The sequence below is a fragment of the Alosa sapidissima genome, chromosome 13 (assembly GCF_018492685.1).
Source record: "Alosa sapidissima isolate fAloSap1 chromosome 13, fAloSap1.pri, whole genome shotgun sequence".
NCBI lineage: Eukaryota > Metazoa > Chordata > Actinopteri > Clupeiformes > Clupeidae > Alosa > Alosa sapidissima.
In genome coordinates this window covers 27,412,464-27,556,642 of record NC_055969.1, presented here as the reverse complement: position 1 = coordinate 27,556,642, position 144,179 = coordinate 27,412,464, and the positions used below count along the sequence as shown (strand labels likewise).

Here is a 144,179-nt window from a genome sequence, read left to right as displayed (position 1 = left end):
CGACTTGTTCTCTGCCAACCAGGTATGACCTCACCCACTGAAAACCCAGAGCTCTGAGTTTGATCAAAAGGATGTCATACTGAACTGTATCAAAGGCCTTTTGAAGGTCTATTAACGTCATGCCACAAAAGTTCCCCTTTTCCACCTCTTTCCTAATAAAGTCTATAAGATAAAGCAGACAGGTATCAGTGGAATGGGCTTTTCTATGTAGTGTGTTTGTGTGTGTGTGTGACCACTGAGAAAGTATGTAGTGTGTGTGTATGCATGTGAATGTTAGTGTGTGTTCGTATGTGTGCATGTGTGTAGTGCTGGGACGGTATGTTTTTTTTCTTACCACGGTTGAAAAGCAAGACATTACTGTCATCAAGTTTGAATGGAGAGAATGGAAAAGTGTTACGATTGTGCCAGTTCTCCTCGCATAGTAGATACAAAAAAGAATGTTGGAACACTGCGCTCCCCAACACACACACGAAAGGTCGGATTGCTTCATCTTTTGATGAGTTTTGAATTTTTGTTTAGAAAACCTTGCGGTAACAGTCCTACGTGCATGTGCATGTGTTAGTGTGTGTGTAGTGTGATTGGACCACTGAGAAAGCATGTGTGGTTAGTAGACTAGGAGAGACTGGACTAAGTGAGCAATGCTGAGCAGATGCAGGGCACTGTGTGTGGAGGCGACACATATCCTGTGTGTGTGTGTGTGTGTGTGTGTGTGTGTGTGTGTGTGTGTGTGTGTGTGTGTGTGTGTGTGTGTGTGTGTGTGTGTGTGTGTGTGTGTCTGCTCCACCCCACAAGCCTACGGTAATCAAAGCCATGTGTGGCTCTCTGGGAGGCTGTTGAGCCCGCAATGTTAGGACCTCGTCAGCACCACTGCACTGCTGGGGCTGCAGCTAAAGCACAGAAAAGATTGTCTGTGTGTGTGAGAATAGTCCTGCTTGCATATTAGAGGGAGTGTGTTTGTGTGTTTTGGAATAGGTATACTTTCTGTGTATTTCTGTGAGTAGGTTTGTCAGTATGTGTGTGTTTGTGTGTGTGTGTGTGTGTGTGTGTGTGAGTGAGTGAGCGTCTATGTGTGTGTGTGTGTGTGTTTGTACGTGTGTGTGTGTGTGTGTGTGTGTGTGTTGTATGTGTGTGTGTACAGTATGTGTGTGTGAATGAGTGAGAGAGTCTGTGTGTATGTGTGTGTGTGTGTGTGTGTGTGTGTGAGTGAGTGAGTGAGAGAGTCTGTGTGTGTGTGTGTGTGTTTGTACATGTGTGTGTGTGTGTTGACGCTGACAAGAGTGTGTTTGTATGTGGGGGGGGGGTTCCTGCTGAATCTGGGGCAGAGCCATCTCTGAGATCAGTTAAGAAATGGTATCCAGACCCCCACCCTACTGGGACTCTCTCGGCAACAGAGCATGCTCCGCTCCCACCACCTCCCCAGCAGTATGCACCACCCATGGAGAACAGTCACGAAGGAGGGGGGAGTGAGCAGGGTGGAGGTGCTCCAAACTAAAGCCTCATTTCCATTTGCTCGCGCAACATGACACGGTAGTTTTTGGTATGGTAATCCCTGGTCTGCTTTGCGTCTCCACTGGTAGCAGCACCCTTACTTGGTAGGCGGGGTGTATGTTGAGTCACATTGCATATTAATAGTTCAGTCAGAGCCTATTTACTCATATTAGAAATTCTCTGGTTCTGTGGTTTCTGTTGTTAGTTTGCTGCTAGTGATTTGCTTCAGCTGGCCAACCGAGGAGTTCATTAAACAATTTAGTAACACGTAAACTTGTTAATGTCAATGAATACATACATTCATGTCATATTTTGCTAATATAACGAGACAACAGCTTTCATAAGTATTACAAATATGTATTCAGTTCTGCCATTTTGGTTAGTTAATGTTAGCTGCTAGTAAAAAACACATTGGAAACAATAGGTTTCTATTACCTATTGGCAGATAATGGGATTCCCGCTAACATGCCTATGCTAAGCTAGGCAAACATACAAACTAACAGCTTCTGTGAAACTCGGCTTCCCTAAATGTCATATGACGATTTTCTGTCGCCCAATCAACAACTGCATACCCATACCAAGACCAAATAATCTTGGTACCCCAACGTTCAGGTGCCAAAAAGGAGCTCGTCCCGGCTTGGTTATTTTGGTTGCAAATTTTAACAATGGAGACAAATAACTGCGTGCCATGCAGAACCGAACTGAGCCACGCCACTCAATGGAAACAAGGTGGGCAATTTCACATGCTTGGCTGAGTGACAGACCAGAGTGAGTTGGGCTACCTCAGAGATAATGGTGAGCCTCCTGACAGAGGACGCGAATGGAGCCACAGGGCTATTTGATGAGGAGATTTACCGATTACATTACCAATTACTTTACATTGACACAGCCAGGTTAGTCACGACACCACATGCTTAAAACACCCCACAGGGATTGCGCTAATGTGTGTGTGTAAACCAAATGTGGCACAACATGTCGACTCAGCCACTTTGACACTGAATCACCACAACACAGAAGGGCCCATCTGGACCGACAAGGATGCACTTCTAGAATCACGCCAGAAACAGGACTCTAGAATCATGCTAGGATCAGAAATCTAGAATCACACCAGAACCAGGAACAGTCTCAACAGTCCATTCTCCTGGTAAAGGAAGTTTCAGTTCCTCAGAAGCGGTAGTGTGCAGACACTAGTCAAATAGACTAGACCCATTAAACCAAAAAAACTAATCTCAAAGCCTTTACTATGGAATCAGTAACAAGAGGGTTGCCTCCACCCTGCTTGGGAATCCTCACACAGATTTCATATTCTAGCACAAATGGTGACAACGCACCGTTCAATCAGCAACGGCCCGCTCACACACACGCCACGGATTTTCAAAAAGGATTTATCACTTTAATCTGCTATGCTTGCTGACAATATAAAGCTGTTGGACAAGACGCCTCACTTGACCCTGCCGTTCACTTGGGCTTACTGTGTTTTGCATGCCTGCCAATCAACTCTATTAGCCCATGGCCATTTAACATTGTTATGCATATTGTTTCACCCTCAGCCTGTTGAGGTTAAACATATTCTTTCACACAAACATACGGGCATTTGAGGGCGTTTTTGGGCAGTAACCAGGTATGCCATGCTGTTGGAGGTGCAAACGAAGGCTGCATCACCATTGAGATCACATATAAGGAGCTGGCTCAAGGGTTATAAAAGTATGTTGTGTTTAGTTGTAGGCCTATAATGAAAGCAAAGTTTTTATAGCCATCCATGTGTGTTCACTTCTGGCTCATTGGCTATCAACTATAACAGACTATTTGACGTCTTTAGGACACTAAACATATCTTTGTTTAGTGTCCTAAATTATTTGCACCACATTCAGTGAAAGAGCGCACATAATCCGTTACGCAGCGTTCATAAAACAGCGATGTACGTATTGCTATCTGAGATCAAGCAAGATCACTACTAGTTGGTGTCAATAATAACAGACTATTTGACGTCTTTAGGACACTAAACATATCGGAAGTGTCAAATGTTGAATTACTCCAGTCTATTTTTAGACGTTAATCACTCCTATGATGTATTACTATTGTCTATCCAAAGTAAAGTGCCTGTTTCGAAGTTAACTGATGGTCAAATCAACCAAAAATCCAATATTATTTGCACCTCCAAGTGGTCTGTGACATATGTTTGTGTGAAAGAATTGATGGGAATCAAAGTAGAGAGAACTCATGTTAGAATATAATAATAAGTGTGACAGCGTTGATCAGTTACAGTCGGTGGTTAAGGGAACTTGGACATAAAGGCTGGGGTCTTTCATATCTGTATAATTCTGAGGAAAACAAATTGTTATTTGGGAAAAAGTTGCTAACTATTATAGCAACTACCTTGGTAGTGTCACTGGCAACTAAGTCCGTAGATTTCAGTTACACATGCACAAACACTTCAGCTTCATATTGTCACATATCATGTTTTTAATTTTGGAAAATGAAAAAATATTTAACAGCATATTTACTACTCTTACTAAAATGTGACCGAAATACGTCCGAATATCAACACCGTATTTATGTATCGTTAACGTATCTGCAACGTGTGACGTTGAGAGCGTGATGAACTTATGGCATAAGAATCACCGAGAACAACTCACCTTCAGCTAGTGTTTCGTCGACTGTGACTTGATGACGTCCGATGGTAAACATGCGTCCGATGAAGTTGCCACCAGCGCTGCTGGATCCACCACCACCACCACCCGAGCCAGGCCCAGAACTAACCAGCTCTCGACGAGAGTCAAAGAACTTCTTCATGATTATAAATTCTTAGCAAGTGGTTTCGTAAAGCTTTGGTTTCCAGGCCACCAGAATGGCTTTGATTTAATAAGATATGAGCCCGGGGCAGTTGACTGGTGGGAGGAACGTTCGTTTATGTGTTATATAGCTGACTACCTACAGGCTACTGATCAGTTAATGTTAGTTAAAAACAAGGGCAATATTAACAAGTTACTCGTTGTAATTTACTCTGCCATATGGTGCCACTTTGCTTGCTTACTCATCAGTTTAGCTTAGTCTGACATCCAAGATGAATGATCGGCAACATACATTAACATGCAGCTGCCAAAGATGACAACATTGACAGCCAGGCAATTTCGGTAACGTTAGATATTAAGTGGTACTATGTAGTTTGTGCGCTAAACCGAATGTTCGCCGGATTTGCATTTCTATTTCAAAACAGCTGGATACATAGAGTGCGGTATTTAGAATAGCAAGTTAATAGTCAACATCCTACCCTATGGAAAAAAAGCTATCAAGCAAGCCACAGAGTGGTAGCTCATCAGCTACAAGGATATCAAAATAAACATCTTAGGCGGCCCCTAGCATTCGCTCTTAGCTAGCTAGTAGGTTGCGCTCAGATTCCCTAACATAAATCACTTCTCACTGAGGCAACACATTCAGTAAAATAGCGCTGCCTCACATTCAGTGAAAGAGCGCACATAATCCGTTACGCAGCGTTCATAAAACAGCGATGTACGTATTGCTATCTGAGATCAAGCAAGATCACTACTAGTTGGTGTCAATAATAACCGAGAAACAACCCAATGATGTTGGATAAACCAGAGCACAGTACCGTTAGCTTAATTTGTTAGCTAACGGTTAACGCTGGACGTAAATGTTCCCTATCACTACCGAGGGCTATGTAAACCCAATTACTGCAATGTTAGCTATGCGATATGTTAGCTAGTTAGACTTGCAAGCTGTGCAACGTTAATTACGCATGCATGAGTTGCTCATACCACAGAATAAAGTCATTTGACCTTACATATGACTTATGTTATTAACGTTACTGTAAACGGTCAGATCCGTGTAGCTGTTATCCACATCTATTAGCTGGCTAGCTAGCTATCCTATATAAAGTAGCCCAAATCACAGCTGGATAAGCTAATGTTTGCTAACGTTAGCGCGCATCCAAATCACTGTCAAAATATTGCATGTCAATAATCCATACAGCCAAGGCCGTCCTGCAGAAATTCTACCACTTGTGACTCTTCTTCGGAGCATCAAGTCCGATGCCACCCGAGAGTTCCTCTGCCATACAATTTCAACGCACTGTCAAGGCCATTTCCATTGAAAACCGTTACAGATTTCTGATGATGAAGATATCTGGTAACACAGGAAATTCTTGACCTTCTTCGTTTTCATTCGCTGAGGACAAATAAGGTTTTTTTTTGTATACCGCCACCTAGAGAACTGAGCTAGTATCACACTTTCCTCCCAAATCAAATCTGTAGCCTATACTCACAAGCGAAAACACTCACACAGAGAAGCACACATATAAGGCAAACACACCCAGTGGCACACACACACACAATGGCAGTGTGGAATTCCGCAGGGCTCTTAGGACCACTACTCTTTAGTCCATGAGCCACAGGGGGTCGTCACTACCACTTGGGGGAGGCAAATTCTCACTATATTTTTCTGAAAGCTATATCTCTGGAGTATAAAATGGTATGATAGCAAGTTAGATCTTGTAGCTTTGTGGCTGTACAGGCCTTCAAAGTTGACCTCTGATTTGAAAAAGAAGGAAATTCCGCCTATTGGCTTTTTTTGTTAAAACACTCATAAGAGCCCAGAAAATAATCCAAATCTTATTATTACTGATGCATATGTGGTGTTTGATGTTGGCATACATATTTTTTCAGAGCAACATATGGCAATACCTGAATGCAGACCTTATTGATCATTACTATTCTACCTTCCTTACTTTCAATTGCGAAACGAGTACATCTTTAATCTATTCATTGAATTCATCGTCAGAACAGGAGCACAGAGGATGCCATCTCTATGGCACAGGTAGATCTATAGGCTAAACTCATTTTTCAGGCACCTGACCGACCGGGTTGACACTTCAGCGTGAGAAATCGTGGGTGTGGCGTGTGAGTGTGTGAAACTAATCAAATGCGTGTGTCTCACGGTCAATGCGTGAGAGTTGGCAGCTATGAGCAAAGGTAGGCTATGCCTAAATAGCCTATATTGTTTCCTGACTGCAGTTTCGTTTTGTAAATGTTTAGGTGAAGAAGGAAGTTGTGTTAGGGATCCCTGAACAATGTGATTGGTTAGGCTGGACCAATGATTTTAAAAGTTAATGCAAAGTCTATGCCATTTACGATAATATTTGAAACGTTTTCCAATCCTGAGGTTAAACCAAGTTACTTATAGGGGGCCCTGATACAACATGCTAACAAACATCAACATTGTTGTTGTTGTGGGGAAGGACATATTGCATTGTTATATATGAAATCATATAGGGCTTAACATTTCTACCTGTTGAATGTTGTATGGCTGATGTAACTATACATACAGTCGGTTAAGACATTCGGAAAGGTTTACCGCTCCCTATGAGGGGGAAAGCATGCTAACATCACACAATGGAAGTCAATGGGCGAACTCACTAGCATTTAGACTTTATACATTCGTTTTACATTCAGGTGGAGTTCTGCTTGTTTCTGAACACAATAATTTAAAGGAATTGTGTTTACTTAACTGCCCAGTGTATGCTAACAACCTAATTTACCCTCGATTGCCCAATGTTGACGACACATTTCTCTGGAAGCTATATTAGTATCATTAGGTTGCTAACTGGCTAACTTTATATCGTCAGTGTAACATAACCAACTGGTACGCATTACTTGTTAAAACTATTCCCACAGACATTGTAGGGAATGTGCATTCATGTGAGAATAGATTAAGATGCAACTTATGAGTATGTGGTGTTACGGCAAAAGGCTTGGCTTGCTAAACCGAGCTACACAGTCCGGCCATTGAATGCAGTTCTACAATGAGTACACTCGAGACAGTTCTGGCCGTTTAACTGGAATTAGCAAAATGAGGGAACTTAATGTTACCCTTAACCTCGTTGACACACAGATAACTCTCAGTTCAAACGTATTTGTGCCGTTTATTGATGTTTGCTAAAAGATTTAATATTTTTATAGGTGTTTTCTGTACTCAAGCCGGTGCACCTCCATTAGATTACATGCAATTGAAACTAATATTTTCCCCCTTTGGGGGCGTTTTAGCCACGGTAACCACGGCAACTAGGGAGCGGTAACGACGATAATGACTAGATGCCGACTGTATGTATTACCCAGGGGGCAAAGGGGGTTTAGATGACATGGGCTGCTGTAAAAGGTTGTTATATAAAAATGAAATCTATGATGTCTGAGGATCACAACCTGGGTGGACAACCCGGTCAACAAGCTGCTGGAAACTTGCAATTAGGGTCAAAACAATGCTACCTCAAATTCTGCTTTAACTCCCCGGAATCACCCAATCATGCTAAAAAGGTTTAATTATATCCATGAATCCTGGGCCATATCTCCCTGATACTTTATGATAGAAACAAACTGAGCACACCTTTCAAAAGAGTGGAAGATAGGCTTTCATCTGAAGCCTTGATTGTACATGTAATTAGAATGTAAGAGTTAACAATGCCTCTTAATTCATAGGTATACAAAGATATTTATAAATATTTCAAGAACATTCCATTATATTCGGTAGCATTCTTTTCCCTTTGTTGTTAAAATAAACAAAATACCATGTGAAGTTAACTTTTACAGATGAAATAATATTTTGATCATTTTACTAACCAGACTTCAGACCCATTAACACATTTAGAGGGAATTCAATTTCAAGCCTATGATTGCCTATCAAGTCAAACAAGATCCAAGAAAGGTTTACTGTTAATCTGTTAACTGATGTGAATTGTAGTACAGCTCTGTTTCTATACAGTAGGCCTACATAGTTTGCATATTTATGCAAGATCTGTTATTTGTATTATAATGTCTAGTATTTCTAATATTCTTTCACAAGTGGGATAGCTTTATTTATTATATCGAAATTAAAAAAAAGGATTTCAGGATTTGGGGTTAGGCGGGTTATTCTGGAGTTCAATCCAGGTGTTTGGAGTGTAAGATAGACAACTAAATGTTGAAAGACTAAAACACACAGGAGTCATGTGTGGAGTAGTTTTTTTAAAAAAATACTGATTAAAACAGTTACATTAAGCAGCAATTTGTAAAACAAAACAAAAAACAATTAATGAAACAGGCAAACAGATTACAATTCAGGGTGATAACTAATTTCTGTAATAATGTTTTTACCATTTGTTTAGCTGTTTTCAGAGTCACTGCTGCTGTTGCTGCTCTCTAGTGTTTCAGCAGATAGATAGATAGATAGATCCCCAGGGGAAATTCAAGGTCTCAGTAGCATACAGACATCACACACACATTCACTAACAGCAGAAAAAAGAAATTAATGGTATATAATATAAAAAAACAACTAAGCAATAAGGACAGTAGAAGATAAAGAATATACTAAAATACAAATTATACTTAATAACAGTTAATCTAAATCAATTCTAAAAACAGTGATTTATCAACAGGCGCTTGCAATGACTGAGGCAGGGACTGAGCCTGTGATTCTCTGTGCATAGAAAGGTAAGGTGCTCTGTGTGAGTGAGTGTCATGGTGATGGTGCAAATGAATAAGTCCAACAGTGCAACAGTGCAAGAATAAAGTCTAGAGACCAGCATAAAATAAGTATGGACATATCAGCGAGTATAGGCAAGGCAATAGAAAAAACTATAGAAAAAACTATATCTATCTATCTATCTATATTAGGACTTGAGAAATGAAGTGATGTCTTGATGTCTTTCACAGTGTTGGAACTTGTCCGAGGCGTAGACTCAAGTTAAAGATGTGCTTCAGTGGCTTCCCCAGTTCAGCAGCACAGGCCTTGAGTAGCCTTGGACACAGTCTGTCAGGCCTTCTTGGGGTTTCTTTAGTTGAACTCTTACTTTATCTGGTGTGATGATGGGGGGTGTGGGGAGGGGGAGGGGTGCATCTGGGATCTGTGTGCGATTGCTGTTGACTGAAGTCATTGTCACCTCATTGTTCGTGATCGCTATGTGGGGGAGGGGTGCAATATCCAGTGATGGTGGGGGTACGATAGCCTGTGATGTGGAGGTGAGTGTTGCACTGGTATTGAGGGGGTGTGGGGGTGCATGATGGCTGGGGAATGACCACCTCCTTGATGTCCCTGTCAAGGATGCCAGAGTCGTGGACACCTCAACAGGCACAGGCAAGGAGGCGTCAGGTGGGGGCAGGGTGTGAGGTGATGGTGGCTTAGGTTGTTGGGTGTCACTGGGATGCAGAGCTGGAGAGACTGGGAGGTGGGGGTAGGGCAGGCACGCAAACAAGAGCAATGTCTGAGTCAGCAGGGGGTGGTGGACAGACCACTGCCATTGGAGCTGGAGCAGGGCAGTCAAACCTGTTGTAGAAGTGGTTCAGCTGGTTCACCCTGTCCAGGTCCCCCTCAACAGAGCTGTTGCTCTTCTTCAGGCCCCTGGCAAAGGCATCCTATGTAGCATGGAATTGCCCTCTTTGCACAGGAGCAGCTCTTCTGACAACCCTTAACACAACCACATGATATTGCCATGGCCATTAACACAGGCCAGGCAGGCTGTGTAGATGGAATTGAAAATGCTTGGCCCTCATCCAGAGACCATCCAAAATTTCTGATTTTTTACTGCCCAAGCGATTCATCATTATTATAGTGTTCATATTAATAGCGACTTGAAATACAACCCCAAAACAGAAAAAGTTGGGACGTTGTGCAAAATGCAAATAAAAACTAAATGTGATAATATACAAGTCTCGTAAACCCATATTTAGCAGCAAAAAGGACACAAACAACATAATGTTGAAAATGAAAATTTGGACTATTTCATGGAAAATATATGTTCATTTTGATGCCAGCAACATGTTTCAAAAAAAGTTGGGACGGGAGCATGTTTATCACTGTACTGCTTCACCTCTTCATCTAACAAAATTCTGTAAATGTTTAGGAACTATTTGCTAGAGTTTTGAGAATGAACTCTAGCAAATAGTCATTACTACACGATTTCAGTTGCTCAACAGTATGGGGTATTCTTAGTCATGCTTTCCATTCCATTATGCACCTAATTTGACAAATCTGAACTGCAGACAGGCCATTTTAGCACCTGGACTCTTTCTAAATACTATTTAAATATGTGCAGAATTCATTTGGCCATTGTTTTCCTGAAATATTCAAGGTCTTCTCTAGAATAGATATGGCAGTATATGTTGCTCAAAACCTGTATACATCTTTCAGAATTGATTGTGCTTTGCCAAATGTGCAAGATGCCCATGCTGTAGGCACTAATGCTCCTCCACACAGTCATAGATGTTGGGTTTCGAACTGAGCACTAAAACAAGTTGGATAGGTTGGATACATGGATAGGCCCTCTCCTCTTTAGCCCAGATGAGTCCATGATTTCCAAAAACAATGGCAAATGTTGATTGGTCTAACCACAGGACCCTTTTCCATGTTACCTCAGTTCATTTTAAACAAGCTTTTGGTTATTAGAATTTTACAATGACAGGTGTAGAAACAGGTCTGGTGTTGATGCAGTGCCATCTGAGGTCCAGAAGACCACGACCATCCAATGTGTTTTTCAGCTCCTTCCCTTGTCCTGTAGATGATGGACCCCCCAAATACTTCACAATTTCATCTTAAGAAGCATTAAAATGGCATTGTTTCATCATTTGTGTGATGAATACCCGTACATCTTTACTTCTAAGAGACCCTGCTGGGATGCTCTTTTTCATACCCAATCATGTTGCCAGTTACCCTAATTAGTTTTCTTTATCATTACACACCTTTTCCAGCATTTCGTTATCCCTGTCGCAACTTTTTTTGAAACATGTTGCTGGTATCAAATTCAAAATTAAAATATATATTTCATGAAATAGTCAAATTTGTCATTTTCAACATTTGATATGCTGTCTGTGTCCTTTTTTCAAGTAAATATGAGTTTAAGAGATTTGCAGATTATTACATTCTGTTTTTATTCACATTTTACACAACATCCCAAGGTTTTCTGTTTTGGGTTGTAATTGTTTTATAATGAAAATTGAAAAGCACTTAGGCTACCATGAAATTTCTCAACCTTGATTTCGCCAGCTTCTCGATATTTTATCGCTGCCGATGTCTTTGCAGTCCACAGCAGCAATAAGTGGTTATTTATTGCCTTCTAGTGGTGAAATGAAAATCCAAGTAGCCTAGCCTATTTTACATGGGATTTTCAACAATAGGGAGTAGCGTTAACATAATCGTGCACCACTGCAGAAAAAGACCTTGTGTTTTTGACGTGTTTGTGGACTAAGTTTGTGCATAGTAAAAGTGCAAGGATACAAAGACAGAACCGACTGATATCTTATTTATGGACTGTTTTACAAGATCACCTTTTCGGTAAGTAGTATACGTAAAACTATTTGATCAATCAAAACTATTTTCTTTGCAGCAGGCTAAGCTAGAACTAGTGCTAGTGGAGAAACATGGATAATTAGCAACAGAAGTTCAAAGTCTTTCAATGTAACGTTACATAATCACAACTATATTTCATACTGCTTGTACAATCAAGATATCGTTTGAAAGCTGTATTCCCGTTGTGTTGGTAGGGCTGTAGATTTCACAACTAAAATGATATATAGCAGAGATATGAAAGCAGTTATGGATGATGGCATTTGATCGCGGCTGCTAGCTGCCATAGGGAACTGCAAAGAGCTTCAAAAGCGTATTTTTTTGCGGGGGGACATGCATACTTTGAACACATCCTACAAGTTTCCAGCAGCTTGTTGACCGGGTTGTCCACCTAGGTTGTGATCCTCAGACATCATAGATTTCATTTTTATATGACAACCTTTTACAGCAGCCCATGTCTGATTTCGTAAAAAACGGGTGTTTTGCCCCCTGGGTATATGGACCCTTTCAAGAGAGTTCCATTATCAGCATCATAGTTGGCCCCACAAGGCTTCCGTTTTAACATTCCATATGTTATCTTAATGCAGAGGAAGTAGATTGGGAACCAAATAGAACGTTCAAGCATTGTTTTTGTTTTTATTGTTGAAAGGGTCTATAGGGTGTGACTGGCTGATGGTGATTTGCCAACCATTCAGTTGCGGTCACAAGGACTGGAGAAAATGGGCCCTCTAGTGGAGACTGTGATTGACAGTTGCTCAAGAGGTGGCCTATGGCCGTTTTTCTTCACTGTCCCCTAAAAACTATCACACACACACACTCTCACACACACACGGCTACTCATATTTGTCTAATAAATTAGTTGCACACACACACAGGCCTATAAATTCCAACTATACACAGAAATCTCAAATGAAATTTTGAACATTGCAGCATCGCTGCTTATCTGCAGAGAAGGACACGTACTATATAATTTTGGCAGACGAATGCAAAGGCTTGTCCTGAAAAGAGCTTGTGGCAGTAAAAGAGCTTGTGGCAGTGTGCATCAGGTATATTCATGCGGGGCAATTAAAGGAGAGGGCTAGGGGCTTCGTCTAGACGGAGGAGATGAGTGCGAATATCAGTGAATATCTTTTCTATATCAGCAAAGATCCTCCAAGTATTGGAGCCATTGCCGCTTGTTCCCAGTTTGTGCATGGAGCTTGGCTTCGACGGTGCGTCTGTTATGTCCGGCCATAAAGGAGGGGTGCAAATGATCTTAAAGGACAATTCCAGCGCAAAATGAACCAAGGGGTTAATAGTTTAGAAACAGTACCGTTCACTACAAGCGGGACGTGTCGTGCAACGTGAGTTGAATTGTCACTTGACTGTTTTCCAAGATGGCTCCAGCCTGTATACGTGAACGGTATGGTTTCTAAACTATCTTTTTAATAAACTGTCTGTACATTTACAAAGTTCTCAATGCTTCGGTTTACATGTAGGGCCCCTCATTATGCTACCGTGGAAGTGTGGTGCTATTTTGAGCCTTGTTAGTGGTAGAGAAATAGCAATTTCTTTTTTACTTTGCGTGTGCCCCGAAGACCAGCATTAAACGCTTCTTAGCGGTTTGTGGTAAAACTGGTCACGTTCGATTACCATGAAAACATATCCCAGAGAACGGACGAACTCGGTACACATGTGTTATTAACCCCTAGGTTCATTTTGTGCCGGATTTGTCCTTTAAAGAACACCTTCCCCAAAGCAATATATGTACACTGCACCTTGCATCACCTCAACCTCGTCCTGTGCACTGCGCCTAGAATGTCCCCTGCTGTTTCAACCTCGTCCTGTGCACTGCGTCTAGAGTGTCCCCTGCTGTTTTCTACATTTTTCGAAGTGATCAATAGCTTACACACTTCATGACGGGGTCACACAGGGATGCCACATGGACATACAGCATCAGATGCGACCAGAGAGGCCAGCCATGGAATTGGAGAGATTGTACGATGTCCGGTGGAGTTCTTGGGTCAGGTGCAGTAAGCAAAGCCCTGACTCTCCTTGGCCCTGTTTTGGAGACCCTCCCTGAATACTCCCAGACATCTGGGCACACTAAAGTCGAGCCCGACTCACTGCTTCAACGAATGCAAACAATTCCTCTTTCTCCTTGTTATGTTTAACAAATTGTTTGAAGCGAGTGATTTCGCAACGAAAGGCTTACAATCGGTCTCCATAACAACAGCAGAATGTATAGACCTGATTGAGGGGCTTAAAGGATAATTCCGGTATTTAGCACTTTGAGTCCCTATTCTGGTTTGTTTTGGATTAACTAGAGTGGTGGACACAGAAATTGAATTTCCCCTTGGGGATCAATAAAGTATCTATCTATCTATCTATCTGAAATGTTGACGATGGGTCCTGTCGACTTTTTGACTCGTTTAGAATCGCCTTTGACTGCGTCAGAGTGGCTGGATACAGGCATGCACAAACATGTCTTAAAAGCACGAAGCACAATGCCACTCATTTCTCCATCCCACTGCAGGATTACGATCTTCATGTTTTTCTTCAGCAGCTGAACAGAAAGGTTGCCCAGGGACAGACATTTTCATCCCTCATCAAGGTCCTCGATGCTTGCCCCAAAGACATCTTTCCCCTGAATGGACTGTCTTCTTCGAGCACTAATCACAATGCCAATTACGACCTGCACCGTTGAACAACTATTTAATTTCTACTGACCGTCAGAGGCGGTGCTTTAAGCACCTGGATGTCCATCACACGTACGTGCAGGTGGAGTGTTTGTATCAACAAAGTCACCTGTGACCTGGGTGACGTATGCCCTCCTGTACCCCGGCACAAAAGGCAGGTCAAGCCAGGAAGTGACCTCTTGCATCTTCTTGGGTGAGTAAGCAGGTTAGGTGTGTTACAAACATTTTTGGCATCGCTGGAAGTCTTGCTACCCAGATGGGTTGGAGCTGTGAATTTCGCCCTCCGAAAGACTGCAAATAGCCACAATCAAATTATTACTATTTCTGCTCAAACTCCCGCAAACTTTTTGTTTTATTATTACGATACACAGTAGTGTCTCGCTCTAACACGTTCGTTTAAGTGAAAGACTCCTGGTGAGTCTGTGAAACTTCCTTTGAAGGGTATACCTTGAGTTTGAGTTAAGTATTACGCTGATAAGCTAATTAGGTGGTAAGTATTGTTTTCTGTTTAATGTTAACGTGATCGTTGGCTCAATTTAGCCAACGATCACGTTGACCATTTAGGCTCAAGAGGGATTCCCTGTTTTTGTTTAGGAGGTGAGCTGGTAAACTGAGCCGCCCATTAATTGACCCATGTGCAAAGGCATAAAGACTGTTACCAGGAGTGATAGTAAAAAAAAATCCTGAGCCTGAACTTTTCTCTCTGGGAGGCCCCTAAGCCAAGATATATGCCCTGATTGATGTAATGTCAAGCTGGATCCAGGGGTGTGCTCCCCTGGGAGAACATTTTAATAAATACAGTAGTCCATTACATTAAAGATTCTGACTTTTGTGGATATAAATGGACATTATTCAGACATGAGGCGAACAAACCCAATACAAACCTATATTACTGTATCTTTTTCGGGGCCTGTTGACCAGAGGAGGTGGTGGCTTGTGTAGTGAGGTAGAGACTGGCACAGAGGAGGATTTTGCTGGCCTTTTGATTTTTCGGGCCTGTTGAACCAGTTTGTTTGCCTCCTTTGAGGACTGCATCCTTGCTGCCTCACTCAGCCTTTTCTGCTTTAAAGCTGCAGTTGGCAAGATTTGTTTGATCATATTCACTGAAACCGACACTATGCTCCGACAGAACAACTTAAATCAGCCGGTTTTAGAAAAATACCCGCACTTCTACCTCCACCTAGAGACTGTTATTTTGTTTGCAAAAATTCACAGCTTCCGGTTCTTCTGGTCCAATCAGAGCAGGGCTGTGTGAGATCTGACTGTCAATCACATTCTGGTGCAGTCTGGTGCGCACTGACGAACTCCATGAGAGGGTGCTCGGTGGTAGTTGGGGAGGGACAGGAGAGTTGTAAACATTCAAAACTTTGGCTATCCCCTTAATCTGTCAGAATTGCCAACTGCAGCTTTAATGCCTGTTCAGTCTCTTTCTTTTTATGTAAATGCAATTGGTAGTTTTGAAATGATGAAAGGCTGGCTCACCTCAGAGGCTGGTCAATGGTCATAGTTGAGGCTGTCCGGCCCCTGGCTTTAAGTGTGGACTTGAATACTGCAAGGCTCTCATTGGTTTCCACATTCATGGAGCACCTGTCATCTTCAAGGATATCATCCATCAAATTAAATAATCCTTCCACCAAGGGGCCTGTGAAAATGGACAGAAGAGCTTTAACTAGCTTGCATAGGGTCGGATATCTCACATCTCTCTCTGCCTTTTTCAAGGAAGCAACATGGTTCCACCAGTCTACATCCACTCGACAGTCGCCTTCATTGTAGATCTGTACACGAAGAAGCATGTCCCCATCCAGCTGGTACAGTAAGCCCGGCATTCCTGTACCAGCTGACCAATCTCTTCTGGAGGGACAACATTTGGCAAGGCTTCTCCTAATGCAGTCAAAGCTCCAATGACCCCATCAGATTGCATTAGAGCTGGAGTAAGAGCAGAGAGTGATGATAATACTGTATGGTGTTGTCCAGGAGAAGATTTTTAAGCAGAAACTCTGCTGACCTCATATGCCCTTCTCATAGATATGATCAGACACGGGCAGTATTTTAATTATATGTATTTTAAATACGTATTTAATTACTTTAGCGTATTTTGTAATTTGTATTTTGCAGGATTGGAACAAATCTAATGTAGTTTGTAACAAAATACTTTGAGGGATTGTATTTAGAGTATAAATACTTAAGTATAACTACTTAAGACAAATCTGTCATTTTTTCTCTAATAAGCCAACATTTCATCACTCAGTTAAATATACTAACCATTACAATAAGCTATCCTTATCATAGTCCGGGAGCCAAAGACCAGAATCATGGTGAACCTGTTTTTTTTTTCTTTGTTGTTTCTTGTTTCTTGTTGTAGGGGTTACTCCATAAGAACAGGGTGGGTGCCCAATGATATCCCTTGGGTAATTCCCTATCAGCTCTAAAGTTGACTTAAGTAGCGATTTGTCCATACAAATACTAACTAATTTCATTACCCTTTTGGAAGGACAGCGTAAAATGTAAACCCATTTTTCCTCTTTCTTGCAGTATTGCCACATTGTGACCAACGTAAGTGTTAGATACAACTTTTCTCCTTTACGATCCCCTCTGGGGATAATAGAAAAGTCAACTGAGGGAGCCAAAATGATCAACATGGGTTGTAAACCCATTTTATTTGCACCTGTCTTTTCTGTTTCATCATCCCCTTAGGCTTAGAACATTAAAAGTAAAAAAAAAACACAAAGACCTCCCTGATGCAGAAAGAGTTAATTAATTCTGTAAATCAACCTTGCAGGATGTTATTCTGTTTGTCCCCCATGTTGCCAGTCATTTATGTAGGCAATAGGCATGCATTTATAGCACAAAAAGGGAAATGCAGTTCAGTTTAAAAAGAGGCCGACCTGTTAAATTTGTCGTTCTACATTCATTGGTTACGGAAATGATGGTGGGTAGTATGCCATGTCAGTGGTTCTCAACTGGTCTGACTTTGGGACCCACAATTTCCCATGTTCATCAAGTCGCGACCCATATATATATATTTTTAGCGTTCAAGCCATGGATATGGTGAGCTACATGGTAAGACAAGCGAAGTGCCTGTAGGCCTACTTGTTTGGCATTAGCCTACATTTGTGAAGTCTTCAACTCTTGATGTCACCTTTCAAAGTACTCTACAGGTATGACTTTGACAGGGGTGCCTTGTTTATATGTGGCATTTTAGTTTTTATGGTTTCATGCTCTCATGTGCCAGCCATCTACTGCACACCACACAATGGGGTTTCTATCCTATTTTGTCCTCAGTTTAAGCGAATCCATATCTGAGCCTACTGTAGGCTACTTATTCAGAGTAGCAGCCTGCTTCTGTTTACCACTAAAATGATCTCTAACATGACCTATTTCATAGGAGCACCAATGTACAGAATTAATAGCCCTCTGCCAGCCAAACAGAAAATAGTATTTCTTGTCTCTTGGGGATACGTTTTCAATAATATGCCTTGTAGTTTCTTTTTTAAAAGTTGGTATACCATGATTATTGTGTGGATATTTTTGTATTTTCAAATGACTAATTACTTTCATTTTAATTAAATACATTTTTCACATCATTGTAACAAAATATTTTTGATGTATTTGTGCTCACCTCTGGATATGATCAACCCATACCTTTCCCTCCACACTGGCACCTTAACGCAGGGGCTCTGGAGTGAACGCAGAACATGGGCTGTTGCGCAAAGAAATGAATTAGTGATCTGCATCTCTGTTTGTGCTAACCCATTCGCACAAATAATATCCTATGTTATGTTTTCTCCATTGTTAACGTGAGATATGTCTCCATGTAGGGTAGTGTAGTGATAATGCATAAGGTAGCCAATGTTCACATCACATGAGCCAGCTGCTTGTTCTGTAGGCTAGAAAAGTATTTCTGTCCCTCCCAAACTGCGTTAAAATGGTGTGTTAAGCTGCCTAGATATAACACAATTATATTTCCTTTACAAAAATGCTGTATTGAGGCAAGATTCAAAAGTCCAGTGAACATGGGCCTCACATAGGCTACTCGAAATTAGGCTGTTGTAATGGACGGATTATGAGCCATGGGCCCCTGGGTACAGACATGAAAAGGGCCCTCCTGCCCACTTCAAAAATGTAGTACATTTACATTTATTCATTACAGTACATTCATTTATTTATTCAGTACACTTTTCATCCAAAATGACTTGCATATGTCAACTATATTTATATTATACAATTATTATACAAGAGAGTTGTCCCCAGAGCAACTTTGGGTTAAGTGCTTTGCTCAACTGGGGAAACGGGAATTGAACCCACAACTCAGCAATTCTAGACATTTTTAAACGAGCACCCGACAGAAAGGAGGACCCCCAAACCCCCCCTCCCACATCTACGACAATAAGTGGGGGGCTATAATACATCTGGGCCCAGGGGCTCGAAAGTTCATAATCCGCCCATGGTTAGGGGCTCCTCTACGAGGATATTTCTAGTCCACGGAGCAGCGAAGTTACAGGCTATGCCCGTGCTGTCACGTCGCACGAAAAAAGGTATCGCCCTTCAATAAGGCCACCTGTTACAATGCAACAGAATAAAGGAAATCATATTTAGCCTACTCAGTAAAAAAAATCCTGGGGGAGAACCCCCTGACCCCCGCTACTTTGTCCCACCCAGGTTTGAAATGGCCTCCGACGCCCTTGTACCTGCCGTTGGTCTAAAAACCCTATTTATGCCTTAAACTCGTCTCCTGTCATTTAGAAATGATCTGCTATATCTGCTATATTATCTGTCTATTATCTGCAGCGTTTGGCATAGTCCGCGGAGCAGCGAAGTTACAGGCAGGGATGGGCACAAATACATCAAAATGTATTTACAAATAAAATACCAAATACCCAGATTAAAAATGTATCAAAATAAGCTACAAAATACAGCAGCCAAAAAATGTAGCCTATTAAAATAAATACTTTTTGTTTTTCAAAATACTACAAAATACTTTTTTCTAAAAGCGTTTTATCGTCTATCCCTTCACCTGTACACTACCTGGAAAAACATCTGAAAGCAAGACTCCTTCCATAATCAGTCAACAGATAGGCTACTGACCCCTCATGTCAGACATTCCAATATAAACCTGAGAAATGTTCTGTAACTCAAGGAACCCTTCCTTAAGTATACTTGTTTGCCCACTATGGATCACTGACAATAACTCAAAGACAAACAATCCAAATGGATGATTTATTTAGAAATGTAAACCTTTTAAGTTATTTAACTGCATGACTTATGGTGAGTTTCATCACAGTTGAATAATTGTGTATACAGCTGAAACTGGTGTGTGCACAACCTCTATCAATGTAAATACAAAAAAAGAAAAAATCAATCCAATTTGCTGCACCGGCCGTTTTGTGTTGTGATGACTAGTGCAATATACATGCCCATAGCAAGTGTGAAAATTCCCTAGTAGCTGAGAGCTGTAGCACAGGGGCTTGACCATGCGAGGGTGCCACAGACAGACAGAGACTGAGATGTGCTTTATAGATAGTTAGATAGGCCTACTGTAGATGTCATCACAGTGTTTCACACTGTGAAGTATTTCACAGTATTTTGAAAATACAAAAATACACAACACTAAAGTATTTTGATACAAAATACGAAGGCATTTTCATCATCTCAATAAAATACAAATTACAAAAAAGTATTTTGTATTTGAAATACATATTTTAAATAGGCCTAGCAATAGGCTATACCCATCCTTGGTTACAGGCTATGCCTGCGTGCTTCTGTCACGTTGCACGAAAAAAGGTCCCTTATAGGCCACCTGTTAGAATGCACCAGAATAAAGGAAATCATGTCTAGCCTATTCAGTAAACCCACCGACCCCCGCTATATGTCCCACCCATATATGTCCACGGAGCAGCGAAGTTACAGGCTATGCCCGTGCTTCTGTCACACGTAGGATGATTTAGCACAAAAATATATGTCCCTCTGGCCAAAAAAAAAAAAAGATCAATACCAATGCCCCAGTGCCGTGACGGGGACACTGCACTGTAGGAGATGCCGTCCTTCGGATGAGACGTTAAACCGAGGTCCTGACTCACTGTGGTCATTAAAGATCCCATGGCACTTATCGCAAAGAGTAGGGGGTTCCCCGGTGTCCTGGCTAAATTCCCAACCTGGCTCATTCAATCTGGCCCCCTAATCATCCTCCACTGTAATTGGCTCATTCACTCCCTCACTCTCCACCTCAAGCTGGTGTGTGGTGAGCGTTCTGGCGCATAATGGCTGCCGTGCATCACCCAGGTGGGTGCTACACATTGGTGGTGGTTACTAGTGAGGTCCCCCCATCCATGTGATGCGCTTTGAGTATCGAGAAAAGCGCTATATAAATGTAATGTGTTGGTGTTGTTGTTGTTGTTGTTGTTGAATGGTAGCCTAGATAGCCTGGAACCACTGGCCGAAAGAAAAAGAAAAGTTACAAGCTATGTCCGTGCTTCTGTCACACGTGGATAACTTGCGGCACAATTTAATGATATTATGGAACCGCTGGCCGAAAGAAAAATAAACTAAAAATTTTCCAGATTATGAAATATTTGTCATTTTATTGCGATCAAATAAAGAGGCATAGCCTACAACTGGGGGTAGTGATGTGCGCTCATTTAATGCGTGTGCGCGATAGGCCTATGTGTGTGAGGACCGTAGGCCTATTCATGGGTTTCATCAGGTCCCTTTACACAGGTGTATTAATCAAGCACCATGCAGTCTGCATTTATAATCAAGGTGCATGTTTGTATACACCTGTGGAAAGGGACCTGATGAAACCCATGAATATGCGAGGACCTTTGGGGTATACTACGAAGCACGTTAGACATATCTAGGCTATGTAGACATATCGAGGCTTGACAAAGCCTTGACTCAGGGGTATACGTTAAGTGATACTACGATTGCAGTTATGTGATATATTTGTCAAACTAGGCTTTCAGCTCAGATTTGTGCGCGTTCTCTGTGTTGGGATGACTTTGGCCAATCGTGTAACGTGGAGACGCACAAGACCGCCTCTATTTAAAAACAATTACTTCCGCATTCATGAGCGATAGCTTAATCTACACTGCGGTCATTTTTTGTGTCTAACCTTTAACATCAAATAAATCAATTGTCATCAGTTGTTGTATGGTATGCACGTCCATAGTGGGATATTTGCACGCACAGCACTATGAAAGCGCATTCGAGATCCAAAATGTTACTAGAGGCGGAGCTCCACCTGTAAGATATATGACAGAATCCTTCAAAAACTTAGTTTTTAAGACAATTGATTGGTCAGTGTGCGGTAGATTACACGATTTGAGCTATAACTTAGCACATAACCTCCTCCCGACCAGGTTTGGTTGACAGCATAAGATACCATGGTGATATAGCGACACTAAAACAGATCCACTTTCGTGTCACAGCATAGCCTGGCTTTGAGCGCAACATACCTCGCTAACCCACTAATCGAGATTCGTAGTACACCCCACTTGTATGCGCTCCGCTTCCGTTGTTGTTTAAATTATGTAATTGAATGGGACAGGGATTTGGAGCCAGAGTCTAAAATTTAACCCAGCTACAATTTGTAAGGTAGGCTTTCAGCAACGGCAAGTCAATGTTACAGATGTAGGCTATGATCTACAATTATATCTAATAAACATTTCACAATGGAGGATGTTTTAGCGTGATCTTCAGGCGACTTGTTGACTACAGTATTTGTGAAAATGACCTCGGCAAAGTATGTAGAGTTTCTGACTGACCACTTTCTTCCGTGGTACAAAAAGAAGAACCGTGCCTTCCGTAGCAAAATCATTTTTATGCATGACAATGCACCCTCTCATGCTGCAAAGAATACCTCTGCTATGGGCATAAATATGGGCCCCCATCTTCCCCTGACCTCAACCCTATTGAGAACCTTTGGAGCATCATCAAGCAAAAGATCTGAGGGTGGGAGGCAGTTCACATCCAAGCAGCAGCTTTGGGAGGCTATTCAGACATTCTGGTAGCTCTGGGAGGCTATTCTGCAAAGACATTAAAGCAGAAACTCTCCAAGAACTCACAAGTTCAATGGATGCAAGAATTGTGAAGGTGATATCAATGAAGGGGTCCTATGTTAACATGTAACTTGGCCTGTTAAGATGTTTTTGATTGAAATAACTTTTGAGCCTATCAGCTCCTCATGCTGCAAATTCAACAAATGACAATTTTTAGTTCTTTACAACCTATAAAATGTCTTGAAACTCTGTTTAGAACAGTGCATTTAGATTTTTTTATTTTTGAAAGAAATACTGTTATCATTGGTTGGTTTGTTCAATACAATTTGAATTATACTCTTAACGGTTGAAAATTATACTGACTGTCATTTGCATCAACTATTTAGGAAAATCTGAGAAAAATGTAATTTGCATAATAATTTGGAACGCAGTGTAGCTTGTTTTCCAAAGATTGGACATTAGCTAGCAGGACACCCGGCAGTGGTGTGCGGTGGCCCTTTGCTCTGAGCCTGTTCGTAGTGGACGGCAAGAAGACAAATCGAATCAATGGGTTGTAATAGGACATATCGCACAGCTAGGAGATAGTGAAATTTTACCTTATGCCCTTTCATGACTGTTGGCTTATTGTTTGGAATAAAACATCAATTTTTTAATATATTTTGTTTAGTTTTCTTTGTGTTTCGGGAGTATTTCAACTATTGCATGGTTAGCCTATGTGTGTGTGTGTGTGTGCTTGCCTACATGTGTGTGTTTTATGTGTCTGTGCATGTGCGTAGATAGATAGATAGATAGATAGATAGATACTTTATTGTGAGTTTGTGTGTGTGGCAGGGTTTCCGTAATTACCGGACATTGGCCGGAAAAAAAATGAAATGTCCGACAAAATTAAATCTCTCCGGTCAAATTGTCCGATTGAAATTGGCTAATAATCCCGTCCCCTAATGCAATCTGAATTTGAGAATAAGCCTTAATATGTAAGCCTAGATTATACAGTACGTCCTCATGCGCGGATCTACAGGGTGGCAAAGGGTGGCAGCTGCCACCCCTTGGACACAGTCTTGCCACCTCTGTTGCCACCCCATTTATAAATCAGAATATATTTTGTTAAAGTATATTTTATGTTCATTGAAGGTCAATGAGACCCGTACCACACTCCTCTCAAACAGAAATCGCCGATTTAGAATTCCCCTCGCAATGGTTTCGCCCATCACCTTCAGCGCAGCGACCCCCGCGAAATTTCACAATAAACAGCTGGCTGCACAGTGAGTGAATGCAACCAGGTCAGCTGTCTGTACAACGAAGCAGGCGCGCCGTTGGCACGGGGGATGGCACCCGCAGTTTTGAAGAGACGGCTATCCTCCCCCTCCCTTTTGATAAGGAAAAAAGCTACACGTCTAAAAAAAAAAAAAAAAAAACCTACACGCTAAATTATAGCCTATACACATTAACAGCCGTAGCCTAGGCTACTACTAACCACAACAACCATCTCTAGACTGCACAAGCTCACTTTCACTCTGCTAGTAGCCTAACAGTTGGATATCTGAAATGTTTGATCAGTTGTCTTAACAACCATCATAAATCAAACAGCTACTTGCTTCTATATCCTGCTCGTACTTTGTAGGCTAGGCCTACTTCTATCTGAAATGTTTGATCAGTTTGCTTTAACAACCATCATAAACTAAACGGCTATCAAGTAGGCTATAGGCCTACTTGCTATATCCTGCTCCTCCCGACGTTAGCTATTATTTTTGCTAGCCCTAGCCTAGCTACTGCTTATTAACTCGTTTTCACTAATCAGTATACTGTAGCTCATTTAAGCCACATTTAAGTTCTAAAACATTTATTTCAGACATCATTTACAAGACACAATGAATTTACTTTGGTGCATAAACCCCTCATAGACAGTAGGCAAAAGGTATCACAGTATCGGATAGATAGCCTAGCTCCTCTCCAATGTAGATATAAAGGGGAAAAAAATAATTATTTGATAAATCATGTCTTTATTACTGTTTCTTAATGTCCATTACAATGTAAAATGACATGAGGACTTAGGGAAAAAACACTATGTTTTTTACATATAGTATTGAAAGTAATAATCACATATGACTTAAACATTTGGAACTGGATGTTTGCATGTGTCTAAATGTTTTTATATGTCTATGAGCAGGTCAAAACATGCACATTAACTAATGTGCCAGATTGCGTCCACACAATACCTGTGGTGCTAGTACAAAATGTTTAGCAGTTTTCAATATACACACACAGTTTGCGTTGTTTTTTGCATTTTGCACTGTTGTTTTCACACAGTCTTGTGAACTGAACTGTTAAATTGATTTTTTTAATTACATGTTCTAATACGGAACACCGGGGGTATGTTTGCAACATATTTGCTTGTGTATATGGAGGAAATGTGCTTTACTAAAGTGTGTGTGCTCATTTTACTAAATTGTGCGCTCAATTTTGTAAATCGTGTGCTTGTTTTACTAAACAGTGTGTTTATTTTACTACATTGTGGGCTCATTTGCTAAATTGCACTTATTTTATTTCATCACATTCTCATTTTAATTTTTGGAAAAAGAGCACAAAATGTAGTAAAATAAGTGTACTTTTTAATAAAACGAGAGCACGATTTAGTAAAATGAACACACTATGTACTGTAGTTAAACGAGCGCACAATACACAAAAATGTGTGCACAATCTAGTATAACGAGCGCACAATTTGGTAAAGCGAGCACATGATTTAGTAAAACGAGTGTATGATTTCTCAATACATAGAAAATCTTGCAATGACACCCCCCAGGAGATGTCATTGCAAGATTGTTTTTGTATATCAAGATAATATACGCTCGTTTTACTGAATTATGCACTTATTTTACTAAGAGTGCGTTTGTAAATGGCCACTCCAAGCGCTCTGAGCCAACTCTAAAACTTTTAACCGTTCGTAAATTTGGACCGTGGGTGGAATTATGGTTTGTTTATTCAGTGTCACACTCAGAGCATCCAGAGTGTACTCTGGGTACTGTTATACTAACAAGAATAGATTGTAATATGGTTAATACGGAACCCTAGAGCAGTCATTGCAAGATATTTTTTTTGTATATATCCAGAAAACGTATACTCATTTTACTAAATTGTCTGCACATATTGCTAAATCATGCGCTTGTTATACTAAATAGTGCACTCGTTTTACTAAATTTAGTAAAATGTGCACACAATATATTAAAATGTTATGTAAAATGTAATAAACTAGTTTTTTGAACTTCAGAGAGCTATTCTATTTTCAGTGTCAGATTGAATTTACGAACGCACCCTAAATTGTGCACTCGTTTTACTACATAGTGTGCTCGTCTACTAAATCACTCTTTTTAGTAAATAGTGCACTCATTGTACTAAAATGTGCACTCATTGTACAAAAAAATAGCACAATTTGACTAAATGAGCCCACCATTTAGCCAAATGAGAGCACGATTTAGTAAAAATGACGACACATTTTAGTAAAATGAGTGCACATTCATCCAAAATAGCTGAAATAAATAAAAAATGCATTCAAAATTATAGCTTGGGTCTTGAGGATATGTCAGAATATTGCCTGGTGAGTGCCTAAATGAGTGCTGGCTAACATCTCCCAACACCTGATGTCCATTGGGATGGACATTAAACTTTGAAAAAATCCTGTACTACACTGTTATGAAATATATTCAAACTAACTTCAAATATCATCACCTGCAATGGTTAGAATTATACTGAGTGCAAATTGGTTAGGCGATCATACATACACATTCACTACTGTTTTACTGCTACACTGTTTTTCATGCTATATTAGCACACATGATCAATGGCTGCGGTCAGGCTTCTGCTACAATACTGAATGAATGAATGGCTATAACCCTATTACCTCAACCTGTTCTTGCACTGACATAGTTTTTTATATTACCTTGTCTACATTATACTTTACTCTCCTATTTGTCCATATTATTTATGCGGGTCTCTAGACCTTATTCTTGCACTGTTGCACTACTGTTGGACTACTTTTTGCACCTTCACCATGACACTCACTCTCTTTAGCACCTTACCATGCACACATAACTAAAGGACTATGGTTAGACTACTTTTTGCACCTTCACCATGACACTCACTCCCTTGAGCACCTTACCATGGTATGTAGTATATTTAGTATTTAGTTTTGTTAGTTTTCCTATCTTCTACTGTCTTTATTGTACAGTGGAGTTTAGTTATATGTTTATACTTATACTTATGTTTACCATTTCTGCTGTAAGTGCATGTTGTGTGTGATGTCTGTATGCTACTGAGACCCTTGAATTTCCCCTTGGGGATCAATAAAGTATCTATCTATCTATCTATCTATTAAACAACACGCATAGCCGATGCTGCATTTCAAAGACCAGACGCGATGGATGATGATAAATCTGAAGCCTCAGATGTCCGGTCAACTCCACCACCACCAGATAAAAAGCAGAAGTGTCGGGCGTATCTTTCGGAATCAGTGACATTGGAAGTGGAGTTGCGGCCGCTCCAGGACACTATCATTCTCCGTGTAGCCTACACATGCAAAGTGTTCTTTACCCAAAGCATACAGTAGGTAGCCCTGGAAGCAAATGCAATTTGCTGCCGCTAGGGTGCGTCTAGATTTCTAGGCTATACAGTAGGCCTATGCGTCCTCTGTCTATGATCTGCAGGGTTAGGGACTCCTCGACGAGAAGATTGCTCCGCGGATAATTTCTGGCACAATGGTATCATTGAACCGCGGCCGAAAGAAAAAGAAACTAAACATTTCCCAGAATTGGAAACATTTCTTAATTTATTGTTATCAAATAAAGAGGCATAGCATTAGGGGGTAGTGGTGTGAGCGCTCATTCTTGTGTGTGCGCATCTGTGTAAGTTAAACAGTCACCACTGGAGATAACGTGGGTAGCAGCAACAAACAACGTAGCCTTTTTAAAACGAAGCGGACTCTTGCTGTCCATAAAAAGGATACTAGATCTTGTTAGGCATGTTTAAGTTAGGCTAATGAACATGTTGCATTCTATACAGCCTGATTATGTAATTCTTTAAGCTACATAGCTGTCTCCAGTTTTCCTCAATTTGACTAATTAAGAAGCGATAATAGGATATTTGACCGGCATATCATCAAAATGTCCGGAAAACGAAACCTCTGCCGGTGACCGGCATTTTTTTCTAGCGGAAACTCCGGTGTGTGGGTGTGTGTGTATTCGTGTTTGTGTTTATGTGTGTGTGTGTGTGCGTGTGAGTCTGTGCGTCAAAAGCTAGCCTATCCTCTGGTTCAGTGTTTCTCAAACTTTTTCAGACCAAGGACCACTTAACCAATAAAAAAAAAAATCACGGACCACCTAGCTAAAATAAAAAACAGTAGACCTACTTCAACAGTATTTAACACAATAGGCCTACTCACTGAACCACCTTGCTTATTGACTTTGCACCTTGCTTATTGTGTCAGGGGATTCATATAATTAAAACTGGCAAAGTTTAGGCTACAGTGTTGCAGAACGGTTTGGATTTACAATACAAGTTTGTTCAATATTGCAAACAACTCATCAACATTATATTTTACCACGTCTGCTCGCGGACCACACTTTGAGAAACACTGGTTAACTGTTTTCTGCTCAACAAATTTGACAGTCTACAAAGGGTGTTCATGGATGAGGAAATGAAATCTGATCCCTCATGCAACACACCCACCCACTCGTTTACATAAAACCCAGCGGTGCCGTGCGTTTTCTCTGCCGTGCCATCTTCATTTTTCAGCAGTGGTAGTCTCTGGGACCAAAAAAGAACACATTTCAGGGTAAGCATCTAAATTCAATCTAACATGAGGTTGTAGCGTGAATGATGTGGTGTTTTCCCCTGTAGGGCGGCTAACTTTGGCTACTGTAACATTGTGAATAAGTGGAATTGAACGGAATGTGACATTTCCTGCAAGTGCGGGCAGTTTGTCAACAGCAGTCTATTAGTAACATAATGTCTATATTTTGACGGAGTCTAACTTGGTTAACCTTTTAGTGTTACCAGAAAAGCTTTATCGAGTAGCCTACATGACTATTACGAAATACTAGGCTGTTCCGAATCCGCCCTGATCAGCGCCTTGTCATATGAACACAACGTAATAGGGAATGCCTACCAGGTCATTTCACAACGCATTCCCCCGTAAAGTTTAAGTGACGCGTCGGCGAGATTTCCGTCCATTTCAGTCAAATGTGACCCTTAGCAGCAGGCGATGCTGTCCCCACACCCACCCTTTCAACTTGTAACTTGTTGAATGACAGATTGGAACAGACCAGCTGCAACGCGCTGCTAGCCTACAGTGTAACCGTTTGTAGTGGATTAGAATCACATTTTCCTTCTTGTAGGCTATTGAATCAGTCTTGTAAACTGATAATAGCCTACTAAAGGAGGATGCAAGGGGGTTGTTAGAAACCTGAGTAATCACAGGTCAGTCTCCAAGCTGATTGAGATAATTCTGTAAGGACAATTAAGCTTAGGAAACTTGATCATTTATTAATAATAAGGGAAGGCACAAAACATCTCAAGTACCATAGCACACGCTCCGATAGTCACAAAGCCCCCACTTAGGGGGTTTGAGATTCAGGTAATTATAGGTCTCCCAGCAACCACCTGCTGTCATCCCAGCGCATGGTTGCTACGGTAAACAAGAAGGGCTTTGTGCCAACACATAGGTAATTTCTTGCATTAAATGAGCCTCAATGGACTATCCGCTAGTTGTGTGTTTGGCATTTTGATAAACTACATGTACTGTACCTATTAGTGATGTCTTAAATATATTAAATATACTGTATATGTGAAATATATGTTTTTCTGATCCCAATATATTTTAATATATTTCTTCTTCTCTCCAGCTTTATTGCTTTGTTTCCAAACATCAGCTTCATACCACAATGGCAGGAGTAAGTACATATCGGCATGACACCGTGTAGAGATGAATCTTTGTGTGTTTGCCACATGCTTTTGCATAGTATTTGCTTAACAGCCTAAGTTTTTTTTTTTATTGCTGTTCTGATTTTCATACCCCATACACTCCTGTGTGTTCTGTATAATAGGCTACATGGGTATGTGTGTGTGGGTATGTGTATTCCTAGAGTGTTATCTCATTATTATCTATATTGCCCGGGAGCATACTACCCCCACTTATCATCTCCTCCAGATACTGATGCGGTCCAAATGGGTCAGGCTTGGTCCTGGCCCAGATCCATTTCACTAGCTGTTTATTTTAAGGGCCATAATCTAGTTAATGGTTACACTGTTAATGAGTTTATACTGTTAGTCTGGGGAATATTCTCGATCATCCAAACACTGTGTAGTACCAAAGTCCTTTTAGGCAAGTCCCTCCACTCGGCGGCCATATTGCAACGCTTTTGGGGCACTCATCGGTCATCCTATTCGGCAGAAATGCGCGTGCGCAAGGCTTCACGACACCAATCATGCTCCAGCGGCGAGTTCACAAAACATGATTGGCAAGATGTCTTCATAACACACCATATGATTGGCTCAATTTATTCACATCACACCACATGATTGGCTCAATGTATTCACATGTCGACATCTTGCAGAGGAAGGGGTGGGAAATGTGTAGACAACGGCCATTGGCGTTACAAACTAGCCCCATGCATTTCTATGGAGGATTTTTTGAGTGCTGTGTCTCCTCCATTAAAAAGTCTCTGGTAGTACTGATGCTCGTGGGTAATTGGTCCAGAGCTGATGCTCGTGGGTAACTGGTCCATCCAGAGCTAATGCTCGTGGGTAACTGGTCCAGAGCTGATGCTCGTGGGTAACTGGTCCAAGTCCAGATGCTTGTGGGTAACTGGTCCAGAGCTGGTGCTCGTGGATAACTGGTCCAAGTCTCAGCTGGATTCACAAGTCAGATAGAAGGAAAAGCAAACACACAAAACAGTGCAGAAGAAGTGAAATCAGAAATGATTAAAACAAACTGTTTACTAGCCTTCACATCTAAGAAATTAGACATAGGAGAACACACACACCAGGGGCGGACCAAGCTGCTTGCCACAAAGGGGGCTAGGCATTCTCAATGGACCCCCCTGCAGATTATTTGATATAAAATAGACACAAAAACCCATCAATAGACGTCCCCAGTATTTGCAGCTATTTTTCTTGGCATACTGTCCTGATGATAATTGTGTGAAATCTCTCTTTTGAGCCATTCCTCACTCGATAATCACAATATGTTTGAGAGTGCGAAAGATGGCGACGAATCAGGAGGCAAATACCAGTGTGTCCGTTCTGTATCCTTAATCTGCTGTTCTCTAGTGTCCGTTCTGTGTCCTCAATCTGCTGTTCTTCAGTGTGTCCTTAATCTGCTGTTCTCCAATGTCCGTTCCGTGTCCTTAATCTGCTGTTCTTCAGTGTATCCTTAATCTGCTGTTCTTGTTCTCTTAGCGCGGAACCATTACTGCAGCCTCCCCCTTCAGCGCTGAAGATGATGTTCAGAAGCTCAGGGCTGCCATGAAAGGAGCAGGTGTGTTAAACGCACACGTACATGCACACGCACACATACACACACACGCACACACTCACATACACACACACGCACACACTCACATACACACACACACACACACACACACACACACACACACACAAGCCCGACCGATAAATCGGTGTGCCGATATTATCGTCCGATATTAGGTATTTTAAAAATATAATTATTTTAAAATGAAGTAAAGGAAAGCCAATTACTGATCCTTCATCGAACTTTCCAGTATTATCTCTCCATTGCCGCCCTGCAAATATGTGCCAGCTAGAAATTGGAACAGCGCCTATTTTTCCATGACAGGCAAGCGTGTTGGAAGCGTTTCCTGCCAAAAGAGACAGTGAAGAGATTTTTAATAGCCAGACTGGCCACAGCAGCGCCGCATCAGAGATGCTTTAATAGCCAGACTAGCTGCAGAAGTGCCGCATCAGAGACATCTGAGGTGCGGATGTGATTGAGGCAGTGTGGCTGCTGTAGCCTGTTACCACAGGCGCCGAAATGACAAACAACACGCAATGGAGCTGTTCGGCAGACACAGCACAGGCAACGTGTTCAAGCCACTAGTCATGTGCTCAAGTCCTCAAATATCAAAATCTCTGTTTTTAAAACCCCATATTGGTCGGGCTCTAATACACGCGCACACACACACACACACACACTTCTCTGACCTCATGTGACTGGCCTCTAAATAAATGAGTTTTCCATCTGAAGGGTGCTAACATGTGTGTAATGTATGTTGTCCACCAGAAGGGTGCTAACAGTTGGAGATCACTTTCATTTTCTCTACAGCTTTAGGTGCCATTTCTTTTTTTTTTATTGTAGAGAGGAGATCTTGGACTGAGGATTAGAGAGGAGTTATTTTAACTGTAAACAGTGCGGTTGAAATCTTTAGTCCGATTCAGGTGGTGGTTGCTAGTGAAGTCCCACCTTCTATGTGACACGCTTTGAGTGTCGAGAAAAGCGCTATATAAATGTAATGTGCTGTTTTTGTTGTTGTTGTTATTTCAATCTGATTGAAAAAAAAAAAAAAAGTCTGTGTAAACACGACTAGTGATGTGGCCCGCTTGGTTAGATTTTGGTCTGACCACACACTGTTTCCACAAACTACATGTGTATTCACACATTTTTGCATCTGGGACTTCCACTTTCCCCACAGTAGGCCTAGATTACCACATGAACTAGATCAAATCGAGATGACTGCATGAGCTAAATTCAATCAAGATCAAGAGCCACTTGATCTTGATTGAATTTCACTCTATCATATTAGGGGAGAACCATGTGAGAGTGTGTCTTCTAGACTGCTGTATGTCACACTAGTTGGAGAGGTGTGGTGGATCAGTGGCCGACTTGCCACGCATGAAACAATTTTAGATTCTGAGAGTCCCTGTGCCATTGCAGTTTGAAGTCGCATACTGAGGTTTTGATTGGTCGATCTAAAGCAGAAATCCTTCATTCATGACACTGACTGCTTATTTCGCTTATGATATGACTGGTAAAACATAGCAGACATAATACAATGATTCGACGGTCAAGAGTCGAGATTCTAAATGTCAGTTCGGGTATATTTTTGGTTACTTTCCCCTAGCAGTAGGGAACAGTGGGTTGAGTCTTGCTCTTGAGAGTGGGGTTTTGGCCTCGGTGTTGGGACCCTGGGAGTGAGATGGAGGATGCGGCGGGGTGTAATGTGTGTGTAATGGGCATCAGCTGATGGTGGCCTGAGCTCCATTACTGACTCATAGCCACCCTGCTCTGGACAGGCGCCGCCCCAAGTGAAGATGTGGCATGTGTGGACGAGGGGTCAAACTTGGTGCTCACATGGTCGCAGGCTTCATTCCTCACAAACTTTCCAATTATGTCGTTTACTTCCAGACACCACACTAATGCCTATATAACTTGCTAAACCACCTCAACATTGGTGTTGTTTACCTCCAGACTCCACACTAATGCAGCTTGGCCTGTACGGCTTGCTAAACCACCTCAGTGTTGCCGCTGCAGCTTGACTGACCGTGCTATGTTGAATTTTTTTACCAGGCACCAATGAGGCCACCATTATTGAGGTCCTGGCCCATCGCACTATTGAACAGAGGCAAAGAATCAAGGACGCTTACAAGCAGTCTGTTGGAAAGGTACAGATGCACCAGAATTACACAGCTCCTCTTTACTCTCTCTTTCTCTTTCACTCTTTCTCTCCCCCTCTCTCTCTCCCTCTCTCCCTCTCTCCTCTCTCTCTCTCTCTCTCCCCCCCTCTCTCTCTGTGACTCCTTCTGTGACTCTCTTCTCCTCATTCTCCATTTCCATCTGTATCTCTCCTTCATCATTCTCTGTTTTATATGATCTTACGATCCAAGTTATGTGCGTTCCTTCCTCTCATTACACACACACATAAGCACAAACACAAACACAACACTTCCTGGTTACATTACCATTTTTGTTAATTTGTTAAGGGTGTTTTTTTTTCCATTGCTTTTCTGCATAGATAGCAGTGGACCATTTTCGATCCGGTGGTTAAAGTTTCGGGTCAGATGTCCCCGCTATTGCGGAAGTTGTGTGAGAAGCTAACCGACCCCAGTGCTGACCAAGGACACTAGTCATAAAGCCACAGGCGTCCCTTTATGAGCGTGCAGATGAGATGCATCACCTAATAGATGAGGCATTTAACTTCATCGACTGAACCTGTCACTGTCCGATTGGCCTTGCGGAGCAGACCATGAGCTAGCACCGTTGCTGTGGCATTTTGCGGAACTGCCCCTCTCTGAGAGAGGCCTTGAGTGCTGAGGGCTGAAGACTGAGCTAACATTGTCCACAAACTTATCTGAGGGAACTGATTGGATCTGTCTGGGCTATAAAATAACAGACTTCCTAGTTCCCATCGCCAATAATGAGGATGTTCTCTTAATGGTTAATGTATTAAAGTGCCATTTATCAACCGAGCAGTGGTCCCTACTAGTTTTGAGGAGAGAAACTGTCAGAGGGTTCAGGGTTGTCCTGATAGTGTAAGTAGTATTCAAACAGCTAATGGATGATTGATAATTTAGTGATCATCGGCATAAATATTTACTCACATTTTCACTCGGTTTGAAGCAAGTACGTATGTAAAACACACATATAACTATACTCATGCAACTGTATCATCAATATCATAATACAACAGTGTGGTTTCAATTATTCTTATTATGTGGAGGACTTTTCACAGTAGAGAATATGATCTGGCACAGTACTGGGTATGATGTTGGAGTCTGTCTCCTATCTGAGGGCAGTACTGGGTATGATATTTGAGTCTTTCTCCGAGCTGAGGTCAGGGCTGAAGCATGGGGAGGTTCTTGCATACCAGGTAGCCCCTCATGAATGCTGTTTGTGGGCTTTCTCAACAATGGCTGTCAGATCCTGTGTTGTGCAGTGAAGTTTCTGTATAGGTTCTGCTGATCCTGTGTGTGTGTGTGTGTGTGTGTGTGTGTGTGTGGAAAGATTGACTCATACTTGAGCGCAGGCAGTTGAGGTTGAGGCGGCCTTAAAGAGGAGCTTGTCTGGGGACTGAAGTTCACTGAGTGTGTCCCAACCCCACCCTGGCGGAGTCTGCAGTGGAGTCAGCACTCTTTCCACTGGCCCTAGGTCAGCACACACACATCCTTAAAGCTACAGTACAACAGCTCATCTGAGCACTACATAGCACACTGCTGTTAGGATACATATTTTTCATGGCTACACTTTTATGAACACATTTCAGATTTTCACTCAAGCATTGTAAAGCTAGATAGCCCTACATGAATGATTTCCCCTTGGGGATCAATAAAGTATCTATCTATCTATCTATCTATCTATCTATCTATCTATGAACACTTCCTCCACTTCTACTTCCTAAAGCTACAACAACCCATCTAAACACTACATACAGTACACTACATTAGTAAGCTACGTTTGGCATTCTTTTAGCTCTGCGATTTCCACTGTCTTGGTACACAGATGTCTTTAAAGCGACAACAGCCTGTTTAAACATATCAAAGCCTAAATAAGCTCTGTTACTGCTCCTCCAGCTGTTTCATGAACTATTCCCTGTCTCTGAATTTAAAAAACTAAACAAGCATCGCAGAGCTAGATCAGTAAACTGCCCAGTGTGTATGAATATCTCTAAAGCAATGCCTTCCTCTTCTGAACAGAAGACTGTCCATCTCCGCACCGTTACTGTTCTTTAAGCCGTTTCATCAGATCTCTCTCCACTGTCCTTGGAACAGTACACAAACCGCGTGAAAGCTACAGCAGTCTCTAAACACATTATACCTGTAGCTCCTCCCTCCAGCACTGCCTGCTGCTGTTACGTAAGTTTGTGCGTGGCCAGCCGTGGGTCAGTGTTTCCACACCTGGAGACGAGCAGTGTTGGTTGTCAAAACATTGTCTCGCTTTACAACAATGACCAACAGTAATTAGAATGGAAACTGAAGGACTCTTATTGTTCATAATGTATCTATGTCCTCTCTGGCTTTCAGGGTTTTGATTGCATTTTTACTTTTACTTTCTAGGACACTGAAATTACATAAATGTCATGATGTAAGATATAAAATATTATTTGTTCTATCTTAGTTCAGATAGTTCAGAGTTGCATTGTTATGGCGAATCCAGAATCATTTTATTCAGTGAATAGAAACTAAACAAGACATCCACAAGCAGCAGATTCTCTAGTCACTACAGTAGCCTCTGCAGTAAACGCTTCACCAAACACTAAGCAACACACACACACACACACACACTGTGTTCAGATGACTCTGGAGAGGTTCTGGCCCTCAGCTGGTGTGGTTCCAGTGGAACAGTTCTAGAGTTAGCAGTTGCGTGGTATTTTCCAGCAGCACTGCCTAGAACACATCCAGCAGTGTGTAATTTTCTTTTTCCCCCTACATATTTTACAGCACATTTCCATAGCAACACGCCTTTGTTTATGTGTGAGCCAGGTCTGTTGTACAGTATGTTGCCGAGTCAGAGCAAAAGCAAAAGCATAACTATTATAGCCTATGTGACTGCCCTGATTAAATAAAGGATAAATAAAATAAAATAAAAATGTAAATATCATGTGGGTGTAATATCACAACATTGTCTCTGCGTCTGACTTTCTCTTTGCTTCTCTGTCTCCCTGTCTGTCTCTTATGCTCTCGCTCTCTCTCTCTCTCAGGACCTGGTAGAAGACTTGACATCAGAGCTAACTGGGAACTTTGAGAAGGTGGTGGTTGGGCTTATGATGACAGCACCAGAGTATGATGCCTATGAGCTTCACAACGCCATGAAGGTCAGTCACAAGCTCACCGTGTCATTAAGGTCATTGGGCCGGCAGGCTGGGCTACTGAGGTAGTCCCGCTGAATGGCGCTACAATGTTATATTCACATGCACTCTAAAGAAACAGTAAGCACGTAGTCAGAGCAAATAATAATGAGATACAAGTGATACAGTTCTTACAAATGAGATGCAGATGCAGCTAGCATGCAGCAAGATCTCTTCTCAATGACATACACAGGCAGCTAGCATTTAGCAAGACCCAATGAGATACACAGGCAGCTAGCATGTAGCCAAACCTCTCCCCAATGAGTTACACAGGGAGCTAGCATGTAGCCAGATCTCTCCCCAATGAGATACATGGGGAACTAGCATATAGCCAGAACTCTCCCAAATACTGTAAGATACAAAGGAGAGGCACCATTTTAACAAACATCATAGAGTTTGTGCAAAGATAAACGGCACCATGTTTATTCAGCAAATGTGTTTCTGCTGACTGGTCTGTCATGTCTGCCACATGTTAATCTAGGCCTTTTAAATCATAGGGCAGTTCCATGGAAAATTATGTTTTTGTAACATCCATAACAGCTATAAAATGTGATGGTATGATATGATGTGAAAGATTACATGACATTTGAGCATTTGCTTTTTTTGGCTGAAGAATGTACATGAGAAAAAATGCACAAAAAATGAATGTAATCATTCACATCATACAAATGCCAAGGCATTTCACTGGCGTTATGGATGTGACAAAAAGTAAATTTTCCGTGGAATTGCCCCATAATGTTATTATCGTTTCACTTGTGTTGTTGACAAATAATAGCAATGCAGACATACGTGGCTGCAGTCCTGTAAGACTGAACAAAGCTCATGTCTCTCCTCCATCCTCCAGGGAGCAGGGACTGAAGAGGCTTGTCTTATCGACATCTTGGCCTCCAGAACAAGCGAGGAAGTGCAGGCCATCAACGCGGCTTACAAGAAGAGTATGTGGCTTTGTGTTTGTGCATCTATACGGAATAGAGTGTTTAATGTGTTTTATACCTTAATGAATGTATACCATCATTGAGACAGTGGTCATTGCTGGTACCTGGTAGTGTGGCATGCGTGTAAAAGCCATAGGACGGACATTTGGAAAGACAGAAAGGACATTGTAATATGAACTGTTCTCTCCATGTGGGGTTTGCAAGCCTATGCACCTACCATTTTCAGAGCAGGCTTAGGGGTAGGTACAACAAGCCCCAGATACACATGGGTAGTTTCATAAGTGCAAGCGCTTGACATTATCTACAAACATGTCTGCGTACTTCAAAATATGGGATTATGTTGGATAATTATTATTATTATTATTATTATTATTATTATTATTGACTAAACCTACCCTATTTTAAAAAAGAAGGGCAAAAATACCATTTGTTGATGAGTTTTCATCCTAAAATTGAGGTTTTATATTAAAACCACTTTCATATTAACTCACTTTTACTGTGGGCAGAAAACTGGACCACACCAGGATGTTCTTTAACATGTCCCAATTGTGATTGTCCAAAAAAAGCACAGAACTTTCATGATTTAACGGAAATGACGGGTATTTGAAATAGGCCAAATTTCCGTTAAGCGTAAGTTCAGAAATATAGTTGATTGAACTTGTTTAGTACAGGAAATGCATCAGATATGCGTCAAACTTAGTAACAGCCTACCAACTTCCAGATAAAATGATCTAGTAACTCATAATATAATAACGGATGTAAAATGTGACCACTAAATATTCTGTCCAACAGAGTATGACAAGAGCCTGGAGGACGATATCTGTGGTGACACCTCAGGCATGTTCAAGAGGGTCCTGGTCTCTCTGACCACGGTGAGCACAGCCAGAAATGCACATATAGAAATACATGTAGACACACACACACACACACACACACACACACACACATATATATATATATATATATATATATATATATATACGTGTGCACACACACACACGTACGTGCAAGAACACGTGCATAACCACACACTGTCGCACACACACACATATCCACACACAGTGAAAAACGTGAAAAACATCATTCTTACAGCACAGGTACAGCTCCACCTGGACTTGTCCATGAACACACCTTTATTGACCCTTACGGCCTCGTGTCTGTCATGCAAACATAAGTGAGTTAATGAGGTTAGTCATTGCTTCCTAGCTATAAGGGCTGGTGGGGCCAGTGCTAATGTCCGCCTTCTGTGTCCACAGTTAATCGGGTAAAACACAGCAAGTGCTGTTGGGTGGGATGACGGGCTAATCTGATTTGATGAAGGACTAATCTGATTTCAGTTTTACTCAAGTTATTGTGGACAGGGTCTGAATGAAAACTGATTTCAGTAGAATAGTTAGAATAGCAAGCTGAATGACTGAATGGTACTGTAGATAGCGTCTGTCCCCAGTTGAACCCCCCACCATGATGTAGACTCCTCGGTAGTTATTCTGTAGTATTCCCCAGTTGTGTAGTATTCCCCGGTTGAAACCCCACCATGATGTTGACTCCTCTGTAGTTATTCTGTAGTAATCCCTGGTTGAACCCCCACCATGATGTTGACTCCTCTGTAGTTATTCTGTAGTAATCCTCTGTGGTGTGTGCAAAGTTCTGCTCAAATTCACATTAATGACCTGATGAGGATTTTAAGAAGTCATACATTCTCTATTCTTGGCTGATACACTCAAATGGCAAAGGGCAATCACATGTATGAATGGTAAAGGTCAAATTAGTGTAAAGCCTTGTGTAATATCCTATTCATATTCTGGGGCGGCCCTTGCTCTACTCAGCGATTTCACAGATGAAGAGAAGGGGAAATCGGTTGCTTTGCACGTGATGTTTGTGTGTGTGTGTGTGTGTGGTAAGTGTGTTGTGTGGTTTGTCTTGGGGAGTTCCATTTCCTTTTAAGAGACCATAGTGATCATAAACCCTCCCCGCCTCCACACAAACACAGACGAACATAATCTCACACGCTTTGGACAAAGGCATCTGGCAAATCCCATAACCATCCCATAACCATAACCAATCACACACACAAGTCAACTTACAGTACAGCATAGAGCAGAGTTAGTGGTGGAGCTTTGGTTAATATGACCCCGTTTTCAAAATGGGGACATTGTGGCAGTTGTAGAGTTTTGAGAATGAAATGTTGTCCCACCCGTGCCTGATATAGGATGTCAGCTGATCAACAGTGGGATTCCTTAATCGTGCTTTTCTTTCCATGATGCATTTAGCAATGGGGCCATTTTACTATGGAGTCATACTGATGAAATATGTGTTGAGAGAAAGTGGAATAGAACATTATGTCCAATATTCCAATATATGGTTTAATGTTCTGCATTATGTCCAATATTCCAATATGTGGTTTAATGTTCTGCATTTCTCATTAGTGGGTCACTTTGATACTAAAAGTATGATTCTATGTAATGACTGTATGATCTCTGTACTGTCCCTGTGTATATCTGTGTGTGACTGTGTTTAGAGATAAGCAGGAATATTATGACTTTGCAGTGTTTTACTGTTCTGCATGGCTGCGTCAGTAGCTATCTGCTCCGGATTGCCAGGCTGCCACTAATCAGGGTCTGATTCAGTGTAGTCCACGTGACATGGGATGACCAACGCCATCTCCCGTCAGCCTGGAAGGATACTTAAACTCTTAACTATTTCCTTGTCTAGTTAGAGCAGCTGATGGATCTTTAGGTGAAGTCATGCTGTATCTCCCTTGATGCGCATCATTGTAAATAAACTCTGTTCCTGATTTTTCATACTATTGGTCTGACTGGGTCTCTATTAAATCTATGGTATCAAAATTACCATCAGTGTCGAGAGCAGTTTAGGGTTGGGTATATTTTTTGGGGGCATTTATGCCTTTAATTGACAGGATAGTGGAGAATGAGAGGAAGTGAGTGGCTCTTTGACTTGTGTGTATGTGTGTGACAGGCCGGCCGTGATCAAAGCAACACTGTGGATGATGCAGCCGCAGCTCAAGATGCCAAGGTGAGTTGTGCCAGGACTTTAATCAGATTAAGTGTTCATGTAAACATGGCTAATGCAACTCAAATTCTTAGAAACGGAATAACCGCTCAATCGGAACAAGAATTCTCATATAAACACCTCAATCGGAATAAAAATGCCTGATCCGATTAGAATTTCAATCGGAATGAAAGAGGTGGTGTATACCATTCTTATTCCGATTGAACAGCCATGTATATATGGTCAATATTGGATTGCCTGCTGTATCTTCTCAAAGAAAAAGTAGGCAACAATGGCTATTCCGATCAAAGATTCTAAAGTGCTTAAGAGCACCTGATCGGAATAGAATATATCCCGTGTAAACAGACGGCACAAATTTTTCGGAATAGTTTATGCAGAATGACAAAAAAAAACTGTTTATGTAAACCCACCTACTGTGGTAAGTTACTGTACTGTATATGTGAGCTGATAGACGGATACACAGAAATGTGATGGAAAATCCAACTGAAATGTCTCTCTCTCTCTCTCTCTCTCTCTCTCTCTCTCTCTCTCTCTCCTTCTCCCTCTGTCTATCTGTCTGTCTGTCTTTCTCTCTCTCTCTCCCTCTCCCTCTCTCTCTCTCTCTCTCTCTCTCTCTCTCTCCTCTCTCCTTCTCCCTCTGTCTATCTGTCTGTCTGTCTTTCTCTCTCTCTCTCTCTCTCTCTCTCTCTCTCTCTCTCTCTCTATATCTCTATCTCTTCAGGACATCTACGAGGCAGGAGAGGCACGGTGGGGGACGGACGAGGTCAAGTTCCTGACCATTCTGTGTGTGAGGAACAAGAAACATCTTCTCAAAGGTACACACACACACACACACACACACATATATACACTCACTTTCTCTCTCTCTCTCTCACTCACACTCACACTCACACTCACACTCACACTCACACACACACACACACACACACACACACACACACACACACACACACACACACACACACACACACAGTCATCTGTAGGAAACATACCAACATACAGTACATAATTAAGCACAGACATATGCACACTTACAGACCTTTATTCCACACACATCTGAACACACACACACACACACACACAAACAAACACATAGCCACTCGTCCACTTGTGTTTCCCACTCGTATAAACACACAGACATGCTGTTGATGTGAACGTCCACTACATCCACCTTCACTAATCCAGTTCAGTTGCACTCTGTGGGAGCAGGAATGCAAATTATGCGAATTATGTGAGAAGCTAAGTGCCCCAGGCCTCGTGTCTGTGTCTGTGTGTGTGTGTGTGTGTGTGTGTGTGTGTGTGTGTGTGTGTGTGTGTGTGTGTGTGTGTGTGTGTGTGTGTGTGTGTGAGCGTCATTCATCCCCTATTTACTCTAACTATGTCTCTCTATGGAGCACCAGCACACCTGCCCACTAATCTGTAAAAATCACCCAGACATGTCAGCAGAATTCAACACAACTCAACACTGACACCTAGTGGTCACATAGGGTGCTAACAATGCCTCTCTCTGTCTTCCTCTTTGTCCGGGTCTCTTTCTTATTCCCACTCCCTTGTTGATGCAGTGTTTGATGACTATAAGAAGGTGTCTGGGAAGGACATTGAGGACAGCATTAAAAGCGAGATGTCCGGCTGTCTGGAGGACGTCTTCTTGGCCATAGGTGAGTGTCGCTCAGTTCCCTCCTCACTCGAACAGATAGGTTCTACAGCTGTCACTCACATCCTCTCACTGGCTCTCACAGTTGGCCTGTCACATTTGATGTCTGTTGTCGGGTAACAACATTATTTTATTTTCCACCGGTTGAAAGATTAATAGTCTCTCTGAATACTGGCACAGCTACACTGGTGTCATAGTCTCATAGTGTAGTTTGTAACATAGTATTTCTATTTAACACATGTCTCCTTTGTAATGTAGCTTGAATTTGAATCCTTATTTTGTAAGTGGCTTTGGATAAAAACATCTGAAATAAATACATATGTACACTGAACATGAAAATGAAGCAAAGAAGAGATGCTGAGAAGACACAAATAATAATGCTCTCATCTCCACAAGGCTGCGCTCCTGGTGTAGTCGCTCCATGAAGATTATAGTAGCAATTTGGTGTCATGGTTTTGCGTAAACATACACGGCACTTAAGAAATAGCCAACTGGCGTGTTATCTGCACGCATTTTGAGCTATCTGCGTGTATGTCAACGCCGCGTAAACATACACTACGCTTTTTGTCTCACTTTCGTGTGTATGTCAACGGCAAGTATATGGCGCCCCCTAGGGTTAGGGTTAGGTTATGGCGTTGATAAACACGGCAAAATCCGTTAATGCGTTAGATAACACGCTAGTGGCAACTGGCGTGTCATACATACGCAGTTCATGATATCCGTCTGATAGTAGGCGTAGTGTTGCAGCATGCGCACCACGAATGCTCTTCCTCAGTCCAGTGATCAGTGTAGCTATCAGGCTGCCACATTCACAGCGTTGAACTCTTGTCAGGAAACAACTTCCGTTTATGTTTTATTTCAACAGTTCAAATGGGAGCAAATAAAAACTGTAAATAAAAACAAGCCCATTCAGACACAGAGCCATGTAATGATACACACGGTTTCTTACATTGTTGACTGTGAACAGAGATTTGTCAAGTTGACAAGTTTTATGAAGTATACAACAGTGAGGCCAGACTGAGATGCACAGAATGAGATGCACTTTCGGTCACTATGTGATTTTTACCACACAGCCTTTGTACCTTTCATATAAAGCTGTTGGTTTGAAATGTCTCTCTGTTTTTTATCTCATCGATACCTTAAAGTTAAAGTTGATTGGTATTTAGCAGACGCTTTTATCCAAAGCATCAGCAGGATCGAGATTTGAACTCAGGCCGACTGATCGTCAGACAGTGACATTACTGCAGACAGTGACATTTGGGCCACATGTGACGGCTTCTTTACTGTTTTCCTCCACAGTGAAATGCATCAGGAACAAGCACGCCTTTTTTGCAGAGCGTCTTTACAAATCCATGAAGGTAAAAATGATTTTCTTGGAATTTGTGTTCAGCTTTGTGGATCTGTGTGTGTGTGTCTGTTTCTGTACCTGTTTTATATACTGTGTGTGTGTGTGTGTGTGTGTGTCTGTGTCTCTCTGTGTCCAAGCCTGTTTATATATTTGTCTGTGTATATGTGTGCACAAATGTGTGCGTATGCCTGTGTGTATGTGTGTGTATGCCTATGTTTAGGTCTGATCTTTGCTTGCGTGCGTGTACGTGTGTGTGTATGTGTACACGTATGCTTATGTTTGTGTCTTATCTTAGCGTGTTTGTGTGTGTGTGTGTGTGTGTGTAAAACTCAACTGTGTCCATTTGGTTCAGGGTCTGGGTACTACAGACAGCGTTCTGATCAGAATCATGGTGGCCAGGGCTGAGATCGACATGCTGGACATCAAAGCAGAGTTCAAGAAAAACTACGGCAAGACCCTCTACTCTTTCATCAAGGTGAGACACCAGACTGCAGCAAACAGCCAATCAGCAGAGGCCTGAGGGCTCAAACATTAAGATACAGCCAATCAGCAGAGGCCTGAGGGCTCAAACATCAAGAGACAGCCAATCAGCAGAGGCCTGAGGGCTCAGCTCACATGTAAATATCAAGATACAGCCAATCAGACTGCAGTCCATAGTTCACCAAGTTCACCAGCAGAGTGAGTTACAGTACACATCTCTTGTACACAACAGGCCATCGCATCGTGATGTTCCCCCAAGGTGGGCATGTTGATGAAGCAGCCTTAATCCATAGCATCAAGCACCACTGCATACAGAAAAGGTTAATGTCTTGTTGTTCAGGGTGTGTTTTCTGTCCTGCTGAAAGAGCCCAATGTTGTGTTGTTGCCAGGGTGACACGTCGGGCGACTATCGTAAGATCCTGCTGGAGTTGTGTGGCGAAGATAAGTAGAAGATCATATGGAGGTCGTTGATGTCTGAGTGAGCCATTAGTGCCTCGTCTGAAAGATGACACCCCAGTACCTGTCCGCCGGCCCACCAGAGGTCCACTTATTCCAAAGATTTGTCAATTCCGTGCAGGCTTTTTTATGTTTTTAGTATACCAGCTAGACTAAACCACATGCTATTTTGTACTAATGAGTTTGTGTGATATTTTGATAATGAAAGAGTTTTCCACGTGTGAGTGCTGAAGGTAAGAAAGCCGACCAAACAGCTGTTGTTAGCCTACTGCCTGTAATTACTGTTTCAGTAAAAGTTTTGTTTTTAATCCCCACATGGTGTCTGTGGTCTGTTGTTTAATCCCCACATGGTGTCTGTGGTTTGTTGTTTAATCCCCACATGGTGTCTGTGGTCTGTTGTTCACAGGGTTCCACGTTACCTCTACTCTCATTTCTTAAAGTGTTAAGGTGAAGCTGGTTAATGTATGATAAAGTAACATTTTGCATATGTCCAGTGGTAAATGTTAACTATGTGATAACTGTTATGTATGTGATTGGTTTCTTTAAAACGATTGTTTTCCTTCCAGTGGTGTCATTTTTATTATAGCTCACAATGGGATATTAGCGCACTCTAAGCTCTCTCACTCACTCACACACACAGATGCACACACTTACACACACACACCCTGTAAAACTTCAAATATATAACCCTTAAAATAAATTAAGCACTACTGATAGCTGAGGCTTCCTTTAAATATTAATCAATTATTCCAAATCAGTTATTCAAAGCTAAAATGAACTAACAAAACGGTGAAATGGTAAATTGGCTTAAATTTCTATATGAAATACATGAAGGCATCTTAAGTGTCACACACAATCAGAAACTATTAAAGGCAATTAACATTGCAATAACAGAGAGTGTGACAAAAATAGTGGAGGAATGCCTCCTCTGTGGAAATACTACACTTAACCTGTAAGCTATGCATTTCCCCCAGAATCCCCACCTTGTTATGTACACCAAAGATCTCATATTTTTCTGGTGAATTGGTGGTGAATGAAGCTGTATTGTTTTGTGTTACTATACATCTGTAGCATAGTTCAACCAGCAGTCTTGAGTATGGAAAAATGAGGGACAAGTACAAGTAAAATTCTAAAAACATTTGAATTGATTAAAGAAACCATACAATACAATGCTGTGGACTTGGACCACTTTCACATTTCACTACAGGTTGTATACTGTTTAGAACTCTCTATTGAGATTTGATTAAGGAAGTCAACGTAAGTTAAAAAGGACAAAGGGTTTTGGGTCTGCAAATTTGAGAAATTGTCAATATTGTGCTTGTTTTTTTCTACTCATAGGGAGGTGCCTAGCCTGATATATCCTCTCCATGTAGTTTTCAACCCTATGGTCATATACTGGTCAAATGTTCACTGAAAAAAAACAACCCTGGTTTGGTAATGGGGTAAAGCTGCCACAAGATGGTGCCCTTAGAAAAGAACTAGGGCTGTCAATCGATTTAAAAAATGAATCTAATTAATTACATACTCTGTGATTAATTAATCTAAATTAATTGCATATATATTTTTTGCTGTGAAAGTATTTTAAATATTTAAATTCAAATTAATCATTGATTAATCAGCATTAGTGACATTAGTTCAAAAACTCTTATTATTATTTTCACTGTACAAATAATTGCCATAATAATCTGTGATATGACCTAATATGCTGAGGAAATAAATTCAAAAGTGCTTCGGGAAGAAGTTTTTTTTTTCACATACAAGGCATTTCAGGCCACAGATATAACCTAGGGGACACAATGAAAATTAATTACAGTAACACTCCCCTCAATGTCTACACTTATTTCTTTGCATTGACGTGCGACTATAGAGTTGATGAACTCCGATGATATGCAAATTCCTTGCTGCAGACATTGCAGAGGACTTTATTTTCAACACTTTATTTTTTATCAACACCATCAGGCCGTTTTTCTTCTGTCTCCTTCATTTCACAGTCTAATTTTTACTGACTAGAATGGCTCATGGTCAAAGGTCATACGGAATCGATTAATCTGCACTAATTTTTATTAATCAGTTATTTTGACAGCCCTAAAAAGAACACAAGCCTTTTAAGCCATTTCATCATTCCATAAAAGTAAATTGCACCTGACTTTAATTAATACAGCTTGCTGCTGCATCTAAAGAGACGTTTGATTCCTGAGGTCAGTAGACTGTGCTTCAGAGTGTCTTTCATTGTTCTACATTGAACTCGAGCCTCATTCTCCCACAACTATCAGTTTTATCAGCGTCTCTGATCAGCATCTGAATATGTATTACTGAACTCTTTGTAAATATAATTATAAGCACTTATTTATCCCACTCTCAGTTAGCTCATTAATGAGCAGTTGTGAATGTATGTCTATGAATGAATGTATGCATAGTTATGAATGGATGAATTAATGCATATTTATGATTGAATGTATGGACATTTATGAATGGATAAATGAATGTATGTTTATGACTGAATGCATGGATGCTTATGGAAGTAGGAATGAGTGTTTGTAAGGCATGCATGGTGGAATGGAAGAATGCATGTTCCAGGATGTTTTTTTGTAGTATATACATGTTCCATACTGCAGGCTATGTTCATCATATTAATTAAGTTAATTAAAATCGTCATATGTTTCAAGTAACTTGGTTGTTTTTTATCTTACATAATTAGCTTTGGAGTTTTGGATGTAGGTTTTAGCCTGTGTGTGTGTGTGTGTGCGTGCGTGTGTGTTAAATGTCTTTGGAAGTGAAACAGTATAAAGTCTGTTGAAGTCTTTTATGATAATCTCACCTACTCCATGCCATGAGAGTCTAAGGGAGAAGGATGTGACCACTTCAGTATTGTTTCCTTGTGCCTGACAAGTACAGTTCAAGAAGTGGAAAATGGTGAAGGAGAACTTCTTTCATTACAGTACATGCGATTGTGATGATATCCTGAGTATTGATATATCGACACAGAGAGAGAAAAAGGGAGGGAGAGAGGGAGGGAGAGAGAGAGAGAGAGGGAGAGAGAAAGAACTTAAAGGACCTCACACATCAAGCACTCACTCAGCCAGCAGATACACACACACACACACACACACAGCAGACACTTGGCTTGACACTGACACACATGTGCACAACAGTAAGAACTGTATGGACCCTTGTGTGTATGAGAATGTGTGTGTTTGTGTGTGTGTGTGTGTTTGTTTGTTGGTTTGAGCATCTCTGCCACACTCCAAACAAAGAATGAGCCAGGCACATGCTCTAGGTCAGGTTATTCAATTAATCTTCAGCGAGGTACGGAAAATTTCCTCAAGCAAAGGTCCGGAGCATCATATGTTTAACGTGCGTGTTTTGGCTATGTATATGTATGTATGTATAATATTAGGATGGATGGATGGAGCCTAGTTGTAGATAGATAGATAGATACTTTATTGATCCCCAAGGGGAAATTCAAGAAATAGAAGACTGTAGGCCTAGGCCTAATGTTTAATGTGAAATAAAATAAGTAGCCTAAAAGGCAACATTCGAAATGAGGAGAAATAAGGCAAGATAAGAGTAGCCTAATTGGGGAGAAAAACTGAGTAGCCTTGGCTACTGGATTTAAGATCTTAACGTGAACTTAAAATAAAATTTGAGCTGAGACATGGATGGATATTCCACAGCTGGTTCCTTGAACCCATTAATCAGCAAGTTTTTTTTTATTTATTTTTTTTATGTTGACCCGAAATCCTGGAAACCCAGGAATATCACGTTGTTGGGCAGTGAATGCATGTAGGCTTAACTAGATTGTGGTGGATCAATCATATTGCCTTCTTAAATCGTAAAATATTCTGTGGTCTCAGTTCACTGTTGAATGGGCCTAGCCTACCCTATGCTTGCTCAAAATAAATCGCCTGTCTCAGAATATATAGAAGAGGTCCAGGGCAATTTCGCGCAAAACTGTCACATCCATATTTAGTTGGCGTTACGGACGTGACAGTTTTGCGTGGTATTGCCCCCGTATCGTTATATAAAGCTCTGTTCTCGCCGTCTAGCTTTCTCCTCTTTGAGCAATCGATGATTTGAAAGTAACTTATCGTTAACTTTGATATCCATCTTGTTTCTCGTCCCGTCTCCTCTCCTCGCTCGTTTCAGGCTATCAGTCTCTTCTCCATAGTAGGCTACTTTACTCACTGACTCGACTTTTATCAGAATTCACAGATTTCACTGGCTGAGTAGCAGCAAGCGAAATTATGGTTCCTGAAGCTCCTGAAGTAAATGCTGTTATCCTAACCAAAAAAACATTTATCGCAGCTTTGAAATCTTACGTGAAAATCTAAATTAGGCTATTATGGTCTGGGTCCGGATAGGATCACGTCACGGTCCGGACTCGGACCGCGGTCCGCCATTTGGTGATGGCTGCTCTAGGTGCACACACAGACACGGACACACACACACACACACACACAGACATGGACACACAACACACACACAGACACGGACACACACACTGGCCCTTACTGACTTTTCCAGCATACCCTGTAACAGTGTTGGACCTTTAGGGACACAAAGTTATGGAGCCCCCGGTGGAATATATTTTTATTTAGGGGGAAATGTATTTTTTTAAGCTTCTATTGCGTTCCCCTACAATGCTTTTGATTTTGCAAGGGAATGCAAAAGTTATTGCAAGGGAATGCAAAAGTTATTGCGAGGGAACGCATACGTATTAATAGGGAACGCAAAAGGAGCTTTAAAAAGAATTCCCACCACGGTCCACCGTGTAGAAATGTACCCCTCAACAAGCCAGTGTGTGTAGAAATGTAGGCCTACCCCTCAACAAGCCAGTGTGTGTAGAAAACGGTACATAATGCAAAGCTGCATCATACTAGTTCCTGAGTTACCATAATAGTAACTGTGATGTATAGGATAGGTAAGTTGTAACCTACAGAACTGAACTCTGAGAGTGAAGATCCTGAGCGAGGTCATGGCACAGTGCACTATGTCGGCCGCGATAACGATCTGTGCTCTCGGATGCTCACTTGTGTGAGCGCATTTGCAAGACTGCGTGTGACAGTCACACAGGAAACCACAGCACAAGAAGCGGAAGTCAAAGTGCCCTGTCTAGCAGGAGACCCAGGGCATGAGAATGAAGCGCACAGCACACCGCATCCTCATTATCTTCTGAACAGATGAACATCGCACTCCATCACTGAGCTGCAGGACGACTGCATAGGTGAGTGCCATTATGCATTATTCTGTGTGTACACACACATACACACACACACACACACACACACACAATATTTTTCTGCTCTCAACTTAATAAGTTAATCATAATAAGATAGCCTTCTATTTCTTAAACCTGGCACATTCGCAATTGGCACAGATGTCTGCCATTTTGTGTGTGTGTGTGTGTGTGTGTGTGTGAACATGGCCCTGGACCTCTGTATGAGCAGCAGAGACAGCTCAGCGTTATCAACAGGTCACAAGCTGGTGAGGCAGTGAAGCGCTGGCTGAGTGCATAGAGAGAAACAGAGAAAAGCAGTGCCATTACTGTGTGTGTGTGTGGTGTGTGTGTGTGTGTGTGCAGAGAGAGAGAGAGAGGGAGAGACAGAGAAGTAGGCTGCGCATGCATGTGTGTGTGAATAAGTGTGGTGATAGAATGGTGAATTCGGAGGAACAGAGAATGAGTTTAAGACTGGACTGCATTTACCTGCAAGGCTATGCACAAGTTTGAATACAAAGCTGTAATCTTCATAAAAACATGCACCTGTTTATTTAATAAATTGCTTTTCTGTGCAGGATGCATTGGTATAATATATATTAAAGGTAGGCCTATACGGTTTATAACTAAGTGTCTGTGAGAAGTAGAATGGATGCTGAGCTTCAGGTCATGGGAGAAGCAGGGCAGATAAGGTCAACTGCACCGCAGAGACCCAACGCTTGGCCTCTTCTTTTTCTGAGGTTATTTAACGTAGGCCTATAGGGCAGATAAGGTCAGCTTTACCACAGAGACCCAATGCTTGGCCTCTTCTTTTTCTGAGGTTATTTAACGTTGGCCTATAGGGCAGATAAGGTCAGCTTCATCTCAGTGACCCAATGCTTGGCCTCTGAGGTTGTTCCTTTTTCTGAGGTTGCACACACACACACACACACACCTTACACTGATCCACACCGATGTATGCTGCCTACTTCTGATTTTCTATTTCCATTTCAGGAGAAGAAGAGAAGATAGAGTCTCTCCCAACATGGCAGCATCACCGAAGCAGTTCACAAACACACAGTCCACACACACACACACACACACAGCTGCCACCAGTGAGGGCTCACACAGATGGACATCGGAGCTATAGATACTGCTGAGTTGGAGAAGAGAGTGAGTAGCCAGCTGAGCTGTTACCTGGAGTGCACAATTTAAAAAAACATTTATGAATATTCTTACAAATTCTGTTTTCGGAAGTGAGCTCTTTATTCATTATCTTATTAAATATACAGGATGCGCAGATATACAGTTTGCAGTCTCCTATCAGTAGTTGATTCCCTCCCTGTCAATGAAATCCACAATGTGGGTGTGGTTAGTGCCTTCTTGTTCCTGATTGGCCAGAGGAGACTTACACAGTGTAATGTTTAGTAGATCTTAAGAAGTTTGTCTGGAGAGTTCTAAAGTTCAACAATGTATGACTACGGCACTCTTTGGTAGGGAAACAATTAAAAGAAAAAAAAAAAATCCAAGGCACCCTTCTGGCAAAATAATGTAGAAAACCGTTATTTGATGGCTAGTTCATAATGAAATTGTTAAAAACTTGTATCAGGCATGTTGAAAATGAACAGAATAGAGACTCTTGTGTAGCAGAACACACATCCTTCTGGGTGTAGCCTTTAGCCCACAGTTTCCCTTTTTGTGCAGGGTAATCAGAATCACCTGAGCAGAGAGGAAGTGATCTCACAGGGGACCAATACAGAGACTAAAGATATGATGTCATTTCCACTCGTTCTCCACAGATGAGCTGGTCAGCCTGAGCTGCGTCTTCTGCTTTGAGTCAGTGACCATGGAGAACACCACCTACCACAACTCCTCCTACCAGACGTTCATGTTGCCTTTACAGTCAACGTGGAGGATGGAGAACTCCACCTGGCTGGCCTCCACCACCATAGATATGTCTACGTCCACCATCAGAGCTTCGTCTACGTCCAGCACCCAACTGGTCTTTCTCCCTTTCCTCCTCCTCCTCATCTTCGCCACAGTGGCGGGGAACATGTTGGTGATCATGGCCGTGACGCGCACCCATGGCCGTGGGCTGCGGACCACCACGGGCGTGCTGCTGACCTCGCTGGCGTGCGCGGACCTGGTGATGGGCCTGCTGGTGCTCCCGCCGGGCGCCGGGCTGGTGGTGAGCGGCCGCTGGGCACTGGGCGAGCGCGCCTGCCGGCTCTGGACCGGCGTGGACGTGCTCTGCGTGACGGCCAGCATCGGGACGCTGTGCGGCATCGCCGTGGACCGTTACGTGGCCATCACGCGGCCGCTGCGCTACGCCAGTCTCCTGGGCAAGCGCCGCGCGCGCCTGCTGGTCTGCGTGGTCTGGAGTGTGGCGGTGCTCAACGGGATCCTCGTGGCCTGCGTGCTGGAGCCGCAGAGGTGGACGGCGACGAGGACGGACTGCTGTGAGTTCCGCATCTCGCCCACGTACGCGCTCGTGTCCTCCATCGTCTCTTTCTACCTGCCGCTCCTCATCATGGCGTTCGTCTACAGCCGCGTCTACACCATCGCCCGCCACCAGCTCCGCGCCATCGACCGGAACCGCCAGCGCTTCTTTCGGACTCAGAGCTCCGTCTGCAGCGAGCTGGAGTCCTGCGCCAGCCCGACCTCCGTCAGCCCCGCTACGTCCGCCCCACCTGTGGCCGTCGGGGGAGTGACGCCGGCACGCAGTGCCCAGTCCAGCCGGGGCAGAGGTGCGCTGCGGAGACAGCTGCAGGCACTGCGCACCCTGGGCATCATCATGGGCACATTCACACTCTGCTGGCTGCCCTTCTTTGTGGCCAATGTCATCAGGCCATTTCGTGTGGCACCCCAAGGCCAGTTTATTTATGCACAAAGGCTGTGTGTTAACGTGAATGGGTTTTACATAAATAAAAGCAAATAATAGGAAATAATGGCAAATAAAAACAATAATAAAAGGACAGATAATAGTTTTTATAGCATTTTAAGTAATAAAGTTCATAAAATAGAATCATATGGTTATGATTTTGGTTATGTTACTTTGCAGACAGCAGACACCAACAGGCAGCGTGCACAGACCTCTTCACAGTGCTCAACTGGCTGGGCTACCTCAACTCTGCACTGAACCCCCTGATCTACTGCCACAGCCCCGAGTACCGGCACGCCTTCAGGAATCTGCTGCGGATGCCCACCGTAGCCAGGCCCAGCATGGACGGCCTCTACAAGGCCCTGCGCTCCAGCTGCCCCTGTGCCCCCCGCCCCGGGCACGACCTGAGGGTGGCACAAGAGGCAGGTGAGGGGGACCTGAACAGTGCTCCTGGCGTGATGGGCAGCGTTCCTGGCGTGATGGGCAGCGTTCCTGGTGTGATGGGCAGCGCTCCTGGCGTGACGTGAACAGCGCTCCTGGCGTGAGGACGGCTGGAGATGCGGCACTGCAGCAGAGTTGAGACCTGGTGGTGTGATGTGAGGATGACCACATTCCATTTCATACACACAATTTATACAGACAGCTGCAGAGTCTTAAGGTCAACCAAAGCTGATTTAATAACTAGGCAAAATCTGTTTACAAATTTAACACCATTGACAAGTCCTTAACCACAAACATCGATAAGACAGCTTAATGCTCCATGCATGACACACAAAAGCTGCAACTCATTCACGACAACTTTGTTGATAGACTTGCTTTTTGCCTGCCATTTATGTCAGGGCCAGGGAATTAAAGCATTTCACTATTTGAAGTAATTTACATTTATTCGTTTAATTTGCATCTTTATCCAAAGCAACTTACAAGGAGGAATGACATTCAAGCTGTATTGCAAAAGGAGACCTTAGTGTAGTAATGAATATTACGGTTACATGCTATGCAAATGAAGACAGTGAATGAATTTGAATGAACTGAAGACTATGCTTCATGGTCTGAGGCAGTTTAATACAGGAAGCTGATTACATCACAATGCCTAGCTAAAGCTGGCTCTCTTACTTGGAAAAGGAAACATTTATTTGATGTTTTGATTACTAATAAAGAACTTTGATCAAGTAGCAACAGTGATATGTTGCAGATCTCATCCAGTGTGCAAGTAGGTCACAGGACACATCTCTGTTGCGTCTAATCAGCTGTCTCTTTGAAGTGAGAAAGCCGCATATGAAAGGTTCCCACACTGTAATGTGTGGGGGTGGCTGGAGTGCGCGGCCCCAGAGTTTCACTTCACTCAACCTTGCCCTCGTTATGGTTTTGCATTTGTTTTTTGTGTTCCAAATGCATGCATGCAAACACACACACACACTGTGTATATATACACAGACACTATATATATATATATATATATATATATATATATATATATATATATATATATAATATAGTATATATATATATATATATATATATATATATATATATATATATATATATATATATATATATATAAGGACGGCTCCTGCACAAACAGTTGGCCAGATGGCCATTTAAATGTCATTTATCATTCAGTAGAATTTCTGTGCTACGCAGAAAGACGCCACACACACACACACTCAAAACATCTAGGCAGAGCTTCAGACAAACTTAAGATAAACACTTTTATCAGATAAGTCACTGGTAAAAGAGATAACTGGTTGACACACACACACACACACACACACACACACACCTTTAGATATTAAATAAATATTTATCATATCATTAAAGAGGGTCAAACATAAGGCAATAATGGGGGGGGGGGGGGGGTGCTGGCCATCAAACAGGACAGGTAGTAACTAAGGTTACTAAGATAAGATAGTGTCTTAGACCTAAGTTAGCCTGGGGGCAAGGTGTCTCATTTCTATTGTTCAAAATGAGTCAGTCTTTATTTTTATGAAACTGCCTAACTTGCACTAGACTAGCATATGAGCAAATTTAAGACTGTAAGTAGAGGTGGCGTCTGCGCCTTTAGTTCAGTCAAATTGTAGCAAAAGAAGAGCCGCACACAAGGGCTGTAGGACATCAAAAATGTAATCAAACTGTCGAAAAAAATTTCTTGGCCATGGAACAAAAAGTAACAAATGTTTCGGGCCTAGCCCATCACCGGTGGTCCCAGTTTGAGTTTCCCTGCAGTCTCTTCTTTTTCTACAATTTGACTCAAATGTAAGACTGGCCTAACACTACCGATCGGTCTAAAATAGGTACCTGTACGTGAAACCGGCCACAGGTCAGCACCACAGGTCAGCACACACACCAGCACACGCCCCTAAAGCACAAGCAGCGAAGCCATTACACCTGCACACAGCGTGCAGCTGTGATGGTTTAGTCGTACAGTACTGCGTGCAGCTGTGATGGTTTAGTCGTACAGTGCAGCGTGCAGCTGTGATGGTTTAGTCGTACAGTACCTATCAGTGCACTTCCTTTGGTAGCTGTTTTATTTGTGTGTTAGGCTGGGCAAACCCAGCCTGATCTACTGGCGATTTCTTTTTCGCCCTGCAGCTCAATGTTCAATCTTAAAAGATTGAGCTCGGTCTGGTGATAGCCAGACTATTTGTGCATAGCTTTCTTTTGAAATTCAACCTTCCCTTTTTAGAATAATGATAAACAATGGCAGCATTTATCATAAAGAGACTACAAATTGTTGCAGGGTTGTGCGTGCCTAATTATCTGATCTGGATGTCAGATCTGAAGCTGAACTAACAGTCTGAGGGAATCCCTTGTGGTTGATATCATCTAGCCTACACTATGCTCCCCAGCTTTGGAATAGCCTTCCTGATGTTGTGAAATCCTGCCCCACTATTAGTAGTTTTAAATCCAACCTAAAGACCTACCTCTTCTCCCTAGCTTTTAACACTCCCTGACTCCCACACCTCTCCCTTTTTTATATATGTTTATATGTATGTATATGTATTATTGTTATTATTATTATTTTTATTATTATTATTATTTTTATTATTATTATTATTTTATGTAAAGCACTTGGGTGCAATGCTATTGCTTTGAAATGTGCTATATAAATAAATTTTGACTTGACTTGACTTGACTAGTGGTACCGTTGTTGGTGTGCACACTGTACTCTCTAGGGCTGCTCCAGGAGTCTCCAATATAAAGATGAAATATTCACTTCAAATTATATTATATAATAAAAAAAAATCCTTTGATTTTTTTGTTTTATCTTGCTCTATTAGGCTGTAGTATGAAAAATCTGTGATTTTTTTTTTTTTTTTTTCAAAGGACCCTCCCGTTAAATTTCTATGAACCTCTACCAAACGGTTGAAATGCTAGTTTATGGTAAAAGTCAGTTATCTGACTTTGGAATGAGATTATTGTGTTTTACTGAAAGAAAAAAGTTGTTTTCCCCACAAAAGTGGTATTATCTTGTAGCCCTGTAATTTACTTAAGTACATTTATCATTGAAATGAATAGGATTCTATGGATTTAGGTGAAGAACGTGTACACATAATACATTTTGGTCTGTACCATGAAGAGAAAACTGATTCAACTATATAAACCATATATTTTCTGAAAGCTTAGACCCTCAGGATGTGATCTAATATGACATGAGACATGTCCCACCCTCCTCATTAGTATGCAGCCCATGCATAACACATTGGGTATTGGTACAGTAAATCAGTATATGGCTGATACCTTTGGGTCTGTGCCATTTAGGAAAAACTGGTTCAACTATATAAACCATATATTTTCTGAAAGCTTAGACCCTCAGGATGTGATCTAACGTGACATGAGACATGTCCCACCCTCCTCATTAGTATGCTGCCCATGCATTACACATTGGGTATTGGTAAATTAAGCGTATGGGCATTTTGGGCTGTACCATGGAGGAAAAACTAATTAAACCACCTAAACCATACATTGTCTGAAAACATATACCCTCAGGATGTGAACTGACATGGGTTTTGACATTTGTCACCCTCCTCATGACATGATAGCCCAAAACGGTATTAGCCATATACACTATTTACCAATACCCAATGTATTATGCTTGGGCAGCATACTAATGAGGACCTGCTTTTTACAAGGTACAAGTATTTAGGCGCAGAATAGACGTGCGCTTTCAGAAGCAGTCTTTGCACATACTGCGGAATACATAATTAGGCGCTATTTACGCTTCCCCTCCCATCTCTTTACTCTAAACTCCCACTTTCCTCTGGATCCTCCCATGAATGCAAATGCATGACAGGGCAATGTGCCCTTTTCAGCTCCCGCGACAGGCAGTTTGCGCTTTGACATCTTTGCGGTCTGTTTGTACATACTCCCAATGATTTTACACGCACGTTGCGAAACAAATACGCCTGAAGTGGGCGCAAAAGCGTTAGTACATCTGGCCCAGAGTGAGGGAGAAGTGAAACAGCTCATTAATACAAGATTGTGTCACAGTGCTACTTAGAGGAGGGACCAAACACAGAGCAAACACTAGTTTTTACACAAAAGCAAATATCTTTACTTACAATACTTAGTTGTACAAGAGTACAACATAGGGACATTATGACAATAACCAGCAAGGGACAGAACAAAATCAAGACCATGACAACCACACTATCTGAGGGAAAATAATTATTTGTTGTGCTGTGCACAAAGACTTTGACTTGACTTTGCATTAATATGATATAACTTTTCTTCACCTTAGATCCAGTATATGCACAGTGAGAGGTGAACCCCTTGTAACCATCCTGTGACCTCCGACCCTGAGCCTGACCTCTGACCCCACAGTCAGCACCCATGGGCTCACTGGAGTATACATCTAACAGAAGACTCATGCCGCAAAGCCCTCTGGGAAACAAAACACGCATACCAGAATGTGACAAACACGTTAAAACTGCTGGATTCCTGCCTGCTCACGTTTGTGTGTGCACATCTTAAACCCCTGCGTCAGTTCATGTACTCACCTCCACAAATACTGTTGCTAGCTTGACTCATTCAAAATGGCTTTACTAGTCTCACTGTTTGTATGCAGTGCTACCAAAGCACAAAGAACAGGAACATCAAACAAATAAAAGCAAGGCTAATAAAGTTGGGATTACCTAGTGTTTGGTCGAGCTCTGCTGAAGACTCTTAGATACAGCTAAGAATGGCAGAGGCCTGAGGAGGAGGACTGCTCACTGGAGTTAAGTCATCTGTGATTGGTCAATTATTGTTAACAAGAGAGTCAACCGTTTGCTTTTAATCTGAGCATCTATAGATCTATAGGAAGTTCAAGTTCAAGTTTATTATCATGTACTCATAAATAAGCATTTATCAGCATTGAAATTCCTTGTGCATAGGGAAGGGAATTCATTTGTCAATCCCTTGAAGTTGAAAGTATATAGGCCGTTCAATTTCACAATAACCAACTGGACATGACAATGATACAAAGATAAAGTCTTGGAGGAAAAACATACTCCCTGGTTTGACCAGAGAAGAGACAGAGGATGAGACACAGGATGAATCAGAATTAGAGACGAATTCCACTTGTCAAACACATCTCAAACACAGAGACAACACATCTCCAACAGCTCAATGGGATCCAAGCTCACAGCAGCACACAGATCTCCAGCAGGACAAAGATCTCCGGCAGCACACAGATCTCCACAGATCTCCAGCAGCAGCAGCACACAGATCTCCAACAGCCCAATGGGATCCAGCAGCACACAGATCTCCAACAGCTCAATGGGATCCAAGCTCACAGCAGCACACAGATCTCCAGCAGCACACAGATCTCCAACAGCTCAATGGGATCCAGCAGCACACAGATCTCCAACAGCTCAATGGGATCCAGCAGCACACAGATCTCCAACAGCCCAATGGGATCCAGCAGCACACAGATCTCCACAGATCTCCAGCAGCACACATATCTCCAGCAGCACAAAGATCTCCAAGACTGAATTTCAAACTTGTGAAGAACAGACTTCCAAAACCTTAAGCCACTCCAGCAACGCTACACATAATGCAGTAGGTCTAGTGTATCCACTGATGGAATAAGTAACGCTGAAAAGTAGATTTTCTTCTTTGCATTTCTCAGGTATATTTTTCTCATGTTGTCTTTTCTCAGGATGTTTGCCCTCTTGCACATGTTACTATACATGTTATCTCCTACTTGCTTGGAAAGAGAGAGGTACTCAGTTGGTAAAAATCCTACTGCACCTTTAAATATATATCCACAAAATACAAAAACATGACATCTGTCTCGTTATTTCAGTCTTAAAATGGTTTGTATACTGTACCACCAAGACAGTGGAAGTGGGAAACGAGCATAATGGCTTTGGGAAAACCACAACCAATCAACATGTTTCTGATATATGGATGGGAGGGGCATAATTCTGAGTGTTATTTGAGCTCAAATATCAAGAAACTTTCACCAGTGTCTTGAACTTTGCTTGTAATGCTTTTAGCTGAACCCACCAACTCTCATCAACTCTAAAAGCTTAAATGCCTTTATCTCTGAATGGGCGGCAACTCTCATCAACTCTAAAAGCTTAAATGCCTTTAACTCTGAATGGGCGGCATGGATAATAGGCCTCATCAGACTCCATTGTACTGAAGCATGATCCGCTCTCCAGTTTGACATGCAGGTTGCGTTGCTCCTCTCATCTTACCCAGTGATTACAAATGCCTATTATTCAGAATAGCTGTAATCTATCTACGAGGGATGCCGTGATGCATTTCTCCTGCACAACAGTCTCCACTGAGAGGAGGAGAAGTGACACTGAGGATGGTGATTAAGCTGCGGCTATTGTCAGAGCTCACACACATTAGAGACTCGCTAAGCATGAGAACAGACAATGGAGAATATTGCAGGAGCTCCCACAGGTGATCATGTGACTTATTAATCGAATTTATTATATTTGACCAACATTTTAATCTGTTCCCTGTTCATTTTTAAATATTATTATGTTGTTTTGTATTTATGTGTCGCTTTGGACAAAGGCGTCTGCTAAATCCATAACCATAACCATAACCATAATCGTGACGGTGAAATGGAGCATCAATGACAGCAAAATTAGTTTAAAGAGAACTAAATATTGAAAATACACACATATATGCACGTGCACACACACACTCACACACACATACACACCCACCCACACACACACAGACAAATAATCAGAAAGTCCCTCCACAGTGTGACTCGTTTTTTATTAACCCTTAAAGGAGTACCGTCACACCGGTGTGACGGGAATGTTGGGAAATGAACATTCTAAAGAATATCTGGGTTCATTGAATTCAACATAGAATTTTAGAACCTTCAATTGTTGCGGAACTTAGAATGTTCAAAAACCTACACCTTTGGAGGCAGCAGAGAGAGCAGGAGAGAGCATGTTTACCTGCACACTGATGGAGACGGCATCGCCAGCGGGCATCGCCAGCTGACCACCACAGAGTCTGAAGTGCCATCTGTGCCCAACGCACGTGTGAGATGGCACAACATTACATCACATTTATTAATTCAGCAGCATTTTATCCAAAGCGACTTACAGAATGAGGAATAACATTGAAGTTACAGTGCAGAGGAGACCATCACTAAAACTAAATACTACAACAATAAATACTACAGTGCAGAGAAGACCTTCAGCAAAACTAAACACTACAACAATAAGTACTATAGTGCAGAGGAGTCCTTCCGTAAAACTAAATACTACAACAATAAATACTACAGTGCAGAGGAGACCTTCAGCAAAACTAAACACTACAACAATAAGTACTATAGTGCAGAGGAGACCTTCCGTAAAACTAAATACTACAACAATAAATACTTCAGTGCATGGAGTCCATAATGATAAAAGGAGAGAGAGAGGGAGGCGTATAGCAGGTGCATGGAGTCCATAGAAGCTGGTTTGTCTGCACTCATGCCATCTGTTGAGATGAGTCCCTGTCTGGCGTTGTTATCCTGCGTCCGTGTGCAATCTTGTGTGGCACGGAGTGTTCGGCAGGCGAGCGTAATCCCATGCCCAGAGGGCAGGTTAACTGCCGCAGTTCAGTGACTCCATCTTCTCATTCTGTGTGGCTACGACTGAATAGTTTCTTTCATTTCCTCCTTAAACCGAGCAGTAAACAACATTCAGGGATTCAATAAACTTTTTTGTTTATCAGATGATGATTTTTTTGGGGTGGGTTAAAGGCTCTTAAGCTTGGGTAAATGTAACATAAAAACACACATTAACAATAGAAGGAAGCTGATACTAAAGGTAAGCTGGCTTTATGAGTGCTGCTGGGTGTAACCCCCTTTACTCGCCTGCATTGTCAGTTTTGGGATGAATAACAAACAGGTTGTGATTCTGTAGCACGGCAGCATGGATTATAATATACACTGGCTCTAATCCTTCAAACTGTGTAATAGTTATGTATAAAGTGATACTAAAGATAGCAATAAAATACACAATATGTAGGCTGGCATCATGCAAAACAGACTGGGATTTCATAGCTCGGCAGCATAGATTATAATACAGAATGCTAAGATGAGAGCTATTAGCTATCAGCTAAATTATTGTTTGTGCTGTTAAGGGTTGTAAACCCTATTTTTTACTCTTTACATTCTCTTTAGATTTATATATTCCTCCGTCAATGTCCAAATCTCATCAAAATAGTCTCAGTCGTTTGTGTTACATTTGTGTTATATTTGTGTGTAGTTATATCCTATGCTTGACGTCAACCACCCATCAATGTTCAAATCTCAAAATAGCCTTAATAGTTTGTGCTGTCACTGTGTCATCTGTAGCCATACAAAGAGTCCAATGTTAGAGTTCCATGCGGCTGCATTCAAGACAAATACAGAATTACACACAGCTCCTTTAATAGTGTCACGCAAATCAATAACACTGAACTGAACTGAATCAATAGCTACACCACTGAGTTGCCACCTTTGTAATGACACAGCTTGATTAAATAGAGTGATAGGTTGATGTAATTGTAAGGCCTTTAAACATTGTGTGAGTTCATCATTGCCAATGACAACATCTCAATTCCTCCCCAATTCAGACTCACGTCTTATTGATCTCATTATTCTTGGCTGATGTAGAGAATGAAAAGACCTGCGTGTCCTCGTTAGAAATAGCCCCACTCTTACACAAAAGGCCCCCTGTAGCCTGACACTACAGAGGGCTGTGTCCATTAACTCTCTCCCCTGAAGAAGGCTGCAGATATAGTATTATTTTATATGTCAATGTTGCTATAGTTATTGTTAACATTTCTTGTTCTTGTAGCATTAGTGATACATTACATTACATTACATTACATTACATTACATTTGGCTGACGCTTTTTTAACCAAAGCGACTAACAACATGGTAAACAGTAAGTTTTAGAACAATTCTCACAATTTTAGGACAGTTTAAAAAAACATAGACACTTCATTCTTGCAATTAGTAGAGTAACCATTAGTACAGTTAGTACACCATTAGTACACCGTTAGTACACCATTAGTACAGTTAGTACACCATTAGTACACCGTTAGTACAGTTAGTGCATTAGTACACCGTTAGTACAGTTAGTGCATTAGTACACCATTAGTACAGTTAGTACACCATTAGTAGTACAGCGTTAGTACAGTTAGTGCATTAGTACAGCGTTAGTACAGTTAGTGCGTTAGTACACCATTAGTACAGTTAGTACACCATTAGTAGTACAGCGTTAGTACAGTTAGTGCATTAGTACAGCGTTAGTACAGTTAGTGCGTTAGTACAGCGTTAGTAAAGCGTTAATCACTGAGTCACACTGTTTAATAATGCAGTTATAAAAACAACAAGGATATGATATAAAGAACTACTCTCATCTGCTTCAGCAACATGGATGTTAATCAATTAACCAACCAACCAACCAATCAATCAATCAATCAATCAATCAATCAATCAATCTATCAGCCAATAAATCAATAAATCTCTAATCATTCTATGTACAGTATTGTGCTGTACTGATGATCAATATGTGCAAATGTTCAACTATACCTGACAGTAGTGTTGTGCGGACATCTGAGGGTGCCTGACTCAGAACTGGATTCTGCAGAGTGTGTGACGTCATCAGCCTGGCTTTCAAGAACATGTGGAGAATCAAGCACCTACACTGTGCCCGAAAATGGCTTCCCTGACCGATACGCACAGGACATCAGGGCTTATAGAGCTACTACAAGTCTCGGACGTTTTTTTGTCTCCTCTGTCAGGAGCTGGACAAAGAGGGTAATGATTGTGGAGGCCACTATGGCGGTGGTGGGGGTTGGGGGGTTTGTGAGGGTGAGAAGGTTTTACAGTAAAAGCCCAAATGCTAGCACCTCTGATTTGACTGCCTGGCACTGGGGCTGGACGCCTACTGTAGGTACCCCGCTGGCAGCCTGTGTGTTGAGGGGTCATTAGGGTCCAATGGCTGCAGGCAGACTGGTGGTGCGGTTCTCTCTCTTTCTTTCCTTTATTCAGATTGGACAGTGGAGAGTGACAGGAAGCAAGTGGGAGAGAGAGATGGGGTGGGATCGGGAAATGACCACAGGTTGGATTCAAACCTGGGGCACCTGGACTCGAATGTGGTATGCACCACCTCATAATGGATGATCTGTGTTCTAAAGCTGGCCCTGCACTGCCTCATAATGGATGATCTGTGTTCTAGAGCTGGCCCTCAACCGCCTCATAATGGATGATCTATGTTCTAGAGCTGGCTCTGCACGGCCTCATAATGGACAATCTGCTCTAGAACTGGCCCTGTATTGCTTCATAAGGAATGATCAAACCCTTCAGAAGGAGGGAGGAAGGAGGATAAAAGCCTGTCCCTCAGTCTGACAAACTAAACAGATCAGTCTGAGAGATTCGCCTCGCTCAGCTCAGCCGATGCTCCCAGCGCTGGGCCAATGCCCACTCACAGGCTGCTCATACCAAATAGAACCAACAATGGTCACAGAAAAGGATCTAACCAAAAACGTCAGCCGCCCTGGGCACGTGGAAAAGATTCAAGGCGAATACGCAAGTGCTTCATTATGGAGAGACAGAGACAGGTCCACGTGCTCTGATGCTGTCTGTAAGGACACAACAAACATGCAGAGGAGTCTAAAAGCTCTGTGAAAAACCACCACATGATGGGCCTGTTCCTCATCACACCCGTCACATATCCACTAAAGAGAGTCTCACGCTTCTGCACGTGCGCTCTTCCTGTCAGCGAGAGACGTTTGTGAAGTTGAGCGTTCTCCAGTAATGACAGGTGTGCTGTGGACAGGGCCATAAGGGAGGTGGGGGGAGGAAGGGAGGGAAGGATGGAGGGAGGGAGGGGAGGAGTAGCTCTGTCTAAAGACAAAGTGCTTTCAGGCAAGTCCCTCCACTCGGCGGCCATATTGCAATGCACTTTGGGCACTTATTGGGCTTCTTTTTCAGGCAGAACTGCGCCTGCGCAAGTTTACCACACCAACCTCGCTCCAGCAGCGAGACCACAACACATGATTGGCACGATGTATTCACATGTCGACTTCTGGCTGCGACTGCAACTATTGGCGTTACGAACGAATGCCATGCCTTTCTATGGAGATGCTGTGTCTCCTCATTAGAAAGTTTTTGCTAAAGATTTTGGAGGTGAAAACAGTTAGACAGTTAACCTAGAGAGGTTCATTTCAGTTTGTACAATCGCCTCTCTGTCTCTCACACTTACAGGAGTGAATGTCCTCTCTTCCTTTTATCTTTGACATTTTGAGATTTGTTTGTTGAGCGCTGGCCATTCCCTATGTCTCTTGAATTCAAATCTGCTCCCATAAAGAGTGGCTGTGTCATTGTCTTCAGTGTCAACAAGAGGTTCCTTTTTAATGACCACCATAGAAAGAATGACCCTCCGAGGTACTGAGGATCTTTCATGCCCTCTGATAGCCACCATACGGAGCCCCTAAGGGGACATGAGAGTTGTGAGCACATGAAAGTTTCGCGTCAGCACATGAAACTAAACTTTAGATTTTTTTTTTGCTCATGTCCCCTTAGGGGCTCCGTACCACCAACCTATTTTTGGCAACGTAAACAAATTATTTACTGGTGCTTATTGGTTTGAACGAGCTACCCGAGGTAGCCAGGAAAGCACACAAATCTGCTCATTAGATTTGCTCTGGGAGATTTGAGAATTGGTCAGGTGTTGACCAGGCTGTACCTAATGTGTCTGAGAGACTATCTAGTGATGTGACCAAGGTGGGCAGGTAAGTTGGGGCGAAGGATTTGAGGTGGACGTCTCGCAGCCATTCATTTTTCTGAGGTTGGCTCTTTGGTTGGGTTAGCCATTCATCTTGCATGCGGACCACATATCACACAACAGACAGAATAACAATCTGAAACAAAGTTGCTGAGTCATTATTAGTGAATTGATATTTTCTTAACCTTGCTGAGTCATTATTAATTAATTGATATTTTCTTAACATCGCTGAGTCATTATTAATGAGTTGATATTTTCTTAACCTTGCTGAGTCATTATTAGTGAATTGTTTGTCTGCTTGCCTGCCGGTTTGTCTGTGCAGTTGTTTTATACACAAGATACAATATTATCTTACAATATTACTAAAACTGAACAGTATTTTCTTCTTTGCAGTGTTCTGACCCTGAAGTGATGTGGATAGGAACATTTATTTAAATCGCTGTCCTCTCAAGGCTATTGAAATTTAAACAAAGGTCTTGAGCTCAGAAATACGCAGTGCATCCTCTCCCAGTCCACATGCTTGAGAACACAGAGTAACGGTTCTCTCATGGACAGGTACGTGACCTTCCAAACGAGCAAACACCTGACCAACGAGCGGGGAATTACATTACTGTGCACTGCCGCAGCAGGTGAGGCAGAGGAGAATTAAAAGTGAAGTCTAATTTCCCATCACGGTTTGCACACACACACACACACACACACACACACACACACACACACACACAAACATCACTAACCTTGCCCCAGGTGAAAGCCATTCATAACTTAGAATTAGACTGATATTAAAAAGAAAACCGATCTTTGAAACGTTATGGTTTCCCCTGAAGAACGAGACCTTTCAAACAGCATGTCATTTGGCCCACAAAGACCATACATTTCAAACATCATTTGGTATAGACATGACCTTTCCAATGTCATGTGGTTTCCCCATAAGTCCCACACCTGTCAAAGATCACCTGGCTTTCAAACAGACATGAGCTCCAATGACAACTGATGGGTACCTCAGTAAGAGGCTTGGACTTGCAATGTGCAATGTTTGTGTGTGTGTGTGTGAGAGAGAGAGACATAGCTGAACTCTCTGCAGCCAACACCACTGGGAACAGAATGATTAAATTCTGATGGACACTACAAAATGCAACTGTGAGCGTGTGTGTGTGTGCGTGTGTTTCCATGTGTGTGTGTTTGTGTGTGTGTACAGTATGTGTCACTGCCTCTGTTTAACATTCATGGAAGGGCTTTAGTTAAACCCTTTGTCAAGGGCTTTTTCATCTGCTTTGACAGTGTATTGGGTGGTTTTGTTGTATGTGGATCTGCACTCTGACCATCTGAATGTGTGTATGGATGTAATGTGGATAGTGAACGTGAATGGAATGGTGTTCTGAGACCCTTCACACAGTGTCACAGTCCTGCCCCCCCCCTCCACGCACACACACACACTCGCTCTTTGTCACACACTCACACACACACACACACACACACACACAAAGCTGTGCCCTTCTGTAGTAAACTGGGAACTATTATCCAAATGAATTTCCACTCCACAGGCTTCCTGGTCAGAACATTTAACACCAGGGTTCTAAATTAACACCCGCCAACCCGCCAAATGCGGGTAAAAATTGATTTTGGCGGGTGTTAAAAACGTACTAGCCAGTCTGGCCGGTGATGCATGAGGCATTACATGCATGATACATAAGGCTCTGTTCTCCGTCATATATCCCACTGGCAGTACTTCCTACATTTCCCAAGCCGTAATGCTACGTGATGACGTTTCATACGCCCATTGGCTGCACGCAGTTTGCAGTTAAACCAGCGCGAGAGACTTTTACTGTCTATGATGGAAACAAACGAAGCATCTACAAGAAAACACAAGGAATTAGAAGAACGAACGGAGCCAGAGCAGGGAGCATAGACTGAAAGAGGAGGGAGTTAGCCAGTAAAGTAAAGTAAAAAGTACATAACACATGTACATAACACAAATACATAACATGTTGTGTTAACCTATTTCCTTTGTGGGGGGCTGATGTCATGTAACGGAGGCCGCAAATCCTGAAGCAGCTAGAATGTTTATTTTATTGTCTATGGAGTTAGTTGAAGATGGAGAGGAACGTGAGGAGCTTGTAGGCGAAAATCTTCAGTTTTAAAAAGTTGCCTGATCAGTGATCACCACCACCACACGCATCACGCACTGTGTGTAGGGCACCGAGAGACAGAGGAAGGACCAACATTTAGCCAATAAATATCATAGTAGCTGTCCGGAAAACTGTTTTTCACTGTTATTAGAGAAAGTATACAATGTCAACATGCACCAACAGCATGTTACATAAAGATGATTTTTCGGGTCCTCATAAAGATTCAACTTGAGTAGGCCCTATGCTACTCCATTTAATTGAAAACGTGTCTGAGCACGCAGGCGAGGGAGAGAAAACAAGTGTCAGGTTCCAGCTGGCTTGTCATTGTTGATGATAATTGATATCTCCTTTTTATTAAGTTAAGATTAAACTAAATGCGGCGGTGGTTGGGACAGACTTGGGGGCAAGAAGAGGAATGAAGCAGGGGGATATTGACAGAGAAATAGATAGATAGATAGGTAGATAGATAGATAGATATCCCAAACATGAAATGAAGTGTTTGCACTTTCTGTGTATATTTTGTGGTATGTATTCATGCCAACAATGTTAATAAAATGATCAAATGCATGCAGTGACACTCATCTCATAAATTCATAATTCTCCTATTTGCACCGGAAAAAAAATTGGCTAGTATAAATTCTGATTGGCTAGTAACTTTAGAAAGTTACCAGCCACATTGGCTGGTGATCAGAAAAGTTAATTTAGAACCCTATTTAACACAGAGGAAACCTTTTTATTCCGAGGACAAATGTACCACTTCTTCTGCGTCATGCATATAAATGATTTGTGTTTCTTTACTAAAGTGCTTTAACTTGGGCTGAGAATTTCAAATAAAAACCAACAAAATAGCCATGGCAGAAAAGAAGAAAAAAAAACAGAAGCAGCTTATTAGAGAGAAAAAACAGAGTTGCATTTGATTGTCCAGAAGGGAGCTTATGGTCAAAAGAGTGTTCAGTGTTGGCCAAGGAGCAAGCTATAGCCTACGTCATCACCATCCTATGGCTCAGTTACCTATAGCCAGACAGGAAAGATGACCCATGGATCGGTGAATGAGTCTGGTTTTAACAAGACAGGAATGATCAATGAATCTCCGACAGGTGTGCCCTTAGCCTGGGTGTTCCCATGCTGCCTTGCGCGCGATTTGATTCACGCTGCTAAGGCAGCCTGGAGACCATGGAGCAAATTTTCGCCTGAGATAGATAACCAATCACAGAACAGGGGGGAAAGCAAGACGATGATGAGCTATGCACAGACGCATTTGATAGACATCCGTGGCACCCAATAAACGGATCCGGGCATTTTTTTCAAATACGAGAAAATGAACGTTTGGTTCCCAGACCACGTCTCATTGAGAAGCCAGGCTAGGTGTGCCCTGTCAACTGTTGCTTGTTTTCGCTCCAGAGCCGGCAGGCTCCAGGCATAAGCGGTTGCCAACATGACAGAAGGGCGCTAAGGCAGAGTAAAAAATAATAAATAAATAATAAACATGTACAACTGCGCCCACTCGCGACCAATAGATTATCGCCCTTCTTTATTCACGGAGTGCAGGGCCCAGTTTCCCGATAACGACGGAGACACGCTCTTACGAGGGTTTTCTACGATTCATCTTACGATCGTTCGTTTGGTTTTTCCGACTGTTTCTCGAACATGCTCGTAGCGTGAACGCCCGTGCACTGCTCTTAAGATGCTCTTAAGGGGAGCTGTCCACGTTAATAGTTCTGAAATATCCTCTGATTTGACGGTGATGTCAGGTGACTGCACGTCACAGCTATAGGCCTACCATTTAAACTTCGGATCTACACATTAATTCACATCAATACGAAAATAGAAACACTTTGACATCTGCATGTAAGCATTCCAAGTAGGTTATATACCACACAGAGACATAAATAATTGCAATTTTTTTAAGATTAGATTGTTGCACCATGCAATAATTTTTCGCGGTGTCAAGAACACGTTTGAAGATAAGAAAGAAGTCGAGTAAGAAAGAGAGGAAATGTGTAGGCTTAGATTTTGATGCAGTAAGCTACAGACTAAAGCACATGTTGCTTTCTCTGCTTTTTACCTCATAGGCCTAATAAAATATAGCCTTCGCTTAGCAAAGATAATGTCAAACTATTCTGGCAACGTCTCGTTTAATAACTTGATTGCATTTTTGTACGCTTTTCATCACATTATTATGACCATTAAATGTAGGCTATTTTGCACGCTAAAATCTGATTCATCACAGGTAAACACAATAAAGAATGGGAACGTATACGTTGGATTATGTATTCTAAGTTGTAATTCCTCTGTATGTCCTGTTGGTGACCTCAGTGAGAAGTACTGTTAAGACGCTCTTAGCCGGTAACGAGTAGGCTACTCTGGAGCACTCGTAGATCTACGAGTGTTTTCACGACGCTCTTAAGCTACGATGGTTTCGGGAAACAGTCGGCAAATCTTAAGACGTTCGTAAGAGGGACTTTAAGATGCTTTCGGGGAACTGGGCCCTGATCAGTGGTTCTCAAACTTTTTCTTTCATTCCCCACTTTGATCAAGGGGGCATTCTCGAGCCCCACCTGTCCCTCATCTCTCTAAGAAAGTGGTAGGTCAAGCTTAAAATTGTCAAATTTATTGAAATAATGACAAGTTCTAAATATATCCTCTTCAACAGAGTTAAAATCAGCTGGTGCTGCAGATATAATAATAAATAAATACATAATAACACACATATTTCTGTTTTCCAGCAACATATTAGGAAGCATAGGCCATTTTACAGCATTGTACAATATATTCAATGAAAACATGCTGCATTAAATGGATTCATAATCCAATCATACTAAGCACTGCTGGTTGGGAAATAAACTTTGCAGGGATGTGATGTAGGCCTATGTTTAATACATGGGATCACAAGAGTGGCTCCCGAATCAGACGTTTCAGCGATTTCGCTCAGAAATCTCAAAGGCATAATACTGTCGCGATCGAGGCGCCTGTCCCATACCTCAAGTTTTTTTGGTGAATGCAGTAATCTTATTTGCTAGGTGAGGTAGGTGCTTGTCTTTGCCTTGTAACTGGACATTTAACTCAAATGTACCTATCGCAAAGATATATCAAATATATCGCTAAGATAGGCCAGCTTCGTCAAGAAATGTTAATTAGTGAACGTGCTTGCAGATTCAAACATGCGCTCTTCCTCCAAGAAGAGGCGACTCGGAGCTCAAACACGCGCGACAGCACTTTACCTCGGGAAAGCCACCTTGCCTTAGCCATTAAAATGTAGGGTCTGGGCACTCACCGTTCGCAGTGCTCAGTCCGAGGGGCGGGATAATCAGTTGTCTTTCAAATTCCCTCTGCACGCAATAGGACGCAATAGGATATTTGTTTTCAAGTAGCAGGGAATTCAAGCCAAACCGTTGCAACTCTGCCATCAATCATTATGTTAAGCCCACCAAACGACTCTATACACGATTTCAATGCCCTGATTAAGTTTCGATTTCTGGAGCTCACAAGCCAACGGAGAGTTGCTAGAATGGGAACGTAAATTGGATTATGTATTCTAAATTGTAATTCCTCTGTATGTCCTGTTGGTGACCTCAGTGAGAAGTAATGTGAAGACGCTCTTAGCCGGTAACGAGAACTCTGGAGCACTCGTAGATCTACAAGTGTTTTCACGACGCTCTTAAGCTACGATGGTTTCGGGAAACAGTCGGCAAATCTTAAGACGTTCGTAAGAGGGACTTTACGACGCTCTTAGGCTTAAGATGCTTTCGGGGAAGTGGGCCCAAGAGATCTACGAGTGCTCCAGAGTACTCGTTACCGGCTAAGAGCGTCTTAACAGTACTTCTCACTGAGGTCACCGAAAAGGACATACAGAGGAATTACAACTTAGAATACATAATCCAATTTACGTTCCCATTCTTTATTGTGTTTACCTGTGATGAATCAGATTTTAGCGTGCAAAATAGCCTACACTTAATGGTCATAATAATGTGATGAAAAGCGGACAAAAATGCAATCAAGTTATGAAACGAGACGTTGCCAGAATAGTTTGACATTATCTTTGCTAAGTGAATATTTTATTAGGCCTATGAGGTAAAAAGCAGAGAAAGCAACATGTGGTTTAGTGTGTAACCTACTGCATCAAAATCTAAGCCTACACATTTCCTCTCTTTCTTACTCGACTTCTTTCTTATCTTCAAACGTGTTCTTAAGTGGCACCGCGAAAAATTATTGCATGGTGCAACAATCTAATCTTAAAATAATTACAATTATGTATGTCTCTGTGTGGTATATAACCTACTTGGGATGCTTACATGCAGATGTCAAAGTGTTTCTATTTTCGTATTGATGTGAATTAATGTGTAGATCCGAAGTTTAAATGGTAGGCCTATAGCTGTGACGTGCAGTCACCTGACATCACCGTCAAATCAGAGGATATTTCAGAACTATTAACGTGGACAGCTCCCCTTAAGAGCATCTTAAGAGCAGTGCATGCGCGTTCACGCTACGAGCATGTTCGGGAAACAGTCGGAAAAACCAAACGAACGATCGTAAGATGAATCGTAGAAAACCCTCTTAAGAGTGTGTCTCCGTCGTTATCGGGGAAGTGGGCCCTGGACTACCACGTTTTAGGAAGTGCTAAAGAGAGTGCTAGTAGGCCTATAGCCTAGTTAACAAACCAAATGTATTATCTGCTGCAAGACGGGTCTGGACGTTATATGATTTACATCAAGTAACAAACATGCTGTGCGACAACGTTAACCTACAATAAGTTCAGGTGGCTTCTGTTAAATCAATAAAGTTAGCGCTTACTCCAGTTACAGTAACAGATGAGTTTTACAGCCAAGACATCCCTAATGTAGAAGCTTATGCTACCCTGGAAATCCAGAGTTCTTGCGAGAGCACAATAGAATTGTCTCTGCGAGACACTCTGGCAAAGAGCAATGATGCACGTTACTTTTACCCCAACATTCCGGGGAACCAGCTAAACTGATGAAGACAGCGCTGCAACGTTGGAGGACAGTATTGGTCGTAGTGTTATCCGATTGCGTCGAAGTCCGAAATCATTCAGAGTAAACATGGTCTAGTTATCCAATTGCGTGCAGTGAGATTTTTAAATGCATGCTTGTTGCCGCCCCTCGAGTTGGGCCATTACATTGTTCTTTGCCAGACCCTTAATCTTTTTAGATTATCAGGGTCTGGATTTTCCAGGCTAAATGTATGCTAAGTCTGCAACTTTCTTTCAAGCGCCTTATTATGCTACTGCAATAAACACAGACATGTAGGACTACACACATGCGTTCATCTTTGCGTTCAGCCGACCACACGGAATAGTTTTGATAACTGCATTTTTGTTTTAAAATAAATCAAACGGCATGCAGGATAAGCGGTTTGCATACCATTTGATTTGTTAAAGAATACAGAGTTATCAAAACTATTGTGTGTGTGCTATTCCAGACTTGGACAGGTTTAAGCTAGGACAGTGTTTATTTACAGGAGTGGATTTCCTGAAGGCTTCATCAGTTTCTGCTGACAGGCAGCATGGCTTCAGCCCCTCCAGTAGCCTAGAGACTCCAGTGCTCGGCAAGATGGACGTCTCTAATCAAGAGGAACAGCAGTAACCTAACCCTCGCATCGACCCATTCAACACATCAATTCTTGGGGAGCAGCATGGAGACTATACCTCAATCAATCACCTGCTTAAGATATGGTCAGGGATGTAGGAGGGCCACAGAGGAAGGGAACAGTCGGTGTCAGTAAAGCCGCCGGTGACATAAAAATAAAGAGTGATGTGATTATTTAAAAAAAAAAGGCTAGCCTAATTATAATACAGACTACAGAGACTTGATTATACGTGCCATTTAGCTGATCTTTCAAACGACATAAAAGTCATAAGGATGCAGCCAACTTCAGGCACGCCTGCAGGTGTACGTCCGTACGCCCTGTGCGTACCATCAAGCTACTCAACAACATAAAATTTCCCTTGTGTGTGTGTGTATTCACACCAAATTGGCCTACCATACCTTCCCAACTATGCACAGTATCCCTTTAGCTGCATGCCATTAGGCTATTTACCATTTACTAATACGTAAAGTTAGTGAACACGTTATCAAAATTAACGTGCACGCATTTTGTTTGAGCAGGAGAGAAAATGCGCACGCAGACACGCAACAGGCTACTTGTTTTCTTTTACTCGGCTATCTATATATGGTTATCAGCACACAATGTTGAGCTAATTAACTAACTCAATACTCATCATGGATATCACAAGTTTAAACAACGAAAACAGAAAGGATGGAGGCAGCAAAGCTAGGAGTTATTCCAGATGGGCAAGAACAAGGTAGGCAATTGGTGTGCTTGTCAGAACGTTAGACTGCACTAAAGCCAGACGTCACGTTACGCTAGAACAAAACTAAAGGTAACTTTAGCCTGTATAGGGCTGTATCAAGTTGTCCAAATGAATAGGTCATTGCAGACATTGTCGTTGTATTATTGCATGTGGATGTTGTTATGCTATGTAGGCTACTTTTTTGCTGACCAATGCACGGACCTAAAACGGACAAATATTGTTCACGAGTGAATTTCTTTTTGCGGGGGGGGGGGTGATAGGTATGCGTACCATAGCATTAATTCCTGCAGGCGCCCCTGGATTAATTGTTCAATGTCATCTGTTGATTCACCTCACTCTCTCTTTCGCGCTCTCTCTCTCTGACAGACGCTTTCTCAGTATCTCTGCGCGCGCACTTTCACTCCGGCTTTCACTAGCAGTGAAAAAAGCGGCCGCACATTGTGTTAATTTCCCAGTTGCGTGCGCGTGTGGTGAAGTCGAGGTACGATCTTTCAGCCCAGCCGAACATTGCAACTGTCGGGAGGACCGTTAACAGGTAGGCTAATGTACGGTTTTATAATTTTCTTTTAAAAATAATGATATGAGTCTCTCATTACTTTACTTATAGAAATATTCAACCGATTACTTGAGCTTGACTGAAGACGAGTATCTCCCTGGGACGATTCAAATCGTGGGTTTGAAATATATGCTACTCTATATGGTACCGTCACCCTGTATTGTTCTATAGCCTTATAATGGACCCTATATTGTAGGCTACTGTAACCCTATACTGAAAAAACGTATAATAATGAAAATAATTTGCCATTACGACCTGACAGAAATTGTTGGACAGAAATTTCACTGACAGAAATTGTTGGAATTTCGAAGGATGTGTTTTTTTGCCACCGTGTACGTGTTACTGTGCTGTCTCTTCATGTAGGGAAATCTGCCACAATAACAATAGCAATAGCCTAATTAGTTTAGATTATTACAGTTAGCAAAAAAAGAAAGAAAGAAAGAAAGTGACAGAGTGGAAACATTTTTCTGTGCTGTTTGTCATGAAAATCCATTTATTTAGGCTTTTGACATAATTATATCCATCATTGTGAGGAAAGCAATTAACAGTCAATTAAACATATTCCATACAGTTTATATCTTTTAGATTTTAGTGAAATATACAGTAAATTCAGTTATTATCCTGTTGTAACATGAACAAATAAGTCAGCAGAGGTTATACAATTCCATCACATACCTATGTGCCTATAGTAGAGTCATCTCAGTGAGATGAAGCCACAGACATTCATTTAGTTTAGGATATGCTTCAAATTCATTCATTTTGTTTAGGATATGCTACAAATTCATTCATTTTGTTTAGGATATGCTACAAATTGAGACCCTTCTCATGGGCTGGAGATGATAGCAGGATGGATGCGATTGCACTGGCTTTCATACAGTACAAACACAACGCCAGGAAATCTTACAGTAAACATGTCCAGCATGTCTGAGTGACAGCAGGCTAAGAACAGTTCCGGCAGTGCCAAATCTGCACTGGTTGGGTTAAGCTCGCTCTCTCTCTCTCTCTGTGTGTGTATGGGTATGTGGGTGTGTTTGTGTGCATGCGTGTGTGTGTGCATGGGTGTGCGTGCGTGCATGAGTGTGTGTACATGGGTGTGTGTGTGGTGTTCTGAATGTTGTGATGTGTGTGTGTGTGTTCTGTGCATGTATTTCTGTGTGTGTGTGTGTGTGTGTTTTGTGCATGTATTTCTGTGTGTGTGTGGGTGTTCTGTGCATGTATTTCTGTGTGTGTGTGTGTGTGGTGTTCTGAATGTAATGATGTAATGCTGCTGGCAAGAAAGAGACCTTTTCAGACCTCCCCATCGCTCCATGATGCTTCCTCCCCATCGCTCCATGATGCTTCCTCCCCATCACTCCATCGCTCCATGATGCTTCCTCCCCATCATTCCATCACTCCATGATGCTTCCTCCCCATAACTCCATGATGCTTCCTCCCCATCGCTCCATCACTCCATGATGCTTCCTCCCCATCACTCCATGATGCTTCCTCCCCATCACTCCATCACTCCATGATGCTTCCTCCCCATCACTCCATCACTCCATGATGCTTCCTCCCCATAACTCCATGATGCTTCCTCCCCATCACTCCATCGCTCCATGATGCTTCCTCCCCATAACTCCATGATGCTTCCTCCCCATCACTCCATCACTCCATGATGCTTCCTCCCATCACTCCATCGCTCCATGATGCTTCCTCTCCATAACTCCATGATGCTTCCTCCCCATCATTCCAGCGCCACCCTCCTCCAATCAGCACTAAACCCAGAACGGACACCCTTATTTCGAAAATAGCAAGAGAGAGACACAGAACCCTGACTCACACTGGGAAAGAAGCATCTGTAAATGGCTCCATTTCCGGAGAGAATTGATTCAACTCCATCAGCGTGCACAAACACACTACCAGCACAGTGTTCGTATAGCCTCTAACACAGTGGTTCTCAAATGAGGGTATATATGTGAAGGCACTCCAGGGGGTACGTGAGATTTTAAAATATACAAATGGTTAGGGGGTACTTGGCTGAAAAAAATTGCCGGTTTAGACCTCCATGGGGCCTAAGCAAAATCATGGGGCCCTCCTACCTCAACTCTGAGTGCCAAAATGTAACCATTTTTTTACAGTATCATCTGACACCTCAGTGCTCCCAATACATCCCACCCCATTTTGGATGTCTATGGAAGTTACCGAATATAGTGTTTTTCCCTATAAAGGACTAGGAGAAAAGAAATATAATTGTGTGTGAATCACCTTCACACAGCAATAAATGCCCAGTTTCAGTGTCTGGGCTGTTTGCTTTTGAGACCTTGGGTCTCCTCATTTGACGTCTGCGTCCTGTTCCATGAGCACCAACCAGGCTGAAGAGCAAGTGACCCCCTTCTACTGCTCTTAAGTTCATGTACCTTCATGTGTACAGCAGTATGATGAGTGTAATCATGCAAGTCATTTATAATTTTATTTCACACATGGATTCATGCAAGATCTGCATCTGTGCTCACTCTATAAGTCTTAAGGCACCTTATAAAGTGTGAGCGCGGAATGAAAGGCCAACAGAACATACCCTAGCATAAAGGTCACTCACTACCAGGATAGGCTATGATGACCAAAAAAAAATGTGCTTATCCGTCTTTGGCAATCTTTAGGAAATGTGTTGAGGTAATTGCCTTGTCGTCTGCCTTTTCGGTAAATGACTGCTGACTTAAGGCGGTCTACCTCTACGTCTTATCTAACCTCTTAACTGGTGGGATTTATGACTCTGTTTGTGTGTGTGTGTTTGCCTTCCATTAGGTAAATGAGATTCATTTGCCTTGATGTGATTAAGAGGAATTATAAGCATTTCCTCCATCAGTCAAGCGCCGCTCCATTGGGTTAATTAGCACAGCTGTTTAGAGTCTTCTCTTCACACACACGCACGGGATTGATTCGCTTCTTGGTGTCTTATTAGCGCTGTTAAGGTGTGAAGATACAATATGGCACTGCTGGGGCCACAAGCGCAAACGTTACTAACTAATCTTTTAAGGGTCACAAGCTCAAACGTTACTAACTAATCCTTTAAAGGAGAATTCCGGTGTGATATCGACCTAGAGTGTGTTGAAACATGATACCGAGTGTGAACATATGTCTCATAGCCCATCTCGGCTTGTCCCCTGCACTCCAAAATCTGGCGCTAGTTAGCCGATGCTACCAAAAGCTTTTTCAATGGGGGTGCCTCGGCATCGGCCTAGCCATGCAAATAAATCACTGTTTTACACCATTTACGAGGCTCAACGTATCTCCACATTTCATTGGTAGACTTCCAAGGGGCCTGACATTTAAAACGAGACTCCAGGGGGTCCAGCGGGTACGATACACTGAACTTGCAAGACAAATATTCTTCCTACAGGCAGTAGGGGCGGGCGAGAGAGACTTCATTCGCCCTGTAATGTGTCATTTAACCATATACCGACTTACGAAGATGAGTAACACGAAAACGTTGCCTGGTGTCCCTATAATATTGATGCGCATTCACACCTTCCTGTGAGCAGCCCTTCCAGAGAGAGAATAATTATGCTTGTGTGTGCACCAGCTATTTTTCAGATAATATAGACTTAGTCATGATGCACTTTTCCATTCAGATACTGAGCATTTAATGTTCATTTCAGACTATGTTCTTTTGGTAGATATAATAAAATGAATCAAATTGTCCATGATTATGGTCTCTGAAAGTTATGTAACAGTTTCCTGTGGTTTATTTTAATACGTAACAAAAGCCTGTCGGGCTGATTGGCAAGATTGGCTGATGTTAAAAGAGACATTGGATTCAAATCCTTTTTCAGAAGTGCAGCAGTTCTTCTCCTCAAAGTGCATCACTGTTCATGGCAAGATATGTGTTGTTAGGGACGTCCAGTTGCTATAATCCTCACAGTCTATTTGAGATGCTGTCATGGCTGAATTGTTTGGCCTTCACAATTTTGAGGTACCCTACTGGATTGAAGCCAGTGTAGAGTCTTACAAATATGTTTTTGGTTGAATGAGCCATCTCGTTCTTTTGTTCAGAAGTACACTAAGAAGCTCCTTCTTGGAAGGAAAAGATTTATGGTTTGGGACTGAAGTGGGGGTGCTGGTTATAGCTGATGACTACAAACAGTATTGATTCAAAAATAAATATCATGCAGTAAGTAATATCAAATTTCTAATGAAAGAATTAAAGATGATGATTATCATCATTTATGAGTCATCTCCCCTGCTTTAGACTCCTTGTACTTCCTGTTTGACCTGCCATCAGGTTGTCTTCCTTCTCCAACGCTGTTGGCAATAACAGGCCCAACTCTGTCTATCTGTTCTCTTTGTCCCAGAGGTTCTGATGAGAGCCTTACAGGACCAACGCTGAGACTGAGCCCTGTTGGTTGGATATGGAGGGTAGCGGACAGCAGAGCATTGGTGTGCCAACCCCGTCTGCTGCCCAGGCACTGCCACCCAACGAAGGGACATCCAGCGCCCTCGACGGCTACGACGGGGCCGCGCGGAACGGCTCGGCGGCGAACTACACCTACCCGTTTGCGGATGTGGCTCTGCTCCAGGTGTTCAAGCCGCTGATTATCCCCTGCTACGCCCTGGTGGTGCTGGTGGGCGTGTTCGGAAACTACCTGCTGCTCTACGTCATCTGCCGCACGCGCAAGATGCACAACGTCACCAACTTCTTCATCGGGAACCTGGCCTTCTCCGACATGCTCATGTGCGTCACATGCGTCCCGTTCACGCTGGCGTACGCCTTCAACCCCCGCGGGTGGGTGTTCGGACGCTACATGTGCTACCTGGTGTTCCTCATCCAGCCCGTCACCGTCTACGTGTCGGTGTTCACTCTCACCGCCATAGCTGTGGACAGGTGAGCAGATTAACACACACACACACACACTCACACAGGAGTTAAAGTGTGTGTGTGTGTGGGGGCACCGCAGATAAATTAATAATAAATATATTCTTTCATACCAACGATATATCGCGATGATATTGTTAAAATAAATGGTTAAATGAGTTAATTTTTCGCATGTACAGAGGTGACCAAGAAGCCAGCAATTATTGTCCAAAAAGTATTGCTACATCATGTGTTGTCCAATGGTGAATCATTTTTTCCCGTTGCACCGACACTAGAAAACACCACAAAGCACAACGTTTTCTGAGTAAAGTGACTTATGTCCTCTGTGAAATAAACATCATTGTTGGATGAAAAGTATTTCAGTTAAACACCTGTGCTACCAGCAACTCTCAGCTGTAACTGTCCTCCCTGAGTCTAGACCTGTCTTTGCCTGAGCAGTAAACTGATGGTGCCCTCTCTCTCTTTCTCCCCCCCTCTCTCTCTTTCTCTCCCTCCCTCTCTCTCTTTCTCCCCCTCTCTCTCTTTCTCTCCCTCACTCTCTTTCTCTCCCTCCCTCTCCCTCTCTTTCTCTCTCTCCCTCTTTCTCTCCCTCTCCCTCTCTCTCTTTCTCTCCCTCTCTTTCTCTCTTTCTCTCTCTCTCTCTCTCCCTCTCGGCAGGTACTATGCCACGGTCCATCCCCTGAAGAAGCGCATCTCGGTGGCGGCGTGCGCCTACGTGCTGACGGGCATCTGGCTGCTGTCCTGCGGGCTGGTGGCGCCCGCCGTGGCGCACACCTACCACGTGGAGTTCCGCGACGCCGGGCTGACCATCTGCGAGGAGTTCTGGCTGGGCCAGGAGACGGAGCGGCTGGCGTACGCCTACGCCACTCTGCTGCTGACCTATGTGCTGCCGCTGTCGGCCGTCTGCGTCTCCTACCTGTGCATCTCAGTCAAGCTGCGCAACTGCGTGGCGCCGGGCCACCGGACGCGCGACCAGGCCGAGGCGCAGCGGGCCCGCAAGCGGAAGACCTTCCGACTCGTGGCGCTCCTGGTGGCGGCGTTCGGAGCGTGCTGGCTGCCCATCCACGTGTTCAACGTGCTGCGCGACATCGACATCCGCCTCATCAACAAGCGCCACTTCCTGCTCATCCAGCTGCTGTGCCACCTGTGCGCCATGAGCTCGGCGTGCTGCAACCCCTTCCTCTACGCCTGGCTGCACGACCGCTTCCGCACAGAGTTGCGCAAGATGCTCACCTGCCACCGCCGCATCGGGATCCGCGCCAACCACTGTGCCACCGCCAGCGTGGTGCTCTGAGAGGTGCCCGTGTGCCCGTCTCCATCCGCACCAACCACTATGCCACCACCAGCGTGGTGCTCTGAGAGGTGCCCGTGTGCCCGTCTCCATCCGCACCAACCACTGTGCCACCGCCAGCGTGGTGCTCTGAGAGGTGCCCGTGTGCCCGTCTCCATCCGCGCCAATCACTGTGCCACCGCCAGCGTGGTGGAGTATTCTCTCTCTCTTTCTGTCTCCTCTCTCTCTCTCACACACACACACACACACACACAAACACAACATACACACGCATATCAGCAGCAGTGGACGGCCCCCTCCTCACACACACAGCGGATGTGGATGCTTGTGAGGCAGCAGATACATTAGGGTGGCGTTGTCCTACAGGCACACACACACACATGCACAAAAACATGCACACTTACATGTACATGCACAGACACACACATTCACACACACACAAACACACATCTAAACATAGAATGCTGTCTCTCTGGGGCACAAAGCCTTCTACATCCTGCTATCATCAGCCATTTCCACATCCTCACATGCCTGTTTGCCACGTTAAGCTACTGTATGTGAAACATTGGAGTAAGCTATTAGATGCTTTGTAACACAGCTTGCTATGTTGGAATTAGCTATTTGATGCCATGCTACAGCTTATGATTTGATATTGACTCACAACGGGATGCTCAAATCGTAAACAGAGCTGGCTGCTCTTAATTATCACTTTTTTTGCTGAAGTGATGTGTCATGTGTGATGATGGTGATGAACTTGTGATATATTATTGTCCCTTGGCTTTGTTAGAACCAGAATTGTGATGAAGCTCTAGAAAAGCAGTACAGAATGACTATAAATAAATGTTTGTACATGTAAATAGAATGACAAAAAAAGCCTTGCATTATGCCCACACATAAAACGAATCATGTTTCAACTCAAATTAATTTAGTTTTAACTATATCAGACACTTACGGGGGAAAAAAAAAGAGTACAATCTGCTATATGCCAACTAATAACATCAGTATCAAACTGAATCCCAAATACAGGACGGAGCCTTGGTTGCCATGCTGACCTTATCGTCAAAGGAAGGTGAATTTCATCTGTTGGTCAAATTATGTATTGTTTCTTTGCTGTTTTGCGCACAATATGGACAATCTAAAGAGAAATAAAAGCAGATTTCAAGTACCTGGTGTCTAGCACTCACATTTATTTAACTTAACATATTTCATTTAAATTTCAAACTCACCGCAGCAGAATTCAGGTGAACCATAATTCAAGAAAGATAAAACAGCCTTTTTGGTAGGAAATCGGTTTTCAGTGAGAAACGTCTCAGTACTAGCACTTTTTTTTCCGTAATGTTTTTGTGTGTCTCATTATATCAGCGCCTCCACTGCACGTGTCCACGTCGTAGTCCTGAGGGTTGAAACTAAGTGTGGACGAGTGTCCAGAAGAGAGAGCCACTAAGACATGTCTTCACTGGAAGAACTGGGAAAACATGGAAACAAACACAAAACAGATGACATCTCTTCCAAACTCCAATTACAATTAGCCCCTGATGGAGACAGATTGATTGGGACGAGCTCTGAATCAGTTCATCATGGTGGTAGATACTCTCCAATGCTCTTCTAAGCATTACCAAGCTGATTGCGATGGGCTGCTTCTGATTAAGCACGCACTCCTCAAAGAGCCTTGGAGTGGCCGTTGGGGTAACACACCACGTGTCCGTAAACACACACACACAAGATGGCAGAGAGATGACTGGGTGATGGACGGCCCACTGCTGAGCTGGAACACACACCCCCCTTTTCCACCAACTGACAACCAGCTCCATTCTGGTCCATGCTCCACATGCTCAACCCTGCGGAGCGTAAAATGGCATCGGAACCTGAAAAGTTAGTTGAGAGCTGGCACCAAAAACATTGTTGTTTGGGCAAGTCATTCTACAGTTGAGTTATAGAGGCAGTACACTCTGTTAATTGCACATCCTTGGTTCCATAAGACGCAGTACACTCTGTTAATTGCACATCCTTGGTTCTGTCTAAAACTGGTTGAAATTAAGGCTGGTTCACTAGATAGCACCAAGGTTCAAGGGTTCCTGAATTGAACTGGTTTAAGAACCTTGATAGAACCCATTTAAGATGCCACACATACAGTATCTCTCGAATTAATCTCTTGGGAAAGGGAACCACAGTTTCTACAACAACAACAAACAAAGCAATCAAAGAAACTTTAGAATCAAACAAGTTACAAAACACTTTATTTGACAAATTAAATCACATGTGTACATGCCCTTTCAGAGTCTGATAAAACCCTTGGGAACGGTCACCACAGGCTCCACAAAACTGTAGCAGCACTTCAATATATTTTTGCTATATAAATAAATTGTATTTTTATTCTTAAAGAAAAGTGCAGACACATGAATAATGTAGTACATTCCGATTTCACCAGCCTCCAGACTAAACAAATAATAATGAAAATAATAATAAAACATACTAGGGTATAAATAAATATGCCAAACTGAGGAATGTTAGATGTTAGTTTGCCTTCTGCTGGGCCTTAATCTGCTCTTCCTGTATAATCCACTTCTGGGTCTCCAGGACGTCTTGGATCTCTGCAGATGTACGGATGTAGGTCTCGATCTCGGAGTCGGAGATCTCCTCGTCGCCCGTCACGTCGGGTCCTCGCTCCGTTCTCGGCCGCTTGGACGGCAGCAGTACGCAGGGGGGTACGAACAGCTGTCTCTTGCCCCAGTGGTCCTCTGGGAGCTCAGCGCTGCACTGAGGGCTCTGTCCAGCAGGGGGCGCCCTCTCCTCCTCCACTTCCTTTCCGTCTGCTCCAATAAATGTGTCCGTCTGTCCTGCTCTCCTCTTCACACCAGCTGATCTCAGGCACTCAGGGCCAGCCTCTGCCAGGTGTACTTCAGACAGAGCTCTACCTGAGCCAGGTGGGTCTACCTGGGCTGCGGTGCGGGTCGAACAGGGCACTGCAGGCACACTGCCAGGTGTGAGAGCAGTCTCTGCTGATACAGCCATGTCACCAGCGGCATGCGTGATTTCTTGTAGCGTGGGCTTGTTGTGGGAGGTGGGTGCATTTTCCGTGGGTCCAGGCCTGTTTCTGACCTCTAGCATGGTCTCCGTGGACACTGGCGCACTCTCTCCCAGTGGAGACCTGCAGTAAACGGTCACTGTTGCATTCGGGTTGGAATTAGCGGTAGCCTGCAGGGCTTCCTCATGGCTTTTCATGGCCATGGCCAGCAGCTGGCGCCTGTGCTTCAGAATGTCCTCCACTAGGGCGGGGAGCTTTCGCGGCTCCACCTTACCCCCCCTCAGCCACGGCAGCTCGGCGCCCAGCTTGCACAGCATGTCCTTTAGCTCCTTTAGCCGCTCACAGGCCACACGGTAGCCCTCCGCCACCTTCGCCAGTCGACAGAACTGCAGCAGGGACACCTTCATACGAGTCTGGGGACAAGAAAAAAAGGAAGAATCAAGAATGGGATGGCCCAACATAAAGCAAAATGTGGAGTATTGACTTTCAAAAATGATATCGCAATCGCAATATTGGTTACATTTCTAAAAATCACATTTAGATATTTTCCCCAAATCGTGCAGCTCTACCAGAGACTTTCTAATGAGGAGAGACAGCACTCAAAAAATCCTCCATAGAAATGCATGGGGTTAGTTTGTAACGCCAAAATGGCAGTTGTCTACACATATCCCACCCCTTCCGCGGCAAAACATTGACATGTGAATACATTGAGCCAATCATGTGGTGTGTTGTAAATACGTTGACCCAATAATGTGGTATGTTGTGAAGACATTGTGCCAATCATGTGTTATGATCTCGCCGCTGGAGCTAGGTTGGTGTCATGAAGCCTTGCGCATGCGCATTTCTGCCGAAATAGATGCCCGATAAGTGGCCAAAAAGCATTGCAATATGGCCGCCGAGTGGAGGGACTTGCCTAAAAGGACTTTGCGTCTACTTACTGCTGGCCGGAGAGACTGCCAGGCCACGAAGACAGCAGCTAGCATGACGCGTACCGGGTGGCGACCTGTGACCAACCAGGTGTCTCCAGCCAGCTCCACCAACGCCGTGGCCCTCTCGGTCAGGCGCTGGGGCGTCTCGGCGAACTCCACGCCCACCACATCGACCTTAAGATTCAATCTGAGGGGCACAGGACTCTCAGAGGTCATCTGCAAGTGTCAGTGGGCATCCAGAAACAGGGTACTGTCAACGGTGGCCAACAGACACAGATGGATGGATGGATGGATGGATGGATGGGTAAGAGTCTGTTACGATTACCAGCATTTGTAGCCCATGTATGCTAATCCTTAATCAAATAATTGGTACAGCTCTAGATAACAGTACAGCAGGATTTAGCAGGTTGATCAGTAACATCATATGGGAATGGAACGGGAAACTACTTTTCTAGGTGAAAACTGCCTCTCTACCTCTCCTCTATATCATCTTGCTGGCTTGACTGCATGTAGACCAGTGGTCTCCAAAACGGTGCCCGCAGGCTACCCACTATGAGGCGCCCCCAGCGCACCTTCTAAAAATAGCCAACGAGTCGCCTGCAGAGCACACTCTAAAAACACGCTCCATTGTGAAGTTTTTTAGTAGATATTTAATTCTAGACCAGAGCCATTTTAAGAATGTATGTAGCCATACATCTGTAACATTAAATTGATATTGGTGATACCTTACAAATTGTCGCCGGGTTAAATTTTAGCCTTTGGCTCCAAATCCGTTTCCAATTCCGTCTTTAAACAACAACGGAAGCGGAGCGTACACGCTGCTCGCACGCATAGACAGTAAATGGGGAAAAACTTGCTCGTCTGGTGTAGCCAATGGAAGCATATCTTTGCAAAAGTTGTGTGGCCATTCCGTGTTCGTCCCATACGGTTCTTGCATGATTGTTCAAGGACTGAAAAACAATTGCTTTAGCTCACAGGCCTTTTCAGCTCTGTAGGCTACTGGCATAGCAATAGCACTGAAAATGTTGTGGCATGCATGCCATGCAATAGGACTGTGCACTACCTGGTGAAAAACAAAGTGTTTTTTGTCAGCTCATGGAGAGATTTCAGGTGTGCAATAACTATAGGCCTAAAAGGCGTCTTCATAGGGTGGTGTGGGCGATTACTATTGAAATGTTAAAACCAAATTGTTTACTGAAATTAGAACTTAAACAGCCCCTGAATTCATAATGGTGGGTAATGCTAAAAATTGTAACCTAAATTATTGTACAAAAAAGATTGCTTTTTTGTTTAAAAAAAAATAGATTAGATTCCCCATGCAAACTTTGAAATGAACAAACTGAACAAAAATGTTAGTGTTGCATATTGATATTGAAGTATTGAGGAATCAGATGATAATACAGTTGCGCAATATATAAAGACATAATATTGATAATTTATTATAACAGCTTCCTTCCTATTATTAAGGAGGATTACAATTGCAAAAAAGGGGCGAGGGTATGTTTGTTTCAAATGACTAGCCCTCCATATGATTTCTAGTCCTTCAGGTAGCCCTCATTCCCAAAAAGGTTGGAGACCCCTGATGTAGACACAAAGCTTTGTGGTGTGTGACCCTCACTTCCACGTTGATTTGACACATTGATAACATGGTTACTGATTAGAATCGGGAGCATAGCCTCAAACGGTCCCCTAACAGTGGGAATGTGCAGCAAATTACATTTGCTGCCAGGGCTAGTCTAGCAACTCTCCGTTGGCTTGTGAGCTCGAAAAATTAAACTTCTATCAGGCCAATCAAATCATGTATAGAGTCGTTACTTAACAGGCGGGCTTAACATAATGATTGATGGCAGAGTTGCAGCGGTTTGGCTTGAATTCCCTGCTACTTGAAAACAAATAAGATAATGTTGCTGTTGGCGAACAGTGTGACACGAGTTAAGCTTTTATTAAGTTGGCAAAAGTTTGAACTAGCCAACTAGCTCCGCTGGTGGGAAACGCATGGGACTCATAGCGCTGTCCTATTGCGTGCAGAGAGAATTTGAAATACAACCAATTATCCCGCCCCTCGGACTGAGCACTGCGAACGGTGAGTGCCCAGACCCTACATTTTAATGTGGGTGTGCTCGTCAGGCCAGATGAGGACTTCAAAGCAGCTCTCCACTCACCCGTGACAGTAGTTCTCCAGCAGGTCTGTGACACTTGCGCTGGCCGCCTGAAGATGAAGGCTCTGGGTGAGGTCCTGATAAACCGCTCCTAGCAGGGTCCCGTCGGCCTCAAGCAGCGAGCTGATAGTTCCCATGGCAACGGGCCAATTGTTCATCCTGGCAATGGCGACCATGCAGGCTCCAGCCAAGATCTCTTTTTTGTCCAGGCTGACTTGCAGGAAAGTGGGATGGGCGTAAGCCTGCTGAAACAGCTCCACAGTTCTGGCCTCCATGTCATTAGGAAATCGGAAGATTCGGCACAGGGCGCGTACCCTCTTGATGCCTACTCACACACATCACACAAAATCAAGGGGGATTATTAAAATCAAATGCATGACCTATTCACAGAATAAATTAAACATAAGATCATTGACATTACAGGAAAAGGAAACACCAGATCATAATGATGAGACCCACCTTTAATGAGATTTCTGCAGGGTTTCTTTGTGACCTCTGTGCTGGCATAATATGGAACCGCTGAAAACAGAGATACACACGCATTGACAAACTGCTCAGCATTCAACAAAGACCCCGGAGTCAAATGTTGTAATCGCTAGTTAGGTACTTTGTACTATCTAGTCTAGATCATAGTTGACCATGCTGTCAACTAAAGCACACATCCTGTACCGGGCATGGCTATTAAATTTGCGTCATAGGCTGATAGTTTCAATTGTAGATGCACTCTTTAAAGTTAATAGCAGCCTCCTCACATTCCTTATTATTTCGGATTTAAAATGCACACCAGTGCATTATATAAGGCTACAATTTAAATTGACATTTTAAAAGCTATTATTTCCTCTTGTTTTCCACCTCGCAAACTCTACTAGGCTACAGTAAAAGCGCATTATCTTTTGGCTATTGCGCAAAAGCCTCCTGTTCTGATATTTATTCATTTCACATTATTACAACAACATAGCTTGTCACAACATCAATACACAGCCTTAGGCCTACAAACACTTAACTTGCGGATTCAACTTTCCAAAGAAACCTCCAGAAATAGGCTACAATATAACGACTTGAGTTATTTGCTATGTTTACATCGGAATTAACGCTGTTATGGATCCATTTCTCTGCAACGCAACGTAGTCTACAACATCTCTCTTTAGATATACAGGAACAGCTTACTATTTTAAAGAGTGACGATTGCGTAGAATGCAAGAATATCCCCAAACTCTCGAATGCGCATTAAAACGTGATCTTTTAGGTAACTTTCCACGCTGATGGTGCCCAAAATGCAACACAACTGTGTTCAAAGCAGGATGAGGAAAACCTGAGGTTGCGTGTTTGTACAAAACTGAGCGAGAATTTTATAGCTTTGAAAATATTTAACATTGTTTCATGTGTAATTGAGATTGCAGAGTTGTGGGAAACTGAGTCAGTGCATCACCAATCCCTGTAATAGTAGTGGTAGTAGGCAAGACATAGGCGCTATTACGTATATGGCACTGTAGAATGGTTAGGGGGGGCATATAAAAGTTTGAAAACCTGTGGCCTAAAACAATATTGGTGGTTGCATGTTAGATCTGAAGTGAAATGGGCCGCGATGGTCTGTCATTTTTAAAAAGTGGGTCCCCAGAAAAAAAGTTTGGGAAACACTGATCTAGAGGAGTACATAATAATAATAATAATAATTTTATTGAACTTTTAATAAATAATAATAATAATAATAATTTTATTGAAAGCGCCTTAAGTCTCATAACATGAAAAATAAAAAATAAAAGTCAGTCAGTCAGTCCATAAGCCATCTTGAAGAGGTAGGTTTTAAGTCTGTTTTTAAAGTCAGTAATTGAGTCACAGTGTCTGATGTAGTCTGGCAGTGAATTCGACAGCTTGGGGGCGATGTAGCTGAAAGCCCTCTCTCCCAGGGTGCTGAGGTTCACATTAGGGAATGCAGTAGGCCTGCTGAGGAGGACCTCAGTAAGCGGGCAGGGGTGTTAACTTCCAGGAGATCAGTGAGGTAGGTGGGGGTATAACTGTGCAGGGCCTTGCATGCCAGGAGCAGACTTTAAAATGTATTCTGTAGGCAACTGGAAGCCAGTGCAGTTGCATAAACAATGGTGTAACATGGCTAGTGGATTTGGAGCCTATTACAATCCTAGCTGCAGAATTCTGAATCAGTTGGAGCCGATGGAATAGTTTATTAGGGATTCCAGACAAGATGGAATTACAGTAGTCAAGACGGGATGTCACATACGCATTTACAAGAACTTCTGCACTCTGCTGGGTGAGCGCTGGGCGAAGCCGTGCAATGTTCCTTAGATGGAAAAAGGCACTTCGAGACATACTGCTTATGTGTGCACTAAATGAAAGTGTATTGTCCAGTATGACACCAAGGCTCTTGACCTGGTTGGAGCAAGGGATGGTGCTACCACCTACACAAAGGGTGAAAGGTTCCATCTTAGCAAGAGCTGATTTGGAGCCAACCACTAGCAGCTGAGTCTTACTGCTATACAGCTTCAGGTAGTTTTGTGTCATCCACAAGTTTATGTCATGGAGGCAGGCAGTAATTGCAGCTAGCAGACGAATGGCAGTGGGTTATGTCAGAGCTGGGTATCTTCAGCATAGCAGTGAAATTGAACACCATGTTGCCTGAGGATAGTGCCAAGTGGGAGGAGGTAGATAATAAACAACAGATGACATACATGACATACATGGTTATGGCTAAGCTTTTGTCCAAATATATACATACATGTGCCTTGCTCCTCCTCGCTTCTTGTTGTCGTGAGGTGTTCCGCGGCAACAACCGACCCGCAGTCTTCGCACACAAGTGTCCTCTCTGAGTACAAGTCATCCTCCACCACTTTAGTGGATCCACATTCTGCACATGTGGGCATTCTCCCTCGGTCTAATAATGCTTTGACAAAAGAGACAAAAAGGAGGAATAGTGGTCTAATCTCTTACATTTAAACATAAATATAGAACAATATAACAGCTTTGCTGGGCAGTGGGCACTAGAAGTTTCCCAGAAATGTCTAATTTACACCTGGATGGTTCCAATTCTGTGGCACAAAGACGCCTTCCCTAATCAGGTCCAGGGTTGTAGTGAAGGCTAAACGCAAGGTAATGCCTCTCAAAACAGTTTATTCACCAATTGCAACTTAACATTTTTATTTTAAACATTAAATAAACGCACTGTATTATCCACATTCACAATATGTCGGAAATTAACGTTCTAAAGAATATCTGGGATTTTTAGAACCTTGAATTGTTGCGGAACGGAATCTTATGTTAGAATGTTCAAAAGGTGCTCTTGAAACCTTTAGCACTACTGCAGGTAGGTAGCATTACAAGATGCAAGTTGTATTACGCAGATAACAGTTCATAAATACTGACAATAACATTCATCACTATTTTGGTTGATCAACGTTGATGAACTGCGAAGCCAACATTATTTATCTAGCTACAAACAAATTGAACTTTAGCAAGGCAGGGTAAAAAAGGCTGTCAAGCAGCTTTCTCGTTGACGAAAAGGATATTTTTGCAGATAATAATATTTAGTTCACCTAGTGCCTACCCGAACTCTATATGTGGCATTAGGTCGCTCTCTTACAGTAAACACTATTCCGTCTGATAACAGAGCAGCTTCAACAGTAAAAGAAACACTTTCGTATGCCAAACGTACAAACAATTGTAACTTATCAGAAATGTCCGGGTGGAACTGAAGGTGTCTTCAAAGGTTCCGCACAACGCCAACATCAAATACTGTTTGGTAACACAGTTGTCAGTGATGGCTGCTGATGTTTTTGTTTGTTTGTTTGTTTACAAAATAAATCAAAATATTGAATTCACATTTTGAATCAAACATGAGTATTTAAATAATGTAAATAGTCTCTGGGTATTGAAATAAATAGCTTTTAATAAACATGGTAGGCAAGGCACACATGAAAATGGGAACATTTGACATGCTGTAGCTGTAGCCTGTGATGATGCCACTCATGTTTCAAGTCTTCTCACTCCTGTCTGCTAATTATTTCTGGAGCCACACAGTTGACCGTGGCTCAGACGAAACAAGCAATTTTGACTGCAGTCACAGATTCGGGCAGGGATGCTGCGGGTCATTTCATTGTTGTGCTCTGCACTGGTCATCAAAGACTTAATGCATTCTCATAGGGAGTCGAGGCAGAACTCAGATGTAAAATGAAGTCGGTTACAGACAGTCAAACGAAATGTAGGCATCATTTATTTATGAAGCTGATGATGCATACATGAGGCAACTTTTTGAGCAATGGTCATGAGCAGTGTTGTTCTGACATGTCCCCATTAATACTGGGCAATACTGGTCATTTTTTCCCCCTGGAAAACTTGTGGGCAAAATTTCATGACCATCCAATTAGAACATGTGGAAGCGGTTATGTGGTTGCCCGGTAACATTACTGAAAAAGTTGTCCCATGTACCCTTAAAAAGCAAGGCAATAGCTTTGATATGATAGCAATATATTTTTTATTGTTTTTTCTGACACAGCATTTAAATGACATACATTTACAGTGCTCTTGGAATTATGGAACAGTAGTGATGCATGCTGTTCGACAGTTGAAATATAACAAGAAACATCACAAAGACCGTGAGAGACAGACAGTTCAAAAGGCTTCAATAAAGTGCTACAAATATATTCATATATATTGAAGTGCTCTTGCTGAACTCTGCCTTCATTGTTGTGGTTTCATTCAAGTGCAAACATTTACTTCAAAACAGTCATCAATCAGTCTGACAGCGAACATGTAAAATACTCAAGAAAGGCACACAAGAATGCAACGTGTGAATATTATTCATTTGCTCTATTGACTGGGTATGTGTACGGACTGGGGCTGGCATACGAGAAGGCCTTTGCCCTTCATTGTCTATTGACACACTAGTGTTTGCAGGCAGCTGTAAACAAATAACTTTCAGAACCCTCGCTTCAAGAAAAAAAAAAAAAAAGAAAAAAAAAAAAAAACACTCAGCCAAGCTGTGCATAGTATTAAGACTTTTTTGCAATGTACTTCATTCACTCAATTACATTCAGTTCACCTGGGGCATTTCCTGATACCCCACCAGACTACACTGCCCTTGGGGTATTTGGTGATACCCCTCCAGAGATACTACACCTGGGGCATTTCCTGATACCCCTCCAGGGTACACTGCACCAGTGTTCTAATAGATCTTTCTTGGGTGTGAGGGGACGAGAGTTTTAGGCATGCTAGCATGTGGTGTGAGCTATCCTGGTGGACTTCCTCTGTTGCACTTACTGCACTCAGCCTGATGTGAATACATAGCGGACATTCTTTGATATGTGTGCGCGCGCGCGCGTGTGTGTGTGTGTGTGTGTGTGTGTGTGTGTGTGTGTGTGTGTGTGTGTGTGTGTGTGTGTGTGTGTGTATATATATGTGTATTTTGAATATATTTAGGAGCAGTTCTTTACTTTACATGCTGAGGTGTGTGTGTGTGTGTGTGTGTGTGTGTGTGTGTGTGTGTGTGTGTGTTTAGAGACCCCTCTTTGGAGCGCTGAGGGACATCAGGATGCTGGGCTTCTCCTCGATGACGCGCAGCACCAAGTTGTCGATGTATTCCTCCAGTTCCAGGATCTTGGCGCTGCGCTGGGCCAGCTGCTCCTGCTGACGCAACACCAGGCCGATCAGCTCCTCCTGGGTCAGCTGAGAATATGGCCCCTTGGGCTCCGCTGGGGCCACCTGGGTGCAGAGATAGGACAGGGTTAGGGGCTCTCACACACACAGACACACACACACACACACACAGCTGGACGCACAGCTCTTTGAGCTTGGCAAACTACTGTACTTAAATGCCTAATGACTAGATAGCAGAGTTGATCTGAATCACGGTACCCAGCTCCAGACTGCTGATACCACATGGTCTTCCGCTCCCTTCAAACAGATCGGCCATTTGGGTTATTCATCCTCCAACTCCAACAGGTGTTCCCATTTAATATTCAATGCACACTTAGGCTACACACACACACACACACACACACACAGACACGCAGCACAGCGGGATCTTGCAGCTCCAGTAATGTGTCCTGAGTGAGAAGCCGGTCTGAATGGCTGCTGACTCTCAGGTGGACTCTGGCTCGGGAGGAGCAGCTGTGCGGGAGCAGCGTACCTTGGTGGTGGCGTGGGTGCGGGCGCTCTCAGCCATGCCGACTGGCGTCTGCTCCTGCTTAGGCTGCATTCTGGGGGCTGGCGTTGGCTCCTGGGCACTCAGAGGCTTCACTGCATGAGGTCTGCAGACAGAGAACACGCACGTCAGTCTCAAGGTCACACCAGGACAGACACACACACACTCACACCAGGACAGAAAGACACACACACACACACACCAGGACAGACAGACACACACACACACACCAGACAGCCTGACACACACACACACACCAGACAGCCTATCTTACTGACCAAGGAAACTGAAACACATGAGAGGAGGAGAGATAAAATGCACACACACACACACACACACACACACACACACACACTTTGGACAGCCTATTATACCGACAGAGGAGACTGAAACACTGAGAGGAGAGGTAGCACACACCCACACACACTGTTATATTGACAAAGGCTGACACAATAGGAAGAGATGTAGACACCCCCTCCACACACAAAAATATACCACCATGTAAGCACCACTTTCCCTCTCTCAGCTCACATAAACCAACAGCTCTTAAATAAAGAGGTGTGTACACCACAAAGGCCGCAGAAATGTGTTACTGACAGTGGAACCTGAAGTAGCAGTTTCATGTAGGCTACACATACAGAACCTGAAGTAGCAGTTTCATATAGGCTACACATACTGTACAGAACCTGAAGTAGCAGTTTCATATAGGCTACATACAGTAGATTAATAGAATACACATACAATAAAGTTGAATCTAATCTAATCTAAAGACAAGATCTGAACATAATTTAGACACTACTACAGTGTTTTGGATGGAGTAAGATTCACACATTATTTAGCCATTATTTCAGTTTGGGATGGAGTAAGATTCACACATTATTTCAGGTTTGGGTGGAGTAAGATTCACACATTATTTCAGTTTGGGATGGAGTAAGATTCACACATTATTTCAGGATTGGATGGAGTAAGATTCACACATTATTTAGCCATTATTTCAGTTTGGGATGGAGTAAGATTCACACATTATTTCAGTTTTAGGTGTAGTAAGATTCACACATTATTTAGCCATTATTTCAGTTTTGGGTGGAGTAAGATTCACACATTATTTCAGGTTTGGATGAAGTAACCCGAGGCAGATAGCAGATCTACACCTGATTATCCCCCTCACGAGTCTGACCCAAGAGTGGTCTGCTTCACAGCAGAGGAAAGCATATCTTTTGGCACTCCTGTTGACTCAGGTGGTGGCACGATCGTTAAGAACTTAATAACAGTGGAATGTTTCATTACTGAACTGCATTAACGACTTTGGTCTGGTTGTCTTAAGCCAGCATTTGAAAGGCAAAACATGTCCCAATGAATAGTGGGTAGATTTGTGGGAGTTGACTATTGTAACCCTTCATAAAGAATACAAATGGACAAGTGTCTAATTGAACATACAGAAGCAGAGACTCACAGGCTTAATTTGATGTGTTCATGTTCAAGGGGAAGTTTAAAAAAAGTAAATATTAAGAGTATCTAATTAAACTAACAGAAGCAGACATTTTGGCACATTTAGTTACAGTATGGAGACATGTCCCTATACCCTGCATGCTTTGAGGTACAATTTCTGTCTGACTAGCTCAAAGGTGCATATGCGCTTAAAGAGCAGCGGGCTTTGAGCTCAGGCATTTAACAAACATCCCTAACAAGAGCAGCAAAGACATTTCACAGCCATACCTGACAAGGCCAGCGGAGTACTTCAGACTCCAGGAATAGGACTAATGACCCGACTGAAGGGGAAGTGTCTCATTAGCGTAGAAGAGAGGGTTCACTCCACTGGAGCTACCTCTACCTCGTCTAGTTCAAGATGTCATTTCCAAAGGGACTTTCTTTGGCCCTCTGATACCTTAAGGGTAATGATACAAGGGGCAGGTCTTTGAGCAATGTCACTGAGCAACCACATAAGTGGTTCCATGTGTTCTTATTGGAAAGTCATGACAATTTGCCTACTGTTGATTAAAAGTCTCTGGGGGAAATAAACAAGTTGACGTCATCTACATCAGCTTTAGTTGCTATACTTCCTTGCATACAGACAGCTGGGGACAGCGTGGCCGTGTGGTCATTCTTATCATACTTTCTAATCTGTGTGTTGTGGCACCCTTGTAGCATAGTAGCCTTAAGGTGTTTGCACAACAAACTCCAACAAATACCAACAGTTGAGTCAGTAGGTGTTGTGGCACCCTTGTAGCATAGTAGCCTTAAGGTGTTTGCACAACAAACTCCAACAAATACCAACAGTTGAGTCAGTATGTGTTGTGGCACCCTTGTAGCATAGTAGCCTTAAGGTGTTTGCACAACAAACTCCGACAAATATCAACAGTTGAGTCAGTGTGTGTACCGTACTGAGTTTATTGGATGGAATAATCGGAGTTTGAAATTTTCTTATGTTAGTCTTCTCGATTACTGTCTGGGCAGTGTGGAACTGGCAGTTGGTTTTCTTAACATCTTAAAGGCTGCAACCAAACAACTGCAAACTTGAGAATGTTGGGTTTGTTTGGGTGGTGTGCAAGCACCTTTACGGGTACGGGATGGATGGATATCCACACAAAGCCGCGCACACACACTCTGATGACAACATGTACGTCACTTGGTCACGAGCAAACGCTTACATGTAAAGTACAACACTGGCCTAGCACAGAGAACAACACCACCTGACCGTGAAAGGGCTGAATTAGATCCGGAACCTGGTTAGATCTAAGGGGGACAATGTGAGAATTCTCACCTGCGTGACGTCAATGTGGACCCACCGGCTTTGCCGCTGTCCCCTGTCACTCCGTTTGGCATGGAGAGTGGCAGGGCATCGACACAGGCATGGAGCCGGACTCTCTGCGGAGATGAACTCTGAGTTGCCACCGATGGAGCGGAGACTCCCCCAGCCTCCCTCGGCGGGTCGGAGGACCCGGCGACGAATGATGAGGAGGCAGAGTGAACGTGTAAAATTACGCTGTCAGCACTCTTCACATCGCTTGGCACATTAGCATCTTGACTTGGTGGCGTCTTCTCGACTGGTGCAGTAACATCAGGACCCGGGGAATGAGGAGGCTGTGTTTTGGGGGTGCTGGCAGGTGGTAAGGGTGCACGGGTTTTCTTTTCCGATACTCGTTTAGGGCCATCCGTGCACTCTACATAGGAAAGGGCATCCAGTTTCGGAAGCTTCTGGTCATCTTTGATTTGAGAGTCCAGCTCTGTGCTGTGGCCTTCAGCCTCCACCGCAGAGCCTGGTGTGGCCATTGCGTGTGCAGTCGCTCCCGTGTTGTCGACATGATGCGTGTCGTCTTCTGGCTTGGCACTCGGTACATGGACCATCTCGGCCACGTCTGGTCTCTTGGGCTCTTCCACTGGACGACCTTCAGACGAGTCGCTGCCATTTCTGTGAGGGTCCAGGCTGGAGGTTTCCTTGTGCGTTTCCTCGGAATGTTTACGCTCTGCGACGGCCAGTGCTGACCCTCCCTGGGGCTCTGCCTTTCGTGGCGACGCCCGAGGCTTGGGTGCAGGACCCTTGTTGTGTTTGGACACTTTCGGTTCTAAAAACGGATTGGTTGCGTGACCTGGCTGAACGGCGGCTCTGGACGACTCGGACGCGGCTCGTTGCTTGTTGTCGCTTCCATCAGAATTCTTCGAGGCGGCAGATTCTTCAGCTCTGCTGGAGCGGCTGCTCTTGATCCTCTCAGCCTTTCCTTTTAAGGCGAGGCCGTAGTTCTGCAAAGCGTTTCTAAACACCTGCGAGGCCAAAGAGGGCACTGGGGTAACTAGCACATCATCACTCCCTGCCGGCTGGCACGACGCCATCGTTTCAGACCCTGGCGCTGGCACATCATCGCTCCCTGCTGGATGGCACGACGCCATCGTTTCAGACCGTGGTGGTGGTGCCGATCCAGTCCTGGTGTCCTCCAAGCTCTGGCTTTTCTCTGCCTTCCTCAGATGAGCAGGAGGCTGTGGAGCGGGACGCTTGTCCTGGCGAGAGCTGAGGGGGTCAGGCACCCTGTGGCCATCCCTCTCTCTGACCGGCTGGTGGGGCTGGCCTGCGGAGGACAGGGTGGAGGTCGGCAGAGGTGTGGCTTGTTTGGCAGCAGCCGTCTCCCGAGCCAGCTTCCTCATCGGAGGAGACGGGGCGCGCCGTTTCTTCTCCGTGCGGTCCCCGTGAGGGGTCCACGTACCTGTGAGGTTCTCTACACTCCCACTGACGGAACCGACTGCGTTTTCAGGATCATCAGGAGTCAAGAAAGGGTTTGATGACGTGTGAGAGGCTTGAGGCGGAAATCCTACACTAGGTGAACTGGAGAGGCAGGGGTGAGACAAAGGTTGTGAAGCGGGGTTCAGAAAAGATTACAAACACAAAACCCACAGGACAAATCAAAGTGGAGTAAAGGCTAACTAACACACACACACACACACACAAGCTGACCCGTCTAAATATGCAGGAAAAACTCTTCTGAACAACCAATTTTAAATCCATTCACCCATTATCCCTTCTAGGCAATTTAATGTGTGTTTCTGGTGAAATAGGTCACTTCCTTCATTTATCAAAAAAAAAGATCAAGCACTGCATGCCTTTTCTACATTTGCAGTCTAAGTGCTAACCCTCCTCCCTCCCTTTTGGAATAGACAAAATGTCAGAATTGTTACCAATTCCGAGTAAAATGAAAGAGCCAATGAAAAGAAAATGCCATTGACGTACATTCACATCACAGCACAGACCTAAGCCCAGTTTTTTTTTTAATGCTGAGCTGCGTAAACAGCACTTTCTATGCTGAGATATTTCCTCTTCAATCCCTGGCTTCCTGCTGGCAACCTTCACAATCAAACATTGAACATTATTTACACACAAAAACACACGCATAAATGCAGGGTTAACCACACACACACACACACACACACACACACACACACGGGTTAACATGAGCAGGGATTCTTCTATTCTACTCTGTTCTGAGCACTATGATTTCTACTGAGGCAAGGAGTTAATTATTAAAGGTTAATGGTGTTGAGTGGAAATAAACAAGCAGTCACTAGAGGCAGGGGCTGGATTTGCTTTATTTGCACTGCGTATTAGGAAAGTTGATAGTGGTTATGTCAAATGTGTCAAAACAGACTACAACAAACACATAGAGGACTATGAACATTTTAATACAATTAAAAGAAACAACATTTCAAACCTGTGGCACCATCATTACTATACCAGACTGAGATAAATAGCTTGATGAATGCTTGGTCCCTACAAACCTGTGTTTCTGAACATAGAAACAGATCACTCGTGTGTGTGTGTGTGTGTGTGTGTGTGTGTGTGTGTGACAGAGACACAGCGACCGACACACTCGTGTGTGTATGTGTATACACAGGCTCTCTCAGTCATGCATATTTCATGATGGTGCCAAATGTCTTGAACAGGTCATCGTCGTGAGAGATGCAAACTAGAGAAGTCACTAAGAGACCCATACAGCTACTATGCCCTAATATCCCACCTCAAGAGCTAGGACAAACATCCTTATTTACCCACCCATCAAGCTACCGCTAGTGTTGTTACAGTATACAACCACATCTACAGGGTGGAATCTACTTGGCTAATATCCCTTTCAGCTAGCGGACAGAAAGCTATAAACGGCCTGTTTCCCAAACGTGGATTCGACCTAATCCTTGACTACAAAAGAAAACCTATATTTCTGATCTAGGGGTAGGCTTAATCCATGTGCAAGAAACTGGCTGAAAGTTAATTTCTCTGTGTACATCTCTCAGCCTTTTTCAGAGAGGACAGAAGGAGCTCAGGGGAATATTATTCTGATGAGCTGGAAGTAGAAGAGCCAGGATGACGAAACTGAAAGGAATGTAAGGCAATTTGAGGGTTGCTACCAGATGCCTGGGGAAGAGGGTGGGGGGGGGGATTACCAGATGCCTGGGGAAGAGGGGGGGGGGGGGGGGGGGGTTACCAGATGCCTGGGGAAGAGGGTGGGGGGGGGGGGGGGATGGGTTACCAGATGCCTGGGGAAGAGGGTGGGGGTGGGGGTGGGGGATTACCAGATGCCTGGGGAAGAGGGTGGGGGTGGGGGTGGGGGGGGGGGTTAGTCTACAAGACAAACTCTGGCACAGCTCAGTAATGTATCTGGTACCACATCAGGGCCACATCAGGACTTCATCTGGACCAAAACAGTGGCAAACCAGGGCCACATCAAGGCCAGATCAGAACTGTACCCAGGTGAGATCAGAGACAGAACTCTGCCAGCCCAGGACAGCATCTGGGCTAGAACAGGTCTATATCCTATCTGGACCAGAGCACTAGTGGGTCTGTGCCAGGGCAAGTGCTTAGTTGCTATCAGATTTACCCAGCTGAACAGGAAGCAGGTTTGGGAGGAATATGAGGTTGCTTGTTGTCTTGTGATGTCAAGAGCAGACATGGAATCAACAACTGTTTTCCTGCCCTCTGACTAAATTGCTAAATTCACATAATTGCTTCCACACATACACTCACTCGCCTTCTCTCTCTCTTTCTCTCTCTCTCTTACACACACACACACACTCCCTGTTCAATTCAGTGTGAATCGGCTTCTGGTGATTGTTGCCGCCTTGCTTTCAAGTATAACAAGCAAGTGCAAATGTGTATACTTTTATCTATCAACACATCTGTGTGTCTGAGGTTCATTAACAGTAATAGTGGTGTGTGACTGTGGGTAACTGACCTTGGCTTGACTGTAGAAACATTGGTGGAGTGGCTGAGTTGATCATGTGGAGACCCCGCCTCCCCAAAGGGATTGGCTGAGACCGAGGGATCCTCAAACAGATTGGTGGAGATAGAGGGACCTTCGAACGGATTGGTGAAGAGACCCTCGTTGAGTAGGTGAGTTGAGGAGACGTTTGGGGCTACAGCGGACTCCATCTCTCCATGGCGGAACTCGTCTTGCTCTACCTTCATCCTACTCTCTCGCTCTAACCTTTTTTTCTCTTCCGCCTCCTCCTTCTCTAGCTTCTTTAGTCTCTGCGCCTCTTCTTCCTCCTTCTCTCTCCTCTTCCTTTCCTGCTCCTCCTCCAGTTTATTTTGCCTCTCCTCCTCCTCCTCTCTCTTCCTCCTCTCCTCTTCCTCCTTTCTTATCCGGTCTTCTTTTTCAGTCTTTTTTCTCTCTTCTTCTTTCCTAATTCGTTCTTCCTCTTTCATCCTCATCTCCTCTCTCTTCATCCTCTCTTCCTGCTCAGCTCTTATCCTCTCCTCCTCTTTCTGTTGCTCTTGTTCCTCTCTTGCCCTCCTCTCTTCTTCTCTTTCAATTCTTTGTCTCTCTTCCTCTCGTCTGGTCATTTCCTTCTCCTCCTCAAGTCTCCTCTCTTCTTCTCGTCTAACCCTTTCCTCCTCAATTCTTTGTCTCTCCTCTTCCTCCTCTCTCTCCATTCTCTCTCTTTCTCTCCTTATCCTTTCTTCCTCTTCTAACATTCTTCTCTCTTCCTCTTTCTTAATCTGTTCATCCCTTCTTCTCTCCTCTTCCTCCTCTGCCATTCCTCTGTCTTCCTCACTGTCCATGTCCTCTTTTTTCTGCAACTCAAGTTCCTTTTTGTCCTCCTCCTCCCTCCAAATCCTCTCTCTTTCCTCTCTTATGAGCCTTTCTTCCTCTTCAATTTTCTCTTCCTCTCTCCTCCTTTCTTCTTCAATTCTCTCTTCCTCTCTCCTCTTCTCTTCCTCTCTTCTAACCTTTTCTTCTTCCTCAATTCTCCTCCTCTCTTCATCCTTTCTCTTGTCCTCCTCTATTCTCAGTCTCTCCTCTTCTTTCTCCATCCTCTCCCTCTCTTCTTCCTCTTCCTTTCTGATCCTCTCTTCCTCTTCCAGACTTCTTCTCTCCTGCTCTCTCCTCATCCTTTCTTCCTCAGCTCTCTTTCTCTCCTCCTCCATCAGTCTCTCCTGCTCTCTCCTCATCCTTTCTTCCTCAGCTCTCTTTCTCTCCTCCTCCATCAGTCTCTCCTGCTCTCTCCTCATCCTTTCTTCCTCAGCTCTACTCCTCTCCTCCTCCAGTCTCTCCTGCTCTTTCCTCATCCTTTCTTCCTCAGCTCTACTCCTCTCCTCCTCCAGTCTCTCCTGCTCTTTCCTCATCCTTTCTTCCTCAGCTTTCCTCCGCTCCTCTTCTTTCAGTCTCCTCTCCTCCTCCTCCTCTTTTCTAATCCTTTCTTCCTCCTCCATTTCAAACCTCCTTCTCTCCTCCTCTTCTTTTGCCCTCCTCTTCCTCTCTTCCTCAGCCTCCCTCTCAGTCCTCTCCCTCTCCTCCTGCATCCTTCTCCGTTCCTGTTCTACCCTCTCTTTCTCCAGCCTCTGCTCCTCCTCTTCCTCCTCCTCCAACCTTCTCCTCTCCTCCTCTTCTCTCATCCTCCTCTTTCTCTCCTCTTCCTCCTCCTCCTCCTCCTCCTCCTCCTCTGCCTGCAGGTGTGCCTCCGAGGCCCGTAGGGACTCCACAGAGGTGGTCGTGCTGCTCCTGCTCGGGGCGGAGGACTTGCGGAGCTCCTCCATGGACCCGTGGCCAGAGCTGCTCAGGCTGAAGGTGGAGCTCGCCCGGGAGGGCTTGCGCTCGGGCTCCTCCGAGTACACGTGGCTGCCGTTGACGCACAGGTTGCTGGGCAGTGTGCCGGACTGCTTGGACTGGCCCAGGCCAGAGAAGGAGCCCAGAGAGGACTTGCTGTCGGAGCTCCCCGTGCGTTTGTGGGTCAGGAATTTGAACTTCTTTTTGCCTTTGGAAAGAAAGAGGTCAACAGAAAGGGGTCAGTGTCGGTTTATACACTGGAAGTCCACCTGAAAATCTAATCAAGATTGGCCTCAGGATTCTGCCATTACGGCTGCAGCCAAGGTTCCCACCCTTTTTCTTTGACGAGTTGGTAACATTTCAACTTTTCAAGGACCTTTAACTATATTTCCATGACCTTTCACAAGCTACAAGTGTACAAAATTGAAGAGTCAACTTCACAGACTATGAGCATTTTCCATGAACTATGACCATTTTCTTTTTGTAATTGGCTATTAATTAGCCCATGTCAATTGAGGCTGGAACTGCATCACACTTCAGAAATTCACATAATGAAAAACTATCCATGGAAAATAAATGATTAACTGTGTTAGACCTCAAGGGGGCAAATCAATGTTTTTTCCAAAACGTTCAGAGAATTTACAGGCCTGGAAAATGAGATTTTAAAATTCCATTGATCCTTTCCCAACATTTCCAAGACCGCTGGAAGCCCGTCTGTCAGTTCAGGCCACAACTGTGCCGTTTCTGAAGGCTACCTCATTAGTGTTTGGAGTGCATTCCTCTCAGTGGATTTCCACACTCTCATTAGGCCCTTATTCTGTTGTCTGTGCAGCATTCCTTCACCAACCTTTTGAGCGTTCTGAGCTGTTTAACTCTTTATGGGGTTTATTGGCTTTATCTTAACATGTAGCAAACAACAGCAGTATTTTCTTCCTCTGGCTTCCACAGCCGTCAAAAAAAAAACCCTCACTCACTCTCCACCTCAAGCTGGTGTGTGGAGAGGGCCCCGGTGCATAATGGCTGCCGTGCCTCATCCAAGTGGGTGCTACACATCGGTGATGGCCAGTGAGATAACCCCCTTCACTGCAAAGTGCTTTGAGTGCCTTGATAAAGCACTATTACCTTGAATTTCCCCTTGGGGATCAATAATGTATGTATGTGTGTATGTGTGTGTGTGTGTATCTATCTAAATGCAAGTTGTTGTTGTCCTGGTTGGTCCTCAAGTACTCGCGGATACACTGGCTTTGGTCAGGCCTGCACTACGCACCTAGTCTTAACCCATTCTATGCACTCAGTCTTAACCCATTCTATGCCCTTAGTCTTAACCCACTCTGTGTAGTCAGTCTTAACCCATTCTATGCACTTAGTCTTAACCCATTCTGTGTAGTTAGTCTTAACCCATTCTGTGTAGTCAGTCTTAACCCATTCTGTGCACAGAGCAGTCAGTCTTAAAGTGCCCATATTATGGAAAAATCACTTTTTCTGGGATTTGGGGTGTTATTTTGTGTCTGTGGTGCAACCAATTTCACAAATGCTTTTAAAATTTTGAATAGGATACATCAACTCCAGTGGGCTTACATACTGATCCAAATGAAGTTTTACCCATTATCATTTAACATTTTTAGGCCATGTTACATCATACATGCAGGTGTCTGAATTGGTTCTGCTTTGATTATTGTATTTAGCAGACGTTTCCAACTTGACTATTAGGCTACTTTACTACGAAAATTCAAACAGAACTGTCAATGACGTTTGTCACACATTGTTTATTATTCTTGTATATCAAATTGCATTTGATCACTGGCAGTCGGAGGCTTTCTGGTGGACAATCCTCCAACACCATGTCATCGACACGACTCATATTTCCTGGCTTCTCATGCTGCTACGTTGACGTAGGCTAAACATGGAATCAGTTCTGGAGTGGGGCATGGCCAACAACAGCTCATCTGCATTTAAGGCAACAGGCCCCAGAAACAGCCTATTCTGAAACGGACTGAAACAACAATGGAGCTGTTGATAATGTGTAATCTGAGGGGATTTATTTGCAAACAGCTTCAGGGACATGTTTTTGCAACCCATAGGCCTATTTTGACTTGTTGAAAAATAGTCATAATATGGGCACTTTAACCCATTCTGTGCACTTAGTCTTAACCCACTCTGTGTAGTTAGTCTTAACCCACTCTGTGCACTTAGTCTTAACCCATTCTGTACAGTTAGTCTTAATCCACTCTGTGCTGTTAGTCTTAACCCATTCTGTGCAGTTAGTCTTAACCCACTCTGTGTAGTTAGTCTTAACCCATTCTGTGCACTTAGTCTTAACCCACTCTGTGCAGTTAGTCTTAGGGCCCAATTTAATAGCAGACAAAATTCAGTCATGCTTGAGACAACATTGAGCTCCTCGTGCTATAATATAGATATTGCTCAGGTTACGAAATTACCAAACAGATTTTGCAGATGTATTAAATTAGCTTCATGTAGACTTTAGACTTTGCACATTGTTTAAATTAAGGCCATTTATTCTCTACCCTGTCTCTTCAGTTGTAGTCTTAGCCGTCCTTTGTGGTGACTCTTACCTGGTTTGGGCGGTCTGTCTCCTCACCTGTCCTGTGTATTTAACCCCACCTTCTCACCTTCTACAATTAATCGATTTTTAAACAAAATCGCAATTTGAACAAATGTAACTAATTGGTAATTGTAAAGGCTGCAATTAATCATACAGCTTGCAACCGTCCCATTGGTTGATCCTGACCCTTCTATGATTTCATGTCATCCTCCTTGTGTGACAGACAGTGAAGGTCACCTAACAGGAGTGAAGGTCACCTAACAGGAGTGCTGTTTTCAACATTTGGAATATTGAACTGAAGCCTGACTTTGAAAAAATGACATCGCCAATCAAATCGAAATCGCAATATCTGATAGAAAAATCACAATTAGATGTTTCTTCAGTGTTATCTGTCCTTTGTGGTTACTCTTACCTGCTTCAGGGGAGTCCACGTTGAGGCCAGAGGATCGACTAGATCCCAGGGCAGAGTCCCTCTCGGGCAGCGGACCCAGCGTGGACATGGATTGGGACGAGTTGCGGTGCAGGTTGGACTTGGGCACGAACAACGACTTGAGCTTGTTCTTTTTCTTCTTGGGCGTGGAGGTTGCACCGGCCCCCTCTTCCTCGCCCTCACTGTCGGTCAGGACCTGGGTGACCGATGGCACCACCGCGGACATGGAGTCGGACAGCCCTTCCTTCTTCTTGCCGCGGAGTTTGTCCTTGAGCTTGCCCATGCGAGAGCGACTCTTCTCCTGGCTGGACAGGTCGAACATGCTGGCCGTCATGTTGTTCTTCATGAACTGGACGTCCAGCAGGACCTCACCCCTGACTTTGTCGGCTTTGCCAGACTTATCCAGCAGCTTGAACCATCTGTGTGTCGAGAGACAGAGAAATACACACACACACACACACACACACACGTGATCAGCATCTTTATGTACACCTAATCAACAAGGGATCTCCATCTTAAGCAGAACAAGAGATGCATTACAAGTAGCCATGTTTCCTTGGATGTTTCTTTTAAAATTGTATTCCTAAAAGACCAACGTACAGCAATTGACTGCCAAAGCAAGCCCTTGTACACAAATCCAAATTCTCATGAGTCTCGGCCTAATCTTCTTTTGATGAAGTACTTCATGCAGATGCAAACAAGAATGTACCAGATTCACCTTCTCCAGTATTATGGAGATTTTATTTACCCAATATGTGGTATTGATGCCACCTGCCAAAGTAGAGCAATGAGATGCCGTCACTGAGTTCATGTATTTCTCACATCACTCTCCACCTTGTTCAGGGTAATCATTGGGTTGGTTTAGATGCTGTAGAATAGCTTTTTCCAGTTCAAATGATAAGCAACCTTTAGCTTTAGCTCAGTCGTGGTACTTTAATCATCCCTGCTCAAACTGCCCATTATGACTGTAACAAATGTCATTGATTTTAGTAAATTAGAATGAGTCAAGGGGTCTTGTGGTCACACAGGAGTCTAGTGTCATCTGGCTGTTATCTCTGACAGATCGCATAGAACCTGGTAGCAACAAACTTGGGACAGATCCAGCTTAGTTGGTTCTGACATGGCTAAGATCCAGTAAACCAGTAGACCTTTCCCTTGGCCCTGTACTAATGACTGTCTATATCCCCTAAAATAGCTTGTTTTAACAAGGATCCCCAACACTGACTTTGACAACTACCTGTCCATCACACAACATACAGCGGGCACAGGGTCTATATAAAAAGGCCCAAACACTCCAGTCTTTCTAACAGCAGTACACAAGTCAATCAAGTGTGTCCTTACATTCAACAATGCATCCTGGCGTCACTGAACTCCCAGCAAGGAAAACCCCCAAAAGAATGATCACGCCATGCGTGCAACCACAATCACCTGTACCACTCAGATACAGCTCTCATCTTTACGGTCAGGTGGTGAAACGAAAGGAAGACTCGTCTCTGGGGTCCTCCAGAGCCACCTCATCCGTCCTCTCCGCTGATCAAATCAGACTGACCAACACCTCGGGGCAGCATGCACAAAACAGAACAAAACCCTTCATCCCCACCGCACTGTCCACTTAGACGAGGGAAAACAGACCGTCACTACCTTTTAATGCAGCTTGATCACATACGGGAATTCATTCATGACTGATTTGTTGTTGTTGATGTAATATTATGCAAGTCCTTACGCATAATATGCAAGTCTAATGTAATATTATGTGAACGTATCATTAGTGCGTGCATACTTTTAGAATGTGTGTGAGCCCACAACCAAACACATCATCTACTGGATACCTTCCAAAACGTAACAGGCTCTTTCACAGGCCAGGCCTACATAATCCACAAGGGACCTTTTTGAGCAATATTGCTGGGCACTGATTAGATTACATTAGATCAGATTCAACTGTATTGTCATTGTGCAGAGTACAAGTACAAAGACAACAAAATGCAGTTTGCGTCTAACCAAATGTACAAAAAAGCGCAATGTGATATACACAGTATAGACGGGTGGTGCATAAACAGTATAAGATATATAGTGCAGTGTAGACAATAGTTAAGAAGTTAAGACATTTTAAAACAGTTTAAACAACAGTTAAGAAGGTGGAATGGTTACAGTAATATAAATGAACTACAGATAATGTCCATACTGGTTAAGAAAGGCATGTGAACAGTCTCTAAAATAAGGGTGGTTTCCTTAGCATAGCATGGTTGAAAGTTTGCATGCTCTTTTAAAACGTGTATCTTTTTTTCTCTCTCAGAGGTAACCTCCCGAGCATCCCCATCTGCTGCTGGCCTGTGCCTTCACATTGGCCAAAGTGCTTGATTGCATTGTCCACATATTTAGCGACATTTTCATGGACCACATAAGCATTTTTGTTCAGTGAATCTTTTGTAAATTGCTTTACAATTACAGTCGGGGCCACCTCGTTGGCTGCCTTAATTATCACCTGGCTGGCCTCAGCTGTGTCTTCATTAACATTCCCAGTAAATTCTCTTCAATCTTTTTGGCCTCTATGTACTGTATGTGTCCAGTTGCATTGTCTCTGTCTGTTCTTGGTGTTGGATTTTGTGAAATACATTTCTAAATAAATGCGATTTATAATCCAGTGCAACTTCTTTATGTTTTTTTCCCCCTCTTCATGATGCATTTTTTGACTGATGCGATTTATACTCCAGAGCGACTTACAGTCCGGAATATACGGTAGTTCCCCAGCATGGAAAGGCTAAACTTGATGACCACCAAATCAGGTCGTAGGTTATCTAATTCCAGGTTTGAGTTTAGGCACATGCAACAGTAGAGAAACTGCTTACCAAAGCAAACATGCAGACAGACTGAATATGGGACTCCCTCAGTGCCAAAGTCCAGATACACACACTCACACACATACACAGGTATGTGATCCTCAAACATTGTTCACATTCCATTGCGGAATAACACACAAGACAGCTTCATAAAAACCTTTTTACAGCCGGGTTCAATGACTCAAAACAAAACAGGATACAAGAATATCTCTTTAAAGAGGACTTCACCCACGTTTTGTTTTTATGCATGTCGGTGATCTCAGTGAAAACAGGACTAATGTTTTTAAAATGACCCTTGCACTTTTGGGGCACCCTGACACTCAAATCCTCCCCTGTCGAGCAGCCAACAGCACACCTCCTGACCAGAGGAGAGGAAGCCGTCAGCTGAGGCACATCCTCCTCATTTGCTGTGAAAAACAACCAAAGTGCTGACACATCAGGAAGTAGGAATGGATGCAGCCAAGCAGACAAGCACAAGGGCAGCAAGGGCAGCAAGGCCAGCTGCACTCCTGCCCTCCTCAGGGAAGCTTCACGGAGCACACAGCCACACAAGCAACAGTGAGGCCTAACGTCCTGATAACACAGCCACACAAGCAACAGTGAGGCCTAACGTCCTGATTAACACAGCCACACAAGCAACAGTGAGGTCTAACCTCCAGTCTACACAGCCACACAAGCAACAGTGAGGTCTAACCTCCAGTCTACACAGCCACACAAGCAACAGTGAGGTCTAACCTCCAGTCTACACAGCCACACAAGCAACAGTGAGGTCTAACCTCCAGTCTACACAGCCACACAAGCAACAGTGAGGTCTAACCTCCAGTCTACACAGCCACACAAGCAACAGTGAGGTCTAACCTCCAGTCTACACAGCCACACAAGCAACAGTGAGGTCTAACCTCCAGTCTACACAGCCACACAAGCAACAGTGAGGTCTAACCTCCAGTCTACACAGCCACACAAGCAACAGTGAGGTCTAACCTCCTGGCTAAACAATCACACAAACAACAGTGAGGCCTAACCTCCTGGCTAAACAATCACACAAACAACAGTGAGGCCTAACCGCCAGGCTACACCAGGTGCAACACAATAACAGGTTTTTGGAACTGAGACTTTATGAAACACACACCGACAAAAGAACAGGGTCTCAGAGGTGAAGCTGTACGAAGAACACCACAACACAGGCAACAACATGGCACATGCCTATGGGGCAAAAGGCCCAATCACAGCTCCAAGACTCAACACCATCTAGGCCAGCAGCACACCAAGACAAACAACTCCAGAAACGTCACCAAGCCCACCTCTACGCTTGCTACAACTCCAGAAACGCCACCAAGCCCACCTCTACGCTTGCTACAACTCCAGAAACGTCACCAAGCCCACCTCTACGCTTGCTACAGTACAACTCCAGAAACGCCACCAAGCCCACCTGTACGCTTGCTACAGTACAACTCCAGAAACACCACCAAGCCCACCTCTACGCTTGCTACAGTACAACTCCAGAAATGCCACCAAGTCCAACTTTACGCTTGCTACAACTCCAGAAACGTCACCAAGCCCACCTGTACGCTTGCTACAACTCCAGAAACGTCACCAAGCCCACCTCTACGCTTGCTACCCAAATGACACAGTGAAGAAATGATTGATTGTTTTGATGCTTGTCTGGGTTCAACACTCTGTGTCTCCTGCAGGGACATACAAACATAATTACAGAATGTGAACTGAGAGGGGAGAGTTGATTAAACTGTCAATAGACATTTTTTTTCAAACACCGCGCTCTCCCGTTTGTTTTCTGTGGGTGCGTGATCCAGGAAACGTACAGAAAATCAAAGATTGGTCGCACTCCCAAAAATATTTTTTTTCTCGCTGATTTATTTTCACTAGCAACAGGGGTAAGTAAACAAACGTTTCGCCTTATGGCCTTCGTCGGTGTGTCATCTCTCAATGTATTTCTATGTATTTCTCAATAAAATATTGGCAAGTTCAAGGAGCCAGTTACTTCTCCTGTATGAAGACTGTGGGTGTGGTAGAGCAGTTGTGATGTCACCACCTGACAAGCAGTTGGCTTGGGCTAGATTCCCAAACCTAAGCATAATATAAAGTATATCAAATACTGGGTTGGATTCCCACAAGCGTAATATAAAGTATATAAAATACTGGGTTGGATTCCCACAAGCATAATATAAAGTATATAAAATACTGGGTTGGATTCCCACAAGCATAATATAAAGTATATAAAATACTGGGTTGGATTCCCATTAGCATAATATAAAGTATATAAAATACTGGGTTTGATTCCCATAAGCATAATATTAAGAATATAAAATACTGTGTTGGATTCCCAAACCTAAGCATAATATAAAGTATATAAAATACTTTAACTTAAGATGTCCTAAGCCTCACTATTTTTCAAGTATGAACTACGAATCTGCTACACTCCAGTTAATTTTAAAAGGGAGGTTGCAATAAAACAACAAACACTCCCAAATACCTAAGAACACAAGACGGCACTAATAGGAGAATTACACTGGGTGTGTGTGACGCTTTCTGTGTTCCTCCTTTTCAAAAGAAAGGATTCAGACGTTCCTGATGACGACGAGACCAGAAATAAAGCTGCTCTTCTGGAACATGTGAGCAAGAACACAGAGCCGCCACCCACATGACTCACTCCACACACACCCCGACCAGCCTGCACCTCTCGCGCGCTCTTGCTCTCTTCACACATCTTCACTAGAGCACACACACACACACACACACGCACACACGCACATACATACACACACCCCGACCAGCCTCCACCTCTCGCGCGCTCTTGCTCTCTTCACACATCTTCACTAGAGCACACACACACACACACACACACACACACGCACGCACGCACGCACACACGCACACACGCACATACATACACACACCCCGACCAGCCTGCACCTCTCGCGCGCTCTTGCTCTCTTCACACATCTTCACTAGAGCACACACACACACACACACACACACACACACACACACACACGCACGCACGCACACACGCACACACGCACACACGCACACACGCACATACATACACACACCCCGACCAGCCTCCACCTCTCGCGCGCTCTTGCTCTCTTCACACATCTTCACTAGAGCACACACACACACACACACACACACACACACACACACGCACGCACGCACACACGCACATACATACACACACCCCGACCAGCCTCCACCTCTCGCGCGCTCTTGCTCTCTTCACACATCTTCACTAGAGCACACACACACACACACACGCACGCACATACACACACACACACACACCCCGACCAGCCTCCACCTCTCGCGCGCTCTTGCTCTCTTCACACATCTTCACTAGAAGACACACACGCGCGCACACGCACACACACACACACACACACACACAAGCCTCCACCTCTCTTCATACATCTTCACTAGAGCGTGCGCACACACACACACACACACACGCCTCCACCTCTCTTCATACATCTTCACTAGAGCGTGCGCACACACACACACACACACATGCAAAAAACACCCACACCCTATACACACGTGTGCACACACCACACAGACTCGATGGGACAGGCTGTGCCATTTAGATAAAAAAAACTATCATCATCATCATCACTAATGCATGGAGTGCTGGGTTGCAAGCACAGCAACCGAGGCCTTCGCGTAGTTCCTCCATCCTACAGTCATGTCACATTTTGACATGTAATTAAACTAGAGGGCTTGCCGTTGGACATACCCTACTCTAAAAGGTCACGGTTGAACCCTTCACAGGTGGCCATTTAAACAGCGCAGCAATGCAGCGGTGTGCTCCTCTTCTCTTCTGCCAGAGGGGGAAGTAGACACAATGGTTTTGATTACACAGGGGGTTGGCTGGCATGAGAGGAGAAGTTCATGGTGTGAACATCGCAGAACAGGAAGTTGCCTCATGTGAAGGTGTTGGCCTGGGAGGGAGGGGCTGAGTGACAGCAAGAGGAACAGTGCAGTGTGTGTGTGTGTGTGTGTCTGTGTGTGTGTCTCTGTGCAGTGTTTCCCATACATTGACTTTGTTGTGGCGGCCCACCACAATATCAACATTGACCACCACACAATGATTTTCTATAGGATGAAATCCTTTCATTTCATCTCTCTCTCTATATGTGCAAGCATATAAGAAGCAGTATCCCTACGCTAATGTTAGAATACTGTTGGGTTGTCGAGGTTAGCACACTATGACATTACAGCTACTTGTCAATATCGACTTCTCGTGCAAGGCAAGTATAACTATGGGGTATTCATTTTATTGATTCTGACACAAAATGTTTGCTCAACAACCCCCCCCCCCCCGCCCCCTTCACCTACCACCACAAATACAATTAAATTCTGTGGAAAACACTGCTGTGTGTATCTCTAGGCCTGAACTGGGCTTGTACAAGTAAGGGCTGCAACTGACTATTATTTTCATAGTCCATTAATCAGCCGATTATTTTCATAGTCCATTAATCTGCGATTATTTTCTACATTAATCAATTAGTTGTTTGATTGATAAAATGTCGGTGAAAACATTTTGATCTTTGTTTCCCAAAACAAAGAACTCATCTTCAAATGTCTAGTTTTGTCCACATGCCAAAGACATTTACGGTCATAGTAAGTAAGTAAAGCTGAAAATATTAAAGTTTAAAAAGCTACAATCAGAGACTTTCAAGGTTTTTCCTGACAAAGACTGATTAAAAAGATAGCTGGCGAGTAATTTAATAGTTGACAACTAATCGCATTACATTATTCTTTCCGTAAGAGTGCCTTACAACAGTCAAAATACATGCCTGTGTAGCATTCAATTCCTGCAGTGGTGATGTAGACAAGTAAAATGGATGAAACAACCTAAAAACACTGAGGGAAGTTTAGTCCAATGCAAATAGGTTCATTTTGCTGCCAGTCGCCAATCAGACTGTTTGCGGTCATCTTTGACAGTCTGAACATTGCAGGACTATGGCGTTGTTTCGCTAGGCCTGACTGGTGAGAGAACCCCTGTTCTAAGATAAGCCCAAGCGATTGGATAGGTTCCACATTTACACCATGTCTTAGATGGTGACAGAACCCTTGTTCTAAGATAAGCCCAAGCGATTGGATAGGTTCCACATTTACACCATGTCTTAGGCCTAGTCCACACGTACCAAACCGACCTTTTTTTCCTCCGTCTTCCCTGGAACCGTATCAAGAATATTTGCGTCCAAACGGATCCATCTCAACACGACTCAACACGTTACTTCATATCCCAGGCCTATAGGTGGCACTGTTTGTTACAGAAACTGACCAAAGCTTGCGCGCTGTGTAGGCCATACAACAGACGGAGTAGGCTACGACAAAACTGGCTAGTGCAAGAAAACCAGAATTGTTTGTGTGGACTTATCGTGAACTGTCAACTGTAGTCAACTGTAAAACTAATAAACTTAATTTTTACGGTTTGTGAAAGGTGCAGTCCCGTCCTTTATTTGGCTAACGCAGGTAAAAATAATCTCCTTTACTTTCTTTGGTTGTAGGATAGTCCGCGATTCACATTAGTTTTGGTTATCACCGCAAGTGCAAAGGCTAGGCGTACCCAAGTTCTAGGCTATTCCGTCGCCACATTTATAATATTGCTATAATACCTTTGTTAGTAACAGTCGATACTTTTGCTTGCATCAAATCGCGCATTCGCATTTAGTGCGCATCTATAGGCTTAACATGAGTTCTAAGCGTCTTTGTATGCTCATATCTGACTTCACTATGAATGCATTTATTTATGTTGTAAGATATGTAAAATAAATTAATGACACCGGCACTATGCACAAATTAATGTAAACTTACACCGCACTTCCCTAATAACTTCAGTTCTCTTGCGTCACTGACAGTAGCTAGAATTCATAACACCGGGAAAAACAGTGTTCAGTCCACCAAGTCATAAGCTATCGGCGCTGCGCAGCACCAGTTGTGATATTTATCCTACGGAGTGTAATCGTAGGTAATGTCATGTATGAAAACTAGTATTGTTAGGCATCCAGGGCAGCTGAGGTGTGGCGATGACATCATCAATACGCAAGTAGGATGTGCGGTTTCGCTGTCCAAACGACTTCAAAAGGGCTACGGTTTCAGATTTTTCCACTCTAGGGATGTAACAATATGAAAATGTAACCTCATGCTTATAGTGATCAAAATTATCACGGTTTTCTGTATTATCGCAGTATAAAAAGACGCGAAGTGGCCACGATACAGTACACGTTTTGCGTTGAAAATGTTCCGCCTTTTAAAATCAGGTGTAGCCTAATCCGAATCGCAGTTAAATCCATCAATTAGACAATAGAATCAGTAGGGTACCAGTTTTTTTTTCATTGTACCGGGCCTACTGTATGTCAAAAGCAGGCTCGGATGAAGCTGGGAAGGATTAAACACACGGTTTCCACACCGTGGTAATCAACTGCGATAATTATGATATTTGAAATGAAAACGGTAATTGTTATCGTCAACATTTTTATCGTGGTTTACCATTATACCGGTAATCGTTACATCCCTATTCCACTCTGGGACCAGGTTTCAAAAAAGTGCGATTTCGGACAGTGCGTTTACAGGATTCATTTGGACGCTCGGCCAAGACGAAGCAAAACCTCTGCGTTTAACCCAAAAAGCGTCTCCGTGTGGACAGGCCCTTAGATGGTGACAGAACCCCTGTTCTAAGATAAGCCCAAGTGACTGGATAGGTTCCACATTTACACCATGTCTGAGATGGTGAGAGAACCCCTGTTCTAAGACAAGCCCAAGCGACTGGATAGGTTCCACATTTACGCCATGTTACACCATTTCCTCAGCTCTCACCCCACCCTCAAAGCTCAGAGAATGTTCCGCTGCGCTTGCACTATTTTCAGCCAGACTTGCTGAGGAGGAGTCCAGGGCCTTCAAGATACAAGGTGGGGGAGGGGGGTGATCAGTGATGTCCACTGCCCAGTCAGGCGAGTCAGCATTAGTACCATTGTTGTGCCCCCGACACACATACACAGACACAGACACACACACACACACACACACACACACACACACTTGCATATCCTGTGTGTGGTGGTGTACTGATAAGCCAGGCTGCAGCTGTGGCCAGTGCTTATCACCTGACGCTGGTCAGCACTACACAGTTCAGGGCCTTCGCTTCCTTTTCTTTTGCTCACACACTCACACACTCACCACAGCTCAGTATTTCTGCTGAGCCAATGAGGAGCAGTGCGCCCGTCGGCCTTGGCCATCTCTCTAGAGGCGAGCGTCACATAGCGCGAGATTATCTCGCTCAGAACAGCGAGCTCCAGGCCTGTGTGTGTGAGCTCTACAGCAGGAAGAACATGGAGTCATATCTGAATGTTCTGAGACGCACTAGAAACGGTGTTGACGCACAAACTTGCCTCCTTAATCATTCAGATGAAATTCACAACATCAGACTGTAGACCGATTGGCTGTTGAGCCCTAATATCATTGTGGACAAACATCAGACTGTAGATTGATTGGCTGTTGAGCCCTAATTTCATTGTGGACAAACATCAGACTGTAGATTGATTGGCTGTTGAGCCCTAATATCATCATGGACAAACCTGTGTCTACAGCTGAAATGCATAATGTTAGCCCTGATTAGCCATCCACTGCACGCTTTTCACTGAAAAGAATGAATGAATTAAAGGAGCAGTGCTCAACTAACACTATACTGTGTCACGCGGTACCTGACTGTGTTGCTGTGGATAAAAGCGTCAGCCTAATGGCTAAATGTAAACGATAGTGAAAGGGAGAAAAGTGATCTGATTGGCTGTTGAGGACTCCTCAGGCTAGTGGTCATGCATGTTTACGCTCCACACAAGTCTATGCCAAGCCTGAGTCAGTGGACGTCACGTACAGCTCACAACTCACACACAGTTACTGAGCCCCCATATGCGTTGCGTTGTGTTTTTCCTCAGACAAGTAAGACAAGACACATGCACACTTTCTCGACATGCGCAAGACACATATACACTCTCTGGAGGTGCAAGACACACACACACACACTCTCTGGACATGTGCAAGACACATACACACTCTCTGGAGGTGCAAGACACACACACACACTCTCTGGACATGTGCAAGACACATACATACTCTCTGGAGGTGCAAGACACACACACACACTCTCTGGAGGTGCAAGACACACACACACCCTCTGGAGGTGCAAGACACACACACACACACACACACACTCTGGAGGTCCTGAGCACTGATCTCATTTAGTGGAACAACATAAACAATACAGTCACATTACCAAGTAGAGACAGAGAGAGAGAGAGGAAGGGAAGAGAAGAGAAGAGAAGAGAAGAGAAGAGAAGAGAAGAGGGAGAGAGAGAGAGAGAGAGACTCACATTACAAACTAAATACAGGGATACACACACAAGTGGGAGAGAAAATGGGGGGCAGTTTAAGACTTCAGTCACCACCAACTAAAACCAGCCCAACACAGAGCACAGAGCAGGGTTTGTTTGAGAGAGAGCTCTCAAAACACTAGGCAGACATGACGCACTAGCGGCAAGCTAACTCTGTTGACCACAGGAGGGGGGGGAGGATCATTATTTCTCCCCAGCTAAACAGAAAGGAATGCAGAAATGTGCAGCTAAATCTGGGCTTAACCTTGGAGGTGGGGTAAACCTCCTGGGTGCACACAAAGCCTTGGTGGACCAAGGGGACAAAGGGGAGGGAACTACAAGTGCAACATTAACCTGCTGCCACGACCCAGCCCTCTGCAGTGTCCCCCAGAGTGCCACGACCCAGCCCTCTGCTGTGACCCACAGAGTGGCACGCCCCAGTTGTGGTGGGGCTACAGAGAACTAGATGTACCGCAGAGCGTATATGTCCACTGTGTGAGTATGTGTCATACGTATGATTACTGTGAATATATGTGTGTGTGTGTGTGCATCTGTTTGTGCACATGTGTGCACATGAAATGGGTTAACATGACCCCTGGAGGCAAACATACGGAAAAAAATGGTCATCCTAGGCCCTACAGTTCTCAAGTTATTCACAGAGAACTGTGTCTGCCCTACCCTCCTTTCGGGGGGTCCAGTCCAGCGGGGGGGCTACAGATCAAAACGAAAAATGACGGTTCCATGCTATCCATGTGGGGGTACATGCCCACCAAGTTTTGTGTACCCCGGTCTTTCAGTGTCCCGGGAATCCTTGTTGGTGTACGTCACTAAATGTACACATAAATTATTTTATTGTAAGGCCCCCCATGAACGAAAGTACACAAAACTTGGCATGCATTCGGAGGGTGTCATAATGATCCTACACTTTTAATTTCGTGCAGTTTTGACCTTGTCAGCCAGAGATATTGTGATGAAAACACCTAATTTTTTGCTTTTTAATTTTTAACTAGGTGGCGCTATACATGAAATAAGTGGTAATGGGATGGGTTGACATGCCCCCTTAAGACCAACATACATAAAAAAGGTGGACCTCCTAGGCCCTACGGTTCTCGAGATATTCACAGAAAACTGTCTCCGGCCACCTACAGGCCAGTTGGTGTATAGTAACATAAATTCATTTATTGTGTGGCCCCCCATGAACGGAATTCCACAAAACTTGGCGTGCATACAGAGGGTGTCATAATAACCCTACACTTCCAATTTCGTGCAGTTTTGACTATGTTAGGTCACAGATACCTTCAATTACAACACCTCATTTTTACTTTTTTGTGTTTAACTAGGTGGCGCTATACATGAAATGAGTGGTTATGGAATGGGTTGACATGGCCCCTTGAGATCAACATACAAAAAAAAATGGTCCTCCTAAACCCTACGGTTTTCGAGATATTCACAGAAAACTGTGTCTGCCCTACCCTCCTTTCGGGGGGTCCAGTCCAGCGGGGGGGCTACAGATCAAAACGAAAAACGATGGTTCCATGCTATCCATGTGGGGTTACATGCCCACCAAGTTTCGTGTACCCCGGTCTTTCAGTGTCCTGGGAATCATTGACGGAAATTTGGGCATGTGAAAAAAAAAAAATAAATAAAAAATAAAAAAAAAACATCTGACTAAACCTTCGCTGCGCATAATAATGGCCAACTCATGACTGAAATAAACAACACCATGTTTACGTTGTGCTTATTATGCGACTACAAGGTGTGCTGCTGAAACAAGCCGTGACAGAGTAAAACAGACGAAAGGCGTCAGTCAAAGACAGGCGAGTTCTAAGCGCAGAGACCTTGTCAAACTCACAATAGGAGGAGTGGTGCTGGACAACAGGTCACCTAAATCCTCACAGTTAGCACACAATAGGGCACGAACGCTCTTCTTCACATGTGTGTGTGTGTGTGTGTGTGTGTGTGGAATGCAGGAATGTAATCCTAAAAATCCTTTTTACCACCTCAAAAATATTGACAAACTCAGAGGGCTGATGTCAAAACATGACTTAAAAAAACTCATTCATGCATTTATCTCCAGCAGGGTTGATTACTGCAATGGACTGTTCACAGGCCTTCCTAAAAAGACTATTAAACAGCTTCAGGTGATACAAAATGCAGCAGCTAGGATTCTAACAAAAACTAAAAGAACTGGACCACATTACTCCAATTCTTAAGTCCCTGCACTGGCTTCCAGTAAGTTACAGAACTGACTTTAAAGCACTATTGCTTGTTTATAAATCAGTAAATGGAGCAGGACTTTCAGACATGCTTCAGCAGTACACACCTTCTTGTCCTCTCAGGTCCCAGGTGAAAAACCTGTTAGTAAAACCTACTGTTAGAACTAAACATGGTGAAGCAGCTTTTAGCTGCTATGCGGCTCAGCTCTGGAACCAACTTTCGGATGACATCAAAAAGGCCCCAACTGTAGCCAGTTTTAAATCTAGACTTAAGACCAAACTGTTCTCAGATGCTTTCTGCTAACTGTGCCGAGTTACAAATTCTGAATCTGCCTTGATAATTATTCTACCTTGTCTTTTATTACTTGTATTACTTTTTTAATACTTTTGCCTTTGTTTTTGCTTACTAATTATACTATATTGCCCTTCTATGCTTTTATTTATTATCATTGTTTGGTTTTGTTTATGTAAAGCACATTGAATGACCTCTGTGTATGAAATGCGTTTTATAAATAAACTTGACTTGACTTGTGTGTGTGTGCGTGTGTATGCGTGTCTGCGTGCATGTACTGGTGGAATGGGACTGAGAAAGTGCCGACATGGTGCCCTCTGAAAAGGAGAGATGGGAGTCACTCCGAGGAAACCTGCACCAATCACACACACACACACACACACACACACACACACACACACACACACAACACACACACACACCTCCAAATGTAAGGAGAGGAGAGATCACAGAGATCCACTTACATTTAGCCTATGCTTCAGGTTGCACATACACACACACACATTAAAACACACCATACAAAGTGCATGCACGCACACACGCACAAGTTCAGGAGGCTGTCAGGTAAATTCTGAGTAGATGGAACTAGTCCATTTATTGCTTCCCCATCCAAACACACAATAGTCACCTACACACACACAGCCACACATCAGAATACTACAATGCCCATAATGCAACATGGGGCACAACCTGAGCTCTCCTGCAACAGAATGGCCATGAGCCTCCACTCCAGACTATGTTGTGGGCGCGTGGCCGTGACCGTGAGACATGCTGAATGCTGGCCACGTGAGGGCGAAAGCTCTGGACTCATCGTGATGAGGACCAAGCTACCTGTGATGCCAGAAAGCCTGGTCGCCCACCTGACTCACTGACGTCAGCATCACAGTTGAACAATGTAGCACAGAAAACAAGATAAAACTGACCTTGAACTCGGATAAATTGTGGACATTGTGGACAACTCCGGCTGGGTTTTTTGTGCTCCTTGTGTGTGTGGGCTCCGGGTGAGCTCACTGCTTCAAGTGTGTGTGTGTGTGTCTAACCCACTTCCAGTGAATTATGCTAAGCTAGGCTAACGGTGTCAGGCTGTGTTTTGTACTCACAGAGAAGAAGGGTATCCTTCTGGGGTCAACAGTAAATAAGCTTATTTCTCAAAATGTGTGCGTGTTCCTTTAACATTTCCAAACTGTTTGTGTGTTCCTTTAACATTTCCAAAATGTTTGTGTGTTCCTTTAACATTTCCAAAATGTTTGTGTGTTCCTCTACCAGACCCTATGCTGTGCAAGTAGACGGCCAGACAATGGAAAGAGTGGCGGGGCATAAACACCTTATGAAATAGCACTGTACACATCTTTAAGAAATGACAACTTCTGTACTTCCCTTGCAAGCTACTGTACGACGGCCTGCAAGTCAACAAGTCAATTTTCCAATCCTTTCACAACTGCGTCATTCAATCCACCCTTACTTTCAGCATCCTGAGATGGTCCGGTGCTCTGACTCACTTTCAGCATCCTGAGATGGTTCGGTACTGTAAGTGAGGCCAACAAAATGTCCTCTGAGTGAGAAGATCATTGGAAAGTCCCAGAACACTCTCACAGCCGTATTGGACAAACAAGCCATCGGGAAAAGCAGGCTCATCGTACCAGACCCCACTCACAACCTCAATAACCAGTATGATTGGTTACCCGCATGGAGGAGAATTTGTTTGTTGTCTGATGAAGGGCTGGGGCCCGAAACGCCACATGTGGTGATATAGCCTACCATTAAAAGACGCTAAGGAGCAGATTCTGGTGTGCGGACTTAACCTTCTTTTACAGGAGATTTCGTTCCCTAAAATGGAAGAGCCTGGTCCACCTTTGAGCCAGCATCCATTAGACTGCAGAGCACACTATCTACTGCTCCAGCTTTTACACATTTATTTCCCGTGTAATTATTGTGGACTACCTATTCTTGGATGCATGTTGTGTATGACTTTGCCTGACCACAAATTAAGTTTCCTCATGGGCAATGTAAAGTTCTTTTGAATTATGAGTTTGAAATTGAATTGTCAAAAATATTTATCCATAAAAATGACGACTATTAAAGGCTGACTGTCAAAGGCTTGTGGTTCTAAAGAGCCAGATGTGAACAATGAACATTCTAGCTTCTGAAAGAAAAACACAAATTTGTTAAAACCTCTCATCAAACCAGCTGATCCCAATTTACCCAACCCTTCAGCCAGATCAACCAGCTAATTATAGTGATATGACCTGTGTTCAGTGAGCAGGGAGAAAGATGGCAGGACTTTCTGAAGCTGGCCTGTCCACCTCTACAAAGAGCTAAAATCAAGTCACTAACTTCAGTGTCACACTGGAGTACAGAAAACATGATCTATGTGGCCTAGCCACGGATAAATGTCAAAATATTTATCCATAAAGACAAAAACTACTAAAGGTCCACTGTCAAAAGCCTCCATTAGCCTCCAGAGAGGGGAGGACAGCCCAGTCTCTAAAGGTCAGTGCCACATAAAGCCGTTTCGGAGGACAAACACAGAGTCCCAGACTTTTACAGTTCACTCCAATTAGAGTTGTCAAGCACAGCACGCTGAGAGATGCTTGTAAAGACTTCTTTATGCATACACATTATGCTGAGCTCCACCACGCCGTGTCCCCTCCTCTTAACATTTGTTACATCTTTAGTCCTCCCAGACAGCAGGATTTCACCACAAACACACAAATATAAACGTTCAGCTATAAGATCGACTGCCTACAGAGAGGACAAGGCTATTCAAACATCCACCGATTCCACAGTTAGTGGAATGGTGACCACAGCTGAGAAGCGTCGCGCTCGCGCTACTCATCACCAGACGCCACTGCGCACACAATCGGGGCCAGCCAGTGACCCGCAGACTCCGAGGCAGGGTGACCTGCCCCACACGACACGAGTTGACATCACATTCACAGTAGGAAGTAGGACGGTGGACAGAATGGGCTGTCAAGTGGACAAATTATCTGATCAGATTAATCTCCGAGTTTTGAATGCGCCCGGGGAAAAGGCACGCTCATGTCAATGGAGATGATAATTAGCGTAGCTGGTAGTCGAAAAGAGGAAGAATAGGCAAGAGTGCATATAGCCTGGAGGTGGCTAATGCTGGGGCTTAAAGATCAAGGCAGGCAGGCCGTCGACATCAAAGGCCCTGATAAAAGCATAATGATAAGATACATAACTAACCGGGAATAATACGTGGTTGTAGTCTACATGGTACAGGAGACAAGCCATTAAATTAGCCAAGAATTGGAAGGGGTGACTTTTACTCCAATTACGCTAATATTTCCTATTTAGGCTATAAACCATTTTTATGTGTACAAGCGCAAGCACAAAGTACCCGTGCGAACAACCTGAGTGTGAGGTGTAACTGGTCGACAAACTTACTCTGTTTTATTGCGGGTCTTATTTTGCTCCAAATCCAGCAGGTTGATCACTGCCTGACCGAGGAGCTTGTCCGGTCCAACCAGAGCCCGGTGCATGACATGAACGTGTAACGTACACCGGTCCGCATTACCCTGGTGAAAAAGTGGTAGGTCAAATGTGGCCTCTTCTTTCCACACCGGAGCAACGCATTTCTCGGCTACCGAAGTGGAGAACTTCTCTTTGGCCACTTGCATGATGGCGTACGCGTCGTTAGTGCCATTCTTTCCCTTGATCCTCAGGTTCTTCGCCTGGAGTACCGTTACCTGTACGCTTGTCGGAAACCATTGCTGACTTTGGTCAGCTAAAGACATTTCTGAAACGGACGGGAAGTCGGTCTAAAGTGACGGTCCCGTTCCTAACTTGTCCACTGCTATGGTCAAATACGCCTGACAAATTCACGAAAAGTTTGTTGTCAGCGTTCAAGGAAACTTTCACCTCTTGTGTGTGCGGTGGAGCAGTAGCTTTGTGGGCGTGGTGTTGAGAGTGACGTGTCAGTCTCCGGCATTGAGGTAGGGCCTCCTTAATCCGAAAGCAGGATTAAGCAAATTCTTCCATTGGCCGGTAATGTATGCCTATAGGCCTACACAAGCCTCTAAACATGTGTGAGAACGCTAGAGGCAGATTATCCATTGCTGTTCATATAGATTCATATTTATTTTGTTTGTTTATTTGTATCAACCTGCTGCCATAAAATGCTCCCCAGATGGTTCTGGCAGAGAACAGGAGTCTCACTTGGATTCATTTAAGAGCATCATGATGATGATAAACCAAATTGATTTACCCTACCCACAACACCCAGATGCACATCACCCCAGCATGTTAATAGGACTACAGGGAGTCCCTACAGCATTGCACTTTCAAATTCAATTTGGACATTTGGAAGTGAAAATGAATTTGCTCCCTCCCTCCATCTGGGAAAAGGCTGCCATGGGAGAAAAAAAGATACATTTGTTCTGATTTATTACGATGACATGACCTGCTGAAGTCTTCCTGTCATTCATCACACCCCACTCAGTCTCAGGGGCAGTCTCTCAAAACAACAACAACACAACACTGGACTTAAGCACATTTTTAATAGTGCAGAAACATATGGGTTTATTGCGACAGGCTCGCCTCTTGATAATAGAAATATAAGAAACGGAGGAAACAATACATTCTCTTAACACATCATTACACACACACACGCACATCTTAGCAGACCACTTTTGCTGCACAGAATTTAATTCACTTGGGCTCAACAAAGTGCCAATTATTGTAGCACACTTTGAAGTGAACTATCTAGGACATAACACAGCTACCATAGAGAGGAGAGAGAGAGAGAGAGTGTGTGAGTGAGTGAGAGTGAGAGAGAGAGGGAGAGAGAGAGATATACAAATAAAGCTAAAGTTAAATGACAAATACCCACTTTTCTGTATCAGTAAAGCCCAGACAGAAACCCAATTAAGCTTCAAGAATTAACTGTATGATGTATGAAAGCAATTTCAAATCAAGTTGACGGCAATGACTGCAAACATTTGGTCATTTGGTTTTTGGCCAAATGCATGACTGCAGGCCTGGGTTTCCAAATGTGAGCATGGGGAGTGATTGAACAGGGCTCTTGCATGTTCACATTCACGGCTGAGGTGTCCTTGACCAAGACAACTAACCCCCAACTGCTGTGAGCTGTGAGTGTGTGTGTGAGCCGTGTGTGTGTGAGCCGTGAGTGTGTGTGTGTGTGTGTGTGTGTGTGTGTTACAACACAACACCATTTTCATGAACAGCATGAGGCATATTAAGCCTGTGCCCCGCACATCTCAGAGAGGCGGTGTGAATGCTCAAACCTGTTGGGCACCAAAATGGCAATCAAAACGTTCCACGGCCGTAACACACACACACACACACACACACACACACACACACACACACACATACAAAGCCTGGTTGTCCCAGACGAATGCCCTGCCATATGCATCCGATGATCCCAAGTAGTTTAACACACTGATGCCCTGCAGTCCAGGAGCGGTCTAGGACCCCCAGATCTGCACCTGCTATAGTGGAGGCTGTTTCATCCTCTGTCTTCAGTGCGTCCTCAGCCTGCGTGTCTGATTTCTGATAGTTACTCATTGGTGGACACACACGTGCATTAGAACTCGTCGAGAGCAGTGGGTCAACAGAGATGTATATACACACTGCCCTCTACTGGGGAAATAGAGCATCAGTCTTCATTAAAGATCCCCATCAAGATTTTGGCAAAATGTTGTTGGAATTTGAGCTCAACTGCCAATCAAATATAGCCTGGGTGAACCCAGCAGAATCTGTTAGCTAATTTGAATTCACTCTGCAGGTTGGTCTGAAAAGGAGCCCGTTTCCGAATCACCAAAACTCAAAGAATGTGTATTTTTTATTTTCTTTGGAAATTGGTAAAAAACTGCATTTTGTTTACAAGACAGATATGCTTGTTGCACCTCTAGAACAATTTGGTAAGGGTTAATGCACTAATTAAAGTTTAATTTCACTGCTGGTTACGCCTGTGGAAGTCATGAAACGGAAGTTGAGAAACAGGCATCAATGGGCTCCTTTCCAGACTAATTTGCTAACAGGTTCATCTGGGTTCACCAGGCTAAATCAGATACATTTCTCCACTCGGTGCTCCTCCGGCAACACTTGGATAATTTTTTTAATTTAGTTTATACGTTTTTGTTTATGATTATGTAATTATTTTTCATCCACAGAACCAGCCAGGACTGTGTATGCATCAAAGATTCTAGAACAGAGCTACCGCTCTAGAATCTTTGGTATGCATATTACACTTTTGTTAGGAGGACCTACACAGAACGGGCAGCTAGATACAGATGAGGGGCAGTTTGATCAAAGTGTAAAAATAAGTAAGTATAAGTATACATATTAAGTATACATACTCCTTTGATCCCAGTACACCCGTAGCCTTCAGTTTACTTGAAGTTAAGAGCTAAAAATGTAGATTTGTCCCTGATCTGACTAGGTTTGTTGAGCACACTATGTGTGTGTGTGTGTGTGTGTGTGTGTGTGTGTGTGTGTGTGTGTGTGTGTTTTATTGATGCTATTAAATTGTTTTTGCACAATGCGTCAATTTTGTGAAATGTCTCTTATACCTAGCTGGTCGTTAGCTGCTAACTGGAGTAGATGGACACAGGGATATTTGTGATATTTGCAAACAGTGTGTGTGTGTGTGTGTGTGTGTGTGTGTGTGTGTGAGAGTGAGAGAGAGAGAAAGAGAGAGAATGAGAGTGACAAAGAAAGTGTGTGTTTGTGTGTGTGTCAGGCAGGTGAGTGTGTCTACTGTTTCCGAGCAGACTTGACACCACCATCACCACCAGCCCGTCTGGTGCCTGCTGCCCCCTGGCGGCGATGCCAGGCATGTCTCCTGCACAGCAGCACCTCGCCCACGCAGAAGTGCCCGTGCGCCAGCAGGCTCAGGCCGCACTCCTCACAGCTGTAGCACTCCACGTGCCGGTGCCTCCCCTCCGCCACACGCACCACCTGGGTACTGAAGAGACGCAGGGCACACACAAGGTGTTAGCTGTCTGTCTGTCTGTCTGTCTGTCCAGGAGGCTACCTATCTTTCAGAGGGGCAATAAATCAACTGTAAGTTTGTCCATCATACAGAGGATGCACAAAGAATTGATGGTTTTCAAATGGAAGCTCTACAATTCTCAATCACACGCAGGTAGACCGAGTCAGTCTAGGTACATTATCACTATCATAGTATAATTCAATAGTTTGCCATCATCACTTCTATCATTGTTATTATGGTGGAGGCAGAGTGATAGCTATGTGCTCTTACACGATTAGGCTCCCACATGTCTCACAGCTGCGGAATCTTGGAGATCTCGTTGCAATGGCGTTCTGCAGTGGGGGTCGGGACAGAGACGGGTTTCCTGTATGGTAAGCGTGAAACTATGAATTAAGAGGGTCAGGACAATGAGTTTCCTGTAAGGTAAGGGTGTGTGAGTGTGTGTGTGTGTGTGTGTGTGTGTGTGTGTGTGTGTGTGTGTGTTTGTGTATAAGATAAGGGTGAAACTGTGAGTAAAGAGGGGTCAGGAGGCGGGTTTCCTGTAAGGTAATGGTGTGTGTGTGTGTGTGTAAGGTAAGGGTAAAACTATGAATTAAGACTCGATGAAGCGAAGCGATGAGTTATGGCTTGTCTATGGCTATGACCAGCTGCATAAAATCCAATAGTACATCCGTTTGCATGAACAGAAACTGTGAGTTAACTAGAAGTTGCATAAACAGAAATTATGAGTTGACTATAAGTTGCCAAAATATGAAGAGAAGCACTGAGTTAGCCATTCATTGAAGTACAACCAGCTGCATTAAAACAATCCTGTAATATCAGCTTGGATAATACATGTTGAAAGGGAATGTCTTGATATGACTGATGTTATGATTTTGATCACTCACACATGTTTAAAGGATGGCTCATCAACTTTGCACATACTGATTAAAGTTACACATAGAGAGATGTGATTTCTGAGTGTAGATGTTTAATCTGGTCCAGGATAAGGAAAATACTGGTCTAAACTAGTGGTGGTGTTGGCCTGTTGTGCTAGCATTCTAGTGAGCTATCTGGCGTGACCAGTTGTGGTATCAGTGCTAGTATGTGAGTTGTGCTAGCATTCCAGTAAGCTATCTGGCGTGACCAGTTGTGGTATCAGTGCTAGTATGTGAGCTGTGCTAGCATTCTAGTGAGCTATCTGGTGTGGCTGTTGTGGTATCAGTGCTAGTATGCGAGTTGTGCTAGCATTCTAGTGAGCTATCTGATGTGGCTGTTGTGGTATCAGTGCTAGTATGTGGTTAGTGAGATGTGCTAGCATTCTAGCGAGCTATCTGGCGTGACAAGTTGTGAGCCTCTCATACGCATGCTTGGCGCCTCCAGACCCTCCTGAAGCAGATGAAAGGTTCTAGACTGCTTGGGAGTGGCAAACGTCACCCTCTTCTGCTGGATCCTCTTGAAGACATCAGTCTCCAGGGCAGGGTACTTCCATACGGCCATCTCAGAGCTGTCAAGGACATGGACAGGTTAGAAAATTGAGTGATCCTAACTAAGCCAATACACTTTCTGTCACATTCAGTGAATATTTACTCACAGGGCTGTGAGGGTAAGTGAAACGATTGCATTGTCACCAACACAGAGGTGTATTGGTTTGGCAGTTCAGTTCAAATATGACCGGTTTAATATCTGGATTTATCGAATTCATCATGCAATTTTAGAACCTTAAATTGTTGCGGAAAGGAATTTTTTGTCAGAATGTTTAAAAAGTCTCCTGGTGAAAAGTTAACGGGACCGGACTCCACTGCCCTGACCCTTACCTGTTTCTAGGGGTCACAGGAGGGGCAGAGATTTTGGCAGATGTGCTTTTACTGGCAGCTGATGGTGTCCTTGTGTCTGTAGGTGGCATTGCCTGAAACAGTAAAGCAAGTTGGACCCTCTGGACACAGATAGCCCATGGCCTCAAGCTATGTTGTGCCAATGGTTTGCTGACAGAAATACAGAATACAGAAATCTGAATAGAGAAAATGCTAGTTCAGTTTATTCTGCATAGTAAGACTAATAGATAGATAGATAGATAGATAGATAGATAGATAGATAGATAGATAGATAGATATACTTTATTGATCCCTAGGGGAAATTCAAGTGAAAATCAATTATCTCATTGGCATAATCCTGTGTATTTATGAGTCATGTGTGAAGAGGTGATCTCACCTGGTGGACTGGCTTAGACTGTCTTTGGCCAGGCAGTCTCTCTGGGGGATTCCCAGACTGGCACTGAAACCTAAACACAGATGTGGATGGTTTAAACTTACTACACCCATTTTATTTCAAGTCGGCTTGAATGAGCCTGAATTGAGTAGCATAGAGGAGAAAAGAGGAGAGAACCGACAGTGTAGAAAAGGTGAAAAAAATCACAATGCACATGTAATGATGTTGAATGTATGTGTATTGGTGTTGGTGTTAGTATTGATATTTGCATTCCACCTGCAGGCCTGATGGCTGGTGGTTGTCCTGTTTCTTTTCTTCAGAATGCTGCATGGGACGGGACTCCTTATTGGTTGGGCTATGAGAGGACGTGGCTCCTTACTGGTTGGAGAGGTGCTCGTCACAGGAAGAGGACTTCTTATTGGCTGGGCTGTGAGTGGCCTTTGGCCTCCTTTATCATCAGACTGAGCCTCGAGATCCTAACATCACATTCCAGTAAGACGTGCAATCAGATTCCAAGCCAGAATGTCAGTCACATCAGTGATAAGGAGCTCTAGAGCAACAGCAACACATGTTGCTAAGCAACACATTTTTATCAAGGTGCCCAAACAGCAACACATTATATCATTATCAAGGTATCCACAAGTGCTACAGTGAAGATGGGGGACCTCACAACAACCACCATGAATTGACTGTAGATTTTGTCAGTACAGTTACCACCAGGGTTCTAAATTAACTTTTTTGATCACCAGCCAATGTGGCTGGTAACTTTCTAAAGTTACTAGCCAATCAGAATTTCTATTAGCCAATTTCTTTCCGGTGAAAATAAGAGAATGTCACTGAAAGCATTTGGTCATTGTATTAACATTGTTGGCATGAATACATACCACAAAATATACACAGAAAGTGCACTTCACTTCATTTCATGTTTGGGATCTCTATCTATCTATTTCTCTGTCGATATCCTCATCCCTTGCTTCATTCCTATTCTCGCCCCCATAAGTCTGTCCCAACCACTGCCGCATTTAGTTTAATCTTAACTTAATAAAAAGGAGATATCAATTATCATCAACAGTGAAAAGCCAGCTAGAACCTGCCACTCGTTTTCTCTCCCTCTCTTGCACACTCAGACACGTTCTCAATTAAATGGAGTAGCATAGGGCCTATGTTCGAGTTGGATCTTTATAGAGAGGACCCAAAAAGTATCATCTTTATGTAACATGCTGTTGGTGCATGTTGACATTGTATACTTTCTCTAACAAGAGTGAAAAACAGTTTGCAGTACAGCTACTATTTATTGGCTAAATGTTGGTCCCTCCTCTGTCTCTTGGTGCCCTATGCACAGTGCGTGATGCGTGTGGTGGTGGTGATAACTGATCAGGCTACCTATTTAAAACTGAAAACTTTCGCCTACAAGCTCCTCACGTTCCATCTTCAGCTAACTCCATAGACAATAAAATAAACGATCTTGCTGCTTCAGGTTTTGCGGCCTCCGTTACATGACATCAGCCCCCACAACACAATGCGTTAATTGCGTGAATATTTCGTAATGCATTATGCATTTGTGTTATGTACATGTGTTAAGTACTTTTTACTTTACTTTACTCTGTCTATGCTCCCTGCTCTGGCTCCGTTCGTTCTTCTAATTCCTTGTGTTTTCTGGTAGACGCTCCGTTCGTTTCCAGGGTCTCTCGTGCTGGTTTCACTGCAAACTATGTGCAGCCGATGTAGCATTACGGCACAGTGGTCATGGGAAATGTAGGAAGTACTGCCGGGGGATATATGACCGAAAACAGAGCCTTATGTATCATGCATGTAATGCCTCATGCATCACAGGCCAAACTGGCAATACGTTTTTATTAACACCCACCAAAATGAATTTTAACCCGCATTTGGCGGGTTGGCTGGTGTTAATTTAGAACCCTGGTTACCACGCATCAGAGACCATGGGCAGAACTCACTTCACTCACAAGTCACTACAGGCAATTAGCCATTTAACAGATAAAAACCATAGACTGTAAAAAATAGGTAAAAACCCGTCGACACAGTCGAGTGTGGAAGGATATTGTCTGTTAGGATTACAAGAAGGACATTGATGGACATGTGATGATCTGACCTGGCGGAGCAGATACCCTGGTTTAAAGCGATGTCCAGTGCAGCTCGGATATGGAATGGATGGTCTATACAACAAAGACAAAAAATAGACAAAGCCAGTTTGCATACACAGCACAAATGCACAAATGACATCTGTACAGCAAAATATCAACACTCTTTCCCCTCACTGATTTGTAGACTCACTATAAACTCTCCCCCTTAACTCTGAACTTTTAAATGAATCATGGTGCCAGGGTGCCGGAACATTCGCCTCATCAGTGACTGGTGCTTGTCAATCAACCCCGGGTCCTATGAGGAAAGGGGCATGACCACACACACACACACAAGACTTCATGCAGTGAGGACACTGAGGCTGTCTGGCCTGATTGTCTGCCCGAGAACCTATTTCCTCTGAGGGCAGTGTGTGCTTGAGTGCTTTAATAGCCTCATCTAGTGCAGAGACCCGCTGTGGAACCCCTCTGTGACTTGTGCAGCAAACCATGGGCACAGGCGCCACTTCGGGTCAGACTTTAGAGATGGCACGAGGCTCTGCAAGGTCAGTTCAGGTCCATACTGTGGAGTTTGGGTGTGTGTGTGTGTGCATGTAGTAATTTACTTCATTGGAGAGGATGTGCCCCCACCACACACAAATCTAATCTATGTGAATGCTTCTAGCTCTCAAAGCCTACTTTTATACAATCTAATATACTTTCAATCTAGTGAAGATGAGGGGAGCCAGTGAAAGCATAGTCTATTAAACTCCTTCTCTTGAAATAAAAGAATGAGGCCTTTATGCCGTAACTGAATCACATTCAGTCCTATCCAGAAACAGATAGCCTTGTTGAACAGAGGTCCCTGAAATGTAGTTTAATCAGATCCGCAAAGAATGTGTGTGTGTGTGTGTGTGTGTGTGTGCCTTGAGGGAAGTACCTGTCTATTAGAAGTCTGAGGTGATGTGTGGAGTTCCGGATTTTTCCCTGTGCCTCCATGTTCAGCAGAGTGGCTGTGGCTTCTCCATTCACCTCCACGATCACGTCACCTGGCCTCAGGCCAGACAGCGCCGCCTTAGAGTCCTCATGCACCTGGAGACACAGCGTGTGTGTGTGTGTGTGTGTGTGTGTGTGTGTGTTACTCATGAAGGTTTAAAACACCCCCTCAAAGTGTCAACAATAATTTCAGCCAATAGAAGCCCTTTTATGGTCTCCATTGCATGATACTGACCTCTCCAAAATGTGAATTTCAAGATGACATCAAGATGATGTAAAACAAACTACCGGTACTTAAACAACTAAAATCCATCTGTTTTTTTCTACTATTACATGTTTTTTCTTCTTGGTTCTACTGGTGGCTAAGGGCACATAGTGGATTACATAGAGGAGTTTCCTTTAGCGGTTTAAAGCAGGTGTTTCTGCACCTTTGTGATGTGAGGGATCCGCAGGTAAGCGTAGGCCTTTATTAGCTTTACCAGGCTAGAGCAGTTGTTACCTTGGTGATAGTGATGGGTCCGCAGGTAAGCGAAGGCCCCTATTAGCTTTACCAGGCTAGAGCAGTCGTTACCTTGGTGATGGTGAGGGGTCCTCTGAAGTCCCTTCCTCCTCTCACTCTGAAGCCCCATGGCGGAGGCCCAATCAGACCCAGTGATACTGCCATGCAGTAGCCAATGGACCCGCTGGACACTGAAACCGAGTGCCAGAAACACGATCTGAGATGACCCTAGACCCGTGCAGTCGTGGACTGATGGAAGCTTTGAGTGCTCCCCAAACAGACCTAGCTCACCATGCGAGCTGTGTAGCCCCCCCCCCCCCTCCCCAAAAGACCCCTGGCCTCCAGCACTGGACAAGGGAGATATGGAGGCTTACAGTGAGGTTAGAGACTCCACCCAGCAACATCTGGACAAGATGTACACGACTGATTGGCCTTCGCCAGAAATAAATAAAACAGCAAAACTTGTGTTGACAGACACACAGACACATGCAGGTATGTCTGTTATTTCTGTGGTGTTTATGTCTGCTTCACATGCAGCCATATCTGAAATAATTAAAGGTAGGAGCTGTTTGAATTGAATTATAACCGCTGACAGTGAACATGTTTCCTGTATTGATTGTTAACATGACTAGAACAGGAAGGAGCTGGGAGCAAACAGAATGTGTGGTGCAACAACTGTGTTCCTTTTGGCTTCCTTTTCTCCCAGTTGGCAAGCGTCCAAGCAGAGTGATGCCCACATGGGCACAGGTGGCACCGCCCCGAATGGCACTGCCTGGTTCTGGCTCAGATCCGGTCCGATTCAGGCCCAGGTCAGGTGCCGTTATCTGGGCTGGAGATAAAACGCAAGGTGTGTGCGTGTGTGTATGTGTGAGTGAGTATGGGCGGAGCCAACCATGCCCTTTGTGTCGCTGTCAGTCAGCAGCAGGAAACCCATAAATCAGAAAAGTCTGGACGGTCAGGCATCCTCGCACGGCTGCGTCCGCACTACAGGAAGACTACACTGGACGAGACGTTGATAAACATACATGCAGATGGGAGCTGCTGACTGAGACAGGCACACACAGCTGTTCAGACACGACTATGGAGGGATTCAGAGCCGGGGCACCTTTCTAACACCTCCAGGGAGCGCAGCGGTGGTGGCGCTGATATGGCCGCGCTCTGAGACGGGTGGGATGGATCACCCTGTTCCTGCATCGTTCCTCTCGGGAGGCCACAGAGACGTCCTCTCCCAGGGGAACTACCAGCGCCAGCACCTGTGCCCTCCTCCACCAGTGCCTGCCAGCTGCCTCTACAAGGCCCGAGTGCAGGATGACGGGCACTGGTCCGTGGGCAGTGGCATCCTCACCCATGTCGGCACTGCGTTTCTATGGCCAGGCTCCTGTCCAGCCATGCCTGGACTCGGTTCCCCGTCAGCGTTCGGTACCCGCGCTGACATAAGCGCCTCAAGTCTCCAGGGAGTCTCACGACCCTGTGGCGCTGGCCTCAGGCAGGGGGACTTTAGGACCCAGGGGAGGAATACGCATGACACTGTGGGGCTGAGGACAGAAGCACAGCAGAAAGAAGGTAAGTGCAGCTCTGCACCAAAACCTCTCTACTCTACTCAGTAACATGGTGATGGGATCCTATAAGCACATATTAGATTAGATAAGATTCAACTTTATTGTAGTACAAGTACAAAAAAAGACAACTAAATGCAGTTTGCAAAATAGCAGAAAAGTGCAATGTGATATACACACAGTATAGACAGGTGGTGCATAAACAGTATAATATATATTATATTAGTGTAGACAGTAGTATACAGTTAAGAAGGTGGTATGGTTTACAGAAATATAAATTAAGTATAAATATGTGCAGTGGTTATAAATATGTGCAGTGACTGTTACATGCATACTGTATAAGCATATATGTAACATTAGAAGAACATTGTAAGAACAGGTCAGGTGAGAAACTTAATGGGAGATGATTCTGAATAATATACATAACATTTCACTGTTTTTCTGACTTTAAAGTGCTTTCAAACACTATGCTACTGTATGAATTTACTATTTTTGAGTTATTTTTAATAAATTATTTAATCTAGTATGTTCATTTTCATGGCATAGCCTACGGCAGTACGCAGGACCCCTCCCAAGCTAAGCATCGTGTATCACCCAGTGTGAATATAAGTGTTTCACAGCATTTGCCAAAAAAAAACACCAGTTAGCTTTCTTAAGCAGTTGATTCACTAATTTAACCCAAATTCCTTACAAGTCAAGTCAAGTCTATTTATATAGCACATTTCAAACACAGGGGTCGTTCAATTAGCTTTACATAAAGAAAAGCAAATAGTAATAGAAAATAAAATCATTAAAGGACAATAGTTAAAAATAGTTTAAAAAGTAAAGTACATGATAATTAAAAAGAAAACAAAAGACACAAGGTAGAATAATTAAAAAATGACAGATGCAGCTTTAACAGTGATATCCCATATTAATGGAGTGATATCCCATAGAGATAGAGTGATATCCAGGGGCGCAGGAGATATTTTGAAAGTGAGGGGGACCAAATTGTGAACACAAACCCATAGTGAGCCAGATATCGGATTGCCACCTCTGGCCCACTTTTGACCATCATATTTTAAACTTGCCAGAATATTAAGATAATACCATTTATTGTTTTCAAACAATTGTTTTCACTACTTGGGCCAATGGTAGAATACTGGTCACTACTTGGGCTAATGGTAGAAAAAAGCAACATGGGATGTTGATATTTTATGAAGCCATGAATGAATCATCATGCCTATGATCCAAACATAGACTACATGATCAAATAGCCTAGTTAGGCCTACTTAAATTGTCTGGTATAAACCAAATCAACTCTCCACTGTGTGTTTGCAGTTAATATTTATCCAATTTGTGTCTTGAAATTATGTTTGAAATAAATGTCTTAGAACAAAAACGTTGATAGACTTGTATTTTATAGTTAGGCTAGTGAAAACGAGTTGATAAGTAGGCTAGTTGAGTTTGTTATCATAAACATAACAGCTAACGTCATGTTGAGCAGGAGGAGTTGAGCACTAGGCTACCATAAATCCTCAAATTATGCCCGGGATTGATTCTATTTATAGCAGGACAAATACAGGCAGGTTCCCATACAAGACGGGGTAACAATTGCCTACCATACCAACAATTGCCATCAGTCCACTAGAAGACATTGTTCGATTTAAGTCAATGAAATAACCTCTTCTTAATATTTTATTAGATGTTGTATTGTATTGTCTTATGTTGGTTGGATTAATAGCCTACGGTTGGCAAAGAAAAGTAGTTTTCCTACCATGGGTCTCCAACACACGTTCTCAAGCTCATTCTCTTGCCGCCCCTTTCGAGCTAATTGCCAGAGGCTGAAGCCTACTACATTTAAACACAATTGTTGCGACTCAAGGCATTCCAGCCTACAAATTTTATTTAAAACAAAAATACTAAATCATGAATAATTAAACAATAACTCAATGTAGGCTACTTGGCTACGCAAAAAGGTTTCCATTACAGCACAACCCCTATTCAATGAAGGGCTGCCTTGTCTCGCAATAAACAGCAGTGGAAATCCCGACACTTTTTCAACTGCATGAAACTTAACAGTGAACCATCAAATATCTTCCAGATTTCAGTGCCCATCAGTCCCAACATTTAGCAATATAATCAAACAGTCCAAAAGTACATTAAATCCCAAACCAAACTGAAAATGCTTTTGATAGCCTACGGGTATGCATGCCGCTCCAAACGAAATGCATGTCTAAAGCCTACCTCGAATACCAGCCTGCCTCAAATAAAGATGATGATAAATGATTTATGCTAAGCAAGTAGCCTGGATTATTTTATGATTGTTAGTAGACAAACTGGCTTCAGATATCCAACAGAGTGAATATGAGATTGTGCAGTCTTACAGTACTGTAGATGGCTGTGGTTAGTGATGTGATGCTGTTAATGGGGAGTTTTACAGTTAGCGCAAATCCTATATGTTATTATTTATTTAGCGTACCTATAAGGTTTTCTTTCCTTATCAAAAGTGAGGGGGACAACGGCTGTCTCTTCAGCACTGTGTGGGACATATCCCCCACGTCCCCCGTGCCTCCTGCGCCCCTGGTGATATCCCATAGAGAGGAGAGGTGAACTGTGGTGTTCTGTGTTTCAGGGCCAGACAGGAAACCCCACCAGAGGAAGCACAGCAGACCTACCTTCAGTGGCTACCAGATATTCGTCCTGGAGAAGGCGTTTGAAAAGAACAAGTACCTGTCCTCCGTGGAGAAACAACGGCTGGCACTCTCTCTCCACATGACGGACTCTCAGGTGAAGGTGAGCTCATGTGACCACGGGCTGTAGGGACAAGATTGCATAGTGTCTATCTTTTACTGTCACAATCACTCAATGTTATCTACACCAGTAAGTCTTTAACATCGTATGTCAATCTCAAGCTTGTTTCCTGGTTCATGTACACTGCTGATCAGAAGTTTGGACTCAGATACAAATGTGTGTTTACCAGAGAATAGAAAAGCAAATGGAGGAATCAAATAAGGAAAACAGTTTGAACATCATTTCTAATCCTGTCCTAACTTTGCTACTGTATATTTCCAACCCTGTCAATGACTACTGTATATTTCCAACCCTGTCAATGACTACTGTATATTTCCTACTCATTTGCTTCAGTATGTTTTCCATTTCATGTACTGTATGTTTTAATGGAAAATAAGGAGCCATTGAATTTTAGAGTAGCCTAGATGAGCTAGATTTCCTCAGAGGGTGTAGAAGGACATGAGGCAACATAAAGCAACAGGACAGTTCGTCTCAGTGTGTTAAATCTACAATCAAACGTGCCCGAATAGAAATTATTTCAGTTTCTCTACTTCCCTGTCCATCTTTCTCTCACTCTCTACCTCTGTCCATCTTTCTCTCACTCTCTATCTCTCTGTCTATCTTTCTTTCTCTCTCACTCTATGTCCATCTTTCTCTCTCTCTACTTTACCACTCTCTTGTTTTCTCTGTCTTCCACTCTGTCATTTTTTTTTTTACATAGATCTCTATTTCTCGAGGTCACGAACAGAAGTAACGTTACCCTGCATCGCTTATAGCACTTTTAAGATCCACTTTGTATCCTCATGAACAGGTGTGGTTCCAGAACCGCCGGACTAAGTGGAGAAAGGCGTTCGGGTCAGAACCGGGGAAAGCACGGGTCAAACCCGTTCAGGACGGATCTCCAATGGATGCGGACTACTACAAGCCACTGGACCCCAACAGCGACGACGACCGGGTTCAAAGGTTACTGCAGCGTCACGTAAGGAGTCTCAGGTCTCCATTGGTCCAACGGTCAGCTCTGCAAATGGCCGCCACTGACCTGACTGTGCACACAGATCTCTCACACAGCCAAGTCAACCTGATGCTATCTGGAAAGGATGCCATAAAAGAAGACTCGCAATACTCCTGACCCTAAATCTCCCACTCATGACCAGAGGTGTAAAAGTCCAGCTTCAGAAAGTAACAGTCCTGCCACATTTTTGTTCCAACCATTCACTTAATCAGCTGATTTTACTCATAAGCAAGGTAGATTAGTGAAATCACCTGTGTTAGGAGCACAGGTAGAACCAATACATGGCAGGACTTTCACTTTCTGAAGCCGGACTTTTACACCTCTGCTCATGACATCAGACTTCTGGCATTCTGCAGGGTTGAATACACTTTGGGTAAAGGCCTGGTTGGAAATTCTAATCCAACACATTCTTCATTTTTTTGTCAAAAATCTCTCCTCATAGGCCTCTCAGAATGGGTCACAGGAACAGGAACACTCAGTTCATTTATGTCTTTTCATAAAGATGCAAGCAAAGAGAGACAGAGGTTTTGATTTGTTCAAAATAATCGCAGCACTAGGTAGAAGACATGATTTATCTACTACAATGACTAGGGGTGTCACGATTCTCCAAATCCTCGATTCGATGCAATTTTCGATTTTAAAGTCACGATTTTTTAATATTAGTATTAATACATTCCTTATATGTTATTTACTCTTTTTGGCCTTTTCCTTTTCTGTTTCGGGGGGCTTTTGAAACCGCTTTTTATTTTGAAACCGTTCCAACCGAGAGGTTGTAATGTAAACAGAACCAACATTAGGCTAAAACAGAGACGTGAACATAGTGAAATGAAACAACACAGAATGATAATTTGATCGTTTCAGCACACTCCGAAGAGACCCAAGGTTAGTGTTCATGGAATATGTACTTATCAATGTGCATTTTAAGCCTTAAAGAAACTTTGTACTGTAACGAGATCATCTTTTCACTTGCTAAGTTGAGTAGACTAAGTTAGTTTTAATTGACGTGAATGAACGAATACTTCCACACCGGTGATTTCAAAGTAACAAGAGGGGCTTTGATTTCGGTAGGTTGATGTGTATATTATATTTTAACTGGCTGCAGCCTAAAATTAGAGGAGTGTTGACGCTGCAGTTCAGCACGTGTGTGTGCATTTGTGCGTCTTGGCATACATGCTGGATGTGACATTGGGGGTGTGGCTGCATCGTCGATTCTACTTTTCAGTTCGAAGTTCGAGATCGATCGATTTCGATATAAAATCGAAATCGTGACACCCTTAACAATGACCCATTCTGTCGTGTGTGTATGGGTAGCGGTACGATGGACGGAAAGGAAAACACATTCCTCACACACACACACACACACACACACACAGCCCTGGACAGCAATCAGTCATGTTAATACTGTTCCTCCTGTGTGTTTGTGTATGTATGTTGGTAAAACAATTTACGGACTAGAAAGACTCATTAAAAAGTGATATTGCTCTTGCATGAAATTTGTCTATTGCTTCAGATGATGTCAAACAAAGGAGCTTTTTCCCCCTCTTTATCAATGCTGCCCTACTTGTGAATGTAGATATGCATCGCCACAAATCATTTCTGCGTAATAGCCGCGTTGGACTGACGTGATGTATGTTGGGTGTTAAATGACAAGGTCCCACCCTGGTTAGGAGCTTAGGCCTTTGTGTGCTACATATTGTAAATGACTTGTGTAAATGTTGGGAAAGCCAAGTGCAATCTGCAATATCTGCTGATAGGAGTGGGAACAGCCCAAGGAAATTATCGGCTCCTTTTTTACACCCACACAAAGGGATACACAAATAGAGAAACACACACACACACACACACACACACACACGTTTAGATATTGAAAGGCCCATATCTGTGCAACACACACAATCATGCAATTCTTTACATGTTGCCCTTGACGCTTTCTTTGTTATTCATTTATTCCCTGTGCACCAACAAGACTGTTGGAGTCACACACACACACACTTTCCCCTCCTGGAGATTTCCGGATGCCTCTGCATCTCCACACCATGTAGAGAGAGCATGAGTATAAACATGCACACACACACACACACACACACACACACACACACTCCGCATAGCTCCCCTCGCAGGCACAGAGGTGAATTAAGGGCTGCACTCATGCACACACCCAAGCACTGGAGATTCACTCCACTTCAATATGGGTGGGATACGAGCAGGCCTGTCTGCGTTTCACCCACTCCAATATGGGTGGGATACGAGCAGGCCTCTGCGTTTCACCCACTAAAATATGGGTGGGATACGCCTGTCTGCGTTTCACCCACTCCAATATGGATGGGATACAGGGTTCGAACCAGCAACCCTCCGGTCACAAGTCCGAAGCGCTAACCAGTAGGCCACGGCTGTCCCATGTAAACAACCATGGCAAGCAGCAAGGAAGTCACCACAAATGTTGCTTCTGTTTGCCACCTCTGGCTTCATAGCACTAACACTCCTTCCTGAAGCATCTGAATGCACCTCCTAAAGCATCTTAAAGCATCCAGCACACACTGAGGAAATCTTGGCAAAGACTGTACTTCCTACGTCAGCTTAGGAAGTTCAAAGTATCAGCACCCATCTTGAAGGCCTTTTACTCCTCAGCTGTGGAGAGTGTCCTGACAAGTAGCATAATCACTTGGTATGGGAACTGTACAGCCCGTGACTGCAGTGCCCTACAGAGTGGTGCGATCTGCGGAACGTACCATCAGAGCACCTCTCCCTACCCTGCAGGAGACCTACAAGAAAAGACTATGTACCAGGACCCAAAGTATTGTAAAGGACTCGTCACATCCTGATCATGGACTCAAGGAGGAGCTTCTAAAGCATTCCACAGAAATCTAACATGTGGAGTGCAACCAATTATGATAATGGATGGAAGACTACCAGAATCACATGTAATTCACTGGACAAAGGCGAACTGAAGCATGCAACTTTGCTGATTTGTCCATTTGTAATCATAGTACAGCGGCTAAGCACCGGAATCGTTCAGTTTTTGAAGAAAGCATGAAACTTGGCACAGTTATACTACTACCCCTAGTGATCAAAAATGTTGGACCCTAACATATAGTGCCCCCTAGTGGCCGCCATCTTGAATTCAAATATGCCTACCATTCTTAATAGAATTGTTGATACAACTTCAAAATTAAACAGGATAAAAAAAGTCTTCACTCTCAAAAAAGTTCACACTCAATTTTTAGGGTCAAGGAAGCTATTGACATGATTTCCAAACAAACTTGATGTTGGCCATTTTGAAATCCAATATGGCGGATACCAAATGTGAAAATATAGACCATCTCTATTGTTATTGATGATAGAAATATCATTCAAAAACAATTTCAAAGTTTGAACAGTCATTTTATCGCATGACAACTTCAATAATATACGAGGCATCAAGTATAATCTGGTAAGATTCCAATATGGCCACTGTGTAAGAAAATAAGCCAATTATTCTATATCTTGGTTAATTGAAGTAACTACCTACATCAATAAATTCTTATTCAACCACCTTCTCTTTCTGAGCAAACCTTACTTCTGACTATACACTGCTAAAAAAATTATACACTTTAAAAAATAAAACACATCATATCTCAATGGGGAAAAAACATCATGCTGGATATCTACATTACATTACATTTGGCTGACGCATTTTTAGCCAAAGCAATTTACAACCTGGTAAACAACAATTTCTCTCAACAATTCTAGAACAATTTAAAACAATTCAAAAAGGTAGAGTACAATAGGGACAAGTACATCAGTGAGTGCTGTTTTCATACAGTCAAGTCAGGTGGTAAGTGCTAGAATTAGCTAGTTGTAAGTAGTGCTACGAGAGGAGATATTCTCTGAAGAGCTGGGTCTTCAGGAGTTTTTTGAAGATGGAGAGGGATGTCCCTGCTCTAGTAGGAACTGGTAGCGCGTTCTACCAACGAGGAACAACAGATGAAAAAAGTTTGGATTGACCTGAGCGTACCGGTGGCAGAGCTAGACGATGTTTGTCTGAAGAGTGCAACGGTCGGGGGTAGCATATATGCCCGTATGAGGGCATTCGAGTAGGTGGGAGCAGTAGGTTTAGCTGGGAGGACCAGCAGTTTGGTTTTTGAGAGGTTTAGCTGGAGGTGGTGTGCCTTCATCCATGTAGATATGTCTGAGAGGCAATCCGAGGTCCGTGCCGAGACCAAGGGGTCATCAGATTTCTTGAATTTCCCCTTGAGGATCAATAAAGTATCTATCTATCTATCTATCTATCTATCTATCAGGTGGAAAGAAAAGATAAAGCTGTGTGTCATCTGCATAGCAGTGGTATGAGAAGGTGTGCGAATGGATAATCTGTCCCAATGAAGTAGTGTGGAGAGCAAAGAGAAGGGGGCCCAGTACTGAGCCCTGGGGGACCCCTGTGGTGGGATGGTGAGGTGCGGACAGCTGTACAAGCCATGATGCGTTAAACGAGCATCCTGTGAGGTAGGATTCAAACTGATATGGACTGGAATATGTTAGGAACAAAAGGATGCCACTTCGTTATTTGGGAATGAAAATGATCAATCCACAGAGGACTGAATTCAAAGACCCCCCGAAAATCTAAGTAGAAAAAATTACGCGGCAAGTCCATTTTGCTTGAATTTCAGCGCAGCAACTCATGATGGTACTCAGTAGTTCGTATGGCCCCAACATGCTTGATGGAAATGGGGCATGCTCCTAATGAAACGGTGGATGGTGTCCTGTGGGATCTGCTCCCAGATGTGGACATGGCCATCACTGAGCTTCTTGACAGTCTGTGGTGCAACCTGGCGGTGTTGGATGGACCAAAATATAATGTCCCAGAGGTGTTCAATCGGATTTAAGTCAGGGGAGTGTGAGGGGACAGTCAATGGTTCCGCCACATTCTGGAGGAGTTGGACTACCTGTGCAACGTTTGTAGGCTCTAGGTACTGGCTTATGCTACCAGTAGTGACACTGACCCTAGCCAAATGTAAAACTAGTGAAAAACCAGTCAAGGAGGATAAAGATGGAAAATTTATCATTTGCCACCACCTCTAAAACCATTCCTGTTTTTACAGACCTATCTCCCTTCTTCCTTTCTTGTCAAAGTTTTTGGAGAAAGTGGTCTTCAAGCAAGTCTTGGACTTACTATATCAGAACAACCTGCTAGACCCTATGCAGTCTGTTTTCAAGAGTCATTCTACTGAAACTGCTTTTCTGTCTGTGACCGAAGCATTGAGAGTAGCTAAGTCCTCATCTAAGTTGCTAAGTCATTAGTATTCATTCTACTGGACTTATCTGCAGCCTTCGATACTGTTAACCATGACATTCTCCTTTCTACACTATCTGAACTGGGATGTCTAGGAAAGCCCTTGACTGGTTTAAATCCTACCTTAAAGGGCACATGACCTCACCACAGGTGTGCCTCAGGGATCAGTATTAGGGCCCCTACTTTTCTCTATTTACACACTTCCTTGGGTGAGACCATTCGCTCCCATGAATTTGATTATCACTACTATGTGGACAATACTCAACTTTACCTGTCTTCAGCTTTTGGTGTTTCCACCACAAAGCACACCCAAGGATTGGGCGCTGAATGCACTAGCAAGTGTCCTAAAAGTTCTGGTTCACTGACTAGCATGAGCCCTAATGTGTCAGGAGGGAGCTAAACCCATAAGGTATTAAGTATTTAAATTAGCTTCATTAACAAACAATAATTTTATGGGATACAAAATGTTAAAACTACAATAAAACAAAATAGACCTTTTCAAACAATCACTATAAGCCTTAAAAGAAACTTTAGCATATGGGAATTAGACCCACCCACCTCAATTGAATTAGGCTAACAGGATGTGTTGGACTGGGCTATGTACTAATTTATCTAACTATGACTGGGTGTATGTACTAATTTATCTAACTCTAGGATAGAATACAAAATAGCTAATTTCCCAAAAGGCAGCCTATGTTAGCCTGACGAGCCAGACCCACATTAAAATGTAGGGTCTGGGCACTCACCGTTCGCAGTGCTCAGCGCGAGGGGCGGGATAATCGGTTGTCTTTCAAATTCCCTCTGCACGCAATAGGACAGCGCTATGAGTCCCATGCGTTTTCCCACCAGCGGAGCTAGTTGGCTAGTTCAAACTTGCGGTCACACTGTTCACCAACAGCAACATCCATCTTCTTTGTTTTCAAGTAGCAGGGAATTCAAGCCAAACCGTTGCAACTCTGCCATCAATCATTATGTTAAGCCCGCCTAACGACTCTATACACGATTTGATTGGCCTGATAGAAGTTTAATTTTTCGAGCTCACAAGCCAACAGAGAGTTGCTAGACTAGCTGCCGCTAGGGTGTGTCTAGATTTCTAGGCTAAGCATATGTTTCTTTAAGAGACTTGACAGACACTAGCATCCATGGGTTTTAGCCTCCTTGCTAGCATGCCAGCCTCTAGGGGGAAAATTAGATTGAGCCCAGACAAGTGCAGGGTTTAGTCACACAGTCGAAACTTCACACATAGCCTAAACGCGCCCCAGTTTTTGACTCGGTGTCAGAATGTATGGCTACTTCCTTAAAATCCAACATGTTTGCCATTTTAATTATGCATGATTGCCTCATAATGTATTTCATAATGCTGAAAGATGGCTATAGACATGTTATATTATGTGTTAAAAGCAGCATAGCATTATAAATGTATAAAAAAGGGCATATTTTGGTGGCCATATTTGAAATCAAGATAGGGGCCACTAGGGGACGCTATGTGTTGGGGTCCATTTTAATTTTTGATCACTAGGGGTAGTACTATACCTGTACCAAGTTTGGTACGATTCAGGTAAAAATCTGGCCTTAGCCGCTGTACTATCAATGCTTTTTCAATAAAAAGAGGTTTAAAAAAAACAACTGCAGCAAATGTCTAAGACACACAAATACAGAATTAAAAAGAGCACACAAGGTGTTTTTTATTTAAAAACAAAACAAAAACAAACCCCTGCACATTACAGCAGATACTGTGTATCAAAGGTCAACTCTGAGCTCGACTGGCCAAGTAATCTTTGTCATCTCTTTCTGCCCTCCTTCATTCATTCTTTCATATCTCCCTTTCTTTCTTTCCCTCTCTGTGTACTGAGCACACCCCTTTTTCCCAATCTCACCCTTCTGCTCCTGAACATGCAGAACTGAAAACCTCAACAACTGTAAACAAATGTAGCCAAATAAAATCAAACATCAAAAAATAAAATGAATTCTTTAGTTGAAATGTTACAGAACAACTTCAATAAAATCAACTAATGCCTGTGCTTGTCGTGCAAAGTGTGCAAAATAATAATAATAATAATAATAATAATAATAATAATAATAAACCCTAAACAAACAATCAAAAAAACTCCTTCTAATGCAATCAGGAGACCCGTGGGAACTAAAGACAGCAGAGAGACAGAGCTCCAGCAGGCTCCAGTCTCTTGGTGGGGGCACATCCCACAGCGGTGCCCAGTCCAGGGGCTTCGTTCTAGGCCAGGCTCACTGTGGGTCCCCCTGTACTCCTGGGGGTGCAGGCCCCAGTCCGGTGGCATTAAAGTCATTGGCACAGTGGCAGCCTCAGTGCCCGCTGGCTGTCTCAGGAGCACCCAGGATCCTTCAGGATGCCAGTCCGTTTACGCAAGTGCCCACCGTCCTGCACGCTGCCAGTCAGATCGCAGGACTGGCCACTACCATCATCATCGTCAACACTGCCAGTCTGATCACAGAGGTGCCTATGGTTCTGCATAGTGCCAGAGTGGTCATAAGAATGCCTATCCATTTCAACAGTGCCAGTCTGGTCACCATGGTGCCCATCCACCTCAACAGTGCCAGTCTGGTTACCATGGTGTTCATCTACCTCAACATTGCCAGTCTGGTCACCATGGTGTCCATCCACCTCAACAGTGTCAGTCTGGTCACCATGGTGTCCATCCACCTCAACAGCGGCACCCTGGTCACCATCTTGTCCATCAGCCTCAACAATGCCAACGTGGTCACAATAGTGCCCATTTTCTTCCATGGTGCCAGTTGAATGTCCATGGTGCTCTGCCGAGCTGTCATGCTCATATAGGCATTGATGATCCTCTTCAGGTTCGCTGTGATCACATTGACACTGCTGCTCCTCCATAGCGCCGCCCTGGTGGCAGGCACAGCCACGTTCTTCCTGGACGCCGACCAGCACTTTGCTGTAGAGCTTCTGCTGCTCTTCCCGGTAAGCTTCCTTCACCTTCTGCCTCTTCAGACCGCCATCCCTGCAATACACACACACACACACACAGAGTGGAGGTTCACTCTCAGAACATGTGAATATACAACATCTCTGATTTTAGCCTTATGGAAGACTGAGTGTGATTCAGTGTTTTTTCCTCTGATGCATTAGTGTGTTTCATGTGAAAAGGCCTTTTGATGGTGCACTTACCAGAGCAGGTCCACCAGTCCACCCTTCCTGGCAATGGCCGCTTTGACCCGGTTGGCAAACTGAGCTGCATCCTCCCCTTCCTGTTGAGAGGAGATTTCGGGGTGGTAAACTACACTAACAGCACAGAGGAACAGCACACAGTGCTAACCTAGCAGCACAGAGGAACAGCACACAGTGCTAAACTAGCAGCACAGAGGAACAGCACACAGTGCTAACCTAGCAGCACAGAGGAACAGCACACAGTGCTAAACTAGCAGAACAGAGGAACAGCACAGAGGAACAGCACACAGTGGTAAACTAGCAGCACAGAGGAACAGCACAGAGGAACAGCACACAGCGCTAACCTAGCAGCACAGAGGAACAGCACACAGTGCTAAACTAGCAGCACAGAGGAACAGCACACAGTGCTAACCTAGCAGCACAGAGGAACAGCACACAGTAGCACAGAGAAACAGCACACAGT

The 144,179-nt window shown here is 43.5% G+C and overlaps 9 protein-coding genes across 22 annotated transcripts in view; 4 read left to right on the top strand and 5 right to left on the bottom strand.

Moving 5' to 3' along the window:
- Positions 1-5,818, bottom strand: part of aak1b (AP2 associated kinase 1b) — a 63,275-nt gene extending 57,457 nt beyond the window's left edge. For 4 of the 7 annotated variants that reach the window (XM_042060108.1, XM_042060106.1, XM_042060107.1 and 1 more), the window contains exon 1: positions 4,125-5,818. In XM_042060108.1, coding sequence (XP_041916042.1) covers positions 4,125-4,281 — 157 coding nt within the window. In that variant the 5' untranslated portion in view covers positions 4,282-5,818. The remainder of the gene's footprint in view (positions 1-4,124) is intronic. The other 3 variants (XM_042060105.1, XM_042060110.1, XM_042060111.1) reach the window with 3 other exon arrangements.
- A 22,374-nt stretch (positions 5,819-28,192) lies between these two features.
- On the top strand, positions 28,193-44,550 carry anxa4 (annexin A4). The gene is made up of 13 exons (XM_042059908.1): positions 28,193-28,310; positions 29,380-29,427; positions 30,935-31,013; positions 33,060-33,154; positions 36,187-36,300; positions 37,178-37,268; positions 38,061-38,140; positions 40,245-40,301; positions 41,020-41,113; positions 41,861-41,956; positions 43,252-43,310; positions 43,653-43,775; positions 44,170-44,550. The coding sequence occupies exons 2-13, from the start codon at positions 29,419-29,421 to the stop codon at positions 44,227-44,229; spliced, it is 957 nt and encodes a 318-aa protein (XP_041915842.1). The 5' UTR covers positions 28,193-28,310; positions 29,380-29,418; the 3' UTR covers positions 44,230-44,550.
- Positions 44,551-49,375: 4,825 nt separating this feature from the next.
- LOC121680829 (beta-3 adrenergic receptor-like) lies at positions 49,376-58,011 on the top strand. 5 transcript variants are annotated; one of them, XM_042060375.1, is made up of 6 exons: positions 49,376-49,460; positions 50,445-50,603; positions 51,230-52,300; positions 52,492-52,774; positions 52,840-52,907; positions 57,050-58,009. In XM_042060375.1, exons 3-5 carry the CDS (start codon positions 51,277-51,279, stop codon positions 52,889-52,891), a joined length of 1,359 nt encoding a protein of 452 aa, XP_041916309.1. In that variant the 5' UTR covers positions 49,376-49,460; positions 50,445-50,603; positions 51,230-51,276; the 3' UTR covers positions 52,892-52,907; positions 57,050-58,009. The 5 variants fall into 5 exon arrangements, 4 of the variants coding, with proteins under 4 accessions (XP_041916309.1, XP_041916306.1, XP_041916308.1 ...); XM_042060372.1 differs by having other exon boundaries at positions 52,492-52,776; positions 52,827-52,907; XM_042060374.1 differs by having other exon boundaries at positions 52,492-52,779; positions 52,845-52,907.
- Positions 58,012-73,452: 15,441 nt separating this feature from the next.
- prlhr2b (prolactin releasing hormone receptor 2b) lies at positions 73,453-79,975 on the top strand. Its single transcript, XM_042060378.1, has 3 exons — positions 73,453-73,527; positions 77,877-78,406; positions 79,055-79,975. The coding sequence occupies exons 2-3, from the start codon at positions 77,934-77,936 to the stop codon at positions 79,689-79,691; spliced, it is 1,110 nt and encodes a 369-aa protein (XP_041916312.1). The 5' UTR covers positions 73,453-73,527; positions 77,877-77,933; the 3' UTR covers positions 79,692-79,975.
- Positions 79,976-81,908: 1,933 nt separating this feature from the next.
- On the bottom strand, positions 81,909-89,494 carry brf2 (BRF2 RNA polymerase III transcription initiation factor subunit). Of its 3 annotated transcripts, none has more exons than XM_042060370.1 (6): positions 89,358-89,494; positions 88,533-88,697; positions 86,261-86,320; positions 85,805-86,126; positions 83,652-83,829; positions 81,909-83,126 (listed from the first exon to the last, which is right to left on the bottom strand). In XM_042060370.1, the coding sequence occupies exons 2-6, from the start codon at positions 88,675-88,677 to the stop codon at positions 82,203-82,205; spliced, it is 1,629 nt and encodes a 542-aa protein (XP_041916304.1). In that variant the 5' UTR covers positions 88,678-88,697; positions 89,358-89,494; the 3' UTR covers positions 81,909-82,202. The 3 variants fall into 3 exon arrangements, with proteins under 3 accessions (XP_041916304.1, XP_041916303.1, XP_041916305.1); XM_042060369.1 differs by having other exon boundaries at positions 89,347-89,469; XM_042060371.1 differs by having other exon boundaries at positions 89,394-89,427.
- Positions 89,495-89,679: 185 nt separating this feature from the next.
- On the bottom strand, positions 89,680-121,113 carry LOC121680835 (stress response protein nst1-like). Its single transcript, XM_042060382.1, has 8 exons — positions 120,614-121,113; positions 103,453-103,889; positions 100,255-100,685; positions 100,020-100,161; positions 98,663-99,827; positions 94,714-96,267; positions 91,938-92,058; positions 89,680-91,510 (listed from the first exon to the last, which is right to left on the bottom strand). The coding sequence occupies exons 1-8, from the start codon at positions 120,961-120,963 to the stop codon at positions 91,304-91,306; spliced, it is 4,407 nt and encodes a 1,468-aa protein (XP_041916316.1). The 5' UTR covers positions 120,964-121,113; the 3' UTR covers positions 89,680-91,303.
- Positions 121,114-125,152: 4,039 nt separating this feature from the next.
- Positions 125,153-128,689, bottom strand: LOC121680834 (PDZ and LIM domain protein 2-like). Its single transcript, XM_042060381.1, has 5 exons — positions 128,485-128,689; positions 126,648-126,847; positions 126,375-126,444; positions 125,981-126,072; positions 125,153-125,670 (listed from the first exon to the last, which is right to left on the bottom strand). Exons 1-5 carry the CDS (start codon positions 128,587-128,589, stop codon positions 125,478-125,480), a joined length of 660 nt encoding a protein of 219 aa, XP_041916315.1. The 5' UTR covers positions 128,590-128,689; the 3' UTR covers positions 125,153-125,477.
- Positions 126,495-135,875, top strand: LOC121680833 (homeobox protein Nkx-6.3-like). 2 transcript variants are annotated; one of them, XM_042060379.1, is made up of 5 exons: positions 126,495-126,564; positions 126,692-126,800; positions 130,654-131,510; positions 134,118-134,278; positions 135,087-135,875. In XM_042060379.1, exons 3-5 carry the CDS (start codon positions 131,120-131,122, stop codon positions 135,402-135,404), a joined length of 870 nt encoding a protein of 289 aa, XP_041916313.1. In that variant the 5' UTR covers positions 126,495-126,564; positions 126,692-126,800; positions 130,654-131,119; the 3' UTR covers positions 135,405-135,875. The 2 variants fall into 2 exon arrangements, with proteins under 2 accessions (XP_041916313.1, XP_041916314.1); XM_042060380.1 differs by lacking the exons at positions 126,495-126,564; positions 126,692-126,800 and having other exon boundaries at positions 130,509-131,510; positions 134,118-134,272.
- Positions 135,876-142,216: 6,341 nt separating this feature from the next.
- The window catches only part of gpat4 (glycerol-3-phosphate acyltransferase 4), a 28,496-nt gene continuing 26,533 nt past the window's right edge, over positions 142,217-144,179 (bottom strand). Inside the window, exons 12-13 of the mRNA XM_042060368.1 lie at positions 143,717-143,796; positions 142,217-143,549 (exon numbers count right to left, since the gene is read on the bottom strand). Coding sequence (XP_041916302.1) covers positions 142,895-143,549; positions 143,717-143,796 — 735 coding nt within the window. The 3' untranslated portion in view covers positions 142,217-142,894. The remainder of the gene's footprint in view (positions 143,550-143,716; positions 143,797-144,179) is intronic.

Bases quoted from the DNA above. Each gene is read 5' to 3' on its own strand.
- anxa4 (XM_042059908.1), top strand. The intron at 41,114-41,860 runs GTACACACACAC...TTGTTGATGCAG, and splicing joins CAAGAAACATCTTCTCAAAG to TGTTTGATGACTATAAGAAG. The intron at 43,311-43,652 runs GTAAAAATGATT...CATTTGGTTCAG, and splicing joins GTCTTTACAAATCCATGAAG to GGTCTGGGTACTACAGACAG.
- LOC121680829 (XM_042060372.1), top strand. From the start codon at position 51,277: ATGGAGAACACCACCTACCACAACTCCTCCTACCAGACGTTCATGTTG. The intron at 52,301-52,491 runs GCCAGTTTATTT...GTTACTTTGCAG, and splicing joins ATTTCGTGTGGCACCCCAAG to ACAGCAGACACCAACAGGCA. The intron at 52,777-52,826 runs GCGTTCCTGGCG...GGCAGCGCTCCT, and splicing joins TGCTCCTGGCGTGATGGGCA to GGCGTGACGTGAACAGCGCT.
- prlhr2b (XM_042060378.1), top strand. From the start codon at position 77,934: ATGGAGGGTAGCGGACAGCAGAGCATTGGTGTGCCAACCCCGTCTGCT. The intron at 78,407-79,054 runs GTGAGCAGATTA...CCCTCTCGGCAG, and splicing joins ACCGCCATAGCTGTGGACAG to GTACTATGCCACGGTCCATC.
- brf2 (XM_042060370.1), bottom strand. From the start codon at position 88,677: ATGCCCACATGTGCAGAATGTGGATCCACTAAAGTGGTGGAGGATGAC. The intron at 86,127-86,260 runs GTGGGTCTCATC...GTGTGTGAGTAG, and splicing joins CTGCAGAAATCTCATTAAAG to GCATCAAGAGGGTACGCGCC. The intron at 83,830-85,804 runs GTGAGTGGAGAG...TGTGCCCCTCAG, and splicing joins CTGGAGAACTACTGTCACGG to ATTGAATCTTAAGGTCGATG.
- LOC121680835 (XM_042060382.1), bottom strand. From the start codon at position 120,963: ATGTCTTTAGCTGACCAAAGTCAGCAATGGTTTCCGACAAGCGTACAG. The intron at 100,686-103,452 runs GTAAGAGTAACC...TTCTTTCCAAAG, and splicing joins CGTGGACTCCCCTGAAGCAG to GCAAAAAGAAGTTCAAATTC. The intron at 96,268-98,662 runs GTCAGTTACCCA...CTGCCTCTCCAG, and splicing joins GTTTCTACAGTCAAGCCAAG to TTCACCTAGTGTAGGATTTC.
- LOC121680834 (XM_042060381.1), bottom strand. From the start codon at position 128,589: ATGCAAACTGGCTTTGTCTATTTTTTGTCTTTGTTGTATAGACCATCC. The intron at 126,073-126,374 runs GTGAGATCACCT...TTACTGTTTCAG, and splicing joins AGTCTAAGCCAGTCCACCAG to GCAATGCCACCTACAGACAC. The intron at 125,671-125,980 runs GTAAGGGTCAGG...TGTCCTTGACAG, and splicing joins CCTGTGACCCCTAGAAACAG to CTCTGAGATGGCCGTATGGA.
- LOC121680833 (XM_042060379.1), top strand. From the start codon at position 131,120: ATGGATCACCCTGTTCCTGCATCGTTCCTCTCGGGAGGCCACAGAGAC. The intron at 131,511-134,117 runs GTAAGTGCAGCT...TCTGTGTTTCAG, and splicing joins AGAAGCACAGCAGAAAGAAG to GGCCAGACAGGAAACCCCAC. The intron at 134,279-135,086 runs GTGAGCTCATGT...CCTCATGAACAG, and splicing joins TGACGGACTCTCAGGTGAAG to GTGTGGTTCCAGAACCGCCG.